At 49.7% G+C, this 140,519-nt stretch overlaps 2 protein-coding genes and 1 pseudogene across 2 annotated transcripts; 2 read left to right on the plus strand and 1 right to left on the minus strand.

Annotated features, from left to right (window-relative positions):
• The first annotated feature begins 6,630 nt into the window (after positions 1-6,630).
• Positions 6,631-20,809, plus strand: BNIP5 (BCL2 interacting protein 5). The gene is made up of 11 exons (XM_075553808.1): positions 6,631-7,228; positions 8,679-8,792; positions 11,012-11,076; positions 11,333-11,564; positions 12,487-12,627; positions 13,788-13,849; positions 14,165-14,405; positions 14,588-14,719; positions 15,653-15,717; positions 18,307-18,570; positions 20,786-20,809. The coding sequence occupies exons 1-11, from the start codon at positions 6,631-6,633 to the stop codon at positions 20,807-20,809; spliced, it is 1,938 nt and encodes a 645-aa protein (XP_075409923.1).
• Positions 20,810-21,376: 567 nt separating this feature from the next.
• Positions 21,377-86,133, minus strand: PNPLA1 (patatin like domain 1, omega-hydroxyceramide transacylase). The gene is made up of 10 exons (XM_075553809.1): positions 85,929-86,133; positions 51,517-51,749; positions 48,789-48,854; positions 45,672-45,881; positions 44,342-44,402; positions 36,782-37,369; positions 34,935-35,013; positions 31,136-31,261; positions 26,132-26,264; positions 21,377-21,472 (listed from the first exon to the last, which is right to left on the minus strand). The coding sequence occupies exons 1-10, from the start codon at positions 86,131-86,133 to the stop codon at positions 21,377-21,379; spliced, it is 1,797 nt and encodes a 598-aa protein (XP_075409924.1).
• A 6,100-nt stretch (positions 86,134-92,233) lies between these two features.
• Positions 92,234-93,264, plus strand: LOC142452530 (iron-sulfur cluster assembly enzyme ISCU pseudogene; annotated as a pseudogene).
• Positions 93,265-140,519: the final 47,255 nt, after the last annotated feature.

Raw genomic sequence — 140,519 nt, forward strand, 5'->3', positions numbered from 1 at the left:
GGGTCAGAGATGTTGCACCTGAAGCGACTCAACCCTCCTCCGGTGTGTGAAGAACAGCTGCAGGCTGGCTCCAGTGCAATCTAAAGTGGCATTTTCTTACGACCCGTGCCGGCCAGAGAGCGGATAGCTCATCCTTGGTAGGTGTTCGTTCCCATCACCAGGAGTGATCCCAAGGTGGTTGCAAGTCCACCTGCCAGGAAGGTGGCATAAAGGATTCCTAAACTAGAGGAAAAGGAGGCCTCGTGACTCCGTGGCTGATGTGCTTGGCTGCCGCACCCAGAAGGTCCACAGTGGGAACCACGCAGCCACTCCCCAGAAGGACGTGGTCGCAGCTACTGCATAGGCTGGCGCTCTTGGGGACTCCGTGAGGCAGTCCTTTGCTGCCCTGTGCATCTGAATCGAATCAATGGCAGTGAGTTTCATTTCGGTTTATCCTCCAGAGAAAGGAACCCCGGAGGAGCAGGAGTTAGGAATACGCGACTGCTAGCGGAAAGGTCAGCAGTTCGAACCCACCAGTGACTCCGTGGAGAAATGAACGCGTCATCTGCTCTTGTGCAGATGACAGCCCAGCAACCCTTGCAGGGCAGTCCTGTTCTGTTCTATGGGGTCACTGTGAGTCGGCGTCCACTTTATGGTTCACGCCAACAGTTCTCGTTAAAAAGTGAAATTAGAGGTTTCTCAGATCCCTTCCAAGTGGATTCTGCTAGGTATTCCACAAAGGAGACAGAATGCCTTGGGTTGGACCATTGCCCATAAAGATTACAGTCTGGGAAATCCTCTAGGGCAGTTCTGTTCCTACATATGGGGTCCCTGTGAGTCAGAACTGATTCGATGGCCTACAGCAGCAACGCCTGGGAGGCAGGCTTGGGCACAGTGCAGGGCCAGGGGTGGAGGACAAAAGCGATGGCCGCTTCCCTTTGTCCCTCTCCCTTCCATCCAGTCCTGCCTGAGGAGGTTGAGGACCTTCCTCCAGGGCCAGCCCCTCTCCACACTGTAGTGGGGAGGTGTAGCGAGCAAAATCCACTGCCCCCAGCACAGAAGTGTCCCTGGGAGCCAAGGTTGATGTCTTTGAGCTTGGGCTGGAGGGACTCACCCAGGGGGTTTCAGTGAGAATGATACTAACAAGGAGTAGGCCATTGACGGGGTTCCTGCCCTAGACTCCCGCCAGGACTTCCAGTCCACTGACGGGGTTCCTGCCCTAGACTCCCGCCAGGACTTCCAGTCCACTGGCCGGGTTCCTGCCCTAGTCTGTGAGTCTCAGGCTGTGTTTACAATTGTTGCCCCTGGGTAATGGTTTCTATATCTGGGCACACATGGATTTCTGCCTTGGCGCGTATCAGTCACAGAGGGTGTGGGTGTGAGTATGGTTATCTCTCCGCCAATGTGATCTTATCCAATTTGTTCACCTGTAAATCCTTTGTGTAAATGGGGGCAGGCATGTTTGGCTATATTTATGGAAAGCCACGGTGTGTGTGTGTGTGTGTGTGTGTGTGTGTCTGATTCCCAGACTTGAGCACAGATTAAATGAGGTACTAAAGACCCAGAGGGGTGGTAGGTTGCAGAGTGACACCACAGAAAGTGAGCTGCTTTCATGTCTCTTATTCAAAGAAACCCCAGTGGTGCTGTGGGATTAGTGTTTGGCTGCTAACCACAAAGTCAGCAGTTCATACCCACCAGCAGCTCTAAGGGGAAGAGATGAGGCTGTCTGCTCCCATAAGGACTTGGCCACCCTGTAGAGCATTGGTTCTCAACCTTCCTCATGCTGCGAACCTTTAATGTGGTGGTGACACCCCAACCATAAAATGATTTTCGTTGCTACTTCATCACTGTCATGTTGCTACTGTTATGAACCAGGCGACACCTGTGAAAGGGTCATTTGACCCCCCACAGGGGTCGCGACCCACAGGTTGAGAACCTCTGTTGTAGAGGGTTGCTATGAGTCAGAATCTACTCTGTGGCAGTGGATTGTTTTTTTTCCTGTTTAATAGCTCATTCAAGAAGCCTGGTGTCACAGTGCTTAAGTACTTAGCTGCTGACCCACAGTTTGGCAGCGTGAACTCAAAGGCCTCTCCACGGGAGGTAGATGTGGCCACGGGCTGTGTACAGACGGCAGCCTTGAAAACCCCACAGGCACTTCCATGCTGTCCTATGGCATTGCGATGAGTTGGGATAGAGTTGAGGGCAGGGGATCCAGCTCATTCTTTACATAACCCGGGCCGTCTCCCAGCAGTGGACACACAGGCTGGGACCTCACTCCTTGAACTGAGACCGGGAGGGCAGGTGGCAAACACATAATCACACTGATCATTTCACCCCCAGGTGCCAATGAGTCGATTCCAACACATGGAAACCTATGTGGATCCAGGAGAACTGCCCTCCCTTGGGTTTTCAAAGGATGATTTGTGGTGATGGTGTGTGTGTGGGGGGGGGGGGGGGGAGGAAATCACCAGGGCCTCTCTTTCTTTTGGAGGCTTTTCTTTTGAGGTACTTCTGAGTTGACTTGAACCTCCAACCTTTCGGTTCATAGCTGAGCCCATTCACCAGGTGTCCCACCTTCGTGACCTCCTCAAGAAGTCTCCCTTCAGAACTGGGATGGGAATGAGGTTGTGGGGACGACCCAGGAAGAACCCCGGGGTACAACTGTTAAGTGCTCCACTGTTTGAGCCCACAGAGCGGCCTCGTGGGATACAGGTGTGGTGGCTTGTTCCTAGGCCCTTAGAGCCCAGGGGACTCTCTGGGGCAGTTCTGCTTTGTCATCTGCAGTCACTACAAGGCAAGAATGGACACGATGGTGCCCACAAACGAGCCCATGTGGTGTACTGGTGTACACAGAGGTGCTGTGACTGTGGGTGGGGACTGATGTGTGAGTCCATAAGTGTGTGCCTAGCCCACTGTCTTGAAGCAACTGGTCTGGGTGCATCAAACACCCCCCCCAAAAAAATTCATGGTCATCAATCAATTCTGACTCATAGCAACCCCAGAGGACAGGTCAGAACTGCCCCCCGGGGTTCCCGAAACTGTACTTCTTTACCCAATTGGAAAGCCTCCTCGTTCTTCCATGGAGCAGCTAATGGATTCAAACTGCTGACCTTGCCTTTAGCAGCTCAGCGTGACCCCTTACTCCTGCAGCCGTTGACTCTCTGCCGGACACGTGTACCTCGTTTGTGTAAGGTGAAGGAGAACCTAAAGCCTCTCTGTGGAGCAGTACTAGAGTGGCCACAGGGCACCACAGCACGTCAGTGATCCGTGGATGGGTGACGTCAGGGTCAAATGCAAAGAGCAAACCCAAAGAAGGGGGACTTCAGAAAAACAGCCCCATTTCCTGCTCTGTGGTCACTCAAGGTCAGTTTTAGGTGCTTTCTTTCGGCCATTCATTGTTATTCTTAAGCACGTCACCGGTAGATGTCTCATTTTATCAGAAGTCACGTGGTCTGGGGTGAACCGTGGACCTTGCTCTCCGATCCACTCTGCTCAGGCGATAAACAAGTTTACAAGGGCAGCTGGTTCTCTGTGCCGTGGGCCGGGCACCTGTGCCACGTCACGGGGTGGTTGAAACACGCTGGGCACGGTGGGATTCCCCCATGGCCAGACTGAACCTGGGCAAGGAGGGGCCCAAGACAAGAAAAAAAGAGGAAGGAAAGAGGAAATTCCTGTCTTGCTGAATTCCGCATAAGCAGAACGTCCAGAAGGATTTCAAGGATTTGAGGCGGAGGAAGTAAAATTAACATGGGGTCTTGGGGTGTGGGGGGTTGGAGTACAGATGGTTAATATGCTTGGCTGAGTCCACCTGGAAGCCCCCCTCAAAAATGTCCATCTATTGAGTGGGTGGCAGTCCGTTTGGGTTGGGGGTTTCTTTTCTAAACCAAAACCCAAACCAGCCATTGAAGACCCTCATGGTGCACAGTTGTACTGGGCCCCACACGGGACACCACCCGCGGGAACCGGTTCCCATTGAGACAAAACCTCCCCAGGATGTGTGGAACCGCCCTCCACAGACTCGCTCCACGAAGTGCTGTCCTCAGGGGGTGTGTTTTAAACCCTTCTTGGCCAGACAGCCTCCAAGGCTAGAGACCACCGTGGGGGTAAAAAGCAGTCTGAGGGTGGAGAAGACTGGGTGGAGCCTCCCAGAAGGAGGGAGCGGGGCAGTGTGAAATGCCTCACCCCACCTAAAGGAGCAATGGGAAGAGGCCAGGGCTGGTCCTGGCTGCCATCAGCTGCTCGGCTCTCCCTCCCTGCCGCTGGGGCTACGGCACCTGCTGTGTTTGATTCTCATCTCTTACCTCCCTCTTGGTGCTGGTTGCCCCAGGGAGGGGGTGGCCAAGTGGAGGCAGACTCTTTGAAAGTCATTAACAAGCAAACATAAGAGCCTCAGGCCCCACTCACCACTGCTGGGTTGATTCTGACTCCTGGGCAGAACAGAACTGCCCTGAATGATTTCCTTGGCTGGACACCTTTAGCGAAGCAAGCAACCACGTCTTTCTCCCGTGGAGCCCCTGGGGGTGGGTTTGAACAGCCGACCTCAGGGTTATCCGCTGAGTGCTTTAAGCTCGATGTCACCAGGTCTCCTGCCAGCAGAAAAGCATTGCCTTGCCGGATCCTGTCGATGCTCTGATTAGAAGCAGTAGCAAGTCCCTTGAGAGTGGCAGGGCACTGTGGCCACCAGTAGTGGTGAGAAGAGTTTCCATAGCAACGGCAGCTTGGAGAAAGATTACTGCACCCTCTTCCCCATCAGCTGGCCCCAAAACACGATGGGCTCCCTGAAGCCAAGTTAGCTCGAGCAGAGACGAGGCTGAGCAGAACAAAGAGGCCAGCTGTTAGTGTTGTGCCCCAGCTGGTTTGTGGTTTGTTGTGGCATCGCCTCTCTGACAGCCTCATCAATGTGCTCTGGCGGCAGGACCGACAGACGCAGAGAGAACCCGGCACTGCTCCATAAATATCCCTGGCTCGCTTTACTCTGATCTTAAATTAAATAGACCTTCAACCTAAATGCGCCTGCTCTTAAAACCATGTGTTGTTAAGAGCGTGGTTGGCAGGGTAGTGGAGACCAGACTACTCCCCTGGGGGTGGGGAAGGGAGCACCCACCGCACCTCGCTCATTAGGATGCCCTGCCCTCCTTGACATGCTGACACTGTGGCAACAGCGCTGGGCTCAGACACCGCGCTCACTGTGAGGATGCACAGGACCAGGCAGGGCTTTGTTCTACTGTGCGCTGGACTGAGCGTCTGAGCCAACTGGATGTCCCCAAACCACCCCACCACCACAGTAGCCCTGGGCAGAGAGTCCCTGTGGGGGGGGGGGAGGGTTGTAAAAGGTTCATGTGTGTGACCACAACCCCAAGGACTGGCAGTTGGAGCTCACCCATGCGTGACTCAGGAGAAAGGTCTGTGATCTGCCGTCGAGTCGATACTGACTCATAGGGACCCTATAGGACAGGGTGGACCTGCCCCTGGGGTTTCCAAGGCCTCATCTTATTACGGGAGGAGAAAGCCCTACCTTTCTGTCTCCCCGGGAGCGGCTGGTGGTTTTGAACTGCTGACCTTGCAGCCAGCAACCCAACACGGAACCATGACACCAAAAAATCCCCCAAAACCAGCCATTGAAAACGCTGTGGAGCACGGCTCTGCTCTGACACACATGGGGGTCTCCACTAATCAGAACCAACTCAAAGGCAGCTGGTTCTGGTGCTAACACTGAACACAACTCTGGACACGCAAGGGGGACTTATGAAAACAAGAAAACATTTTTTAAAATTTTGTCTCCTCCCACCCCGCACCCCCGCCGATGGCAGTTTCCATGAAAGGTACCGGTGTGTATTGCAAATGGGACTTTCATGATAACCCAGGCGTTTTTTAAATGAGACATGAAAACATGAACCCTTCCAAGGTGTCGGATTTGCGTGGACACCCAGCAGGGCCAGGGCCAAGGCCAGGGCTGGCTCTGTGGTGACTAGGTGTGGGCCGGGACCTCCGTGTCTTCCCAGGGTTGGTGAGCAAGTTAAAGGAGACACCAGCTTTGGGACAGTGTCAGTGAGGGAGGTTCATACCCCTCCTTCCTGGGTGATGGTGAGCGGACCCACCCGATGACAGCACTAGTGTAAGGTCCAGAGAAGTGAGCCGATTCAGTCAAGGGGCCAGGTGGGTTGCAAACAGCAAAGTTTATTTCTCAGCCGGGTGCAGATGTGCTGAGGCCCAACAGTGCATTGGCCCGGGCTGAGGCGATACCAGGCGTCAGCCCCGAGCTCAGGCACTAGTGCCCTTCTATACTGTACAGAAATGAGCCGTGGCCTTGGCCCCTCGGAGCCGAGAAACACAGGCTGAGGTCTTCTGGGTCGACCGGCATCATGAAAGCTCCACACCATCATTTTCCGTCTTCCTCGTTCATAGCTCGCCAATTCCGTCCTGGTTGTCACTGTCCCCGGATCCCTGGTTTCCGACAAAGGCACATCCTTTCCTGTCTGTGCAGAACTTCTGTGCAGGCTCAACCTCGGGGCAGAACTTTATAGGGCGGGCTCGGGGCAAACGCAGAGGAACTTCTGTTCTTAGCAGGCTCTATTAAGCCTTTCAATCAGAATGGCCCTGCCGTCCGGACCAAGCCCCTTCTAAGGACGCTCTTTGTTTGGTTGTAGCCCGATGGAGAATCCGCAGGTCGCGGGGAAGCCGCCGTCAACCAGGAGAGCCAGCTCTCTGGACAGGTTGCAGGAGTCTTTGGACGGTCAGTATCCTTCTACGCCCAGCGCCCCCTCCAAGAGGGGACTTCGCCGGACGGTCAGCGATGGGGCCCGATGTTCCCAGAGCCCAGCTCAGTCTCCGGAGGCCCGAGGCACCTCGGCCACTGCCCTCCGTCTGGAGGAGACCCAGAAGTTTATTCCCAGTGAGCACAAGGCTTCCCGGAACACCAAGAAGGACAAAGCCCATAGGCGGACCCAGTCCGGGTGGCTGAAAACTCTGCTCAACTTCTTCCTGAGGACAAGCCCCGAGGAGCCCAAGGAAAGGGCCAGCAAGAGGCCCAAGGGGAAGGAGAACCTCTCCCAGCCTGCAGCGTCCCCCGGGACCCCCGGGGAGCCAGTCATCAGGAAGAAATCCCATGAGAAGAAGGTGAGCCGCAGGAAAGCAAAGAAACACACTGCGGAGGAAAGCAAGGGGACTCAGGATCAGGAAGTCTTGGGCCAGGAGGCCCAGGTGGCCGTCTCAGACCCCGAGGAGATGGATCCAGGCCGAGCTCACAGGGGTAAGCACATGTCCAATTCTCTACTCGCCCCCCTGCACACCGCTTCCCCTCCAAGGGTTAGGGTGTCCTAAGTTTGCCCTTCAAGCTTCTCAAAAGGCGGGGCAGAGAAGTGGGGGAGCTCTTGGGGACAATGCCACTGTGCCGTTTCTATGAGGGCAGAGCACGAGGTGACTGAGGTCTTGGGATCTTAGGATCAAACCCAGCTCCACCATGCCCATAGCTGTGTGACTCAGGGCTGGCGGCTTCCTCGTTGAGCCTTAATTTCCCCCACCTCATCCATGGGTGAGATGGAGGTAACAGTTGCTCTCTCATGAGGTGGTCACATGGATACAACCCCTAATCACACCCATTGCTTTGAGCTGATTCTGAACCTCGGGTTTCCAAGGCGATCTCTACAGAAGCAGGCTGCCACATCTCTCTCCCAGGGAGCCGCTGGCATGGGCTCCAGCCACTTTTTCGGTTAGTGGCGCAGCGCTTAACTCCTGCACCACCAGGGCTTCTTGGTCACCTAGCTCCGAAAACCCAAAACAAGCAAACAAGCAACCTACTGCCGTTGAGTCGATTTTCGACTCAGCGACCCTTTATAAGGTTTCTGAGACTGGAAAGCTCTATGGGAGTAAGACAATTTCATCTTTTCTCCTGAAGACTGAATCGCCAGCTTTGTCCAATGCCCAGCCTGTGCCGCCGTGAACGGTGCTCTGTCTTGTGGTGGCTGTTGTGTGAAGTACGCTGGCTTGATGAATGTTATTCCAGGAACCGGAGCCCTGGTGACACAGTGGGCTGCCTGTGGGGCTGCTAACCTAAAAGTCAGCAGTTCAAACCCACCAGCCCCTCTGAGGGGAAAAGATGAGGCTTCTACTCCAGTAGAGTGACAGTACCCGAAACCCACAGGGGGCAGTTCTAGCCTGTCCTATAGGGTTCCTCCTATGAGTCAGCATCTTCCTGGGATCCCAGGAAGAGTTGTAAAGCGCAAAGGCCAACTCTTCCCAGGGTCCGTGCATGAGGTCTTGGCCCAGTTACATGGGTGCTGGGAGCCTCAGTTCTGGACATGACTCCACTAGCAACAAGCTTTCTGTGTGACCTTGAGGGAGATGAGGGAGCTGGTCTCCCAGGTACCTCCCTGTCCTGACTCCCAGGGCCCTGTGAGTGACTGTCTGAGATGCCCAACAGACACCTGGGGCAGATGGGGTTTTGCCGAATAGAGATTGATGAGTAGAAGACCCCCAGGGAAGCGCCAGGATTTGGGGCGTGGGGAGGGGGGAGGAAAATGAATGGCGGCAGCCTCATTTCAAGTCGAAACCTCACTGGAGTCCAGCCTTTCTGTGGAAGCCTAGAGCTGGCTCCGCTTCGGGTCCTGTGCTGTCTCCGCATGTTGGTCGACAAGGTCAGATGCACGGCACTGACAGCCCCCCACCCCGCCCCCACAGACTCACTTCCATCTTTATTCCAGGCTGGGAAGATCCTGATCTCCAGGAGTCCTTGTTCATTGAAGGAGGATCGGCTGGGGTTGTGGATGAGTCTTCCCAGGCCACAGGCCACGGGCAAGGAGACCAACAGCCTGACAGTACGTCCCCATCCAATCAGTGTCCTCTTAGCTTAGAGCCGGGGCCGCTGCCCCCGGATGATCACATGACCTCGAGTGGGCCCTCTCAGTGTGCCCACCTGCTTCAGAGCAGGGCTACCCAAAGTGGGCGAGACCATCCCTGGGGGACACTAGAACGAGCCAGCAGGGCTGCAAAAGTGGATACTGACACTTCCTCCTGCTCACAAACGGTAGTACAAAAGTGTTTCACTGCCACGGGGGCACCGCATCTTTTTTTTTTTTCTTTCTGGCCAGGAGGTGGTAGATCAGATAAGTTTGAGACCCACTGCTTTAGGGTACCATGGGAAGCTGTCTCCGGACTTAAAGAGGTGCCGGCAAGTCCACCCTGTAGCAAATGAAAGCAAACCGTTGCTATGGACTAAGTTCCCCTGGGGTGACCCCTGTGTGTTCATACAGAGATGGGACCCCTGGGGTTTTCCATGGCTGGGGATCTGTCATAGACTGCTAGGACTTTCTGCTGAAGGAGCTGCTCCGGGTGGACTTGAACCCCCAACCTTTGGTTTAGCAGCTGGGTGTATTAACTGTTTGTCCTACCAGGGCCTGTATTAATCAGACTAAGACATTCTCCCCTAGTATTGACAGTATATTTATATATATATGCCTACAATCAACTGCATGAGACCAAAAGGGCCATGATGTCTCCCCCCAAATAAAGTTCAGGTGGCAGGGAGGGTCAGCAAAGAAGGACCAGTTGAAACTAGGCAGTGGGAAGAGAGCCGCTGTACCGAGAGGGCTGCAACCAAAGTTCTGAATAAAAAGTCCTATCAATTGTTGGATTAATTTAAGTTCTGGAAACTCACCCCAAGCTACAATAAAAAGGTTTTTTTTTTTAAAAAAAAAAAATCCATTCAATAAGGAATGAGAGGTAAATAAAAAGTATAATGGAATCATTAAAAAACAAAGAGCAGTGTTCTACATCAAATAATAATGTCAAAAAAGGGAACTAAGGCATATTTTATGAAAAAGTTGTTTCAGAATACGGGTGATTCTTAATGACCTTATTTTTAAAATGAAAAAGCATACATATCTATATCGATCTCTACATACATATCTATAGGCTTCAAAATTGAATGAAACTATAATGAAATTCTCCCATGGACCTTTTGAAGCCCCCGTGAGAGAAAAAAGAGTAGAAACAATAGCTCAATTCATGCTTGTACCTTCAAAACTACCCAGATGCAACCACGGCTGACCGCCATATTTGCTTCATAAGTGTCTGTAGCTTTGTTGCTCGATCATCTTAAAGTAAAAGAGGCTTCCCCTCTACGTACCTAAGCACGCATCTCCCCAAATGAAGGACATTCTCATACACACCTCAGGACAGGACGGCTACCGATCCCAGCAGAGTCAGCTCTCATTTCCCCATCCATCTAATCCCTTCCATAGAAAGGACGTGGATTTTAAAGATCTACAATGGAGGAGGTCTGAGTCTGTCAGGGAATTCCTTAGGCACGAGGCCCTTATTGGTGCAGGCTGCCTCGTTATTTTACATGTTAATTGTCGTCTCAAGGCCCAGGGTAGTCTGAGTAGATTTCTGAGAGGTGTGGAACTAGAGAGCGGAAGGAGATAGGAAAAACAAAAACAAATGGCAGTCCGTCCATCCGTCCGTCCGGGAACAGCGAGTAACAGTTTGCTCCTCCTCCGAATAAACGGCTGGACGGGTTGTCAGCAGACAGAGGTCAGCCTGGGAATATTGTCCTTGAGTAAATTGACTGGGATAACAAAGAAAGTCAACTGGGATAGCAAAGAAAGTCATGCCTATTGTTTGTGGCTGGTCTGGGAAACCTTGGGATCCTACGTGACAGGCCGCCTGAGTCATGGCTGCTGGTGTCTTTCTGCCCTTGGACCTGGTTAGACCAGGTCCCCTCCTGGAAATGAGCAGATTGGAAGATCAGCATCCGCCTTATAAAGTGTCTCCGACCCAAGCCCCTCTTTGATGGCTCTCAGCCTTTTGAGGGAGGCCAGGTAGGAATTACAACCCATGGAGACCCAGACTCACCCAAGGTCACACAGGTTGCTGAACCCAAAGCAGACCTTGGCAGACCTGTGTAGTTCAGAGGCCTGCAATCTACCTAACAAACCAAATCTGAAGGCCCAAGTTCATCTCAGAAGTCCAAGCCAGTGATGTAGAAAGTGTTCTCTGTGTGAAAGTTTAACTGGGTCTGTGCTCTTGCTTCCAGAGGATGCAATCATCCAGATGATAGTGGAGTTTCTCCAGAAAGTGGGAGACGACTGGGAAAAACAGGTGAGGAGCAAACCATGTCGTCAGTCTCCAGGGGTTCCCCTCCTCTTCTCATGCCATGCCCCCTTCCAGGCCTGCTCTCTGCCCCCACCCCCACCCCCAAGCCATCGCATTCCCTCCAGCCCTAACTCAGCCCCTGGTCCTCCTTGGGCTTTGGACTGTGTTGCCTTCCCTTATGCGGGGTCACCCGGTATCACGTGGCTGCCTTCCAATTTTTCCTGGGTGGGGGCTGATTCAGTGTCTCTCATCTTCCCCACAGAGACTTCAAGCCCTACAACCTGGGCTGGCAGCCGCCCCCGCTGTCAGGAAGAAATCCTCAGAGAGAAAGGCCAGCTTCCGGAGACCCTTTGCGCACAAGAAGCATGGCCCAGAGGAGCCCAGGAGAGTGGGGCCCCCAAACACTTCCAACCCCGAGGCGCGGCCACCCAAGAGGCCCAGCTTTCTGCCCCTGTGTGTTGGTGGCCATCGGCCCTCCACCTCCAGCAGCACTGGTGAGCTGGGGACACGGTTGCCCTAGCAACACTGCATTTGCTGCTAGCTCTGGAGCTGTCCCTAGGGCCCGTGTTAGCCATTGTGAGGCTGGCTTCAGACTTTTGACTTTCCTATTCAGCAAATAGGGGGAAGGGGAGGATTGTGGGGAGGAGAGAAGGGACCGGCTATCGGTAGGCGGCCCACAACCACACACAAACCCTCCTCAAAGTCTAGGTAACCCATGATGGAAACTGTGTTCTGGGAAAGCCAACCCTCCTGGTGGGTCCACTGAAGCGGGGAGCCTGGAAGGCAGGAGCCCTGAGTGTTGAGCTATGTTTCCTATGTCAGTCCCCATCTTTGTGCCTCAGTTTCCTCACCTGTTAAAGGGCACGCCCCCACGATTGCTTAGCTGTCCCTCAGGCGGCCCTCACAGCCACTTTTTGAAATACCTACACCATCTGGGTTTTACACAAGAGGGAGCCAAAGCAACGTGGCCCAACGGGACCAGAGACAAATGACTCCGTGCTGGGCATCAGGGAGGTCATTCCGGCCAAGGGCACTTGCTTTTTTTAAAGGGGGGCAATGCTTGATTCCAAAGAATGACTCTCTCCTGGTGGAACTTCAGGGCCTGGAGGGAGGTCTTTCGATGCAGAGGTAGGGTGATCACAATCCATTAATTCAGGCACCCAAAGAGGCATCTTCACCAGTGGGTCAGGTAGAGATGGCGGAGGCAGAGGGGTGGCGAGGAGCCAGTGCCATGGCGGGATAAGAGCGTTGGTCTGGCCAGGAAACTAGAGAGCCCCAGCCCAGCCCAGCAGACTGTCACCCCCCCCCCCCCAGCAAAGCCTTGGCCCAGAGCTTACGTTGAGTCTGGTGAATGAACGCGTGGGCGTCTGTTAGCATGCTGATATGAACACACCCGCTGTGCATTTTGCCTCTCAGACTTGGAAGATCCTCAAGTCCCAGAGACCCTGCCTACAGATCTTAAGGATCCCAGCCTCTCCGAGCTCAGCGTGGGAGCAGGACGCGGGCCTGACCTGGGGCCTGACGAGGAACTGCAGCGGGACAGAGCCTTGGAATCCAGTCAGTACCTCTGACCTTTCCCTGGGCACACAGCTAGCCTGCCCTGTCCCCTGGAGGAAGAGAAATCCAGCCGGGGGGACGGGATCTGCCCACACCCTCCCTAGTAGAGCAGGCAGGGCTGGCTGCCAGGGTACTGGAAGTGGCAAGGGCACTCCCCAAGGTGAGGCCGACCGATAAAGCAAGGAGGCTTTGTCTGAGTTTGTCAAGGCTCGAGTCTGAATTGTCACTCTGACATCTCAGCGCTCCGTGACCTTGGGCCAGTCACTTCGCCCCTCTGGCCTCCACTTCCTCATCTCTAAAACGGAAATGGTAATAGTTCTTAGGGGCCCTACAGGGGCTCAAAGGAGCCCTGGCATCGCTATAGTTAAGCACACAGCTGCTAACGGAAAGGCTCGTGATTTAAAGCGAGTGAGCTGCTTCCAAATATTCCAATGAAGACCCCGTGGGGAGAGTTCTGCTCTGTCCCACGTGGCTGCCTTGACTTAGGATCAGCCGGGAGCACCTCACAAAGACGAGGCCTTGCCTGTCACCCCCGAGAGCAGTCCCTGTGGGCAGGTCCCCAGTATGAGCCGTTGTGGTTAGGACTGCGGCTGTCGTCATGCTGGTCTCTCCATCGTTGGCACAGCCAGGCCCAGGGTCACAGGGTCACGGTCACTTCTGTGTCTTTTAAGGACCTCAGCTCCCCGCCCTCCCCTGATGCCCAGCCTTCTTGACTTTTCACAAGGCGGGGGGTCTGAAGGGGAGAGAGATGGGCCTTCTGCTGACAGGGCCAGTTCCCCCCCCCCCCCCCCCCCCCCCCGTCACTGTGAGTCGGCATGACTCCATGCATGTGAATTATGCCTCAAGAGGAAGGGGTGTGGGTGAGGGGCTGGGGGGAGCAGGTCTTGCCAACAGCCTTCTCGGCACCTTCCCTTGGAGGCAGAGGCCCCTTCTGTCCGAGTCCTCTCGAACTGGGCGCTCACCGATGAATGAAGAAGTGTGCCCATCTTTGCAGGAAGCTGGCCCAGCCCGCCCCACCCCCACCCCAGGAGCTTGTGGGCGATAGGCCACCCCAACAGCAAGCACCCTGAGGGATCAACGGGACCTTAGCAAACAAAGCGTGTTCCCCAGACAAGCTGTGAAAGCATTAAAATGTAAACACTTGCTTTGGTCTTTTTTAGAAGAATTCTTTCAGAGGATCATTGCCCTCCTGGAGGAGCCCGGGCTAGAAAAGGTAAGGACAGTCAGCACACAGCCCCGCACTGGCCCTCGCTAGGACCATTCTGCCCCTGCCTGCCCTAAGACCTTCCCAGCAACCTCCTCCCACCTGTCACTTCTGCACCTGGCCAAGCTCAGCCCTGCCCCTCTTCCTTTCCGAAGCTTCTTCCGACTGCTGCAGACTACACCTCTCTCTCTAGCTCCCAACATCCTTTGCTCTTTTGCCTGGGCCACACCCTCTGACCCCCAGCGGGTCTGCTGTTCAGAGAATGCTAGCCACCCCCCTCCAAACTCCTCAAATTCAGGGGCCCTGACTCAGTTTCTCTCATCTCCCCCACAGCGACCTCAAACCCCGCAGTCAGAGGTGGCTATAGAAAGCCCGTCCCCAGCCGCCAGGAAGAAATCTCCAGAGAAAAAATCTAGCTTAAGGAGAGCCTTTTCTCATAAGAAACATGGCTACAAGGAGCCCAAGAGAGCCGGGGTTACCGATGTTGCCAGCCCAGAGGCCCGGCCACCCAAGAGACCCAGCTTCCTGCCGCTCTGCGTTGGTGGCCACCGGCCCTCCATCTCCGGCAGCCTTGGTGAGCACCCTCTAGTTCCTAGGGGCACATGGAGGTGGGCTCTGGTCCTGGAGGGTTCCGCTGAATTCCTCAAGGCTGGTCCAAGGACCCCTCTCTAGGGCCAGTCTTGTCAGGACCTGGGCTCGCCTGTTTGTGGATTTGAGAGATGTAAGACACTCATGCCAACCCCTTTTGGCCCTCAGACTCGGAGGATGCCGATCTCCGGAAGCCCTCATCCGCAGAAGGGGGAGCAGTGGGCTGCTTAGAATCACCCTCCCAGAGCAGAAGCCACAAGCCAGAAGGGGAGCCACATCTGGATGGAGAAAGTGAACCCAGTGGGTACCATCCTTGCTCTTCCGGGGGATTCTCTTTGCGTGGAATTTCACAGGTTCAATCCAAAGAGGAGGTGGGGGTGGAGGGAGGCTTGGGAAGGCAGCGGACCAATTCCCCAGGAAACTCTAGAACAGGGCTGGACACAGGCTTGGCCTGTGTTGGGCAAAATTGCAAACGGAGAGAATATCTGTAGATTCTGTGGGCGGTAACCTGACTCGCAGCCTACTCCCTTCTTGGTTTGCTTTCACATAAAATTCTTAGCTTGCTCTGCGTCTCATGACCGGTGGTGTCCTGGGAAATAAGCTTTAGAGAATTTGTAGCGTTTGCACATGTCTGTGCTGTAAACATCCCACCGTGACCTATTTCAAGCTGCCAATGGCTTAACGGAATTCCTGGATAGTTACCATCCCGGGATAAGCAGGCTCACCACCCAGCTCCACCGTGTGTTCCTGCTGCCCCAGCTGCCATGCGTCCTGTCCCCCAGTGGGATAAGCACATGGGAGTGAGGTAGCAGGCTTCATGGGGAAGCGCAGCCTGCTGGACGACTCAGGGGATGGGAAGAGAGAAATCGTCTCCACAGCAAGGAATCACTCATATCCCCTTGGGGTGGAGACTGGTCACTAGCATTGGGAGAGCATCGTGTAGCCCCCTGATCGGCAAGTTTACATGAAAGGAGTGACGTGGCCTCGGACACGCATGGGAGGCTGTTGGCATGTGCGGGAAGGCATGAGGGGGGAGAGCGTCTGTGTGCAAGAGACGTGGGAGGGAGACATCTGTGGATACTCACCTGGACACATGGACACCGAACCCGCGGGCTGTGTTTCAGAGGAAAAACACCATCTTTGAGCGATGGGTGGGTCACTGCAGGAATGGACGGTTGAGAGTCCCTGGAGACCTTCCAGTCACTGGCCTCTCCATCCATCTCTATTTTCCAGGAGAGCTGATCGTCCAGGAGCTGGTGGCGCTTCTTCAGGCGCTGGACGGCCAGCTGGGCAAGCAGGTGAGAACCTCCCTGGGGACCTCACAACGGAGGCTAATGGTCATCTCTAGGCCTCCGTGTTGTGTCCCTTCACCTCTCTGAGCCTCTTCATTTGCAAAAGCCCAGGGGTTGGGGCGGGGAGAAGGTAGACGCCCACTTGACAAAGTTTAGTGCAGGTGTGGAAAGGTAACCCCATGGCGTGATGAGGTTAACGTTGGTTAACGTTGGTTTACCATGGCATCATGCTCCGGGTGGCTCCCCTGGCTTCCATATCTAATGTTGAAGCCCAGCTCCAGTCCGCCTTCTCTGGAAGCCCCCCTTCTGCCCACCACCCTGGCCAGGCAGCCCTCTGATCACACCCTCTGCTTGTCTCCCCTTTCACCTTGATTTCTAAGTCTTTCCAGCTTGTTGATCCTCCTCCCCCCCCCAACCCCCCGCCCCCATGCTAGAAAGCCCATTAAGAGAAGACACCCTGTCCTGGAAGGGCTCCCAGCAAAAGGTTGAGAACCGGGGAGGTGGCAGGAATGAGAGCAGGTCATAAATGCTTAAGCAGTGTCTCCCTTCCCACAACATACTGCCCAAGGCCCACCTTCCTGCTGCCTCCTATTGCCTGGGGACTGGTCTCTGGAATTAGCACGCCTATAACCATGTGAAAGGAGCCCTGTCTAGTGGCTGGGACCCATTGCTGGGTTGGGCTGCTGACAGCCAGGTCAGCAGTTCGAGACCATCTGTTGCTCAGAGGGAGAAAGAGGAGGCTTTCTGTTTCTGTTGAGTTCCAATCTCGGAGACACCAGTCCTACCCCATCATAGGGCCGCCGGAGTCAGCATTGACTCGACGGCAACAAGCTTTGTTTGGGTTTATAGAATGGTGGCGCTGCTGGGTAAGAAACCCGATGGCAGTGGGTTTGGTTTATTAACATGTGCCAAGGTCAGCAGTTCAAAGCCACCAGCTGCTGTGCAGGAACATGAGGCTGTCTGTTCCCTTAAAGATTTACAATCTTGGGAAACCTCCATGAGGTCCTATGAATCAGAATTGACCGAACGGCATTGTTTTTGTTATTCTTGTGGTTGATCGCTTAAACATCTTGTTTTAGCTCCTAAGGACCCTCAACCAATGGCTGATGGGAGTTGGTGCACAACAACCCCGGCTCCCTGGCCCCTTGGGAGGGGTAACTCTGAGGAATGTATTTAAATGGGCTCCTCAATGCTCAACTTGCCGCACTGGGCGGACTCCTTCACCATCCTTACCCTATGTCTCCATCCCCCCCATCAGGGATTCAGGGGACCACTTTCCATGTGAACTTCTTGCCCCCATGGCCTTACCTTTGATCTGCTTCTGAGGAAACCCAACCCTAGATATTTAACTGCTCAGAGCAAGGAGCTTGTTGGAGGAGGCTTAGTATAGAAACTAAAATTCGTCTACCATCTACGCTGTGCCCATGAGGCTCCCCAAACAATGTCACTTAATCTGACCCACCAACAACCAACATGGTTAAGCATTTAGCTACTATCCCAAAGGGTGGGCAGTTCAAACTTACTCCGAGGCTCCCGGAAGACAGGCGTGGTGATCTAGTTCAGCAACATCAGTCCCTGAAGCCCACCGTTCCACTAGGCCATGCATGTTGCCAAGGACGGAGCTCAGCGCTCACACGACTACTGGATGTGATCTACACATTATTTAACTAAACCTGAAGACCTGAGCTTTTTTTTTTTTCCCTTTAATCGACTCAAAAAGCTTTGCTTTATTCTTCTAAAAAGCCTGTTACATTATCCACAGTAAGAAGAATGAAACTCAGAGTCCTCCGTACCGGTCACAGACATCCATTCTGTAAACGCCCGTTGAATACCTAACACAGGCTAAGGCGAAAGACAAGTGGTTGTTTGCTACTGGACAGACAGACAGACAGACGCTAGTTAACCAGAAAGGGAGGCCTCAGTGCAATTGGCTTTGCCAGGGGTGTGCAGGGCCCCTTGGGCCTGCATTGGCCTTTACGAAGCTTTTCCAGATTGCAGTCTCTGCAGAGGTGGGCTGCTTGGCTCATTTTTATGGCACCGTGGTTGAATCGAGGTCCCTGGGTGGCCCAAGGGTTTGCAGTTGGTTGCAAACCTACAAGTTGATGACTTAAGCGGTTCCATAGAACAAAAGGCCTGTTGGTCTGTTTCTGCAGAAACGACAGCCAAGTCAGCCAAGACAACGCCACGGAGCACCGGCCTAATGTGTCACGAACGGGGGCACCGTGACTCGGAATCGAGTCACTGGCACTGGATTTGGATAGGGTTGGGTCTAATGGCATTAAAATCCTCTTCACAAGTGGGCCTTTGAGCAAATGGTCTAAGGAAAGCTTGAGCTATTCCTGGAACGGGGTAGGAGACCTCGATGACATTGTTGGGGTGTGAAGCCCTGTGATTTTTTTTTCCTTGCTCGTGGCCCTGCCATTTTCCCCTGGCCCTTGCAGGCCCTGTCTGAGAGGCTGGGGGTGGTGGAAGAACACTAGTTGCTAAGGAAATGAGGTTCCGGGCCCAGCTGCATGGGGATCGGGGAAGGGCAGTGGATGGGAGGGGGGCTACCTGCCAGCGGCGCTGATCGCCTGCCCTCCTTTCTGTTTCCAGATCCGACGACACCCCAGCTTTAAGAGGTTTCTTTACAAGCTCTCCGACTCCTCCCTCAGAAAGCTGGCAGCTACCCTGCAGAGCCAGGCAGCCCACTCGGCGGAGCCCAGCAGGAACCTGGATGAGAGACGCTACCAGTTTGCCGCTAGCCTGGCTAACATGTTTGCTGGCAACAACAGCCACGCTGTCCGTAGCCTCATGGGCCTCCGACACCCCTACAGCCGCCATGTGTACGCCCAGTTTCCATATAAGGAGGCCCAGCAGGTGAGAGAGGGCAGAGATGACACTGGGAGGGTGGCATCACAAGTGACAACAGGCTCCTGGTCAGCTCAAGTGGGACCTCTTTATTGTCCTCTTCCCGCCCCTTCTTATCCAGAATTTGAAGGGTCCGGGTCCCAGGCCGCCTCCTCACGCAGGCCTTCTGAGATCGTGTGAAACCACCGTAGTCTTTGCACCAGGCCTCCCTGGCCTGCCTCCATAACTAGCACCGTCTTCCCCGGGCTCCCTTCTCTCAAGGTGGATGAGCCTTTGTACCTTCTGGTATCAGCAGGGCACTCTGGGCCGACTTCCGGCTTAGTTTGCCCTCTGATTATTAGTTCACGGATTCCGACCCTGGGCTTTCCAATGCTAGGCTGTTGTCAAAAGTACCCGACGAAGAAGCTCAAGGTCTATATAAACGCAGGGATTGTTGAGGTGGGAGAGCAGGCGCTGTGGGCTGCCTGGGGCTGGAAGGTTTCCAGCAGGTGGTCACTCACTGCCCTTGCCCTTGGTTGATTGAAGAAGAGCCCCTCCCTGCCACCCCTACGCCCACCCTTCTCATTGGTTTACATTTTTCCCGATCATCTCTCTGTCCCTGGAGATTTTTTTCTCTTTAGACATAATACTTCTCACTGATTTTTGTTGTTGCTGGTTTTAAGTCTTGCGTTTTCATTTGCTTTCTGGCAGAGTGAGAAAAACTGAGTCTTGTCCCTTTGCAAATTTCCTGAAGATAAGCCGCTGGCAGGCATTTGGTTCCCCTAGTGTGTAGGAGCCACTGCGGCGAGGCAGGGGTGGCTTTAAAGGAACGAGGCTGGTGGGTGCTGAACACACCTGGCAGAGCGCCCACATGCAGGTGTTCCCCGGGAACTCAGACATGTACTGGGGTGAGGGAGCTGTCACCCAGGAACGCTTCCTGCCTTCGGCTCCTGGCACTGCTTGTAGGAGCCTCTTGAGGAGCCTCTGGAGGAAGCTGGTCAGGCTCTCTGGTGGTTGCTCCTCCTCCTTCCAGGACCTGGCTTCCCTTTGGCTGTGTTCAGGCAGCTCTTTTCTCTGCTTCCGCATCTTCTTCTACACTGTAGAATCTGCAGGTCTGTTAGGGAGCCCTGATGGCTTAGTGCTTGAGCGCTGGGCTGCAACCCTAAGGTCAGCAATTAGAAACCACCAGCAGCTCCGAGGGAGAAGAAATGAGACTTTCCACTCCCATAAAGAGTGACAGTCTCGGAAACCCGCACGTGCAGTTCTACCCTGCCCTAGGGGGTCACTGAGTCAGCATCCACTCGATGGCAGAGAGCTTGGCTTGAGGTTGGGTTAGGTAACAGCCAGGGAGTGACCTGAGTTCTTTGTGAACAATGTTCCAGAAACATCTGACATCTTCATTAGTCCCAACTCCGTTTTACTATTCATTCATTCATTCATTCATTCATTCAGTGTCCACTCATTCATTTATGCAACCCATGGACAACCCAGAGCCTCCTCTGTGAGCAGCTACGCTGGGTGCTGTGAGGCCTCGGGGAAGGTCCTGCCTTGGAAAGGCTCCTACTCTAGTGGGAAAGACAAAATGTTCAGGAGGGTGAAAGCCAAGAGCAATTAAATGCCAAATGAGTGGCAGCTAAGGCCAACAAAGGAAGTTGGTCTTGGAAGTCTTCAGGAAAGTGACAGTCATTGATTTTGACCTTGAAGGATGGAGAGGCTTTCGATAGGGAGAAAGGACCAGGAGGGACCACAGGCACTAAGACTGCGAGGCAACCTCCTGATGGGATGATAAGTCGTTGGCTGGTACCAGAGTGGAGGGAGGGTGTGTGTGTCTGAAGCTCTGGCTCTCAGAGACTTCCAATAATTTAGCTGTGCCTAAAAGTGATGCCTTTTTTCTCCTCCTAGAACATCACAAGTCCTGATGTCCAAAGCCCAGATTGAAAGCTGTGCCCTGGACCCCACTTCCCTGGAACTGGCCAATCAATTGGCAGCGTTAGCCAAGAAGTGCCCCTGAAGATGTTTTCCAATGCCCCAATCAAGGGCTTCCTGGATGGGATGGAAGCCAAGCGGGGACGGCCACTCTATGCCCCTGCCCTTTTGTGGATTTCTGGGGGTTGAGAAACCATGGCGCATTCTTGCAAGAAGTCAGACGTAGAAGCTGTGTTGGGAGTGTCGAGACCAGGGTGCCACCTGCTAAATCTGCCTTCGGATTGCCGTAAGACTTTGCACGTGACCCCTGTCCTCCCAGACCTGGGGCTCCAGACTGGACTAGACCCATCGGATCTCTTATGGCTCTACACAAGGCAGGCTCTTTAAAGAGGCCAGTGAGTGCCTTTACTCTAGGGTGAAGTCCTCATCAAATAAATGAATGAATAAGTCAATCAAGAGGAGATGCTTTTGAGATCCAGGCAAATCTGCCAGGCATGCCCTGAGAGGCCTTGGTCAATTGGAATTGTGCACACCCGTGGTTGCCTCGCTTAAGTAGGAGGCTAGAGGAGGGAGAATGAGCATCCTAGTGCCGACTTCTGTCCTGGGGCCAGTCCACTTGCAGTGAAAAGAGTTACAAGATCATCTCTCGTACGCTTTCTCAAGTCCCAGGGTCTAAAAGCATGCCCATGCGGAAGGTTCTGCTGGCAGTCTGCCCAAATGTTAAAATGAATCTCAGGTTGCAGGGGATTTTCATCTTGGGCCACAGGCACACAAACGGGCGTGCGTCTGGGGGTGGAGCACAGCACACACTGTTAGGTCCCCGGGCAGGGCTTGTTCATATGGGAGTGTAGCTGCCTCCCAGGAACTCTGCAGGCTCCTGCGGGGAGGGGGTGGGGTGGTTGTCTCTGGACTAGATGGCCTTGTGGAATCCTTGCTTCAGCCCTACGTCCTCCAGGTCAACCAGAGAACCTGAGCAGATGTCCAGGTCGCTCCCAACTCCCGGAGCCTGTTATAAGCCAATGAGAAAATTGATGTGAAAGAATTCGGCATTAAACATAAAACAAACCCACTGCCATCGAGTTGCTTCCGACTCACAGTGGCTCCATCGGACACTGACTGGTTTTCCGAGGCTGTCAATCTTGAAGGGAGCAGAAAGCTTCCTTTTTCCCATGGAGTGACTGGTGGGCTTGAACTGCTGAACTTGTGATTAGCAGCCACTGAGCCACGAGGGCTCTTCCGTGTATGAGGGAGCTTCAGAAAATTCGTGGAAAATCTCCATTATTCTTTCATTCTAATCTTCCACGAACATCCCCCGCCCCCCCCCCCCTTTGCAGGTTATTTTTTCCTGTTGTCACTACAGTCAGGGTAGCTTTTGGGAAACGGGACAGGGGTTCCAGCAGGACCTCCGAGGATGGTGGCACCGGGGTGCACTGCCCCAAAGCACCTTGCCCCCCAGGTGCTGCTCACGTGCCAAGCACTGTGGATTTGTCGATTTCTGGTGGCAGTCTGCCAACCGAAAGCACCGTAGGACCTTGGGGAAGGGCCTCCTTTGTGTATTTGCAGAAAGATGAGGTGTGGGCTGGGAGAGGCTCTGTCTTGGCACATATGGATGTTTCTGACAGCCTGGCTCTGTTTCTGACAATGCACTGCCAAACCAGGCACTTTGCCACATCTCTAAGTCTCCATACAGGCTTAGCAGGGCAACAAACAGACAGCCGACTCCCTCGGACATTTCCTGGAACACATGGCTGAAGGGGCGAAGGTGCTGAAACCCAGAGGGCCTCCTTGGTCTTGGCACCCTTGCTGGAAATTGCTGTGATGAGCACCTTAGGGTGGGCCCAGGGAGGGGCACAGAGGTCATGGGTGTGACAGGACTGTCCTCAGCCTCTGATAAGAAAGGGTTTGGGGAAGCTCAACTCAAGTGGTCTGGGGGTGGGGGAGAGAGGAGCTATTGATGGATGTCTTCCAGGCGGAGTCTGAGGATCGGAGTAAATGTTGAAATGGTCAGGGATTTTTTTTTGTACAGTTCCGTAGACGGAATGGTGTGCTTTCCACTGAGCATTGAGTTCCTGGTGCTGGCACCGCAGGCTCGTTTTTGTACCTGATTATTTGCACAAATAAAGCAACAGATTTGCACCAAGGTCTGATTTGGATTATTCATGGGGGTGGGGCAGGAAGGGAGCCCCCTGGCACCTAGGTGACAGGCTAATGCTTGCAGGACTGTACCCATCAATATCCCTGTCCCTGCCTGGGGTCCCTCCCAGATGTGCCATCCATCAGGGGGCTGTCCCTCCTTAGGGGGCGGTTTTCCGGGGCAGCCCTAACAAAGAACCAAGACGTGGGCAAATTTCAAGGACAGCACTTTATTGTCTCACAGTTCTGGAGGCCGTAAGTCTTCATCCTGGGCATCAGCAGGGACCCCTGCTCCATGAAGACTCTCTGGGAAGATCCTGTCTGGGCCGCCACCAACTTCTGGTAGCTAGTCCCCACTGCCCATCTTGTGGGTGGACCTCCTTCAGCTCTTGCCAGGAAAAAAAAAACACGGGGCTGAGCACGGGAGGGCTTCAAAACCCCGAGGTGGACCTGTGCACCAGGAAGAAAGGCCTGACAACCTGCCTCTGGAAAAAACCAGTCATTGAAAACTCCTTGGAACGAAGTGACACCCTGACACGTGAGGGGCATGGTGGCATCACGAGCCTGATTTCCTCACTCTGAGAAGCCAGGAGGCTGAGTGGGGAGGTGAGGCAGAGGAAACAGGGCAGCTGGAACACGTTGGGCTGAAGGAGTCAGATGGCTGACTGGAGGCTTGCCATCAGTTGACTCTGGCTCATGGTGCCCTCTTGTGTGCCAGGGTAGAACTGCATGCCACAGGAGTTTTCACAAGTACACCACATAGTAGTTTTCACAAGGCCTTTCTTCGGAGGCGACTCTGGGTGGACTGGAACCTCCAACCCTTCCGGTAGCAGCCAAGCCCTGGCTGCACTGCCGACATACAGAGATGTGTGTGCGGAAGACAAGCGAGTACCAGTACCCAGCCTCCTCGGCCTTAGCCCCAGTCAGATCTCAATTCAAAACACAGCGACTGTGGCATGTAAAAAAAAATTAATCTGATTAATAAACAGCATTAAAAAACAGCAGAAGAAACTAATGAGGGCTTCCAGATTTAGCAAACAGACGCAGGAGAAGGTCTAATTAAGTGTGAATTCCCGATCAACAACAAATAATCGCCACATTAGGGTCAGATACTAAATAGTCACTGTGTATCCGGGGCTCATATTGAACAAGGCATCTTGTAATTTATCTGGCAACCTCTGAAACTAACACAAGAACGGTTTTCTTAATTACCTCAAAATGAGGGAACGGAGATAAAGTGAAGGCAGGTGCGCGGGGGATCGACTGACGCTGCAGCATAATTGACATGAAGCGCATTTGGGATCTAAAGCCAGCCTCTGCTGTGCACAAGGGAAAGCATTCCCGCGCAGTGGCGGGAACCCTGCCTGCTCACCTGGTCTCTGAGCCCCGGGAGGAGCCGCGCGCGAATAGCACCAGCGCCCCCTGGAGAACGACCTGGACACTGCCGCCAGCTGGGCGACTCCAGGGTCCTTAGGTCCAGGGCGTTTCTCTTTACTGATCCCGCCCACCGAAGATGCCAGCACACCTGGGATGTCGCATCTCAGGCCTCTGGAAGGCATCCTTAGGGTTTTCCATGCAAAGCCTTCAAAAGGGACCCCCTTCGCCCTCCACCTGGGTTTCCATTGCAAGTGCACTAACTTTGTGCTTAGGGCTCCCTGCTTTGCGCTGCGTGTTGCGTTCCAGAATTTGTTAAACAAATGCAGCTGAGGCCCGGGAGCGCCCCTGGGCTTCCTTGCTGAGACTTCCTGCAGCTGGAGGTTGCCTGTTCTCTGAGGAACAGGAAACAAATAAATAATCCCAGAGACTAGTCTCCAGTCAAATCCACTGGCCTCGTGTTACACCCAGGGGTGCAGAGGGGAATGGTGCCCGCAGTGTTTTTCAGTGGCTGGTTTTTCAGAAGCGCTTCTCCAGGCCTGCCTTCTGAGCCACCTCTGGATGGATTTGAACAGCCGACCTTAGGATTAGTAGCCGAGAATTTAACTATTTGCACCCCACAGGAAGCATTCGTTTTCCTTTCTTTCCTCCTTCGTTGCTTTTTCTTTTTCTGGGCTGGCTGGAAAACGGAAGGTGTCCTCCTGATAGAACACCTTCATGGAGGTGTAAATAGATGGGAGGATGGGCAGGCCTATCTCCCCAACAGCCACACCCCCAAACCGGTCACCGCTAAGCCCCTGCCACCCTGTGTCAGGGAAGAACTGTGCTCCGTGCGGGTTTTCAACTGCTGGCTTTTCCAGAAGGATCAACCAGGCCTTTCTTTTCAAGGAGCCTCTGGGTGGACTCAGATGCGTTCCTTGTTCACACTACCCAGGGACTCCACCCCAGAGCTTGGGAAAGTCCACAGCAGTTGGTGTCAACCTTGACTGACCAGGTGACAGATGCCCCCAGGACTTCTCAAGACCCCCACGCCCAGGCAGCATGCCAGCCTCCAGGGGGCGGGCGGCTGAGGTGGGGCAGGAATTGCCCTGGAGGGTCCAAGCCCAGCTTTGGTGTGCCCTGAGCACTTAACACAAGATAAACCAAGGACAGCTTTGTCTCTTGTGAGGCTGGAAATGTGGAGGTCACACCACAGGAAACAAGATGTTCCTCTGTAGCTCACTCCTGCTGGCCCCCCAATAGCTCTGCTCTGTGAAGCTGCATCCGGGCAGGCTGGGAGTGGCCCGGCCCATCGCAAGGCTGTGAGCTGAATCAGGTGGGGTTGGAGGGAGCCAGGCTAGGCATGATGTCCGCCGGCCCTCCAGAGCGGCTGTGGGAGTCCAAAAGGGCCGCAGAGCAGCAGAGGGGCTGTTTGAATGAGGTGGCGCTCCTCCGGGGAAATCAAGCCTCAGCTTCTCTCCCATTCCAGGCCAGGTTTTCTCTCTCGGCGCACAGATTCCTAGGCAAAGGACGTGGCTCCATCAGTCAGGCAGTCTGGGCTTCCCTCCCCTCCCCCATGAAGGGCATCCCTCCCAGCATCACTACCCTGAATAGCTCCCAGCCAGTGCTCAGGCCCCATTGCAGCCAGCCTGACACTGACACATAGGGAAGGAGAAGCCCCATGTCCAGCAAAAGCCTGTTTTGGGGGGGCGGGGTTCGTTTTGATCTTACTCTGCAAATGGAGTGCTCGCTGGGAGGTGATGTTTTAAAGCTGAAACATTTGCAACGTCATTCAGGTTATAAACACTCTGCTGACACTTGGTTTTTATCCAAGGGCGGAGCGTGGAATGGTCTCCAAAGCACCGAGGGTGGTCACACAGACCACTATAGGTCACACAGGTGCCACCATAAAGGGCAGACCCTCACAGACACTGAAGCTTGGTGCTCCAAGTGTCTTATTCAAACAAAATCAGAATATTATTAAAGTGTTGGGCGTGATGATGCCATTTCCCAACAGCTGGCAGTCAAGTTCTCAAGGAAGGGGCACTGTTTGCACAAGGCTCATGCAGCCCTTGAGAGGGACCCAGGAAGGGGAAGGCAGGTGGGGCAGAAAGGAAGCTGAGTCAATAGGATCCAGAGGCCAACACAACTCCCCAGGGCAAGCTGGGCAGTGTCCGGCCTCGGGGACCCCGGGGGCATTCCATACCTCAGGGTGGCTGTATTCCTGAATCAGGTTGGGATGAGTCCTGTAAGTTACCCACACTCTCTCGGGAGCAGAGAGCTGAGGGGAGTCAAGGGGGCAGGGACCGGACCTGGACAAGAGACATCAAAGAAACATGTGTGAGAGAAAGGTGATAGGGGGTGGGGAGGGGGGTAAGCTCAGACAACCTGGGCTCTAAGCTCTGTGTCTACCTTCTGTGTGACCTTGAGCAAGCCCCTTGCCCTCTCAGTGCAAGAGGAGGGTTCCAGAGCAGAATCCCCTCTCAGACAACTGCTGGGATGTGGGCCTGCATCAGCTTGGATGGCCTGTAATTTTCAAATTTGACCACATCGTTCTGGGCTGAAGCCCTGTGATGACACCCCAGGGCCACAGGTGAAGCCAAACCTTGTTAGCACAACATCCAGCCAGCTGGACCACAGCCTGTAGACCCTTGGCCAAGTGCACTGCAGTTCTCTGCCTCCCTCCAGCCTCGCAACTGTGACTGTGTGCACTGACGGGGCTGTGTGCTAAATCTGTGCCATCCACGGGGATGTGTCCAGAGGGAGGCTTGTCCTGGACATGGTCATCACCCATACCCCCTGCCATCGAGTTGATGCCCACTCATAGTGACCCCAGCAGGACCCAATTTAAGAGTTCACCAGTAGGGATTCCATGAACTAAACCATCATCTATCCATACCAATGGAAGACGATGGGACCGTTACAAACTTAATAGGGTTATAGTTGACATGGAAATAAGTTACAATAGACATTGAGTTACACAGCCGGCCACAGAATGCCATGCAGTGTACCATACCAGGTCCATAAAAAAAACACGGCAACGGACGACCTGGATTTGGATCCTGGCTCTGCCACCTGCCAACTATATGACGTTGGGCCTGTTACTTAACCTCTCTGTGCACAGTGCTCAGAACACAGTAAGTATTCAGCATGGCGTAGGGGTGAAGTGCTTGGCTGCCGATGGAAAGGCCATTGGTTCAAGACCACCGGCTGTCCTGTCTGCTTCTGGAAGAGCGTGGACGCCTCTGCGGCAGTTCTCATCACTACACCCTATGGGGTTGCTATGAGTCAGCAGGCATTAGATTTTATTTTTAAAGTTTGATCTCTGATTATGTTTACATTTGAGTAGGGAGAAATTCCACAAAATTCCCTCAAAGGGAAGGCTCTCTAATGGTGGCACTGTGGGGAGCCTGATTTGGGTAGCAATTAAGAGGGCTTAGAAGCAGGAAGGAACTCCTTTGGGGGATGGAAGACTTTAGGAAGTCCCTCTGTGTGTCCCTCCTCTTTGAGACCAGCTACCCAATTCCAAGTCTCCCGGAGAAGAGCGTGTTGGCTCTAACCACTGGTCCCTGGACGAAAGGGTCGTGTGCAGCAGACTTGGCTGGAAAGATTGGAGACTTAAGTCCCAGAGATAAGTTATAAGACAGGCCTGACGACTTCCTTCCGATAGACCAGGAACTGGAGACAGACAGTCGGGGCACGACTGTCCCCTAACACACATGGGGTGGCCATGAGCCAGAGGCGACTTGGTGAGGGAAGCTGCTGCGTAAAAGCGCCCACTTGCTGCCATCGAGGTGATGCTGACTCATAGCTCCCCCTGTGGGTTTCTGGGACTTCAACTGTTTACGGGAGCAGAAAGTCTTGGAGCTTCTGGTGGTTTCGAACTGCCGACCATGTGGATGGTAGCCCAATTCGTAATGACTGTACCACCAGGACTCCTTTTTGTAAAATAGAGCTGGCTAGTACAGCCTAACTCAGAGCATGGCCTTGGATATTGGGTTAAAACACACACACACACACACACACACACACATCACACACACACCACCACCACCACCCTTAACACATAGAGCATCTACCCTGCAGCGATCAATTGTCTGGCTCCTCTTCTTGGTTGGCAAGGGTAGCCATGGGGACCAGAGTCTGGCGGGACCACCCCATGGGTGTGACATGGCTCTGGTAATTCCCATTTGGAAGCAAATGAGCAGATTCCCCCTATCCCTGGGTCACTCCTTACTCTCTATCCCTAACCTGTGTGAGCTCCTCTTTCTGGCCTCCTTATCCAGCCTGGAACTGGAGCCCTGGTGGCAGAGGGAGTGACACACTGGGCTGCTAGTCACAAGGGCAGCAGGTGGAGACCACCCATCGCTCCAAGGGAGAAAGAGGAGGCTTTCTATGCCCACAGGGCCAGTCTACTCCATCTACAGGGTCCCCATGAGTCGGAAGGGACTCTACAGCATTGAGTTTGGCTTTTGGCCTTGTCTGGCCTGGCAGTCCTTAGATGGTAGGGATGATTAATGTGCATGGCTGCTGTCTGGGAGGCTGGTGGCTTGAGTGTACCCAGAATAAGGTGACCAGATGTCCCGCTTTGGGTCCTGATTTTTAAGAATTTTTCCGACATCCCTTGGAATTTTTAAAAAGTCCCGATTTTTGGAAAGAATGCACGACAAGCTAGGGTATACGGTTTTTGGCTGCCTTGTGGCTATTTTACCAGGATATGAGTTTTATCAATGGTGTCCCGCTGGTGTCCCATTTTATCAATGTTAAAATCTGGTCACCTTAACCCAGAAGTGCCGAGGAAGAAAGCCCTGACAATCTATTTCCAACACGATGGAGCACGATTCTACTCTGAATCGTGAGTCCGAGTCAGTCCCAAGGCCACCAGTCACCTGGCCTTCGAAGCAATGGACTTGGGGTTGCTTAAGATCATCAATCAGTAAAAGGCCTCCTGGCAGTTTCACAACCTGGCAACAGCACCTCCCACAGTTCTGGATGTCAGCTAGCTGACTTTCATCCAGGCCTACTTGGGGAGGCTGCACAGGTTCAGCAGCCAACGGAGCTCCTGTGAATGGCATGGCTCCCCATATGCCCATGGCTTGGACGGTCCCAGTCCTAAAATCAAGAGACCCAGGGATGACCCTGGCTCTCAGATAATCCCCAGTACTCCTATCCATGGGAGTCCTGTCGTATTTCCATGCACAGATTTGTCCCTGAGCCCCAACAATAGGATCCAGAGGCAGATGAGGGAAAGTCCTGGGGCTGGAAACTAGAGGACAGAAGAAGGATATTCCTGACTACAGAGCCCATCCCCGACTGCACTCTTGACAAAAGATAGTTGCTCTGACAATCCCCTCCCCCACCACCCACAAAAGGCCTACATGCCCAGGCACCTTTGGCTACCAGAGTGTTATAGTTAGGTTTTATGGGCCAACATGGCTTCCGTAGGAACATGTAGGCAGAGTTTAGCATGCCAATCAGGTTGCAGCTTGATTGGAGGGTGACTGAGATAAATGACTTGTTGAAGGGGGTGGGTGTCTCTCTCTCTCTCTTTCACCTTCACCTTCCTGTTAATGAGCTATTTTGAGCCACCTGATGGCAGCCAGAGCTGCACCCACTGGCCTGTGATCTTCCTACATTCTGCATCATTGCATGAGTCTAAAGAGGGATTTATGGACTAGTATTGAACTATAGACTTGATCTGGACTGGACTGGGATGTTTTCTTTTTTTTTTCTTCTTTTTTTGTATTTTATTTTATTTTATTAAAAAACATTTTATTAGGGGCTCATACAACTCTTATCACAATCCATAGGGATGTTTTCTTAAGATACCATTCCTCTTTGATATCAAACTCTTTCTTATACATATATGAGTGTCCCTGGGTTTGTTTCTCTAGTCAGCCCTGTCTAACACTCAGAGTGATCTTCTGACCATTGTCTTTCAAACTACTGGGACCCCAGTTGGGACAGGAACAACCAGGAAGGTTTCCCAGAATGCTCTGCGGGTCTTTGTGACCAATACAGGCTTGAAGTACAGCCGTGCACAGCTGGGATCTGTCCCATTCAGAGAGCGTTTTGGTCATTGGTACAATAAATATCACACTTGTTTCACCGTCTTACGTGAAGCACAATTAAACTCTTCTTCAATAAGGTGTGTTTGCATTTGAGTTTAAATCATGTGAACAAAGTACAATGCTTTATGCTGAAGCTCAAGGTTTCCTGGCTTGACAGTTTTGAGGCAGGCTTTTTGAGTTTGGGAGTGTGTGCGTGCACCTTGGATAGCAATGTTAGGGTTCAGTATAGGTTTGGCTTAGGTGGAGTTCCAAGATGATCAAATTAGTATGCTTATTCTTGTGTTTGATCTAACGTTCCATTTGGGAAAGCTTGAAAGTTGAGGTTCAAGTATAGTTATCCCCAGAGCCCAGTAGGCAGCACTTAATAGGTGCTCAATAACGTTAAGTGATTAAATCACAGACCGTATGATAGTCCTTGAAGGAGGCCTAGATCGCCGAGGGCTTTTCATTGTTTGCTGACATCGGTTTGGAGTCCTAACCTGTTGAGGGTCGTGTAGTAGACACATGGTCTATTTTGATTTTTTTTCAAGATCTTTTCTGTACAGAACTTTAGAGGTTGGCGTCCGGGCCTTATAGAACCTCGGTCCATACTAATTGTTGAGGCCTTATCATACATCCTGGAGCCCTGGTGGTGTCACTGGGCTTCTAATCATAAGGTCAGCAGTTCAAAACCACCAGCTGCTCCGAGGAAGAGAGACGAGGCTTTCCTTTTCCTGTAAAGAGTTCCGGACTTGGAAACCACAGGGGCAGTTTCTAACCTGTCCTACAGGGTTGTTATGAGTCAGCATCGGCTCGATGGCTGTGAGAGTTTTGGCTTTTTTTTTTTTTTATTATTATACATTCTATCCTCTCCTAAGCAACTCACAGAGTTGATTTCCTTTTAGGCTCACAAGAACCATATGAGTTGGTATCATCTCCATTTTGCAGGTCAGGGAATGGAGGCTCAGAGAAACCAAGGGTGTTAACCACGATCTCTGAGCCAGAAGGTGGCAGTGCAAGGCCTTATGCCAGGAGGTTCTGATCCCAAAGTCCATGTCCTGACCCCCACTCCATGCTGACTCCCCCTCTCCTCGAGTCCTCGGTGCAATCGAGGAAACACTGGCCATACTGACTGGGCTCGGCCGCTGAGTTTTCTGGATCGTGGATGTCGTGGGAAGCCTCTCCTGCAGCCATTTGTCTTGGGTTTGTTCTTCTTGAAAACCTTGCTCATCCAGTTCGAATCTTCGGCAGGGCTCTCCCTGGGAAAGGAGAAGAAACGGGGGTTTATTACCGGGCTGGCCTGTGCAGGGACATCACTGGAGGACAAAGGGGCGTGGACCACCTCGAGTGACACTAGCATGACTGTGTGTGGGGAAGTTTGTGCCGTGTCCCCAGCTTACATCTATGAATATACCCACAAGGAGGCAACTTGATGCTTGTTACATTTTGAACCTTCTGGCGTGCTCTGGCCAGCGCTCCCGTTGTTCCCCGTTTGCAGTGACCTTCAAACCAGGTCGCTCGTTTGTTTGCACAGTGTTACAAGCACACCGCGTGGCCCACAGTGCTGCTGGCGCACTGTGTCAAAGGGTCTGGTGCTTGGGCTCCAGTACTGTGGCAGGTGGCATTTGTGGACCTGTCCCAATAACTTCCATGAGCAGAAGCAGCAATTAAGGGAAAAGGAGAAACCACTGTACAGGCTGCAGCTCAGCCAGTCATGATGCTATGTAATGCTGCTAGTCTTGCAAGAATAATGAGTTTACAAAACTCATTTGGGTGCTAGTGTTCATATAGACTAGGAAACATTACATTTGCAATGATATTTGGCACATACTGTTGTAGCGTTAAAATTGCTAGTAAACATTCCTAAGGGTTCCCTGTGGCCTGGCATGGGAGCAGGTCCATGGGAGAGGGTGACACTCAGCTTAGTGGCCCACTGGCACTGTGTCCTCTGACACCAGCGCCCTACTCCAGCTCAGAAGGCAGCTATGTAGTACTGTGGTGCTCAACAGGCGCCCGGGTGGAGTAGTGACTACACGTGGGGCTGCTAACGGCAAGGTCAGCAGTTCCAAACCGCTGGCCACTCTGTGGAAGGACAACAGGGATTTCAACTTCCTTACAGAGGTACAGTCTCGGGAACCCACAGAGAAGTTCTACCCTGTCCTATAGGGTCACTAGGAGTCGGCGCCAACTTGATGGCATTGGGTTTTAGTGGTGCTTGACCCTGGCTGGTTGGCACGGTGCCCCAGGGAACTCTGTTTCCGCCATCCTTGAATATTTGCCTAGGTAACATCAGGCCAATGAATCCGTCAACACTCAGGCTTTTCATTCAACTCACTGCCATTAAGCCGGTCCCAACTCACAGTGACCATGTGGACAGAGTAGAACTGTCCCTTGGGGGGTGCGAGACTTTAAATTTTTACAGGAGTCGACACCCTCATCTTTCTCACAAGGAACAGTTGGTAGGTTTGAACCTCTGACCTTGTGGTTAGCAGCTCGATAATGTGGTCCACTATGCCACCTGGGTTCCTAGACCTTAACACAAACCACAAACTCACTGTCATCCAGTCAATGCCAACTCAGCGATTCTATCAGATAGGATAGAATTGCCTCTCTGAGTTTCCAAGACTAACTCTATGGGAGTAGAAAGCCCCTTCTTTCTCCCATGGAGAGGATGATGGTTTTGAACTGCTGACCTTACAGTTAGCAGCCCAATGTGGTGTAACCACTACACACCCGGATTCCTTCTAGACCTTTATACAGTAATGTGTAAATGCATTAAAATTTAAATTATGTGAACAAATGAATATTGTATGCCTAAGCTCAACATAATTAAGCTTATAGAAATCCTTTCCAAAAGTTGTATAGTGAAATTCATAGTTAATGTGGGGAATAGGCATATTTTAATATATGTGAGATGGGACAGGAAGTGAAAACATGAAAAGGGAAAATAAGCCAGGCCTTGTTCTCTTGACACCTGGACTACGGCCCAAACCACCCCAAGCTGGCAGGATAGGACTGGAGGGGAGACACCCAATGCCTTCTTCTCTAAACCTCGGGTCTCCTGCTGGTACTTCTGCTGACGGACCCCACAAGCATCCCGATAGCAAGGGAGCCTGGGGAACTCAGTCCCCATTCAGATCCCAGGGCACTTTTGTAATTACAGGTATACTTCCAAGATATTGCCAAGTTCAGTTCCAGGGGACTGCGATAGGGAGTCCCTGCCAATAAAACTGTTTTAAAGAGAGAGAGAGCGTTACAGTCTCAGAAGCCCACAGGAGCAGCCCCACCTTGCTGAGCAGGGTGGCTATGTGTCAGAACTGCCTGGATGGCAGTGGCCGTTGAGTCCTGGGAGGTCAGTGGGTTAAGCATTGGGTGCTAGCCGAAAGGCCAATGGTTCAAACTCACCAGCCCCAGCAAGGCAGGAAGAAGAGGCCACCTGTGCTTACAAAGATGTACTGTCTTGGAGCACCCTAAGGAGTACCTCTGCTCGGTTTTATAGGGTCGTTATGAGTCAGAATCCACTCAGAGCCAGTGGCTTCCGGTCTTAGTCCATTCAGTATGCCATCACATCAGGAAAACGAGAACATGACCACCTTCTTGTGAGGGGGACCAAAACATGACAGGGAGCCGGCAGGTGAGCGCATGCTCCTGGGAAAAGGATGTCGGTAGACATGCTTCGTGCGGAGTTCCCAAGAACCCTCCCTTGGTGGAACCTGCGTGAAGTGCAGTGAAGCAGGGTGCGCTGCAGCGGGGTGCTTGTGTAGGGACAGACATTGGGGTGTGCACGGTAAGAAAGAGGCACGTTCCAGGCACGAGTGCTGACCTAGGACTACGGGACGTTTCCCTCCTGCTGGAAGGAGCCTTAGTGGTGACACAGAAAGAGAGGCAGCTTGCACCCATCTGCCGTGCCATGGGAACGGATGTGGGGGTTCGCTTCCATGAAGATGACAGCCTGGGGCCCCTAAGGAGCCGGGACACTCTGCTCTGTCCTGTAGGGGCTGCTATGAATCAATCATCTTGGATTCCTGAGCCCTGGGTGTGGCTGTTGGTTTTTTTTTTATCGTGCTGGTAGAAAATCATTTGAACTCAGGGGAACCGCGGCGAGCACCTTGTCCCTTGGTGCCACACAGAGTTAAGCACTCTACAGGGAATTGGAAGTTTGGTGGGTTGAGCCCACCCCCAGGCCAGGCAATTTAAACAGTACCAGCCTTCAAACCCTGCGAGGGGCAGGTCTACTCTGCATGCTTGGCATCACCGTGGGCCCGGCCCACGTGGGCAGCAGCAACAGGTCTTTGGTCTGTTTGTTTGTTTTTGCTTTGTTTTAAGAGAGCCCTTCACTTCATACTAGGGGCTTCCAAAGGACTGTGAAAAACGGATCGAAAAGAAGGTGGACTCAAGTGGATTGCGATGACTGCAGGCTCTTTGGAATGCGATTAAACTACTGGACTGCAGGAAATGGGAATCATGGGTCAATCAAACTGTTTTACAAAGAAAAAGATCACGGAAAACGTCCACAAACGTTTTGGCTCCATACTGCAGAGAGGCTACCTGAGGCTAGGATGTGGACTGCCTGCAAAGTCTCTGGAATGGAGAGTAACCTATGAGGGGGAGGGGGGACAACGAGAGGGAGCACATTATCCCAGGAGCTTAGAGAAGCAGCATCCTCGGTGTGAAAGAAGGGATTGGAACAGAATGACACTGCTGGCAGGAATGGGCTCATTGGCCATGCATTTCCCTCACGGAAGGAGGAGGGAGGAGGGGCTGGTGTGGTGGGCAAAATGTAAAGGGGTGGACTGTCACCACACCAACTCGAATGTGATCCCATTGTTCCCAGGGGCAGCAAAAGAGATGGAAAATCCCACTGCGCTGGACATCCCGGCAACCCTGACCCCAGGAACGTACTGTGAAGCACTTTTGGAAGAAGAAACTTACGTCACACAAGGCTTGCCTGCGGTCTCCTTTGCCTGCACCGGAGGCTTGGCGCTTCGGGGGTCAGAGGCAGCGAGGGGAGCTACAGCCAGAAGTAAAATTACAGCATTGATGAGTGAGACTGGACTGAGGGAGGAGCACATGCGTATTGAGATGAGAGCATTTGACAACAGTAAATAACCTTCCCGTTCTCTTGTCAGGTTTTCGGGTTTGATGGAGACTCGGGGCAGCAGCATCTATAGGCGAACCGAGGCCTGACCCTGGCAATAACACGATAACCAATTCCCATACCAGTAAGAGTCTTGTTAGGGGAAGTATGCAGGGAAACAGAAGCCGGACCTTGCAGCACCTGCGCTCATACACGGTTTTTATTTGGAATTGAGACTATTAATAGCTCTAGGTCCATTGTCCTCAAATAATCTCTGCAGGTCTTCAGTGAGTATGGGGATATTTCCTAGGATTTTTTGCCCTTCCTCCACTCACCTTCAAGGTCATCCCTAAATGACTAATGAGAACAAACCCCAGGGACGCTCGGCTCCACCAAAGCCCCACCAAACCAAAACTCAACTCATGGCCATTGAGGCAATGCCAACTGGTCGCGACCCTATAGAACAAGATAAATCTGCAGAACGGCCCCCTTGGAGTTTCTGATACTGAAACCCTTTATGGAAGTAGAATGCCCTATTTTTCACTCTCGGAGTAGCTGGTGGTTTTGAACTGCTGACCTTGCAGATATTTCAGCCCCGTTGAGTAATCACTATGCCACCAGGGCTCCTTCCAAAGCCCCACAGAGGTTCTGAAGTGTCAGTGCTGAGGCTCAGCAGGAGGTCACAATAGGCTTTAGTAACCTCAGCCCTGTTGACCGTGAGAGCCAGATCACGTTCTGCTGTCGTACTGTTCTGTGCACTGTGGGGTGTCTAGCAGCACCCCTACCCGGCAGAGAGCCTCACTCAATGAGCCTGTGGTGGGGCTCAAGGATTTTCATTTCTAACACATTCCCAGGTGAGGCTGCTGCAGTTGCTACCCACTAGGTGCCAGTAGTACACAGTTAGCTACGTGCTAGTCTGATCGATGTGACAACCAAGAACGCCTTCAGGCATTGCCAAAGGTTTCCTGGGGGTGGGGGTGGTACCCTGTTGAGAGCCACTGAGCTATGGGCTCCCTCTGTGAAAGTAGACATGAATAAGGGGCATCAATGCAGGGCCCAGGATTGCCAGTGAGTTTGGTTTGGGTTTAGGAACCTCTATGTCAGGGGTCTCTACCTTCCTAATGCCATGACCCTTTCATACAGTTCCTCATTGCGGTGACCCCCAACCATACAATTATTTTCGCTGCTACTTCATCACTGTCATTTTGCTACTGTTATGAATCAGGTGACCCTTGTGAAAGGGTCATTCGACCCCCAAAGGGGTCGCAACCTACAGGTTGAGAACCGCTGCTCTATAGGGTTGCTGTGTGCCCCAATCAACTCGATGGCAGTGGGTTTGTGGGTTTGGTTTGGGACTAACCCCAACACCATACTCAGTGCCACCGAGTCGATTCTGTAGGACAGTAGAACTGTCTGGGGAGTTTCTGAGACTGTACCACTTTACAGGAGGAAAACCCTCTTCTTTCTCCCGGGTGCAGCTGGTGGTTTCGAACTGCTGACCTTCCAGTTAGCAGTCCATCGAGTAACCCACTAGCCACCAGGGCTCGGGAATGAGCAGACATCAATTACTGTTTCCTGGTGGCAGCCTGTCCTCAGAACAGACCAAGTGGCTAGAGCAAACTCTGGTAGCCTCCGAAGGCATGGCTGCCAGCCACGGCGAAGTTACAGTGTGAGACCCACGAGAAGGCGCACTGGTCCAGACCTGGGGGCTCCTCTGGCTCCGGTCCCTGTACAGGCGGCTGTGCAGGTGCTGCCGAGGGAGAACACGGGGACGACGCCGGCACTGCTCCCACAGTCGCAGGCCCCAGGGGTGGCTTGGGTGCTGAAGGTCTGCGTGGTGTTCCAAAGGGCTGCATGTGCTCCTGTGGGGACACAGGTGAGCACTCAGGCAGCGTCAGGGGCTGCTGCAGTGAGTCAGACGTCAAGTTCGACGGTAACCGAATAGCAGCGGGTGATCCAGGCAGGACGGGGGAGAGAGGTGGCAAGTCGGTTGGAGAAGGTGAAGAAGGTGCCAGTGGTGATGCAGGGGACTGCTCACGTGGAGAGGCAGGCGGTGAAACCGGGGACTCCCGTGTGCATTCAGGAGTCTGTGAGCTATGGGCCCCCTTGCCATTCCCGCCTTTGGGAGGCGACGGTGAGTGCAGGGGTGTGTCTCCTTCCAGGCAGGGGTGCTGGGTTTGGAGGTGTGGCTGTTCAGGGCATTCATTGCCAAGGGCGAGTTCTATCTGGCAGTAGACTTCTACCCGGGGGAAGATCACTCTCTTGGAGGGAGAGTTAATGTACGCGGCATCTAGGAAAGATAAAAACAGAGGTCATAAGGAGGGCTACGGACCCCTAGCATCAGCATGGTGCTCGCAAGAAACGCTTTTCCAGGTCCATTTAAAGTTGTTCTAGTTTTGAATATTTCCAGCTTTTCTACTGATTTTTAAAAAATATGTTTTATTTGGTCATTGTTGTTAGTCTGTTTTTTAAATGTTTTTCTGGACATGAAATCCAGGTAGGTAAATCTAGAGAGATGGTAATGGGATTAATTGTTCCTGGGGGGGGGTGTAAGGGGAGGCTAGGGGAAAATAGGGAGTTAATGATGATAATAAGAATGAAGAATATGTTCTAGAACTGAAAAAAGAAATACTTTTCCGGATGATTTTCAGAAGCAGGATTGGTGGTGTTCACCTTGAATTTACATCTGAATGTACTTGAATTCATATGGAGAACTGGATCGTGATACAAGAGTAAAAGAGTTTTTCTACAACGTAATCAAAATGATAGATTATGAACTCAAATATCAAAATGTGAACCAACTGTCTCTTCACCTGGCCTCCCTCTGGGTCTGCACATTGCTAGAGGCGGTGCTCTCTAACTCTTCCAGGCCTAGCAGGTTGCGAGTTGGGCTGCTAATCACAAGGTCAGGAGTTCAAAACCACCAGCCACTCTGAGAGAGAGAAATAAGGCTCTCTACTCTCATACCAAGTTGGGGCTGTTCTCCGTTGTCCCATAGGGTCACTGTGAGTTAGAAAGGGCCTGACTGACGGCAGCGGGTTTTGAGCAAGCTTCCCTGATGAATTTTGTGTTCCTGTATTTGGAACAAGGCGGGGCATGGTTTGACCACCCCTGAGGGACTCCAAGTAGGTTCCCTTTAGATCTTCTTTGAATTGGGGGGGACAACAAGCAGGGGTAAGATCAAGGCTGCCGAGCAGATGGGGCCGGGTTTCCCCATAAAATTATCATCAGACACCCTCACCACCTTCGCAGAATGAACAGGGCGTCGTCAGAGGAAGCAGTCTCTCAGTACAACCGTCTCGGCCATTTCTTCTCACCGATGCGGCTTTGAATGTTCTGAAAATTTCTTCCCAAGAAGCCCTGTGATTATCCTGTTTCCTCTGAGAAAAATCTGGCACGAGGACTGGCCCCTTGAGAATCCCATGACAGTTACTATGACCTTCGGAGCTGGTCTGCCTGCCTTGACTTCACTGAGGCGGCCTCGCAGACGCCCCTCCGTAGCTGCCCCTTTGGTTAGAAGTCTTCTGAAGGCTCTGTAAGGAGACCTAGACAAGCGCATTACTGGTCAACGTGTCCACAGCCACCCACTGAGGGCAGGGACACGCTTTGTTTGGAATAAACCTGTGCAGGGAAGACCTGGAACCCTGGTAGCGACACTTTTTGACTCACCCTCATATCAACTCCCCTGCTTAACAGTTGGTTTATTACTGAGCCTCTGAGCATGCACCGGTCACTGTGACACACAGGGGAATATGAGCAAGCACGATGGGTCCTTACTTCTTGGCGCTGACAGTCTAGTGGGGGGCGGGGCAGTTTGTCTGTAAATCTGATGTTCTAACCCATCACGTGTTGAAAATCCGGAAAACGAACTGAACAGATGCTTCACTGACAAAGATATGTGGACGGCACATGAGAAACTGCTCAAGCTCATGAGTCATTACGGAAACGTCAGTGGAAACAACAATCAGCTGCGAAGCCATTAGAGTGGCTGAGACGTTTAAAAGGCTCATCATACCAAGTGTTGGCGAGAATGTGGAGCCCTGGTTGCTGGCGGAATGTAGAATGGTGCAGCCCACTGTGAAAAGCAATTTGGCAGTTCCTTCAATAGCTACCAGTATACAGCTGCCCAAGGGCCCTGTGGTCCTGAAATGAAGAAGGCCCACATCCATAAAGAGGAAGGTGGGCCTTTTCCTAGCAGCTTTGTTTATCGTTGCCCAAACTGGAAATAAACCTAAGCATCATTAGCAGGGGCTGTGCCTATGACAGGGAAGGCCATTCAGCAGGAAAAAGGAGTGAGTCACACAGCAACGTGGATGGACCTCAAAATACTTAGGCTGAGCGAAAGAAGCCAGAGGAAAAATGCATACTATGGATTTATATGAAACTCTGGAAAATGCACAGTGATGGCAAATGGAAGAGAGACAGCTTGAGGCTGGGATGGGGTGGTGGATAGGATTGGGCAGAAAGGACCTTGGGGTGATGGGTTGTTCCCTCTCTTGATGTGGAGTTGGCTCCTTGGGCATGTCTAAACAGCCCCTGGTGAGAGGGAAGCAGGCAGGGTGTGGAGGAGGGAGAGAAGGAGGTGGGCGGAAAGGAAGGCCTGGACCAGCATGCCTGGCGCTGGGTGATATTAGATCCTGAGCTCCAGCCTCACTCAACAGCCAAGTCCACAGGTCTATGCGGGGAATGCGGATTTTCAAGCACGACAGTGGGCAGTGCCCTTCCCTTTGGCAGCAGGGGAGGCCAAGGTGGATGGAGTGACTCACGTGGCAGCAGGAATAACTAATTGGGTGATGTGAGTCCGTGCTCTGGGAGGGAGGAGAGAAAGGACAGGAGGACAATGTGAGTGCAAAAGGGAAGCCGACACCCTGAGGGTGTGGCTTCCTGCCTGAGCTGACACCCACCCGGAAGCAGGGACATGGGCCTGGGGGCTGCTCTGGGTGGGACCTGCTCTGTCCCCAGGTAGAGGGGGTGGGGGTGGAGGTGGGGGGAGGACGAGTGCCGCCCTGGGCACCTACAGACATTTCTCAAGGTGCCGCCGTTGGTCCTGCCCCATCTGGTGTCAGGAGAAAGAATCAGTCCCACCACATCCAAGATGTCATTGGTGGACGAGGACAGAGTTTGGTAGCCAATGTGAGACATCCCTTTCCTTCTGATTTGTGTCTGTCCCTGCTCGCAGTGATGGCTTCCAGGGCCGTTAGGAAAACCTCCAGTTTTGGTGGCTGAATAAATTGGACAGGATATCCATAATGGTTGTACAACATGAAGAGGGTCGTCGACGGCACTGATTTATACTTGTAGAAGTTGTTGAGTTGGAGAATGTTTCGTTGTGTATATTTTTGCCACAATTAAAAAAAATAATTGGGAATAAAAAAAGAAAAATAATACGTGAATCACAATGGGTACAAGGAAGAAGAAAATGTCCTAAAAGTGATTGTGGTGACTGTACAACTCTTCTTGATCTGACTGAACTATGGAATTAAATGATTTGTGGATGAAGTGTCAATAAAATTGTTTTAAAAACAAAGGAAACCTCCATTTTTGATGGATGTCTGAAATACTATCATCAGCCTATCACAGGGCTTCGAATGCGTTCATTCGAACCCCTTTGAGCATTTGCATTGTATTTGCAGGTGCCCTCCCTGCTGAGTGCTTGCAGTGTACCCCAGATATAGCAAGACAGCATCTACAAGTGAACATCAAACCCACACGGGGGTCTTGTTAAAGGGATGCACAGAAGGCCCACCTGGGGATCTTATTAAACTGGAGGTTCTGATTCACTGAAAAGGCAAATTTCCCGCAGGAGACCAAACTGGAATGAAACTGGACCCCAATCTTGGAATTTCGTCTTTGGGTTTAGGACTGCCGTTTGTATCTGTCAACAAGTCCACCAGTGTTAGCCGGATGTAAACCAATCACACGAGCTGAGGGGGGAAGGCTGGGGTGAGCGGGCTGTGGATTTCCAGAGGGTGGCTGGAATGAGACAAGATGCTGAGCAACGCCTGGGTAGTTTTCCTGCAGTGGGAAAGGATTTCTCAGGAAGATGGGTGTGGCAGGTGTGAAGGCAGCCAGGTAGCCAAACTGTAACCAGAGGCAGGAAGGGGGTTCTGAGGGCAGTGTCTACCTACCAAGTCCGGGTACCCTCCCAAACTGCAACTCCCCAACACGTACCACCACTGATGAAGAAGAGTGGAGAGGGAGCCCCAGCTGGTGGCAAAAGGACCCCAAACCCTGGCCCATTTCTCCTTTTCACAGACTCTATAGGTGAGGGCCCTTCTCCAATCTCCAGAGACATCCATTGGATCAGTTACCCACCATCAGAAGGAGCAGGGGCGGGGGTGGGTGGGTGGTGGTGGCTAGGACCTAATACCCGGATGCTGTCGTTAGCAACTACCATGTGCTTGAGCATTGTGCTAAGTAAGGGCTGTATATGATTGGACTATTGGATTGATGTATATGAGGATTCTTCCATCCTCACAATAAAATTCTGAAGTATGTTCCACACATAACCCCTTTTTACAGATCAGGGCCCTGGAGATCCGTCACTTGCTCAAGATCACCAGGTAATAGGTCTCAGGATTGAGGATACAAACCCCCTTCACAGATTTGGAAACGTAGACCCAGAGAGCAAACGTGATTTTCCTGAGGTCAGGGAGCTTGGAGAGGTATAGATCCCAGTGGTGGCATGTTATGTCAAAAATGACACATATGAAGCCAGGTGTGAACATGGGAGAAAGCTTATAACACCAGGGAAATACTCTTTGATCTAATCAATCCTTTTTCGGGGGTAGGTTCTAAGCTGTTCATTGTAAATAGGGAAAAGCTTCCCTCCTCCCCTTTTAACAAAGAAGAGCCTTTCTGAGCCTCTAAAGCGTTCCGGTCTCAGTAGCCCACAGGGGCAGTTCTACCCTGTCTTATAGGGTTACTATGAGGCAGAATCAAAGAGGTTTGTCCTAGCTATCTTGAAATGTTTAATATGTTCCTTCAGCCCTGATAGCGTAGGGCACAGGGGGTGGAGCCCAAACCAATCTCAGGGCAAAGAATCTTCCCTTCGATTTGTTGATTGAAATGTCCCTCAAAGTTTTAACCAAATGCAAACCAATCACACTAGCTCTCTACCAACACTTTGGTTTATCAGAAGAGAAAACAGTGACATGCCATTGGAAGTCTCCAGGGAGAAATGAACTGTGCGGTCCCCCAAATATAGTTTTAAAATCATAGGCATACAGCTGGTTCTCACCATTCTCAGTGCTTACGCTCCATGGAGTCCTGGGAACACAGAATTAGCAAATCCTCAGCCACTGTTTGGGGAGTTGGGTTCCTGAAAGCCTCTGGTCACATTTTCACTCAACCAATCAGCATTGCCTAGTTTTGTGTGTGCTTCTGTTTAAAAACATTCTATATGTTGGATATAACTGATGTATGGTTTGTAACAGGAGCCCCCAGTAAAATGATTAAAAAAAATTTTTTTTGAGAAAAAGATTGCTTTGATTCTGATGCCGACTTCATTGTAGACCCGGCCGACAGCGAGCTCTTATTCGGCATCTGTTCCCATCAGAAACATCGTCGGAGTACCTTTTTACAGCTTGACAACTAGTATGCTGTTGATAGATGCACATACTAAAAACATACGTCCACACATTGACATGTCATGTTTCCGGCCCCCCACCCCCAAAAAGCAAATACAGATCAGATTTAGAGCCAACTCCATTCTCACTGCCACCGAGCGGATGCCATCTCCCCGTAGCCCGAAGAACTGCCCCTGTGGATTCCGAGACTTGAAATCTTTCCAGCAGCGGACAGCCTCCCCTTCCTCCTGCAGCAGCCTTAGAAAGAGACTGATAGTAAAAGGCAGTGATAGTGGGGCGGGGGTGTAGGAGAATGAGGTGTCGGACAGGTCAGAAGTGACGGAGGACGGAGCTTGGAGGCAGAGACGACCTGTATTGTGAACTAAGGAACCCTGAGTGCCCAGCCAACAGCAGTGGACCGTGTGTCTGAGCAAACCCTCTCTAACACACGGGCTTCTTGATGAGGCACTTCACAGTCGTGTGTGCTTAGGAACACTTGATGGCACGTCAGCCCTATGTTTGGGGACCCACCCTCCATGGCAGAGTCACCCCCAGAGAGCAGAGAAACGTGGCAAGCGAGGAGCAGAAATAGCACTCGTGTGCGGCACAACAGGAACAAGAAGGCACCTGGCTGAGCTCCGGTGGGCAGGTATGCGCCGGGCACTCAGGAGTTTTCGCCGCTCTGTCCACGTCCACCATGAGTGCAGAGGACCGATTTGGGAGCTGCAGACTGTTAGCAGGTACCCAAATCGGAGGAGGGGCCCTGGGGGCGCCATGGCTGAGAGCTGGGCTGCTAACTGCAAGGTCGGCAGTTTGAGCCCTGCAGCCGCTCTGTGGGAGACAGATGAGGCAGCCTGCTCTGGGAAGACTCCCTACTGCTATCGAGTTGCTTCCAGCTCATGGCCACCCTGCATAGCAGGGGCTGGGTGTCCATCTGTCAAGGGTCACTGGGGTATTTATAAAATCAGTTGAGGGCCCTGCTGGTCAAATATTTAATTAACTCGCTCTGAAAGTGTAAGAGCCCTGGTGCTATAATGGGTTATGTGTTGGGCTGTTCACCGCAAAGTCAGCGGTTTGAAACCACCAGCTGCTTCATGGGGGAAAGACGAGGCTTTTTACTCTCCTGAAGAGTGACGGTCTCAGAAACCCACAGGGACAGGTCTACCCTGTCTTATAAAGTCACTATGAGTTGGCATTGACTCAATGGCAGGGAGTTTTGAGTAACACGGTCTGGGTACTCCATATCTCTGCTTTCCACGAAGATATAAATCTTTATAGGAGCAGACAGCCTTGGGCCAGCAGGTGGGTTCAAACAGCAGACTCTGGGATTGGAAACTCCACAGGGCAGTTAGACTCTGCCCTAGAGGGCACTATGAGTCAGAATCGGCTCAGTGGCAATGGTTGGGTTGGGTTTTGAGGCAAATTGGAAATATGGAACCCTGTGAAGAATGAGGCCCAACTATCTTTCCACACATACCCAAGACCCTGTTCCTATAGGCCCCGACTTTCCGACCACAGTGGCTTGTCCTGGACAACACGCACTGTCGGGTCCCTGCATCCCTCTCCAGCTCTCCGGGTGAAGGGCCCTCTGTTTTACAAACTTGGGAGGAATGCCCCTTGGCTCGGCTCTTCCACATCTGTCCTTCCCCAGCCTCCAAGCATCCTCTCCCCTCAGGGGCCCGCATGGTACTTACTCAGCCGCCTCAAGTATGAAACTGCGTCCTCGTAGCCTCGGTAGTAGTAATTGTGCAGGACCTGGGGGTGGGGGTGGGGTGGGGGGACATCAGGAAAGTAACTAGAGCTGCAGCAACAGAGAACCATGGTCCCCTCCCCCAGAGCATCAGCCAGCAGCCTTCCTTGCTTAGGAGCATCTTTGGATGGGCTTTTCACACTCACCCACACCACATCCCAGCCCTCACCCTCTGCTAGGCAGACTCGCTGCTGAACGGATTCTGACGCATAGCAGCCCTACAGGACAGTAGAACTGCCCCAGAGGAGTCCCAAGGCTTGTCCTCTTTACAGAAGCCGACTGCCGCACATCTCTCCTCTGTGGTTCAGCCGGTGGGCTCAAACTGCCAACACTGTGGTTAGTGGCCAGTGCTTTAGCCACTGTGACACCAGAGCTCCCTTTTAAGGGAGCACTTCCTGGTCCTATGTCCACAGTGATGTTCTCCTCACGTGCTGCCATCGATAGCTGGCCGTGGGACACCGGGGCAGGGCACATATGAGATGTTTATGAGGATCAGAGAAGACATGCGTGGGACAAGCGGAGAGCAGAGTCTGGAGTTTAGAGTTCAAATCCTATCGCTGCCACTTACTGGTGACAGTAGCTATAACATCTCACGGCCTCCATGTCTTCATCTGTAAAATGGGGCAATAATTGGATCTATCGCAGAGGATGCTGGAGGAGGGCGTGAGCTACGGCCCAGTAATGCAGCTCTGCTGGTGCAGTGGGACAGTGGTTCAAACCCACCAGTAGCTCTGTAGGAGAAGATGGGGCAGTTGGCTCCCATGAAGATTTAGAGCCTTGGAAAACCTAGGGCGCAGTTCTAGTCTGTCCTACAGGGTCACTCTGAGTTGGAATGGACTCAGTGGCAGTGGGTTTATATTTTCTATTAAGCCTTTTTTTGTAAAGAGCCAGAGAGTCAGGCTTTGCAGGCCCACAGGGTCTCTGTCACATACTTTGTTTTTTCTTTTTATAACCCTCTAAAAGTGGAAAAATCCATGCTTAGTCCACAGGCTGCTCATAACGAAGCCGGGCCAGACCACTTCCTCGTAGAGCAGAAACACTGGGTTCCGGCTCCCACCAGCAGCCCCAGCATCAATGCCTTTCCCAGGGGAGCAGGCTGAGAGGCTGGGGCAGCTTAGCCTAAGGGACTTGCTTCAGGTCATGTAGTCAATTAGGGGCCATGCAAGCAGTCACTTGAGGGGAACCCGAGCCAGGTCCACTGGCTCCCCTATGCCATCCCCAGTCCCTGCCCGCACCAGCCCTGCCCAGGCTGACAGGCCCACCCTGCCTCTCACCGGCAGGTCTGGGGGGAACAGCGCGAAGTTCATCCGGGCAATGTTCTCCAGGGAGAACTGGAAGGAGTAGTTGAACAAGCGGAAGTCGGTGAAGATGGCAGGGCAGTCTCGGGGACAGATGTCCTGCTGCCCACTGAAGGTGGAGATGGTGATAGAGTCTGTCCAGAAGGCACAGGGCTGCATGCCGGTGAAGCCCCCATCAATGTACCTCTGGGAGCAGGTAGACAGAGGGCAGAGGTCAGCAAACACTGGGACTCTAACCCTCAAGGTACCTGAGCATTATAGGGCTGATACTACAGGCTCCATCTATTAGTCAAACCCTATTCTCTGGACCTCGTTTCTTCTATGTACAACATGGCAGCAGGATACAGGTGCATTAGACCCTCCTACTCTAAATGTAGAGGAGCCCCGGTGGCAAGTGGGTATGCATTGGGGTGCAATCCTCGAGGTCACTAGTTCAAAGCCACCAGCTGCTCCTCAGGAGGAAGGCTGATGTGTTCTACTGCAAAGAGTCACAGTCTCCGATACTCACAGAGGCAGTTCTAGCCTGTCCTATAGGGTCACCACGAGTCAGCATCGACTCGATGGCAGTGAGTTTGGTTTTCAGTTTGACTCGTAGGGTGATGCACGGACCAGCAGCAGCATTGGCAACATCTGGACTGGTGGGATGCAGGGTCTTAGGCCCACCTTGGACTTATTAGACAAGAATATGCTATTTGTTCTCCCCATGTGATTATTAAAATCAGTTCAAAACTACCCGCTGCTCTACAGCAAAGAGAGGAAGTTTTCTACTCTTGTGGTAGTTACATAATTTCATGTCAACTTGAAGATAGATAAAAGGGTAGGGATGGAGTTTAGCCTGTCAATCAGGTCACGGCCTGATGGTGCCTCCTTGTGGGTGTGGCCTTCTCATAAGGAGGGTCCTGGGAACCTCCCTGCTCTCTCTGCCTTCACCTTCCTGCTTGCTGACCCAGATGGTGGCCAGAGCCCTAAAGATGCATCTACCACCATTGGATCCACAAGACTTTACACCTGCTCATCTGTGATCTTCCTGCATTCTGCATCATTGCTTATGGACGATTATCAGACTTATGGACTTGACCTGGGCTGGGCTGGGCTGTTTGCTTGATACAGAATTACTTTTGGCTATATGATTATTACTAGATTTGTTTATCTAGTCAACCTGGCCCACCACAACTCTCATGATCAGTTAAAGGCTCAGAAACCCACAGGGGCAGTTCTGCCCTATCCTATAGGGTGGCTGTGAATCAGCATTGACTTGATGGCAATGAGTTTGGGGGTGGGGGTTGGTTGTTATTTATTAAAATCTGGACTCAGTGACCTCAAAGACGCACCAGGGTCTGGAAGGGGCAGACATGCGGATCAAGGAAGGAGTGGACGTGAAAGAGTGCAGGAAACTGGATGAAAATGAGGTGTTTGTGGGCTGAGGGGATCAACAGGAGACACGGGGTATACCTGGCTCAGGGAGGGAAAGGGGACCTGGGAAGACGAGAGCAATGGACTTGTCTGGGGGTGAGTTCTAGGTGGTTCTTATTACATGCAAGTCTTTAAATGTTTACTCTTGAAGAATGACTAGCTACATTGTCATCTTTGGATCTCACTTTCTCTATAAACTGAAGGGGAGGGGGAGGGGCTAGACCCTCCTTACTCAGAGTTATCCAAAGTCATTTGGGCAGCCTATAAACATGTCTTCATGAACATCAGAGGGAGGATGCCTGTCATCTGAGGGCCAGAGGTGTGGAGCAGGGGGCCTGGGGAGAAGCAGGGTCATAGGACCGCCTCTGAAAACTGGAGCTGCTGTCCAGCTGAGCTTCCGTCCACGTCTGTACCCGAGGGGCCTCCAGTGATTGGCAAGGAAGAACCAAAAACGCCAAGCAAACTCTCTGCCACTCAGTCATTGCTAACTCATAGCAACCCAACAGGACAGGGCAGAACTGCCCTGGAAGTTTCTGAGACTGTGACTGCTCGTGGGGGCAAAAAGTCTTTTCTTTCTCCTGCAGAGAGGCAGGGGGGTTCGAATGGCTGACCATGTAGATGGCAGCCCAATGAGTAACCCGCTATGGTACCAGAGGTTCTAGCAAGGAGCAAACCTCCATTAAATTCTATGAAGCCTTGGGAAGATCCCGAGATCCTACCAGCCCCAGATACTCTTTTGAAGTTACTGAGAAAAGTGGGAAGTTCTGGCTCTTTTTTCTCCCAGGAAGAGCTGGGGAAGTGAGGGCCGGGGACCTGGGACGATGTCAGGTGAGTGGCTGGGAGCAGAAACCAGGGCCATGACGCCTGGGGGTCACTGTCACCCCGCCTCCACATTTTCCTGCCCTGGTCATTCCAGGCTCCTTCCCGGGCATTGGAAATCACCACAGTCCAGCTGAGCTCTGCCAAGGACATGCCTTGAGCTGACAGCAAACTCCACACAGATTAAGAAGGAAAACAGAAATCAAAGTGGCTGGTGGGTCCAGAGGGAAGCTCAGTCCAGCCAGATGATGAGGAGCCACGCGATTGCCTACAACCCATGGGGACCCTCCGTACAACTGAACCAAACACGGTCCAGTCCTGCGCCGTCCCCACAACGGTTCCTGTGCCTGAGCCCATGGTCACAGCCTTCTGGTTGGTCAGTGTTCATTATGTCACCCCGGCCTCATCGTCACCACCCACAGGTCAAAACGTTGCCCAGTCCTGCACCATCCCCTTCGCCAGACTCATGATAACACACAGGTTTTTCATTGGTTGATTTTGGGAAGGAGAGCCTCAGGTATTTCCTCCTACTCTCTCACAGCTTGGACCTTTCATAGTCTGGACGCTCTTCAGAAACGTACATCACAGCAGTACACGAGCCTCCATGGACAGACAGGCAGTGGCTGTGGGTGAGCAGCACTGGCCTGGAAATAGACCCCAGGGTCCCTTATGGAAGACGAAAATCCTAACACAGAGCCAGCAAAGTCCCCAGAGATCCATGGAATAACGGAAGAAAAGTTCCAATATTTGGTCCTCCCACTGCCTTTGGACACACACACACACACACACACACACACACCCCTCTCCCCGATGTGTGTCTCCTGGATCCCCGCCCTCCTGTGACCACACCGGGGCACTCACCTCGCCGCGGTAGGTGGGGGGAATGAGGCCACAGTACACAGGGACAAAGCAGCTGCAGTACAGGGCCTGTGGGCAGAGAAGAAGGGTTGAGATGCCAATGGACCCGGGGCTGTATGAGAGTGCTCACCTAAAGTTTCATTCCTGGCCAGTCTGGGCCCAATGTCCAACCTTAAAGGGAGGTGGGCCTTAGTGACATCCAGAGTCCCATCTGGCATCTAAATTCTATTAACCCAATGGGGTTCAACAGCCAAACTGTGTGCCTGCCCTGGAATAGGTCTTGGAGCAAAAGGAGGTGAGAGGCTGACCACTCTCTGGAGTGTCCAAAGATGGGGGTGGGGGTGGAGGAACAGGAGAGGAAGGGGGAGGGATGGTGGGGTGGGGGGACAACTAACCAAACCAAAATCCCAACTCATAGGACAGGGTAGAACTGGCCCATGAGTTTCCGAGACCATAATTCTTTACAGGGGTTGAAAGAAAGCCTCATCTTTCTCCCGTGGAATGGCTGGTGGTTTTGAACTACTGATCTTACAGTTAGCAGTCCAATGCGTAACACGATACCACCAAGGGCTCCTTTCAGGGGGCTAACAGGGGCTGTGCTAGGTCTGCAGAGTGCTTCCCAGGCTCCTTCACCAGGCTGATGGCATCCCCCAGCTCCTGGGACCTGCCACTCCAGCCCCACAGCAGACAGCTCCCAGTTGTGTCCTTCCCAGGGGAATCCCACAACTGCAGGGAACTGCCTGGCCCAGCCACTCAATCCCAGGGGGCAGCCTGAGGCCAATGATTGACTGACGGGACTCACAAAGGTCTGGCCTTGTCTCAATCTAGGGATATCCCCAAAGAGGCAAGGGAGTCCTGGTGACACAGTGGTTAAAGCACTGGGCAACGAACTGAAAGGCCAGGATGAACAGGGCAAAGAGCTACTCGGTGGGAGAAAGATGTGGCGGTCTGCTCCGGTAAAGGTTTGCCACCGTGCAAGGGTCAGTTTCCCTCTGCCTCAATCCTGTGCCCAGAGTCCCCCGAATCCCACCCTTCTGCTCAGATCTCTGTCCAAAGCCTGACCCCAAGGAAGCTGACCTAAGCCAAAGCAGGAAGCGGGAGGACTGGATAGATTCAAGTAAACAAGCCATGTCTCCAGCCTCCTCTTCCTAAGTTTAGGCTCTCACTGGTTTTGCCCCTAGGGAATGAGGAGGGGGCCCCACCTGCTTGCCTCTGTTGGCTTCCCCTGAGGGTGGTGGCCTGTCTGAATCAGCTGCCTAAATCACCTTTCTGGTTGCACCCCCACAAGGCCTAGCTCTTTTTCTCCCTAGGCAAACTGTCCCCCCCGTCCCCCACCCCAACAGAGCTGGGAGCTCAGTGGTTACGTGAGGTGGGTGGAGAGGTGGCCCAGTCCCCTGCCAATTCACATACACAGTCCCAACCCACCCTGCCCAGGTCCATAGTCAACATGAGGGGCTGAGAATGGATGACTCCCCAGTAATAACAACTCATAGCTGAAACTCACATGGATGAGTCAATGCAATTAAACAGCTTAGAACAATGCTCTGTTGTAGGATAAAGCTGTCTTTCTAAGTGACACGCATTCAGCGATTGTTTTATCAGGGGCTTGCGTTTGGCTACTAAGTGAAAGGCTGGCCATGGAGGTCTATCCAGAGGTGGCACGGAAGAAAGGCCTGGCGACCTGCTTCTGTAAGATTCCAGCCACTGAAGACTCTACAGAGTGCGGTTTTACTCTGTCACTCAGAGGGGTTGCCGGAAGTTGGAATGGAATCCACAACAGCAGGGTTTTGTTTGTTTGTTTGTTTTCTCTCTTTATCACGTGTCACTAGGAGGCAGGGGCAGAAGAAAGACACTGAGAAACCCTGTTTGCTGACTGCTCCCCAAAAAGAAGTACGTAATTCCAGGTAGGTGCACAGGGCAACTGAGGCAGGGAGGACCCAAAGGTGACCCGGGATCTCTGAGAAGCCCAGGATAAAGACAGGGCAGAACAGACTCAAGAGGAGGACCTGAGCCCCTGGGGGTGCTGGGCGTCTTCCCTAAGACACCTGGGCAATGGAAGAAAAGAAGGCATACGGAAACAGGAAATAGAAGGAAGGAAATGAGGGAGAAAAGTGAGCCACCCCAGAGCCTTCCTGTTGGAGTAGGACTGGTTCTGAGCTTCCCTGCCCAGCCCAGCCCTTGCCTCCCCAGGAAAAAAACTCTGCCTTGGTGCTGTCAGCTAAGCACTGGGCTGCTAACTGCAAGGTCGCTGATTCAAGCCCAACAACTCCTCCGTGGGAGAAAGCCGAGGCTGTCTGCTTCTCAGATGTCAAGATTTGCCGTCTTGAAAGCCTTGTGTAGGAGCAAGAACCAGCTCCAGTCTTTCCTTCCCAGCCCTGGCCTCCCCAGGACCAGACCACGCCCCTACTCAGACCCCGCCTCCCAAGGCAAGAGCCCGCCTCCCAGGACCATCCTCCTCTCCACCCTCCACCCCCGCTCCATACTCAGACACCGCCTCCACAGGACAAACCCCGCCCCCACTCAGACCCCGCCTTCCAGGGTCAGGCCCCGCCCCTACTCAGACCCCGCCTCCCCAGGACAAGAGCCCACCTCCCAGGACCAGTCCCCCCACCCCTACCCCGCTCCATACGCAGACCCGCCCTCCACAGAACAAAACCCTGCCCCCACTCAGACCCCGCCTTCCAGGGCCAGGCCCCGCCCCAGCCAAGACCCCACCTCTTCAGCCCCTTGCCTCTATGAGCTCTTCCTTGGAGGTGTACTCCGAAACCACGACGTTCTCTCCGTCTGTGAGCCGGGTGAGGCTCACGTGCAGCTTCCCATTGGCGACCTTGTAAGAGTCCTCAGGCAGCACCTGGTACAGAAACTGCCGCATCATTTGCACCATCTTGCAGGAGGGGGACAGGGGCCCCAGGAAGGATTTCTTCACCTCGGCCACACCCACGTTGAGGACTCTGAGGTACTCCTCTGCGGAGGAAGCAGACGGGAAGGGCGGGGTCAGCCTCACACGGTGGCCAGGAGAGATCTACAGCCACGTAGCCATGGCGATATGCGGGGATAGGGCGAATGCCAAGCCGGCCATTTTGTACGCGTCGAAACCAAGGCCCTGGAGAATTAAATCACTTGCTCCTGAGCAGCCACAGCTGGTCGATGGCAGAACTAGACCCAGGTGTCCAGACTCCCTGTCCAAGATTCGCCACATGCCAGGGTTTCTGATGGGGACCGAAAGGCATACCACCCTACTCCCCAAAAGTACACCTCAACTTCCTGTCTCTGTACCTGAAATGCTATCACCGCAGCCATACATATGGTGCCCTGGTGACGTCGTGAGTTTTGAACTACAAGGTCAGCAGTTCGAAACCACCGGCCTCTTGTAGGAGAAAAACACGACTTTCTACTCTCTTAAAGAGTTGCAGTCTCGGAAACCCACAGGGTCAGTTCTACCCTTCCCTATGGCATCACTATCAGAATCCACTTGATGACAGTGAGTGACAGCAATCCAATTTGGGGGGCTGCCTTATATTTACTGAGAGAATTGGAAGCCTTTACCAAGGTCACTGCTGGGGACACTTGCTCAGTGCCTGAAGTGCTGGCCTTGAGGAAGGTGAGCTGTGAGAAGGTGAACTTTCCTTGCACCACCTCCCTGGAGGGCCCCTGGTCCAGGTCTGAGATGCGGGCAGTGAGGGTTCAGTGGTAGAATCCATGGACTGTGGACATGTTCCCCAGAGACGAATCCCTAGGAAAGGTCCCCCTTCTTAGTGGAGTAGAGGGTCAGGGGGAATGGAAGCTTCCCCAGAAGACGGATTGAGTGGTGGCAACAATGGGCTTCAACCGCACCAGAACGGAGGGGGTGACGCAGGGAAGGCAGTGTTTTGTATTCTGGGGCCCTGCATGTGACAACCACAGCATTCGAGAGTCCAGGTTTGGGGCCCGGCCAGTGTGCCTCCCGCACAGCCATCAGTGTGTCGGTGGAGGCCTGTGTACTGCTATGGTGGTGAACACATCAGTGGAGCTTCCAGACCGAAATGATACGGGGTGGGGGAAAGCCTGGTGGTTGACTTGTGAAATGCGATGGGTCCCAACGGTCTGATCCTGATGTGCCTGGGGTCACCCAAGTCAGGGGTTCGACTCAATGGCAGCTAATAAACCCAGTGGTCTAGAGAGAGAGAAATTCTGTTTTCACCAAAGCATTTGTGAGATGCCGAAAATAGCCTTTCTGGCCTCCCCAAGAAGGGGAGACAACCCCCCATCCCCAGGACAGGGCTCACGAGTGCCAGGAGGACCCTGGGGGTCTGAGCATGATCCATACCCCCAGCACCCAGAATGCCACCCAAGAAGTCTGGTTCTAAGCTTAGTAAGCTCTTTCTCTCCTCGCTCGATGAAGAGGAAACAGGCTGGGAGAGGTCCAATAAGTAGCTCAGGGTCCACTCATTGATGAGTAGACAAAGGGATTTCCACCTAGAAAGTGACCCAGAATCCATGAAGATCAGGCACAGGGCCCCCTGAGAGCCTCCCAGGTCTGACGTCTCTCACCTCACGCCTGCACCTGCTTCTCGCCGACCACTGCTAACTTCTGTCTGTGCAAACCTCCTGGGGAAATTGGGAAGGGGGCTAGTAAGTGTTTAAAATACAGATGCATGCAAACAATCCCCTACAGAGCAGCCCACATATTGCTGTTACAATGGCTGCTTGGGAAGCAGTGCCGTCACGAGCCGTCTGTCACTGTGTTGGCTCAGCCAGAGCCTGTCTCCGAGAACTTCTCAAAGGGACACCTGCATGGGCTAAATCCATTCCACATTTAAGACGCTGCCATTTTCACCAGCACCTTACACCTGTGGAGTAATCAGGTGGAGTAATCAGGATGGATATTGCTCTCCTACTGACACTTAAAGCAGGTGCGGAGTCGGGAGCCATGAGGCCCGGCCATAACCTTGCCTGTCCGGAGCCATGAGGCCCGGCCATTGTCTTGATCTTTATTGCCTGAGCTCTGTAACTTTCCACAGGAACTGTTTGTTCTGCGGTCATTGTTCTCAGGGAAACACCTGCGGCTTGCTTCCCCCATTTATTGTTCTCAGGGTAACACCTGCGGCTTGTTTCCCTTTCCCTGGCCTATATAAGCTGCAGCCTTTTACTCAATAAACGAGACTTGACGAGACTGCTGTCTTGTCTCCATTTCTCGTGTCTCTTCTCCCCCCAATTCCCACTCCCTCCTTCAGGGTCCGCGTTGAAGTTCCTGCTGGTCGGGACATCTGGCGCCCAACGTGGGACCCGGATACGAGGGATACCGTAAGGAAGAAGACGCCAAAGGAGGCCGGCGAGTAAAAGTGAAATAAAATTCCTTCGGCAGCCATGGGAGCCTGCCACGCCGAGACTGAAGGTGAGTAAAAGCGCCTGAAAATGGGACAAGGATTAAATAAGCATCAGATTTATGTGAAACAATTGAAAGAGGCTTTAAAGACATGAGGAGTAAAGGTTAAAAGTTGTGATTTATTTAAATTTTTTTACTTTATAAAAGATACTTGTCCTTGGTTTCCACAGGAAGGGACAATTGATATAAAAAGATGGAAAGGGGTTGGCAGTGCTTTGGAGCATTATTATGAGGTCTTTGGACTGGAAAGAATTCCTGTTACAGCTTTTTCTTATTGGAATTTAATTAAAGATTTGATAGATAGAAAGAGTTGTCCGCAAATAACAGCGGCTATCGCCCAGACGGAAGAAATATTAAAAGTCAGTTCTAAAACAGATCTCAGAGAGTCTCCACCAAAGAAGGAGATTGACATTATTACCCTAGAAAGTGATGAAGAGGGGGCCAAGGGTCCTCCTATAATAGAGGGACGTACAGAAAAAAATAGTCAGCTTAAAGAAAAGATAAAACTAGAAGAGTTACATCAGTCTTTGATTACCAGGCTGCGGACATTGAGATCAGGGAGTCAAGGGGTGTCAGAAATGTCCCGCCCACTTCAACAGCCTAGGCAACATCTCCCTACAAAGGAAATGCCTGCAGACAGAGAGGAGGGGGATTTCTCTCCTGTACATGCTTTCCCAGTTACCGAGACCATAGATGAGCAGGGGGAGCCTGTCCGAAACTATGTTGGGCTCAAATTCGCCCTCATAAAGGAATTTAAAAAGGCTGTTTCTCAATATGGGGCTATCTCTCCATACAGCCTAGCCCTTTTAGATTCTTTGGCTGAGCGGGCTTTTACCCTATCTCTTACCACTTTTGGGCCCCTTGGTTAGCCTATTACTCTTGCTCTCACTGGGACCTGTGGAGTTTACCAAGCTCATGGCATTGATCAAGCAACAGATTGAGGCCATCCAGGCAAAGCCTGTACAGGTCCATTGCCACCGCCTTGAGATGTGCGAACAGGGTGGCTCATACGAGTAGTTATGATAAGACCCCCTGCCCTTGTGTGCTGAACTGGACAGTCAATGACGGGTAAGATCGGCACGAGACATTCCAACCTAAGACAGACATTGGTTTGCTCTTATTTTATGAAAGCATTCCATTGATCAATGACGGGTAAGGATGACTCTTGATGCCTGACAACCTAAGACAGACGCAGTTCCCGAAGGGATCTCTCTTGGCTTTGCAAAATAAAAAACGGGGACCTGTCGGGAGCCATGAGGCCCGGCCATTGTCTTGATCTTTATTGCCTGAGCTCTGTAACTTTCCACAGGAACTATGTGTTGTGCAGCCCAGAGAGGTTAAGTGACTTGCCTGAAGTCACACAGTAATGTTGGGACAAACTTAAGCTAGGGAGGCCTTCTACTCCTTTAGTGTTGTACCACCCAGAGATAATGCCACACCTGTCCTGGAGCTAGACAGGATGAGGAGCCTAAGTACCATTTTATAGTTGGGAGACCGAGGCCAGGTTGAACTGTGTCTTGCTTGCCGCTGGACAGCAGGCAATATTTTCTTCTGACCCCAAACCCTACCTTCTTTCCCCAGCCCTTGGGCCGATCCCAGGGCTAAAGCCTGAGTGCGGGAGGCTGGGCCCGGGTTGTCATGGTGACAGCCTTTGCTCAGCAACTTTCAGAATCGCACCTGCGTCTGGGTACTAGTGACCACCAGAGCAACGGGAGCATCTTTGCAGTCATGTTCTTCCGAAGGGGGGGGGGGCTCCTAAGGAGTGGGGTGGTCCTGCCATTTCAGTGAGGCGATCTTTACCATGCACTGTCATGTATGGTGTTCTATTTCAATGGAGGGCAGAGGCCAGCCCACCAGCACTCATTGAAGCAACTGGGCATTTGGACACCGAGTGTTGGCTCACCGAAGCCTTGCCTGTGAGACTAGGGGGCATGGGCCGTAGAACCACATGTTTGGGGATGTTTGATGAGCCGCTTAGTCTGACCACCTAAGGGTCAGTGACCTTCCCATGCGATCCTCCCTAGCCCATGCGCTTGCCCACTCCTGCAGGGGCACTGGCAGGCTACACCTGGAGGGAACTTGGTTCTAATGGTGCTGTGCTTCAATGGTGCTGTGCTTCAATGGAGTCACACTACAAGATGTGTCAGGAACGGGCTCCAACATGACCCTGACTGTCTGGCTGGTGCAGGACCAGGGGTGCTTGGTTCTATTGGGCCATTCTGTCCGATAGGGTGGCTATGAGCCAGAGCTGACTTGCTGGGTGGGTGGGTGTGTAACTATATATAAACAGAATCAGAGCCTTGGTGGTAGAGGAGTTACGAGGTGCCCTGCCATCCCAAAGGTCAGCAGTTTGAAACCAGCAGGGAAAGATGGAGGAGCTTTCTACCCCGTAAACAGTGACAGTCTCCGAAATGTAATGGCAGTGAGAGAGAGAGAGAGAGAGAGAGAGAGAGAGAGAGAGAGAGAGAGAGAGAACACAAAAATTATCTTTTCAATCCATTTCGCTATGAGTGTTTGGAAGTCCCGTCACACTGTATCTCTATCTTGTAACTTGCTTCACCTCACAGTATGAACGTGCTTTCCATACCAGTAACTAGCCACTTAGGGCCCCATTTTAAAAGCTGCGCACAGCTTCTGTAAAGTGAGGCCATCCTTTGTTGAGCAGGTTCCCCAGTTAAAAACAAAACCACCAAACAAACCAATTTCCATGAAACCGATGCTGCCTCCTGGTGACCCCCTGAGGTCCAGGGTAGAACCACCCCGTAGGGTTTTCCGTGGCTGTGACATTTTGGAAGTCCATCACCGGGCCTCCTTGTCTTCAGGTGGATTTGAACAATCAACTTTTTTGGTTAGTAATAGACCACTTAAGTTTTTGGGCCACTGAGAAATCCTGATCAAAACCTCAAAGCCAAATTCACTGCACGGCGTGTGTTCTGACTCATGGCAACCTTACAGGACAGAGTCGAACTGCTCCTTGGGATTTCGGAGACTGTCCCTCTGTACGGGAGCAGAGAGCCTCGTCCATCTCCCCAGGAGCTGCTGGTGTTTCATCAAATTGCTGACCTTGCGGTTAGCAGTCCGTTTACCCCACAGGGCTCCTTAGCATACGGATAGGGCTTGACGATTCACATCAGTGGTTCTCAACCTTTCATACAGTTCCTCATGTGGTGGTGAACCCCCCCGCCCCCAACCATAACATTATTGTCGTGGCTACTTCATCACTGTCATTTTGCTACTGTGATGAATTGGGCGACCCCTGTGAAAGGGTTGTTCCACCCCCAGATTGAGAACAGCTGATTTAGATTGTTTTCCATTTCTCTCTGCTTACCTAAGGAATGCTTCAACGAACAATTTCCTGCTAAATTAGTTGCCCACCAGTTGCTGTCAATTCACGGCAACCTGAGAGGACAAGGTGGAACTGCCCTTGTGGGCTTCTGAGACTGTAACTCTTTAATGGAAGTAGAAAGCCTCATCTTTCTCTCATGTAGTGGCTAGTGATTTTGAACTGCCGGCCTTGGGGTGAGCAGCCCAACTCACAACCATTACACCACGAAATACTGTCTGCCCCTCAAGAGCAGTTCTTACACATGTCGGTTCACCGAGCTTCCCATGGCACTAGGTGGGAACCCATGGTTTGTTCCCTGTGGGAGCGAAGGAAAATGAAAGTGCGGGAGGAAGGAAGAGCAAGCAATGGAGATTCTTAAAAACTAGCGCTGTCTCACTTAATTTCCCAAGAAAAACATGAAGACCAGATCCTATGGAGAGAGTAGAATTAACTCCTGATTATTGTAGCCAATTCACCAGGTGTTACAAGACTACTGCAAAAAATTCCAGTAAGAAAAAAAAAAGTAGATAATATCCAGAGACTGACAGATTTTAAAGAGTACTAGGAAGTGTTATCTCCATTTTTCAGCCCCCTTTTACAGAATCTTCTATGTTTTTCTGTTATAAGACCCACTTCTTGGAAAAAGCTCAGGCTTTGCAGCCAACAGATCTGGCTCACACCACAGCTCTACCACAGAGTGCTTGGGTCGTCTTGGCAAGTTGATTAACTCTTGTCAGCGTCAGTTTTTCCACTGGTAACATGAGGATAATAGTTAGTTTATTGGGTAGTGATGAATAAGATATATATTTTTAACACAGTATAATAGTTGTAAACTGGGCTAACTACAAGCCCAGTAGTTTGAAACCACCAGCAGCTCTGCAGGAGAAAGATGAGCTTTCTACTGTTGGAAAGAGTCACAGTCTCAGAAGCCATAGGAGCAGTTCTCCCCTGCCACATAGGGTCACTATGAGTCAACATTGGCTCAATGCAGTGGGCTTGGTCTTGGGGTTTGGGCCCATGCTGGAGTCCGCTGATGCCTCTATTGCCCATGTGCTCGTGGACAGAGGTTCTTGCTTTTCTCTGGCTCTCAGCTAGCTCATCTGAACAGGTGGACTCTGATCCCGGCCCCACCTCCTTATGAAGGTGTGGTGAGGCTCACATGTGGATGCAAAATGCACAATAAAAGCACTGGATGGTGGGGAAGGGTGTACCCTACTGCAAAGTACAGTAGGGACATGGCCTTGGTGTGCTGTCCGGTGAAAACGGTCGACAGCAGTACATCCTCTGTTGTCAATTTTGGTTTTGTGTTCTTAGCTGCCGACTCCCGGAGAGCACAGGCCCAATGGTACAACACGCAGCTTAGTTGTGATGCAGCAACCGCAGGAAGTGGTCTGCTGTGGTCCATAGGGTTTCCATTGGCTGAGTTCTTGATGTAGGCTTCCAGGCCTTTTTTCCTAGTGTGTCTCAGTCTGGAAGCTCCACTGAAGCCTTCTCAACCTCACAGCCACATGCAGGCCTCCTCTGACAGAAGGCAGTGGCTTCAAACAAGGTCCCTTGGACACAAACACAGATTCCCTCCATGTAAGTTGGGAATTCTGCCCCTCAACTATTCAGAAGGGAAAATGGGCCCCAGAATTCACAGAACTTTAAACCAAACCAGACTCTCCTACCGTCCCTACTCATAGGGACCCTATCTATAGGATAAAATAGAACTGCCCCATAGAATTTCAGAGGCTGTAAATCTTTGAAGAAACTGATTGCCTCATCTTTCTCCTGTGGAGCAGCTCATGGGTTTGAACTCCCAACCTTTACGTTGGCAGTTCAACAGTTAACCTGCTACACCAAGTCTCCTATAGAAGAGGAACCAAACACCAACCAAACCTACTGCCAGTCTAATCAGTTCCCACTCATAGCTACGTTGTAGAAGATGCCCAGGGTTGGTGATGGTAGCGGGTTATGTGTTGGGATGCCAACAGCAAAGTCAGCAGTTCGAAACCACCAACCACTCTGAGAAAGATGCGGATTTCTACTCCTGTAATTAGTCACAGTCCGAGAAACCCACAGTGGCAGTTCTACTCTGTGCCGTTGGGTTGCTGAGTTGGACTGGACTCAATGGCAGTAAGATTGGGGTAGTGGTATATCTGTATGGGAGTGGCTGGTGGGTTAGAAAGACCAGTTAGCTGTCCAAAATCTACCTGACACCACCCAGGGTTTCCTGGAGAAGAGGAAGGATTTAATGAGTTCTGTGTTCTTCTCTTTCGTGGCTAATGTCTTTGCCCTCATGAAGGGAGAAGGGAGAAGATGGTCTCTGTCTTGATCATCCCTTTGTCCCCACATTTACTACACTGCCTAGAACATAGTAGGTACTTAGTAAACATGAATGTATGCATGCATAATGAATAAATGAGCCCCAACAGTGCCCAGGGTTCTAAGGCCTAGGGAAAGAGAAGGAGCTAGCCACCCACAAAGTAAATGCAGAGCGTTTTCTCTCCCCTTCCTCCACATCGCTTCATGCCAAATTAAAAAAAAAATTTTTAATCCTAGAAATTTGGACACTTGGCGGTTGACAGTTTAAACTGGCTGGGAACCCATTTACAGAGTGCCCGAATTAGGTCTGCGGTGGAGGATGGGGCCTGCCTCCTGTGAGCTGGTAGCCTAGCAACATCTGGCTCAGCCAATCATCGTGCGGCTCCTCCCCCAACCGCCCCCGCTTCCCGCAGCAGTGCAGTGTGCGCGGGTGGGTACGGGGAAGCCTGGGGCGCCGCATCCTCCAGGGAGGCTCTGGTTTAGGTTCCCAGGAAAGCCAGGAATCCCTCGATGGGGCACCTGGGAGGCAGCGCTTCCAACCTGGCCCCTAATTGTAGGCTGCAGTTTCCTGCGGGTATAGCCCACTGCCCAATTCCACTGTGATCCTAATTACTGTTATTAGCCTAACAACTGATCACACCTGTCATCTCAGTTTATCCTGCTAGCCCCTGAGGAGCAGTGACCTAACTTCATCATTTGATGTCTATGGGCCCACAGCGTTGGAGGCAAAGCAATTTGTCTTGAAGTTATCTTGTCACCACTGGAAGACCCATTGAGACTCTGGGACCAGGGAGCCTTGGGTGGAAGGAACAGCTAAGGGAGGGACTGGGAGACAGCCTGGTGGTCCAGTGGTTAATCACTTGACTGCTGACAGAAAGATCAGCCGTTCGAACCGCCAGCCGCTCTGGGAGAAACCTGTAGCGGTCCACTTCCATAAAGGTCAACTCAAACCAAACCCACCGTCAGCCATTGACTGTGACCCACAGCGGCCTTCTGCAGAGTTTCCAGGGCTGTTACTCTCTACGAGAGCGGCCATCTCGTCTGTCTCCCCCAGCTGGTGGGTTTTATTCCTCAACCTTGCCTAGGGTCTATCCCGCGGGGCCACGTGAAGATGATAACCTTGCATAATCCCACTCTGTCCTCCAGCTTGCTCTGAGTTGGAGTTGACTCTGGCAGTGGGATTGTTTGCTTGTCTCTCTTCAATAGCTGGACTGCACTGGTTTAAGTAAGGAACTTGCCCTTGGACCCAAGGAACTCCTGGGAAACGCCTAAGATTCTAGCAGCCTCAAACCCAAACCAAACTCACTGCCACGGGATACATTCTGACTCACAGTGGCCCTACAGGGCAGACAAGATTCTGACTCTCAGTCCCCTATAGGGCAGACTAGATTCTGAGACTCGGTGATCCTATAGGGCAGACTAGGTTCTGACTCTCAGTGCCCCCATAGGGCAGACTAGATTCTGACTCTCGGTGACCCTATAGGTCAGACTAGAGTCTGACTCTCGGTGACCCTATAGGTCAGACTAGATTCTGACTCGGCCCTATAGGACAGGCTAGATTCTGACTCTTGGTGACCCTATAGGGCAGACTAGGTTCTGACTCTCAGTGATTCTATAGGGCAGAGTAGATTCTGACTCAGTGACCCTATAGGGCAGACTAGATTCTGACTCAGTGCCCCGGTAGAAAGAGACCTCATTTTTCTCTTGCAGTGTGGCTGGTGGTTCTGACAGCTGATCTTTTCGGGTTAGCAGCCTGACACACAACCCATTAGGGCCCCACTCTAGAAGCCTAAATGAAGAACATAGGCCCAGTCTAATGCTCTCTTTGTGGGAAGGAAAACCAGAGCAGGATAAAGGTTGAAGGCAACAACTCTTTGATGAGTGAGTGAATGAATGAAGTGGATGGAAGTCCCTGGGAGGAGGGCAGAATGGCTCTATGTTTGAAGGTTGGGGCTTTGTGTCCACCCAGAGGCACCTCTGCAGAGAGACCTGGCAACCCGCTTCCAAAGGTCACTCAACTCACTGCCATGGGGTCAGTTCTGACTCATAGCAACCCTATAGGCAGAGTAAACTGCCCCCTGACTTTCCACAGCTGGAGCCGCTGGTGACTTCGACTATGCATGTAACCCAGTACACTACCAAAATTTTATGCCTTGAAAATCCCAAGGAGTCTCACAATAAAATGAATTTAAAAAGAAAGAAAACCCTAAGTAGTTCTACTCTACAGACATGGGGTTGTCGTGAGTTAGAATCGACTCAACGGCAACTAACCACAGAAGCCAGGTCAGGCCCCTGGTGTCCCCAAAGGCACGGGAGTTCTGTTTGCTACTTTGTTTGCTTTTATGCTTGACGTCAGAGACCCAGAGCCTGGTGATATAGTGGTTACACATGGGGTTGCTAACCTCAAGGTCAGCAGTTTGTCCTGCAGAGGGGCTGTTGGTTTCAAAGAGGGCTTTCTACTCCCATGAAGAGTAGAAAGTCGTCGTACTTTATAGTCTGGGACGCCCACAAGAGCAGTTACCAGTCAGATTCGACCCAATGGCAGTGAGGTGTCAGACCGTGGATGGAGCAAACCAGAAATACGCTTAGCTGTTAGGCCAAGTGGCAGGAGGTCGGGTCCACCCAGAGGGGCCAGAAAGGAAGAAAGGTCTGGCGGTCTACATCCCTCAAATCAGCCCTGAAGAACCCTTGGGAGCCCAGTTCTGCTCTGACTCCTTGAGGTCGCTAGACTTTGTAGCCGATTCAATGGCAACTTTTGATTTTTTTAAAATATTTTAAAATACTTTAGAGTACCGTCTGCGTGTAGAAGAACTGGAGCTAGATGGTAATTAAAAATCCACAACACTGCTGTTTTGAACGCATTACAGACTTGAGCCCAAAGCAGTCATCTGATGGACTAAGCAGCTTTATTAAAAAAAATCTGTGTGTGTGTGTGTATAACAGTAATCCTCCCCACAGACATTTTGCTGACCCTAGGTGTTTACTGAAGGTCTTGCGGGTGAAAGTCCTGATTCCTTGCTCTTGGGTTGCCATGGAAACAGAAGTACCCCTGGCCGGTTTATTGCCTTGGTTCCCAGAGAGGTGTCTGTGGGCCTCTTGCCCTGCCTTGAGCCTGGCCCAGGGTGTCACCTTGTCCCTTGTGTACCTCTCCTCCACCATGCCCAAGTGCTTCCTGGAAGGGTTTTCCTGCTCATCCTGAGGGAAAGCAGTCTGAGAGGGAGAGAAACTTCTGGAAACCTGCAGCCTTCTGGCCCCGGCCCCTGGCCCCAGCCCTCTTCTGTTTTCAACTACATTCCTATTGCGTCTTGCCTGCAGGCAGAAATCAACGCTGTCCCTGTGCTCAACTGTGGCCTATCTTGTCTTCAAGGGTCTTCTGAGATGACCCGAGAGATAACAGGGTGACATCAGGGACCTCCGGGTGAGCCTGTGCTGATGACAGAGCAAAGGTCATCTCAGGGCATTTACTCTTTCGGGATTCTCCCAAACTAGGGCACCAGCACAGAGGAACGCCCCAAGCCGCCCTGCCAGACTAGTTCACCTCCCTGTCTTCAGAGTCACCGTAATTAAGATTCATTTCTGCTGACTGGTGTTGCTCTCTGCCCAGACATCTGAGGCTTCTGCTGGCTGGGTCTGTGTACCTCTCTCGGTCTGCGTCACATATGCCTGGGTGTCCTCATGAAGCCATGGGTCTCCGTGTGGTTTGTGGCACGTCTTTGGCACTGTGCCAGGCTCTGACACCACACTGTCTCCTTGAATCCTCACGACAGCACTGCCGTGATATCATTTTTCCAGATGAGCAAACCCAGGGTCAACCAGTAACTCGCACATAGCTGGAGAACAGCAAAGCTAAACCTTTAAGCCCTCAGGGTCCCCCCAAAAAACAAACTTGCTGACTCCTAGTGACCCCCCTGTGGGTTTCTGAGCCTGCACTGTTTACCAGAGTAGAAACCCAGTCTCTCTCCTGCCAAGTTGCTGGTGATTTCGAACTGCCAACCATACGGGTTGCAGCCCAACGCAAAACCACTACACCACCAGGGCCCCTTCACGGGCCCATAGCCAGTGTTTTCCCACCACAGCGCACTGTCTCTACCTGGGACATGACTTTATCTCTCAGCCTCTGCCTCTCCTCTGTAAGGCAAAGGAGGTGGGCCCAGATGACCGCAGCAAGGTTCTTGGGAACCTGCCTTTCCAGGGTGCAGGTCAGACACCCCTCTTGAGAGTACTGATGTCCTCTGGGATGCTGAAAGGCCCACGATGCCTTAGATTGCCACCCGGTCTAGCCCCACGGTGCAGGGGCCTTGGGGGATGAACAATTAGGCTGGAATCCAGTGTCTCCACTGCAGGGCCCCTGGGACAGCGGCAGGTTTTCCGCCAGGGAGCCCTTGTACAGAAGATACCCTAACTGCAACAGCCCTGCCATAGTCCATTCTAACGCTCAGTGACCCGACGGGACAGTAGAACTGCCTGTGGGCTGTCAAGTATCCAGGTGACCCTGCTGACAGCTGAGACAATGAAGCCTTAGGCCTGCAGAGGGGGATGGCAGAGCACCACACACCCAAGACACCCACCACCAAGAATGACCTCTCTTCCCACTCCTGGGGCAGAACTCCCCCAAGACACCATTCCCAAGGATCCGGCCATCCTTTCTGTCGTCTCCAAGTGTGCGCATGGGATCTTCCCAGCGATCCACGCACTGGGTTTTGTACTCTTCATTATTTCAAAGGGGCCTCAGTGGCATACTGGGTAATATATTGGGCTACTAACCTCAAGGTCAGCAGTTGGAAACCTCCCAGCACCTCATGAGAGAAAGATGAGACTTTGTTCTCCCATAATTTACCACCTTGGAGATCCACAGGGGCAGCTCTACCTGGACCCACAGGATCGCTATGAGTCCGAATCAACTGGATGGCAGTGAGATTGCGTTTATTTTTTTTTTGGGGGGGGGTGTCCCAATGTTCCAGGTACCATTAGGTGCTGGGGGTATAAATAAGGGAACAAAACTCCTGTCGCAGAAACCCATAGGGATAGTTCTATTCTGTTGTGTAGGATCACAATGGCAGTGAGTGTGGTTTGGGGTTTTGGAAATGAGGTGAACAATTGAACTGAAGGAGGAACCCACAAAAGGTCTTCTATACTATTGAGTTGATAGGAATTGCGCTAACGGTGTTCAGGGAGGTAAACTTCAACAGTGACCCAGCCAGACTGAGGTGGTGGTGGGGGTGCGGGGGTTAGAACCACAGAGCAATTTCTTCTGTCCAGCTGTACCCTAGCTCTGGCTGCCACATCAATGGGCCAGTTTGAGGGATTTGTTTATCTACCTCCTTTCCCTCTCTACATTGGGAATGAAACGCAATATCTTTGCAGAGTTTTATCCCAAAGTGTGTCATAGAAAACAATACGATTTGAGTACTCTCTGCCCGAGATTTAAAATGCATTAAGTCCCATGAGTAGGATCCCTGATAGCATACTAGTTAGGAAATGCTAACCGCAAGGTCAACAGTTCGAAACTACCAGCTGCTCCAAGGGAGAAAGAAGAGGCTGTCCACTTCTGTAGAGTTACAGTCTCAGAAACCCACAAGGGTACTTCTAACCTATCCTATACGATTGCTATTGAGTTGGTATGGACTCAGTGGTAGTGAGTAAGAGCTGTGGGGGATTCCGGATTGGATTCTGAATTGAGTCCTAGGACAGGAAAAGGGCATTTGTAGACAAGTTGATGGAACCTCAAAAAAGTCTGCAGTTTCACTCACAGTGAGGTGCCAGTGTTACAGAAGTAGCTAACAAGGTGAGTAATGGGCAGAAGGGTATTCTGAAACTCTCCATACGATTTTAGCAACTTTCTGTGCGTCTAGCACTATTCCAAAATGTAAAAAGCCGATTGGAAAACATAGCAAAACCACAGACTGACCCAGGCGGGTAGACATCAATGGCAGGAGATCACTGAATGCTTGCTGCTGCTGGGAGGAGCCCATCCACATCTGTCACCTGCTTTGCTCCTGCAGGCATTTCCCACTGCATGCTTTGCACCATGTCACCAGCGTGCTCAAAGTTGTTTTCTCTCCCATCCCTATCCAAAGGTTGTCTGAGCACAGGTCATTCTCCATCTGCTTGGCTGTGTCTCGACATGCAAACCTCAAGTCGGTGGGGGTGGTTCCAACATCGTAATGGAAATTACAACCACAGCCACACAGCAACCTCGCCTCTATTTTACAAAAGGGATACCCATCACGTCATGTGATCTCACTCCCTTAACTAGTGTCCACATGGTTTCAGGCAGTCGCCAGGTGATGAACTTAAAATTTACCAACAGTGGGGACGGACGACAGAAAAGTGGGTGAAGGCAGATGCTCAGACAATGTAAGACATGACAAAATAATAATTTATACATTAAGGCTTCATGAGGAGGGGGGAGGGAGGGGGGAAATGAGGAGCTGCTACCAAGGGCTCACGTAGAAAGCAAATGTTTTGAGAATGATGATGGCAACAAATGCACAAATGTGCTTGATGCAATATATGGGTGTATGGATTGTGATAAGAGTTGTAAGAGCCCCCAATAAAATGATTTTTAAAAATTTCAGTGTGGTGCCCCAACAGACTGGACTGGAAAACATTCCTAAAGGCCAACAAACAATCCTTGAACTAACCAAAAGCTTTTCTTTCTTGTTGTGTTTTGTTTTGGGTTTTTTGTCAGTGATTTGTTGTTTTGTTGTATATTGTTGCTTGGTTTTGCTCTGTCTTGTTTTTGTGCATGTTATTATCTCCGCAGGTCTGTCTAAATAAGATAGGGTGGATGAACAATCTGGAGGAGAAAACAACGGGATCAATAGTTCCGGGGGGCCATGGCAGAGGGGAAGGAGTGGAGAAAGGTAGGGGTGTTAACAAACCCAGGGACAAGGGAACAACAAGTGACCCAAATCAGTGGTGAGGAGGGTGTCAGAGACCTGGAAGGGCATGATCAAGGGTAATGTTACCAAGAGGAATTGCTGAAACCCTGATGGGGACTGACCATGATAGTGGGACAGGAGGAAAGTCAAGGGAAGTAGAGGAAAGAGCTGGGAGGCAAAGGGCATTGATAGAGGTCTAAAGGCATGTACATATGTAAATATATTTATATATTAGGATGGAGAAATAGATCTATATGCATATATTTATAGGTTTAGTATTAAGGTAGCAGAAGGACATTGGGCCTCCACTCAAGTACTCAATGCAAAAATACTTTCTTCTATTAAATTGGCATTCTATGATGCTCACCTTCCCAACACAACTGCTGAAGTCAAAGCAGGTGAATAAGCAAATGTGAAGAAAGCTGATGGTGCCTGGCTATCAAAAGATAAAATGTCTGGGGTCTTAAAGGCTTGAAGGTAAACAAGCAACCATCTAGCTCAGAAGCAACAAAGCCCACATGGAAGAAGCACACCAGCCTGTGCGATCACAGGGTGTCGAAGGGATCAGGTATCAGGCATCATCAGAACAAAAAAATCATATTGTGAATGAGGTGGGGGAATGCAGAGTGGAGAACCAGAGCCCATTTGTAGGCCACTGGACATGCCCTTACAGAAGGATCTCGGGGAGGAGATGAGCCAGTCAGGTGTAGCAATGATGAAAAATGCAACTTTCCTCTAGTTCCTAAATGCTCCCCCCCCCAACACACTATCATGATCCCAGTTCCACCTTGGATGGAAGTTTGGCTAGACCAGAGGATGTACACTGGTACAGATGGGAACTGGAAACACACGGAATCCAGGGCAGATGATCCCTTCAGGACCAGTGGTGTGAGTGGCGATACTGGGAGGGTAGAGGGAGGGAGGGTTCGGTTCGAAAGGGGGAATGGATTACAAGGATCTACATGTGACCTCCTCCCTTGGGGACAGACAGCAGAAAAATGGGTAAAGGGAGACATCGGACAGAACAAGATATGACGAAATAATTTATAAATTATCAAGGGTTCCTGAGGGAGGGGAAAGTGGGGAGGGAGGAGAAAAAATGAGGACCTGATGCCAGGGGCTTAAGTGGAGAGCAAATGTTTTGAGATGATGAGGGCAATGAGTGTACAAATGTGCTTTACACAATTAATGTATGTATGGATTGTGATGAGTTGTATGAGCCCCTAATAAAATGATTAAAAATAAAAAGAAATACAAAAAATTTTTTTACGAACAGCTCCCACTTGTCCTTTCAATCAGCTCTGTCATAGCCAACAAAGTAAAACGGGCACACCCAACGGTTGACCATTTGACAGATTGGGTGTGGAAACTCAGTGCCCACGACTGGGAGGAGGCATAGCGAGCCGCTTCCAGAGTGTGAGACAGACCTCCGGACAGGGCTGTGGGTCAGCTGCCAGCTTTGGGCATGGGGCCACCATGTTTGAGTGGGGCAAGCTGCTGGGACCGTTCTCAATCTGAGGACGAGAGATTGGGTGTCTATGCGACTCATACATGGTCTTCTCCAAAAGGGAGATGAAGGGTCTTTTTTGGGGGGGTGGGGGGTGGTGGTGGTGGTGCTGGTTGGTGGTGCTGGTGGATTATTTATAATCATTGGGGGCTCATTATGCTCTTATCACAATCCATACATCCACCCATGTGTCAAGCACTTTTGTACATTTGTTGCCATCATCATTCTCAAAACATTTTCTTTCTACTTTAGCCCTTGGTAGTAGCTCCCCATCCTCCCTCCCTCCCTCCCTTATGAACCCTTGATAATTTATAAATTTTTAATTACTTTTTCATGTCTTGCACTGACCAATGTCTCCCTTGACCCACTTTTCTGTTGCCCATCCCCCAGGGAGGGGAGTATATGTAGATCATTGTCATCAGCTCACCCTTTTTTCCCCCACCTCCTTACCCTCCTGGTATTGCTACTCTCATTGTTGGCCCTGAGGGATTTATCTGTCCTGGATTCCCTGTGTTTCCAGCTCTTATCTGTACCCATGCACATGCTCTGTCTAGCCGGATTTGTAAGGTAGAATTGGAATCATGATAGTGGGGGTTAGGAAGCATTAAAAAGCTAGAGGAAATGTTAGGTAACCAGAACAGGGACCAGGTTGTCTCCTGGGCTCCAAATTCAGGCTCTGAGCCAGGAAGGGTCAGTAAATCTAGGTGGGCAGTACACTGGATTGGCCTCCATCTAGGTCAGGTGGGCTAAATTCAGCCAATTGGGTCAACCAGCATCATGGATCATGCCTCTCAGTGGAAGACCCTGAAAAGTCAGAAACTTCAAGACTACTGCCTTGGCCCCTGCCATGCTACCTGGTCCTCACCCCAGGAATGTTTGTATGGCAGGTGCCAGACCAAATCCGGGGATACATATGGTAGCCAACTAAAAGGGAGGGAAGGGGAAGAAAAATACATGGGTAGTGGGGGCACAGGGCACTAACCCACCCAGGGGAAGGGTATTGTTTATATCTCCAAAGGGAAATAAGGACCAGACTTCAACCCAGTGCTCCAAGAAGTGAATGTAACATACCGGCATGAATCAGAACCAATAGAGTGGTCTGAGGGGCCAGCCCTAATTCCAACTATGTGGGCAGTCCCCACTTCCAGCAGAAGAATTCACTTCAGAGAACAGCACTGAAGCTACAACTCAGGGAGAGGGACATGTCTGATTAGAGCACACACAAGCAAATGAAGAGGGAGGAAGAGAGAGTGGAACACATCCTGGCCCACCAAGCCTTGAGGATGATATTCCCACTCAGAGCAGCCAAAGCAGAGAGGACCATAGGGCTGGCTCCACTAGGATACACGATGTCCTTCACTGACCCATAGTGCTACAGGGGACAACAGTGGAGACACAGTGCGGGGATTGCGCCTGATCTGATACCACCACACCGAGGCAAAACACTAAGGGCGTGCAACAGAACAGCAAGGGGAACAGAGCAATGAAGTCCCCAGAGAATACCATAAATAGACTGTGGGGCCAGGACATGGACACCCCATCAGACTCGACCAGAAAATACCCTTAAAGGTCAACAAACAGACCTTGAACTATTTACAGGCTTTTCCTTTTTGTTGTTTTCTTTTGTTTTTGTATATATTATCTCTGCAGGTCTATCTAGATAAGATAGTCAGGATAAACAATCTGGAAGAGAAAATAATGGACCGACGGTTCCCGGGGTACATGGGAGATGGGGAGGCAGAGGAAAGGAAGTGGGTGTTAACAAACCCAGGGACAAGGGAACAACAAATGATCCAAAATTGATGGTGAGGAGGGTGTAGGAGGCCTGGTAGGACGTGGTCAAGGGCAATGTAACCAAGAGGAATTACTGAAACCCAGATGAAGGCTGAGCATGATAGTGGGACAAGAGGAAAGAAAGGGAAAGGAAATAGAGGAAGGAACTAGGAGACAAAAGGCATTTATAGAGATCTAAATACAGGCATTTACATATGTAAATATATATGTGAAGATGGGGAAATAGATCTATGCATATATTTATAGGTTTAGTATTAAAGTAGCAGAAGGACATTGGGCCTCTACTCAAGTACTCAATGCAAGAGCACTTTGTTCTATTAAACTGACATTCCATGATGCTCACCTTCCAGACACGATCACTGAAGACAAAGTGGGTGCATAAGCAAATGTGAAGAAAGCTGGTGGTGCCCAGCTGTCAAAAGATATAGCATCTGGGATCTTAAAGGCTTGAAGATAAATAAGCAGCTATCTAGCTGAGAAGCAACAAAACCCACATGGAAGAAGCACACTAGCCTATGTGATCATGAGGGTGATGGGATCAGGTATCAGGCATCAAAGAACAAAAAAATCATATAGTGAGTGAGTTGGAGTGGGGACCCAAAGCCCATCTGTAGACAACTGGACATCCCCTTAGAGAAGGGTCACAGGAAGGAGAGGAGTCGGTGCAGTGTAACAAAGATGAAACATACAACTGTCTTCTAGTTCCTAAATGCTTCCTCCCCCTCCACAGTCATGACCCCAGTTCTACCTTACAAATCCAGCTAGACCAGAGCATGTACAAGGGGACAGATAAGAGCTGGAAACAGGGAATTCAGGACAGATAAATCCCTCAAGACCAACAATGAGAGTAGCCATACCAGGAGGGTAAGGGGAAGGTTGGGGAGAAAGGGGTAACTGATCACAAGGATCTACATATAATTCCCTCTCTGGGGGACAGACAACAGAAAAGTGGGTAAAGGGAGACATTGGACAGTGTAAGACATGACAAAATAATTTATAAATTATCAATGGTTTTGGAGGGGGAAGGAGGGGGAGAAATGTGGGGCTGCTACCGAGGGCTCAAGTAGAAAGAAAATGTTTTGAGAATGATGATGGCAACAAATGTACAAATGTGCTTGACCCAATGGATGGATGTATGGATTGTGATAAGAGTTGCATGAGTCCCCAATAAAAAGATTTAAATAATGAAAAAAGACTGTTGCCCTATTTTCCAGCTGCTCCTCTTCCGGCTGAAGGTTTCTCTGGCCTCAGGTTTCCACACGTGGGTGGGAATTGCTAGGAGGGCGCCTGTGTAAAACTGAAACTCCTATCCTTTTACAAAACCCACTTGGATCACAAACTAGGCTTCAGTGTGAATTCTTTCCCTGAACGAAGCCAAGGACCGAGGTATTTCTAACCCGAGAAACCTAACCAAAAGTTGTGTGTTTCTTTGGTGCTACACTGTACCCTGCCCTGTTCATCTCTTCCATGTGACCCTTCTGCAAGGGGATGTTCAAATGTCTACAGATGGGATTTGGGTCTCCACTCCACACTTCTCATTCACATTGATTTGATTTTTGTTCTGGGTCTTTGATGCCTGCTAACTGATCCCATCGACAGACATCTCGTAATCACACAGGCTGGTGTGCTTCTTCCATGTGGACTTTGTTGCTTCTCAGCTAAATGGCTGCTTGTCTATCTTCAAGCCTTTAAGACCCCAGATGCTATATCTTTTGACAGCCAGACACCACCAGCTTTTCTTCACCACATTTACTTATGCAACCATTTTGTCTTCAGCGATCTTGTTGGGTACGTGAGCATCATGGAATGCCAGGTTATTAGAACAAAGTATTCTTGCATTGAAGGAGTACTTGAGTAGAGGCCCAATGTCTGCCTGCTACCTTGATACTTAGCATAAATATATGTACATACATCTATTTCCCTATCATTATATAGAAATATATTTACATATGTACATGCCTGTATTTAGACCTCTATAAGTGCCCTTTGCCTCCTAGCTCTTTCCTCTATCTCCTTTGACTTTCCTCTTGTATGTTTTGTTTTTGATATCACACCCTACGGTTACATTGTATCACCATATTAGAGAATAATACTTTTAAGTTATCTTCAGTGTTTCCCAAACAATGCCCATGGAATGATAAGAAGCACTATTGTCTATCCGGAGATTAAGTTTCTAGCAAGGCATGGATCCATCATTTTTCCTGTTCTCACTCTCTCTGGTTCACCACCGCGTATACAAGTCAGGCCTGTTGCAGTACCTTGGCCCTGCCTGAAATGGGCAGAACCCGTTGGAAGCCTTGACAAATTCTAACATACACTGTTAGATCATCCTTCAGTCTGGAACTGAACTGACCCCTGTGTTAGAATCACCAACCATTTACCATCAAATGGGCAGCTTTTACCCGAGAGCAAAGTCCAGAGGGCTGAGAACGCAGAACGGAAACAGGACACACAAGGAGGAAGTGGGATAAGGAGGAACCACTGAGGGGATTGCAAAGGACAGATGAATCAAAATGCGAAAGAATGGTTGAAAGTAAAACCCACCTATCTGCTCTGTAAATCTTCACAGGCAGGATTCACAAGACAATGTTTGTTTGTTTGCTTTGTAAAGATCCTAAAAGATAAAGAGGGACTGTTGGTGGGAGTGGGGAGGAGGAAAGGGGGGAGATCCGGAGAGACCTGGGAATTGGCTGCACTTGGTCCATAGTGTTTGGCCAGTAAGTGCTCAGCTACTTGCAGAGTGACTTCTGAAATTAGATGAGACTGTAAGAGAGGCCAGTCTGGCTCTGCTGTGTAAACATGGGGGAGGTGCTTCACGGCTCTGTGCCTAGTTCCTCATTGGTCCAATGGGCCTAAAGATGGTCTCTGAATCACACGGGGCAGCGAAAAGACGAAAGTAAATGATGGACGTAAAGAGTGAGCCCAGGGCTCCTTCTCAGCACTTGATAGAGGAGCTGTGATTATAGCATTCACAGGGTGGCTTTGAGTCAGAATCCACTCGATGGCAGTGAGTATCAACAGCATGGGTTCTCAGCAGCTGCAAATGGTTTGGTTAGCGTATGAACCAAAAGGTGGGAAGTTCAAACCTGCCCAGCACCATCACCGAAAGGAGGCCTGGCAATCTGTTTCCAAAAGGATGACAGCCAAGAAAAACGGGATGATATACTGTAAGGCGTGAAGTTGCTGTAAGTCAAGATCAGACTTGGTGGCAATGTTATATTATTAGCATAAGAATCCCTGGTTGGCACTGGCCCACCCAAGGGGAGGGTCTTGTTTATATCTCCACAGGGAAAGAGGGACCAGACTTCAACCCAGTGCCCCAAGATGTGAATGCAACATGCCCGCATGGAGTAGGGAACCAGTGGAGAGGTCTGAGGGGCGGGCCCCAATCCCAACTACTACGTGGACACCTGTCCCCCTCCCCCAAAGAATTTATTTCAAAAGACAGCATTGAATCTGCAGCTCCAGGAGAGGGACATACCTGATCAGAGCACACGGGAGCAGATGAGAGGGGAGGAGGAGAGAGTGGAGCACAGCCTGGCCCTGGCCCACCAGGTCTTGAGGACGATGTTCCCGATTAGAGCAGCCAGTCCACAGAGAGGACCACATGGCCAGCCCCACTATGAGACACCACGTCCCTCACTGACCGATAGCCCTACAGCTGACAACACCGGAGACACTGTGGGAATTACGTCCAATCTGATCCTGCCACACTGAGGCAAAACACTAAGGGGATGCAACAGAACAGCAAGGGTACAGAACGGAGAGGTGCCCAGGGAATGCCAAAGGTGGACTTTGTGTCCAGGGCATGGTGCCCCAACAGACTGGACTGGAAAACACTCCTAGAGGCCAACAAACAGTCCTTGAACTAACTACAAGCTTTTCTTTCTTGTGTTTTGTTTTTTGACATTGGTTTATTGTTTTGTTGTATATTGTTGCTTGGTTTTGTGCATGTTATTATCTCTGTAGGTCTGTCTAAATAAGATAGGCTGGATGAACAATCTAGAGGAGAAAACAACAGGACCGAGAGTTCCGGGAGGACATGGGAGAGGGAAAGGTGGGGGGAAAGGTAGTGGTGTTACCAAACCCAGGGACAAGGGAACAACAAATGATCCAAATCAGTGGTGAGGAGGGTGTAGGAGGCCTGGTAGGGTTTAATCAAGGGTATTGTAACCAAGAAAAATTACTAAAACGCAAATGAAGACTGAGCATGATAGTGGGACAAGAGGAAAGTCAAAGGAAATAGAGGAAAGAACTAGGAGGCAAAGGACATTTATAGAGGTCTAAATAAAGGCATATACATATATAAATATATATTGGAGGATGGAGAAATAGATTGAGCATATATTTATAAGTTTAGTATTAAGGTAGCAGACGGACATTGGGCCTCCACTCAAGTACACCCTCAATGAAAGAATACCATGTTCTATTAAATTGACATTCTGTGATGCTCACCTTCCCGACACAATTGCTGAAGACAAAGTGGGTGAATAAATAAATGTGGCGAAGAAAGCTGATGGTGCCCGGCTATCAAAAGATATAGCATCTGGGGTCTTAAAGGCTTGAAGGTAAACAAGCGGCCATCTAGCTCAGAAGCAACAAAGCCCACATGGAAGAAGCACACCAGCCGGTACGATCACGAGGTGTCGAAGGGATCAGGTATCAGGCATCATCAGAACAAAAAAATTAAGGGGCGGGGGAGTGTGGAGTGGAGACCCAAAGCCCATTTGTAGGTCACTGGACATCTCCTTACAGAAGGGTCTTGGGGAGGAGATGAGCCAGTCAGGGTGTGATAGAGCAACCATGAAACATGCAGCTTTCCTCTAGTTCCTAAATGCTTCCTCCCCCCACCCCCCTCACCCACCCCACTATCATAATCCCAATTCTGCAATTCAAATCCGGCTAGACCATAGGATGTACACTGGTACAGATAGGAACTGGAAACACAGGGAACCCAGGGCGGATGATCCCTACAGGACTAGTGGTGTGAGTGGCGATACTGAGAGGGTAGAGGGAGAGTGGGTTGGAAAGGATCTACATATGACCTCCTCCCTGGGGGACGGATAACAGGAAAGTGGGTGGAGGGAGACATCAGACAAGGCAAGTTATGACAAAATAATCATTTATAAATTATCAAGGGTTCACGAGGGAGGGGAAAAAATGAGGACCTGATGCCAGGGGCTTAAGTGGAGAGCAAATGTTTTGCGAATGATGAGGGTAACCAAGGTACAAATGTGCTTTACACAATTGAAGTATGTATGAATTGTGATCAGAGCTGTATGAGCCCCTAATAAAATGATTTTTTTTTAAAAAGAGTCCCTGGAAGGCTGAAAGGATTCACAGGCCTGGCTGCCAGCCTAGAAAGGTTGGAAGCCCGAGCCCACCCAGAGGTGCCTAGGAAGAAAAGTCCAGTGATCTAGTTCCAGGCACACCAGTCATTGAAAACCCTTTGTGGCATGTTCCACTCCAAATCACGCGGGGCCGCCACGAGTCAAAGCCGGCTTGACAGTCACTGGTCATTAAAGGACTCTCCAGTGACTCAGGAGAGCATCTTTTTTATGTATTGCAAAAGTTTATATTTCGCATTAGCCAGCCGGGCTCAGTTTAGATGATTCCGATTTTGTTGGCAACACCTAAAGTGTCATAGTCAAGAGCCAGTCGGACATACGCCTTCTTCTCACTGTCAGGCCTGATCAAGGTGTTGACCTTGGCCATGTCGATGTCATAGAGCTTCTTCACAGCTGTTTGATCTGGGGCTGGTTGGCTTTGACATCGACAATGAACACAGTGTGTTGTTATCTTCGATCTTCTTCATGGTAGACTCTGTGGTCACGGGGATGTGATGATGGAAAAATGGTCCAGCGTGTTTCTCCTGGGAGCGCCCTTCCGAGGGTACGTGGGCTGCCTTCTTAGTTTCAGCGTCTTGGGCTGCCGGAAGATGGGTGACGTGCAGATCTCCGTGTGTGTGTGTGTGTGTGTGTGTATGTGTGTGTGTGGGGGGGTGGGTGTGTGTGTATGCCTTTCAGCACGGCCTTCTTAGCTTTTTAAAGCCTTTGCTTTTGCTTCCATTTGGGGAGGGGCGGGAGCTTCCTTCTTTGCCTTCGGCACCATCTTTGTTCAAAGGGGAGAACATGGTTTTCTACAAGAAAATCTGCCTTCCTTCCATCTATCTAAAATTACAATGATTCATTTTCTGAAGGACAAAACAAGGAAAATAACAGATGTGATATTTATCTACTTTCTTATGGATTGACACATCACAATAAATTCATTCTGTTCTAAAATATTTCAGTGATCTAGTTACCAAAACATCAGAACTCTCATTTTTAGAAAGTTCTTTCCATGAACTCTTCTCTTTGTTCATTAACTAAGTGTAATTTTAATCATTAAGATATCTTTAAATAAAAAAATAACATATATATATATAAAAAAAAAAAGAAAATCTGCCACCTCCAGCAGGTGAGTCTCTCTGAGAATGCTTTTTCATGAAGCCACGCCTTATGAAAGTGCACCCAGCCGTTAGGACTGAACTCCAGCCTTCATCTGGGCATCACACACACCCCTCCCCCACGGCAGGAGAAACTTCTCAGTCATGTCCTGAAGAAGGAGGGCAGGATGGTGGGCGCCAACAAAGCATTTCCCGGCCCCAGGAACAGAAACAAGCGGGGGCTTACAGGAAGCCAGAAACTCAGCCGTCGAGTCCATGCCAACTCACGGTGACCTTACAGGACAGAGAGGAATGGCCCCCGGGTTTCTTTCCAGGAGTCGAAAGCCCCCCCACCCCACCTTTTCTCCCGAGGGCTACAATCCAATCCAGCCACACTGAATGATCGTGGAAATCACCAGGGAAAGAGAGAAGAGAGACCCAGGAAGGAACTGGGCTGGACCGCCATCGCAGGCCCTCTCCTCCCTGGGAACTGTGCTGCGCAGCGCCTCACTCGTCCACTGAGAGACGGCTACACTGGGGCACACAGTGGCCTTACTGCAGCCAATGTAGCCTCGGCTTCCCGTTTAAGTCCTAGCGTGCCCTGAGGCACCTTGGACAATGACAATAACCCCAGCCACCCCTGGCTCCAAGGCCCGGGGATGTGGGTCTCCTAGAAATTCAGGAGCTACCTGACACCCAGGTGTGGAGACAGATCCAAAGGCCTGTGGTCATGTGCTGGTGATGGTATAACTGCTTGAGATGACTACTGAATGGTATGATGTGTGCATTGAGCGCCAATAAAGCGGTGACAGAATGCCTGTGGTGGGCTCTGCTGTTCTTGCCGCCATTGGGAGGAGCCATGACACCCAGGTCTGTGGGGTAGGGTACCCCATGGTTCCTCTGGCCTTCTCAGATACATTCCACGGTCCCTTTGAAAGGTCCTACCACTGTTCGGGTAGATAAGCTGCCTGCCTTTCCGGAAATGCAATTGTGTTGCGTCCTGAGGCTGCTGGGCCTTCCCAAGAGCCAGTCCTCACCCCAACTGACCCCAGAGTGGGCTTGTCGGGCCAAATCTGACCCTGCACCCCCACTCCATCCCCCACACCCTCCACTAGTTTCCCTGAGCCACTGCCACCACCCAGGTCTACCTCCTGAATGTCCGATCATGTGAATCAAAAATTAAGTAATTTGACATGCTTTCTAGGGCGGGAAACCTGAAAACTGACCAGCTGCCCTTGAGTCGCCTCGACTCAGGGGGACGCCACTTGTGTCAGAATCGATCTGTGCAGCACAGGGTGTCTACGGACAGATGGTTTCACAAGTCGGCCTCCAGGTTGACTCAGACTCCCCACCCCCATCCCCCCACACTCACAGCTGGGGCATTAACTGTTTGCACTGTGCAGTGGTTCCGCCACACCCTCACCTTGCTTAATGTCCTCCCTGGAGCCCAGCGTGGACCTGTTTCTACAGGGCCACGTACTGGTGGCCCGCTTCGCCACCAGAGTGGCAGCTCCTTTGGGAGAGCACGGGACCTTTCTTTTTCATTCCTTGGTGTGGCTTTGCACCCTTGAGTACATGGCTGATGGGTGGCTGCGTGGATTGTTTCGGCATCAACTTCAGTCAGAAAGAGAACTGAGTCTGGTCCCCAGCCTCTTTGCATATTAAGGAGATTAGTCTCACCTCCTAATGTGTGTTTGTTTTTTAACTTACAAGGAAAAGTAACCTTTGTGCACCCAGAGTCAAAGGTCAAGGACAAAACCCAGGACTCGGGGGAGAAACTAACAGTCCACCCTGAGACCAGAAGAACTAGATAGTGTCCGGCCACTATTACTGACCCTTCTGATCAGGAACACAGTCAGGTGATCCTGAGAGAACAGGGGGGAGGGAAATGCTGAACCAAATTCAAATTCTGTTTTTAAAAAGTCCAAACTTACTGGTCTGGCTGAGGCGGGAGGACCCCTTGAAACTATCTGCATCCTGAGCTACGCCTTCATCTTGAGCCAGAATCATTCACTCTTCACTTAAGTGACAGATCGGCTCATCAAATCAACAATAACAGCCATGAGTCTTGTGAACCTTTTAAATAAAAAAAGCCCCACATAAGCCCAGAAGGCCAGCACTGACTCAGGCCAGCTGAGGGGAAGGGAGCCGAGGAAGACAGATGCTGGAACTTGCGCAAGAGCAGCCCAATGGGAAAGAGTGAGGCAGTCACACGCTTAGCAGCCAGTGTCACTGAACAAATTGTGAGGAAATCGTTCAATGGAATTTCTAAGGTGCTGTGTAAACGTCTACCAAAAATACCCATAACATATGATTGGGGGGGGAACTGCTGGAAGATGACATAAAGCAACACTGCTAGAATATTTTCCTTACGTAGAACTGTAGAAGGAGCCCTGCGCTTCGATGGACAATCGAAAGGCTGCGTCACAGGGTGGAGCCGGGGCGTCCCTTCCGTGTTCGCCCTCCCAGCTTCTCCCCCCACGCCCCTCAGAACTCAGTTTGGAAACCCAACTGGCCTAGGTGAGGTCCACCTCCCACTAGTTACTTTCCCTCCGGGGTCTAAGTACAGTCGTCTCTAAAAGGGGGGCCTTAGCCTTGCTGACCCTCCTTCTAGAATTGTAAGTCCCATTCACAATGGCAGAAATTACTCAGGTGCCAGGCAAGTGCCAAGGTTTGGAATGGCACATACGTAATGTCGCACCAGGCATCAGCCAGCAGCTCCAGGGCTTTGTGAGCCGCTCTTCTTTGCCCACAAGTTTGTGGGTGCCAGGAGGCCAAAAAACCCTTAGATTGTCCACCAGTCTAGTAGATGAAATGAGACACAGCATCTGATATGACAACAGCAGTATAAAGCCAAGAGCTAGAATCCATGGAAAGATTCTCTGGGCAAACTCGAGCGTGCAGAGAGGAGATGGGATGGTCTACGAGGGATGGTATCTTAGGAGGAATGAGAGCAAGAGTAGGGAAGGAAGGTTGGGGGAACAGTTGCTTTGCCCAGGCCCCTCCTGCAGGACTCATTTGTCAACTGCCAGTAGGGCTGCCAGGAATCCCAGTCAAGGTCATGCCCTCTCCTGGAGGACAAGTGCAGGTGTAAAGGGCCACGCTGCAGAGCCCAGTGCAAATGCAGCTCCTGTGCAGGGGGCTGGCGCTTCTGTTACAATGATATCCCAGTTCAGCTTCTCCCTCAGCCCCTCCTGCTGCCCCAACTCCCTCACAGGTGTGAATCAGCAACCACCCCCCCCGCCCAGGTCTCGGAGTCAGATCCCTGAGAAGCCCCACCTGAGTTACAGGCGGAGCTCCCACTTCTCCCAACCTTCCCAGCACACCCTGGACACGGCACCCTTGGCGTCGAGGATCTTGGATTCCACTCCTAGTCAAGAGCCATGCATGCCTCCTTCTCAACCTCACCACCCCAAGATGGGTCTTGCGTTTACAATTCATCTAGAAGATGAATAGGTCCATCCACAGGCACGTGCGTAGACAGGCTGGGGCCTATCTGTGCAATGAAATAGTATTCAGCCGTAAGGGGAAATGAAATGCTAGATGCGGATGAACCCTGAGAGCACGGTGCTGAGTGACATAGGTCACCCTGACAACAAAAAACACTGCACGATCCCACTAGAGTACACAGATGTACCTCCAGAAAAAGTGTGTCTGTGGTGAGCAGGCCTGGGATGACGGAGGAACATGGCTGCGTACACGTTGAAAGTCAATGTTCCTGGAGATTACACTTAAAACTGACTGAAGCAGAACTTTGTTGATTAGTTGAGATTTAATACCTTGACATGTCATTCCCTATTTCAATCACGTCACGTAGAATTGTACAATTGTTATCAGTTTCCAACCACTCTTTTTCTACATGGATTCCTTGACCTCGCTCGCCTCACCCCACCACCACCTCTGTACCCCCCCCCCCCAAACCCCTTATTCTACTTGCTGACCCTAAGGTGCACCATCCCTGGTTTCATTTACTGAAAGACGGAAAAGCATATAACACGGCTTCAAGAGGGTGACGTCCCTGACATAGCACCTCTGAGATACACTCTACTACAAATGAACAAACAACACAAACCTCAAATACAGAAAACTTTGGAAACCAGACCAGGTCCAGCCTGCATCATAGGGGGGAAATCTACTGACAAAGTTGTAACTGTTTAGGTCCTACTGATGCCTTTGATCTTCTGCACCCCTCCCTCCCAAGCTCTCCGTTTAGTGACACTTTGCCCCCATCCCTCAGTGTTAGCTAGGGGCGCTCTCCCAGGCTTGTTGACTGTGTAGTTTCTCTAATGGCTTTCGGGCTCCCACTGGCGTCTGTCACCTTCTAAAGCAGCACTGTTTTGTTGTTACGCAGCCACACGAGGGGCTTCAGCTGTGAACTAATTGGGTACCAGAGGCCAGGAAACTCAAGAAAGAACTTCTGGTAGAATTCTGGAAGAGATTTGATTCAATTGATGTATAGATTGTGATACGCGTTGTTCGAGCCCCCAATAAAATGAGTTAAAAAATTGAAAAAAGAACAGAAATGTATTGCCTCATCCTTCTAGATGTCCAAATCTTCTCTTCTCTCTCGCTTTTTAAAAATCATTTTATTGGGGGCTCATACAACTTTTTTACAATCAATCCATCCATCCATCCATCCATCCATCCATCCATCCATTGTGTCAAGCACATTTGTACATTTGTTGCCATCATCATTCTGAAAACATTTTCTTTTTACTTGAGCCCTTGGTAGCAGCTCCTCATTTTCCTCCTCCCTCTCTCACAAACCTTTTATAAATTATTATTACATTTTCATGTCTTACACTGACCGATGTCTCCCTTCACCCACTTTTCTGTTGTCCATCCCCCAGGGATGTAGATCATTGTGATCGGTTTCCCCTTTCTCCCCCACCACCTTTCCCGTCCCCTCCTGGTATCACTACTCTCCTTATTCATGGGGTTTATCGGTCCTGGATTCCCTGTGTTTCCAGCTCTTATCTGTACCGGTGTACATGCTCTGGTCTAGCCGGATTTGTAAGGTAGAATTGGGATCATGATGGGACAGGATTTCTGTTCTTAAAGGACCTCCCACCTCAATTTGTGGCACGTTGTTACAGGTTTCTGAGGAAAGTAAATTTTAAAACAAAATAAAAACCAGTTGCTGTTGAGTTGATGCCAACTCATGGCCACCCATGTGCTCCCGAGCAGAACTGTGTGTGCATTTATTCCCCATTAGGAATAACGCCCACGTTTATTGAGACAGGTGGTAGATGATGGTTCCCAGGGGGTGGAAGGGATAGACTCTTGAAGGGTGACAGCTAACCAGTCTGGGGTTTCCTTGGAGGAGAATTTAAAATTTATGATGGCGAGGTATGCAAAATTCTCTATATACTGGAAATCATTGAATTATATACGTTAAGTGCAAGAAACAGGTGGTATATAAATTATATCTCAATAAAGCTGTTTAAAAAGTTCTTTTGTTTTAGTAATAAGGGAAAACAAAAACAGGAGCAATATGAGCCCCCTCTCATTCTCGGAAAAGTAGACTGGATGTGAGGATGGCTTAAGGAGAAGGGATGGGGACCAGCTGGTCCACTAGGGTCATTGTTCTCAATGGTTCTGTCAGAGGAATTCATAGAAACTAATGCAGCCTGGACAGGAGCTCTGGTGGCAGGCATCGTGGGTTATGCTATTGGGCTGCTAACTACAAGGTAAGTAATTCAAAAGTTCGAAACCATCTGATGGTCCCCAGGAGAAAGATGAGTCTTTCTATTCCCATAAAGAGTTGTAGTCTTGGAAAATTACAGGGGCAATCCTACTCTGCCCTATAGTGTCATTGAGTTCTAATTGGCTTGGCAGTGAACAAAGTTGCTTGAGAATGCAGCCTGGAGGAGTTCTTGTGGTGTAGTGTACTGGGCTGCTAACCACAGGGTCAGTAGTTCAAATTCACTAACTCCTCTGAGAGGAAACAATGAGGTTTTTTGGAAATGCCCATCAGAAATCCAAAGGGGTAGTTCTCTGTCAGAATTAACTGGCAGTGCTTTTCTTCGTTTTGGAATGCAGCCTGAGACACTGATAGATCTCAGCAAATGGTTAACTGATGGACCACTAGCTGAAAGATTGGAGGTCTGAACCAATTTTAGGCATGGCTGATAAAGAGAAACCAGAATGGACCTGACTTGGAATGTGTGGGTGTAGCAGATAAACAGAACGAGAAGAATCTCAGGTGCCCTGGAATGGGAGACTCAGAAGAGGCAGAGTGAGTCACGCACTGTTGTTTCCGAATCTGCGGATCCGGAGATCTGGTTGCTATTTATGAGCTGCCCCTGTTCTCCCAGAGAAGGATTACGTTTCTAGCAGGGTGTTGACCCATACTTTTCCCCACTCCGGTTATCATTCCAGTACACCCACAAATGTGGGTCCTTTCCGGTTTTGCTTCATCAGCTATGACTGAACTGAACAGAACCGGTCCACCCAGGGGCACACAGCCTGACAACCCCACGGTTGTCAGCCCACCAGCAGGGCTCCTGAGCAACTAAAACGGCAAGACTCCAGCAAGGAATCTAATGAAAGACATAAAATATCTACTGAAGAACAAAAGGACCGGTGAGTAGAGAGAATGACCATACTTCTAGATCAGAAAGTATCATTTCAATCAAAGATCTCCCCAGAGCTTTTTGCAGGGAAAAACCAAGGGCTGAGGATAATAGAGGCAATCATAGAAGAAATTTAAACTGGAAGAGAAGGGCTTGGCATTGACCTTATAGACGATTGTGATTAAGAATGCCATCTCGGTTTAATCAACAAATTAGGCAATGGAAGAGGAGAGAGGTGGCAGGAACAGTCCTGTGAACCAAGAAACTGGACTATGTCGGAAGCAGCGTTTGGAAGGCGACGGGGGAAATCTGCCTACACGGAACTCGGGTGGTGCGTTGGTTAAGAGCTTGACTGTGAACTGAAAGGTTGGCGGTTTGATCCCCTTCAGTGTCTATCGCTGACATATGAGTCACGTGCAGTATGCATATTATAAAAACAACACAAATTAGAGAGATAAAGAGAACTCTGAGGGAAGAACAGGGCAAAGATCATGCGCAGGCAAATTACAGAGGAGGCGATGCAAGTGGTCAATAAATACATGGAAAGATGCTCAGTCTCGTTAGTGATCACGATACGCAGATGACGTAGATAACATACAATGAGGTATAATTTCACATCCATCAGACTGACGTAAAACTTGACGAAAAAGTTGAATGGCATCAAGGGTGTTGAGGGCATGGAAAGATTAAGACTCTGAAACTCTGATAGGAGTCAAATTGACACAACTAATTTTGGGAATGATTTATCAACGATAGTCAGGTTCATAATTTGTGTATTCTAGGGCACTGGAGACACAATGTTGCCATGTGGTTTATAATAGCCAAAAGGGGGCCTGACTATCAAGAACAGGTACACAGACAGTGGAATGCTCTACAGACAGCCTCGGACAGAGACCATAGACCTCAGTCTAGCTCTTGTTCTGCTTCTAGTGGAACTAGGAATTTCTTTCCCCTTTGCTTGGAATACTGTCCTCCAGATATTCTCATGACCTGGCTGCAAACCCCACCAGCTCAGACTAAATTCCCGGACCCCACTATCCCACAGCCAGCGTCCCCAGCCCCTGACATTGCCCACAGCGAGGCCACTAGGTACCATTGGATACATAGAGAAAAGACTGAAGTTGGGAAGAGGCAGTGTTGTTCAGCGGGGAAGGAGGGAGGCCCTCGTGCCAGGCTGACTTCAAATCCCTGGTTGTTTGTGTAACCGTAGGCAAGTTATCCAAACTTGCTGTGACTCAATTTCCTCCCCTGGAAAATGGAGCTGGGAGTTGTTCTCCCACCAGAAGGTTGCTGTCAGGAGGAAAAGCACTAATGTGCCAAAGGGCTGAGAACAGGGCCCAGTCTCCAGCAAAGGCTAGTCAACAGTGAATTGCACGGCAGGGAAAACCCATGAACTAAACTTCAGGGATCAGCATGAAGCCCAGGGAAAAGCATGACACCCCCCCCCCCCCGCCCCCTTCACCTCAGCCTCCTCTCAAACTTCCGGCTTAAGGAAGGGCAGTGGGCAGTCTAGTCTTGAGTGACACACCCAAGGGATGTCATGTTCTTGCCCCTCCTAGGCTCTCCCCTCTCCCTTCTCACCCATTACTCCAGAGCCCACTGCTCCCCCAGCTGGGATGTTCTTCCCCAGATCTTCAACTGGCTTCTTTGCTCACTTCCCTGGCCGCCTGGTCTAAAATAGCCCCTCCTTCACTCTTCTGTCCCTTTCCTCCCGAGATGTTTCTTTGTAGGAGGATTTCTCTCCCTGGCAGTTCATGACAAGGCTCCCTGTTGGAAGGTCTCTCTAGAACGTCTACTCCACCAGCAAGGCAAGGGCTTTGCCCTCAGCGCCAGCCACAGAGTAGGGGCTCAGCAGCTAAGCAAACAGCCCAAGGCACTCTGGGAGGTTGCTGGGGAGCTCTAGCACCCAGGGCGGTCTCACAGGGCTTCACCGGGATGGAGCTGCGCTCCCTGCCCAGGACTGCGCTTCTGACTCCTGAGGTCTGCAGCCTGGCCTCTCAAAGCAAGATAGTCTCCTCTCTCTCCCTCCCTTTCCCTGGTCCCTTCCCCAGGTCCCCAGGCTCCATCTCTCCAGCTGCCCGAACTCTGGACAAACTCTTCTTCTTCAAAGGATTCCTGCTGAGGCTGTGGGTGAAGCATTGGACTACTAACACGAGGTCTGTGGTTCAAACCCACTAGCAGCGGCTGGACTGTGTATCTGTTCTCATCAAGCGGTACAGTTTCAGAAACATTAAAGAGCAGTCCTACTGTCCCATATAAACCAAGAAACCAACATCACTGCCATGAAGTCAATGCCGACCTATAGTGACCCTATAGGACAAGGTGGAACTGTCCTGGTGAGTTTCTAAGACTGTAATTCTTTCAGGGAGTGGAAAGACCTGTCATCTTCTGGGAGAAGTGGGGGGGGGTGTCTCACACCGCAGGCCTTGCAGTTAGCAGCCCTATGTGAACCCACTACGCTCCTCATCACCTCGCCCTCTGTCCTATAGAGGGGTCATTGTCTGGTAGGTCAGAATTGACTTGGTGGCAGGGCGTATGAGTGGGTCCAACCCAATCGTTTGGGCTTCTCTCCCCGAAGATACTAAAGATTTTAATTGTTGCCCTTTCCCAAGAACATCTGCATTTTTAAAGAGAGAGGCCTGGCCCATAACACTTTGTGTATGACCACGTCAAGGTGTTACTTCTGAAACGGGCTGTTGGCGAGGGGGGCACTGCCTTCCCTCTGCATCGCTGGGGGACAGGGCATCCGGCAGGATGAGGGCGCCCAGGAAGGCAGAGAGATGAGGCCAAGTTCACAGTGGACCCGAGGCTGAGAGCTGAGAGCCCCCAATCTTTGAATGCCTCACCGGCCCTGCAGTTTCTGCTACTCATTTCCGGCCATGGGTCCCAGCTGCGCCCCTCCAGAGACACTCCCCACCCCAGGGTGGGGCAATCAGGGAACCCCAAGCAGAGCCCTTACCCATCTCAATGCCACAGACCGCCAGGGCTGCAATCACCGCGCCTGCAGAGGTGCCCGCGAAGCGATGCGCCGTTTCCAGCATCCGCGGGGCCAGATCCCGCAGGGCGTCCACGGCCCCTGCCTGGTAGTAGGAGAGGAACCCGCTGCCGGAGAAGGAGATGGAATGCGGGGTGTCCGGGTCCCCCTTGAACACCTGCTCGTCCATGGCCTCGGGCCTCTCGTGGTAGGAAGGAGCCTACCCGGCTTGGGCCTGGGGCTTACTGTCGGGACTTGCTGCCCAAGCGCCGGTGCCAGCCGGGCACCCGCAAGGTAGCCGCCTCTGCCCGGCCCCTGTGGCTCCGTCGGTGGCGCAGGCAGCCGCCGCCCGGACCTGTTCAGCCGCGCTGCTGGATGTGCTCGCGGGGCCCCAGCCCCCCCCCGGATGTGCGAGCAGAGTCCCGGGCCTGTGAGCGGCCCCTGGCTTCATCGCGGGGCTGGCTCCATCGCCCGCTCCATCCGGCCTCCGCTCATCCTTCCCGCACCCAGCCGCCCAGGACCAGGCCCGAGGAGGCGGGCATTACTCCACCCTCAGCCTCCACACACCAAGTTGCAAAACTTGGGCAGATAGTGATCAGCGGCTGGGTGCCAAAGAGTTAAATACTGCTTCACACCCCCCCAGCCCGCCCCTTATTCCCACCTGGGGCTGGGCTACCACGTGTGGTCGGTCCTTGTTCAAGAAGGGGGTGTGTGGGGCACACGCATTTCCTGCACACATGCACTCCCCTCCTTCCCACACACATCGCCAGAGCCTCTTACTTGGTGCCTTCTGAGGCTCCCTGGGGAATGAGTTACTCAATTATTTTTATTTGCTCATATGATCTAGGTGCCCCTTTGTTTATTCATAGGCGGGTTGGCCACAAGCAGAGAAGTCAGGTTCACGAGCCCCTCCCTTCATCTCACCATCTCTGCTGGGCCCTTTGCTAACCTTTTAACCCGTGGTCAGTGTCCTCACCCCAAGCCCCATAAATCTTTTGTCTCCAGGAGGAAACCAATCCGGATCTAGATCATTCTAAGTGGGTGTTGTGGTGAGAGACCATAGAGTCAGCCCCAACTCATCCTTACTAACGACTGACGGACACACTGCCTGGCCCTAGGGCGTCCTGCTGTACTCTGCTGTCTACTCTGGAATGAGCCCTTTGGGACGGCAGGATTCCTCTCCAAGGACTGACAGCTCAGGCTCGAGTCAGGGCAGAGAGGGGCTTGGGGGCCAGGGGCTGCGGAGGTATATGGAGACCAGGGTTCTGCTCTGGGGGGCTACTGGCCACATAAACCCTCGTAGGAGCACAGTCTGGTGCTAGGCCATAGTCCCCAGGGATGTGGAGTGCCCCTCACAGCCTGTCCGTCTAGTGATATCACAGGGATATCCCGGAGCGCTGATAGGCCACTGCCCCTAGCAGGACCAGGCTGAGTTAGAATTGCCACCAAAGCCTCTGCCTGGTAGGACGTGATATCAAGAATTGGATCCATCCCAGGGAATCCCACCAATTCTAGTGGCCCCTCTGATCCTTAGTGGGAATTCTGCCAGGAGACTTTTGGCTAGGACTTGATTAGGAGTCTCCTGCCTGGGGTGGGTTGCTTCGTATTTCATTACGTCCCTTGAGAAAGGGAGCTCTTGATTGAATGTGTGAGTGACCGAAAGAGACAGTGAGTGTGAGTGCATGACTACTGTGCCATGGGGAGGTAGCAAGGTAGAAGGGGGGAAGACAGAGTGGAGCCCCATAGTTTTGAAAACAGAGACGCTGCCCCCTTCCTGGGAAGCCCGTTTCCAGCCCGTGTCCCATGTCTTGGGGGATGACAATGATGGAGACGCTCCAGCCCCTAACTCAGTCACTCACAGGATTCTTAGAGAACATGATAGGTGGGTGTGAAATAAACGGGACAAACGTGTCCGTCTAGTCAATTCTGCCTCATCGAGACCCTCTAAGACAGGGAGGAAGTCCATTAATTTCTGTGGACCCTGGGCGCTGGTGGTGAAGTGAGTTATGCATTGGGGGCTAAGCCAAAAGTCAGTGACTCAAAACCACCAGCTATTCCGCAGGGGAAAGATGAGGTCTTATCCCATAAAGAGTTACACACTGGGAACCTGCAGAGGCAGTTCTACCTTGTCCCATGAGTCAGAACGGAGTCCATGACAGTGAGGTTGTTGGGGTTTTTCCTTCTCTCTCTCTCTCTCTCTCTCTCTCTCTCTCTCTCTCTCTCTCTCTGTAATCTTTCTGGAAGTCGACTGCCACCTCTTTCTTACGTGGTGGGTTCTAACTTTACCACTGCACCACCAGAATTCCTGGCACGTCCCATAGGCAGTCTGCCTCTAAGGACTGCATTTGCAAGGCTGAGATTCATGGCAGAAAAGGTTGAGAGAGGAGGGTGAGGATGTGAGCTGAAACTATCGCCTACGCCTCGTGGGGGCGCTATGGCTCAGGGGATTTGAGAAGCTGGGTGGAGCCGGGGTGAACAGCCTGAGCTCCCGAGGTGGAGACAGGTGTGACAGGAGACTGTTCACAGGAACAGAGGCTTTGGGCCAGACAGACATGGTGTTGAGTCCCAGCTGTACTGTACACAGGCAGCGTGACCTGTGTGCTCCCAGCTTTCCTTGCCTGAAGGAGACAGTAACGCCTGAAGGTTAAAGGTACAGCTGTGAAATGCCTGGCGTGTGGTCTGTCTATTATTATCAGAGGGCAGTGGGGTCCAGGATTCTGGAACAGAGGAGCCCGGGAGCAACGGTGGATTGGCAAGGCCGGGTGGAAAGAGTAAGAAAGCTTGTTCTTTATGTGGGAAGGGGTTGGTGAGTTCTCCGGAAAGCAGTCTTGGGAAGAGGATGAAACCAGCGGGAAGACAAGGGTGGAGGCTGGTACTTGTCCATTTGTGGATGATAGGGCGTCAGCTGAACGAAGGCAAGTTCAGGAAGACGTTGCCACAGAGGACTCTCAGGACTGGGGACAGGTTGGATGGGAAGAGTGAGTCACAGCTTGTTTTCTGCCTGGGGGCGAGGAGGGGTAGCGCGGCCTTTGGCCGAGTGGGTGGAGATGAAGGACTCAGTTTCCTTTAAGATGTGTCTGAGGTGACAGCAAGACACTGGAGCTGCCCATGAGAGGGACAGGGAGGGCTCCAGAGAGGGGAGAGGGACCCCTGACATGGAGGCAGTTGCAAAGGCTAAGTGAATGGAGGTGGACGAGGGACATGCCACAAAGAAGTCAACCAGACACAGGTAGTCTCCTTTCAGGTTATTTCAATGCTCCCAATGAAATAAGGAGGGAGGCCACCTACCCCCCTCCCCCCCCCCCCCCCCCCCGCCCAGAGGCTGGAAAGAGCTCCCAAAGGCGATCCTCAAAGCCAGCACTTTCTCCAGACACAGCCTGGGATCACTGCCTTCTTAGGCCTGGCTACTGAGTAGGTCTTAGTTTTCGATGAATAGACATATCCTCATTTCTATGGGGTTCTTGCCACCCACTTAAGCAGTTTCTAAGGGACAGGAAGACTGCCACAGGAGCAGCAAGGTCCCATGCAAATAAGCCAGGACCCTCCAAGTGCCATTGAGTCCACTCCAGTGTGCATGAGAGCAGAACAAACTGCACAGCAGTTTTCAATGGCTGAGTTTTTAGAAGTAGGTGGCTGTGGTAGTTACATAATTTTATGTCCACTTGAAGAGATCAAAGTGTATGGGGTGGTATTCAACCTGTCAATCAGGTCACAGCCTGATGGTGCCGCCTTGTGGGTGTGGCCTTCTCATAAGGAGGGTCCTCTCTCTCTCTGCCTTCACCTTCCTGCTGGTGGACCTGCGTTGCTGCCAGAGCCCTGGAGATGTGTCCACCACCATTGATTCTACAGGACCTTGCACCCACCGGCCTGTGATCTTCCTGTGTTCTGCATCACTGTATCTGACTTCATGAGTCTGAAGAGAGACTTATGGACTAGTAGCAGACTTGTGGACTTGAGTTGGACCGGGCTGGGTGTTTTCTTGATATATAATTATTTTTTGATATAAAACTCTTTCTTGGACATATATGAGTGTCAATGGATTGTTTCTCTAGTCATCCTGGCCTAACATAGTTCCAAGTCTTTCTTCCAAACATGCCGACTGTTTGCTCCACCTGGTAGCTGTTCAGTGGCACCACCTGTCTCTACCCTTCCTATTCTGTCAGAGTCTGATGTCTTCGTTGTGTAAGCCACGCTGTGTGATATTTGCTGCTGAAACTCTCATGGCTCATGCGGACCAAACTCCAAACCAGACGAATGCAAGGGCTGTGGAAGCTTTCTAGGACAATGTAGACTTGATCTTGAGAAGAGCGAAAATAAAACGCATCCTTTATTTCTAGGAAAAACAGAAGAATTTTTAAAAAATAATTTTATTGGGGGTTCGTACAACTCTTATCACAATCCATATATCCATCCATTGTGTCAGGCACATTTGTACATTTGTTGCCCTCATCATTCTCAAAACATTTGCTTTCTACTTAAGTCCTTGGTATCAGCTTCTCATTTCACCCTCCCTCCCTGCTCACTCCTCCCTCATGAACCCTTGATAATTTATAAATGATTATTTTCTCATATCTTACATTGCCTGACATCTCCCTTTATCCACTTTTCTGTTGTCCATCCCCTAGGGAAGAGGTTATATATAGATCCTTGTAATCGGTTCCCCCTTTCTACCCCACCATCCCTCCACCCTCCTGGTAGCACCACTCTCACCACTGGTCCTGAAGGGATCATCTGTCCTGGATCCCCTGTGTTTCCAGTTCCTATCTGTACCAGTGTACATCCTCTGGTTGAGCTGGATTTGTAAGGTAGAGTTGGGATCATGATAGTTTATGGGAGGGGCATTTAAGAACTAGAGGAAAGTTGTATGTTTGATCGTTGCTACACTGTACCCTGACTGGCTCATCTCCTCCCCACGACCTTTCTGTAAGGGGATGTCCAGTTGTGTACAGATGGGCTTTGGGTTTCCACTCCACACTCCCCTTCATTCACAATGATATAATTTTTTGTTCTTTGATGCCTGCTACCTCATCCCTTCAACACCTCGTGATCACACAGCTTGGTGTGCTTCTTTTTTGTGGGCTTAGTTGCTTCTGAGCTAGATGACCGCTTGTTTACCTTCAAGCCTTTAAAACCCCAGACACTATAGCTTTTGATAGCTGGGCACCATCAGCTTTCTTTACCACATTTGCTTATGCACTCACTTTGTCTTCAGCGATCATGTCAGGAAGGTGAGCATCATGGAATGCCATATTAGTAGAACAAAATGTTTTTGCATTGAGGGAGTACTTAAGTGGAGGTCCAATGTCCATCTGCTACCTTAATACTAAACCGAAAATTCATGCACATAGATCTATTTCCCCATCATCATATATAAATATATTTACATATATACATGCCTTTATTTAGACCTCTATAAATGCCCTTTGCCTCCTAGTTCTTTCCTCTATTTCCTTTTACTTTCCTCTTGTCCCATTATCATGTTCAGCCTTCATTTGGGTTTCAGTAATTCCTCTTGGTTACATTACCCTTGATCACGCCCTACTAGGCCTCTTAGACCCTCCTCACCACCGATTTTGGATCACTTGTTTTTCCCTTGTCCCTGGGTTTGTTAAACCAATTCCTTTCCCCCACCTTCCCCCTCTCGCATGTCCCCCGAACCATTGGTCCCATTGTTTTCTCCTCCAGAAGATTGTTTATCCAGCCTATCTTATCTAGATAGACCTGCAGAGATAATAATATGCACAAAAACAAGACAGAGCAAAACAAAGCAACAAAAGATAACAAGAACAAAAACCCAATAACAGCTCAGGGAGAGGGACGTGTCTGATCAGAGCACACAGGAGCAAATGAAGAGGGAGGAAGACAGAGTGGAGCACATCCTGGCCCACCAAGCCTGGAGGATGATATCCCTGCTCAGAGCAGCCAATGCACAGAGAGGACCATATGGCCAGCCCCACTGTGAGACACGACATCCCTTACTGACCCATAGCCCTACGGGGGACAACACTGGAGACGCAGTGTGGGAAATGCGCCTGATCTGACCCTACTACACCAAGGCAAAACACTAAGGGCGTGCAACAGAACAGTAAGGGGAGCAGAGCAAGGAAGTCCCGGGGGAATACCTAAAATAGACTTTGGACCCAGGGCGTGGCACCCCATCAGACTCAACCGGAAAACACTCTTAAATGTCAACAAACAGACCTTGAACTATTTACAGCCTTTTCATTTTTTTTTTGTCATTGTTTTTTGTTCAGAAGAAATATTTTAAGAGGTCGTGGATGTGTGGAGGCATGGCCCAGTGGCCTAAGGTACCAGATCCACATATATCCACATATATTTACAGATGCTTGGTCATTATAGGTAAAATGCTTAAGCTTATGTATCTCAGAAAATAATTTTTGCACATTGCTTATAAATTGTTGATTAACCCTTTCCCCAAAAAAATCCTTTTACAAGCTGTATTGTACAATTGCTACCACAGTTTCAAAGCATTCTCTTTGAGCTCTGTGACATCAGCGCCTCTCTGCTCCCCACCATGATCAACTCTTTTGCTACAAGCCAAGATATAGAATATTCTTCTTTTTCCTCGCCTTCCTGGGGGGTGGGAGGATTGGGTGTCTCCTAGTGAATTGAATAGCCCTCAAACACAGTACGTGCCCCTTCTGGGGGGGTATTGAAAATATTCACGGCAAAGCACACACGGGTTCAGCCATCTTGACATGTCATTCAGTGACATTGATGGCATTCTTCAAACTCTCTTTCCATTTATGAATGACCCCGTCCCTATTCACATAAACTCACTGCCCTACTAAGGTTCCTATCAAAACTGGTCAGTGGACGCAGGTGTGTACCCGTAAGAGCGGGCGACCTGCTCTGGGCCGGAGAGGTCGCCTGCCTGCCCGGGATCTGCCGGCCCTAGCTCGGTTCCAACACAGGATGTTGATCACTCTGAGAACCCCAGAAACGTGGGGTCCTTGGATAAGACATCTAAAAATGTAGGCACTGGGTTGGTGGGCGCTCCGGCCTGTGGGGATGTCCTGAAGCTGCAGATCCAGGTGCACAGAAGGGAAAGATCCTGGACGCCAGGTTTAAGACGTTCAGCTGCGGGTCCGCAATCGCCTCCGGCTCGCTGGCCACCGAGGGGGTGAAGGGGAAAACGGTCCGAAGGGGCCTTGACCATCAAAAACACCGACATCGCCCAGGAGCTGTGTCTGCGCCCGCGAAGCTGCACTGCTCCACGCTGGCCGAGGACGCCATCGAGGCCGCCCTGGCGGACTACAGGCTGGAAGAAGCGCCCAGGCAAGGCCAGGCGGAGAAGTGACGCCCAGCCCCGCGGCTGCCCCGTCCATCCCGCTGCATTCAGAGTCTGCTCACGGGGCGCAAGGTCGAGTGAAGGACACCTTTAATATTCCCGAATCCCTGGTTTCTCTCCGCCCCTTCCATCGCCTGAACTGAGCTCAACGTGTGCTTGGCGTGGAGTGTACACCGCGGTGCGCGTGCATACAAGGTCCACTTGGACCAGTCTGTTTTGGGAAGGTGACCAGGAGAATGTCGTGATTCTGATGATTGGATGAAGCTGACGATTGTACAGAAGCAGAGCTGCTGCTTCCTCCTGCTGCAATAAAGGCGGGAACAATGGGGGGAAACCAACTTGTCAGTGACTATTGTCAGTTTCATCCCTTATTGGGGGTTCTTTGAAAGCGGGCAATGCTCAAAGCAGACATTCTAAATAGGGGTTCTCCACCCTCCTCAGGCCACAACCCTTTCATACAGTTCCTCATGCGGTGGTGACCCCCAACCATCCAATTGATTTCATTGCTACTTCATCAGTCATTTTGCTACTCTTATGAATCAAGCGATCTCTGTGAAACGGTCGTTTGACCCCCAAAGGGGTTGCGACCCACAGGTTGAGAACCGCTGTTCTGATGAAGCTGGTGGTGCAATGGTTAAGTGCTCGCTCAGCGGATTAATGAAAAGTCTGTGGGTTCAAACTCATCGGCCACTTCTCAGGAGAAAAGACTGGGCAATCTGCTTCCGGGTGACATTACAGGCTAGGAAGCCCTGTGGGGGGAGGTCTGCTCTGTCCCAGGTAAGGGGGATTAACGGTGTTAGTGGAATTTCCTAGGAACTCTGTAAAGCCCCTTGTAAAGAGCATTGTGAGTTGGAATAGATAAGACAGTTTGCAACAACATTGTTTGGTTTAAGGATGACTTCGGGGTTATATCTAGTTCAAGATTTAAATTATCTCATGGAAATCATTCTGGGGATTCATCCAGACTCTATGGCTCCCCAAAAGGCTAGATTCCATGAAATTGGAAGGTTTTGTTCCACACATCCCCCTTATGATCAGGATTCTTCTATACAATCCTTGATCAAAGGTTCAGTGATGGTAGTAGGCATCATCCAGTTCTTCTGGTTTCATGGCACAGACAAAAGTCCATGGAGATGACTAGCTGTCTATTCCATTCCCTCCTACTAATGCCCAACTCTCCTTTGGCCCCAGGCAGAGAGACCAGCTGGCATAGGGCTGGCTATGTGACACTTGCCTTTTGAGTCTCACACCCTCATTTATGAGTTATTCATTGACACATGGGTGTACCTGAAAGTGCTTAAGGCCTTTCCAAAAAGTTAGGAATTTAAAAAAACATAAAATTCTTGAGGAGGAGGCCTGAGACAGTGGAAGGTGGGGTCTAAACTGTGGGCGTCTGTCATGTTGACCTTTTGTATGGTCTTGAGATCAATCAAGCCGTCTGCATTAGGAAATAGCTTACCCAATAGTGCCAAAAATAATACCGCAAGCCCACAGGCACCCACCAGCCAGATTGAACAAGCCCGGACATTTCATCACCACAGGAGGAAGACATGACTTTCCATTCCCATAAGGAGTTATAGTCTCGGAAGCCCTATAGGGCCGCTCTGAGTCAGCATCAACTTGACGATGGCAATGGGTTGTTTTCAACATTTCGCTGCAAGGTGGCCAAATAGTTCCTTGGTTTTCAAGGAATAAAATATCACAGAAAAAAAAAAGTGAAGCCACCTTTTCAACTCTCTCCTCGTACCACCTCGCAGCCTCCCCTCGGGGAAACCATGGTCCAGATTGGTCAGAATCTTCTCAGGGTTTTATTTGTGAATTATATAGGTACATTTTATAACCAAGATCTAGTATTGTTTTAAAAAGTCCACCTAAGCACCTTGCCTTGATTCTGCAATCTGCTGTTTGTCCACAGCCTTCTGATCTGAGGTTCTAGTCTTTTCCATTTTACTGCTTTTGGTCATCGCAACGTGACCAGAGAACAGCATGTTTGTCATTCTCCTGCTGATGGCCATTTGGGCTAGTTCCATTTTTTTGGTCCTGGTATGTGGCTCCCTTTGCCACATTATGTTGGCATTCCCTGCCCACAACGGGCATATCTTCAATTGTACGAAATGTATGAGTTGCCTTCAAGCCAACTCTGACCTAAGGTGACCCCGGGGGGCAGAGTGGAACTGCGCTCCAGGCTATGCCCTTTCAGAAATAAGTCACCAGACTTACCTTCCAAGGCTCCTTGGGTGGCTTGAGAGCGCCCACCTTGCAGCTGGCAGTCAGCCCTTGGCCATTTGCGCCCTCAAAGTGTCCTTCCATTTAGTCAGCTATTACGAACTTGCTCTCTGAATGGTTGTGCCATTTTATACACCAGCTGAGACGTTATGAGAGCGTCCAGTGGCTCAGTTCTCTGCGTACAACCAGAGACTCATTTTGGTTCGTTTGCTAATCTGAGAGATGTGAAATGCTCTCTCGTTATTATCGATATTTTCCTGGTTGTTTGTGAAGCTGAGTGTTATTTCATATGTTCATTGGTCAGCCCAGTTTCCACTTCTCCGGATAGCTTGCCCATTAGGAGGAGAGGATGTCTATTTGCTAAAGCTGTGTGTTGATTGGTACTGATACTAGCTCCACTGAATGCTTTGCAAATAAATATCCTCGCCCAGCTTGTGGCTTGTCTTTGTAATTTGTTTTCATGATGCCTGCTGCGGCAGTTACATAATCTGCTGCCAACTTGAGTGAAGGGATAGAGTCTGGCCTGTCAATCAGGTCATCGCCAATAATGCCTCTGTGGGGGCATGGCTTTTTCCTGAGGATTCTGGGAATTCCTGTCTTCCTCCCTGGAGGTGGAACACACACTCTCTCTGTTCTACATTCCTGTAGATAAGCCAGATGGAGTTATGCTAATGGAAGCCAGAGTGTTGGGGCTGAAGGAACCACATGGAGACCCCTGCCAGTGCTGAGATGCTTCCACCACCACTGGATCCACAAGACTTGCCACCTACTGACCTGTGATCGTCCTGCATTCATTGCATGTGTTGTGTGAGTCTGAAGAGAAAAGGTTTATAGATTGGTATTGGACATATGGGCTAATATTGGACTCATGGACTTGATCTGGACTGGGCTGGGATGTTTTATTGATACATAATTACTTGTTGATATAAAGTTCTCTCTTACACACATATACGAGTGTCTCTGGATTTGTTGCTCTAGTCAACCTGGGCTAACACACCTGCTGTGGTTCAGAAGTTTTTAATCTTTTTTAAAAAACATTTTATTAGTGGCTCATACAACTCTTATCACAATCCATGCATATACATACATCAATTGTATAAAACACATCTGTACATTCTTTGCCCTAATCATTTTCTTTTTTTTTTCTTTTCTTTTTTACATTTTATTAGGGGCTCATACAACTCTTATCACAATCCACACATATACATACATCAATTGTATAAAGAACATCCGTACATTAAAAAAGAGGACCTGATGCAGAGGGCTTAAGTGGAGAGCAAATGCTTTGAGAGTGATTAGGGCAAAAGTTTTTAATCTTCTTGTCATAAAGGAACTTATTTTCATTTATGGATTATATTCTTATGTTCTAATGTCATAAAGAAGTTTTTTCACATAAAATAGATCTTTGTTATCTTGGATGACATGAGTATCGCATCTAAGCTCTTTGTTCAGTCTCTGTTGAAACACTGTGGTTTGGTGGGTAATTTGGTATCATCTATTCATCTAAAATTGAGCCCCCTGGGCAGTACAAATGGGTCAGGAGCTCAGCTGCTCACCACCACATTTGAGGTTCAAGTCTACTTCAGAATCACCTCAAAGGTCCGTTCTGAAAAATCAGTCACTGAAAACCCTACGGGACCCAGGTCTGCTGACACATAGATCAGAGTCGACTCAATGGTAAATAATTGTATAAAAAAGTTGCGGTAATGTACGCTGTAGAAATCCAGGGAGTGTCTGGAAATATGCACAACAACTTGTTGATGTTGCTGGTGCTGGTGAACCGGTTCCAACTCACAGTGACCCTATGCCCAGCAGAATGACACCCTGTCTGGCCCCGGGCCATCCTCACATTTGGGCCTCTTGGTATAGTCACCATGATAACCCATCTTGTAGAATGCTTTCCTCTTTTCGCTGCCCCTACACTTTACCGAGCACGACAGCTTTCTCCAGGGACTGGTCGCTCCTGATCCTATGTCCAAAGTACATGAGACAAAGTCTCGCCATCCTTGCCTCTAAAGATCATTCAGGCCGTTTATTCTGGTAGCCGTCCATGGTACTTTCAATCGCCTTCACAAACTCCATAATTCAAATGAAGTCTTTTTTATTCATTGTTCAACTTTTGTGTCCCTGTGAGGTGGTTACAAATACCGTGTCTTGGGTCAGGCCCACCTGAGTCCTCAAAGTAACATCCTGGAACTCGTGAACATTTTAAGGCAGTCTTGGGTGGCAGATTTGCCCAGTGAAGTACTTCCTTTGGGAAGGGAGGGGCAAAAATGAGGAGCTGATGCCAGGGACTTAAGCGGAGAGCAAATGTTTTGAGAATGACGAGGGCAATGAATGTACAAATGTGCTTTACACAATTGATCTATGTATGGATTGTGATAAAAGTTGTATGATCCCCTAATAAAATATTTTTTAAAAGAAGAAATACCATATATACTCGTGTATAAGCTGAGTTTTTCAGCACAAAAAAATGTGCTGAAAAACTGGAATTCGGCTTATACACAGATCAGTGGTACCCCAGCGAGGTGTAACATCTCACTGCCCCCTTCCCAAGGTAACGGGATGAGTACCCGTTATCTTGTGGGTGATTGGTTCCGGGTTTTGAATGTTTGTTTACTCACATCTAACCAATCAGAGTTGTCTTACGACATGGACGGCTCCAATTCGCAGAAGCACCCGTAGTGATTCACTTACGCCGGCAGCTGAACTGGTAAGGATGTGTCTGTGGCTGCGCTCCGTCTCTCCCCTCTGGTCTCTGTGTTCATTCATATCCTGCGTTTCCCACCCTAGGCTTATACTCGAGTTTTCTGGTTTTCCAGGTAATAATCAGGTACCTCGACTTATACTGGGTCGGCTTATATTCGAGTATGTAGGGTACATCCTTTGATTGCTTGACTGCTGCTTCCAGGAGCATTGGTTTTGCATCGAAGCAAAATCAAATCCTTGACAACTTCGACCTTTGCTCCCTTGACCTCGGCACTGTCTCCTGGTGAATGGTGAAGGTTTGGGTTGTCTCCACATTGACCTGTAATCCACATTGAAGGCAGCAGCCCCTGCTCTTCATCAGCAGGTGCTTCAAGTCTTCCTCGTTTTCGGCAAGTAAGGTTGTGTCATCTGCATCTCACAGAGTGTTAATAAGCCTGCCTCCAGTTCTAGTGCTCTGCTTATAGAGGCCAGCTTCTCGGGATATTTGCTGAGCATACGGTGTGAATGAGTATGGTGACAGGACACAACCCTCATGTACGCCTTTCCTGATTTTAAATCATGCTGCATTCCCCTATTCTGTTCCAACAACTACTTACAGTTAAATACAGCATCATTGTAATAGCAAAATTCTGTAGGCAATCTAGCCATCGACGGAAACCTAGTCAAATGAATTGTGATAAGGCCGCGTTATGTCCTTCTAAAATCAGTAAGCTAGATCTGACTGTCCTCACATGGAAAGTCTTTGAGACATTCTGTCCATAGAAAAATCAAATAGAAATCCAAAGAGCAAATATAATATGCGTTTCCTAATTCTGCTCTCATAGACATGTTTTTAAAAAAAAAAAAAAGAATAAATTATTTCATTGCAGTTTAGAAAGCTGGAAGCCCCAACGAAAGTGTCTCGCTGTGTGATGCCTTTGGGGGGAGAGCTTCCCCGTTTCTGGAGCCCAGCAGCCCGTGCTTCCTCGGCCAGCTACACTAGACATGCATCTTCCCTTAGTGCGGCCTCACTCAACTGATCTGCGATTTTAGATCTCAAAAAGCAGTAGGCTTAGAGCACACCCTTTCCTGGTTATGTCCTCACTCCCATAACAAAAGCTCACTCTTCCCATGCGACCGGTCACAGCCACGGGTCATAGCAGTGAGGATTCCAACATTTATTTCCGAGGTAAAACAAAGCAAAACAGAAACTCACACATATTCTATAACGACCCTTTTATTAGGCCTGAAATAGGTAAAGACAATTGACATGGACGAGCGTGTTCATAGTAAACCAAAGACTCACCCCCATCAAGTGCATTTGGATTCCTGGCGGCCCTGTAGGACCGGGCTAGAGCTGACCCTGTGAGTTTCCTGTGTAACTCTTCAGGGGAGTAGAACACCTCGTCTTTCAGGGGCCAAACGGAGTTGATCTTCACAGCCCCGGGGTGCCTTGTCTACTAGGACTTGGGGGCAAAGACACCCACCACCAGATCATGACTGGTGGTAGATCAATCCACTACTGTCCAAGGGAGGACTGCAGAAGTGGAGAAAGGAACATTCTTGGGACACATCCACAGTTTTGGATTTTAAAAGTTCACAGACTTGATTCTGGGCCTTTGACCTCCTGGCTACGCGGTGGTTCGAGTATAGCTCAGGACTATGTGGCCCTGAACTGCGTATCAGAACTTAAATTCGGAGCACCCCGGTTTGCAGGAGTGAGTACCGAAAAGAACGAAAAGAAACTTCCATCCAATTGCTTCTGATCATCAGCCAAGAATGTAAATAATACTGGCCTCAGGCAGAGTGCATTTGGAAAGCAGATTACCTCCACCCCTCTCCAGTCAGACCCCAACTCAAAAAAAATCCACTGCCAACGAGTCAATGTTGACACAAAATGACCCCCTGTAGGTTCTGAGACTGTAACTGTTGATGGGGGTAGAAAGCCCAGTCTTTTCCCCATGTGGCTGCTGGTGGTTTCGAACTGCCGACCACGCAGATTCCAGCCCAACTCATCTGCAGGCCAATTCGTAACCACTACATCACTAGGGCTCCTCCAGCCATTCTAGGGAGGGCCAATCTCTCCACCTTTGCCTCACAGAGGCTTGCCTAGATGTGTCCTTGATGGAGGTCACAGTACTGGAGACAGTGTGGGGGCGCATGGTCACAAGTCATGGCCTGACTGTCCTGGTTGGAAGGCCCTGGACCATTCTTGTAAGCTCTCCTAACATAATGTATGCGTCCAGGCGTGGGATTCATATCATTTAACAATGGGTGCGCTGCCCTAACGACCATTGTAAGTATAAAAACATGATCTACTGAAAGGTAGTTTATTATTTCATAGAGTTAATATTGAAATAAGAACAATAAAAAGGTACACAAAACTAGATTTGTTTTAGCTTTTTAGATATTTTAAAAACTAGATTATAAGTTTTAAAATATTAATGAAAAATATTAAAGAATACCTGACAAAACAATAAAACTGATTTAACATATTTCCATATTGCTTCTTTTCATCAATCATTTTATTGGGGGGATCTTACAAATCTTATAACAATCCATCATTCAATTGTATTAAGCACACATGTATCTGTTGCCATCAACATTTCCCAAACACTTTTTTTCTACTTGAGCCCTTGGTATCAGCTCCTCTTTTTTCCCCTCCTTCTCCTACCCCACCCTCATGAATCCTTGATCATTTATATAGTTATTGTTATTTTGTGTCCTACACTGTTGTCTCCCTTCTTGATAGGTGTCCTCACTTGCAATAGTCTTGGCTTTTATCGGAGCATCATCCACTGTGTGACTTATCCCTAGTCACCTTCTCACTGTAGAGGTAGGGTCCCTTCCCGTAGAGGTAGGCTGATTAGACTGATATATTAGAAACAGGTGACTCCGGTTCTCTGAACATATTATGTTCATCTTTGAAAAACCCTTTTCCAAAAAAAAAAGAACAACCCCTTTCCACTTCTCCTGAACTTACACCAACTGTGCTGACAAAATTTTTAGCTCTTTGACCACTTTCAGAAATTGCATAATTCACACATCCTATCTTGTGGGAATTGGGGGCATAACGCAAAGCTGAAATGAATGACGGCCTGTCAGCCTTTGACTGTTGGGTCCTTTTTCTCTTTACCTTCTGTTTGCTCGCTGAAGCAACAAATGCAACTTAATAAATATGTAGCAGTTCATCAAAAAAGTATGAGTTTTCTGAAATGAATAAATATTCCAAACATGGTTCTAATTTTGTATACTACAGGCAGAATGAACATTTCTCCAGGCACTTAGCTCATGCTCTTGGGCAGATTTGTGACTTCTACACTGGAGGCTGCTCAGGAGCCCACCTTAGAGAGACCCCGGTTAGGAGTACCATTTTAACCCATTTCACCGAACTCAACACAAATTAGATTCGGCCGAATGGGTGTGAACCAGCTGACTCCCACGACAGTGCGTGTCCCGATCTTGGCCCTGTTCCCACTTCTGTAGTCCCACCTGTAACTGTGCTATATCGATCTGCCACCAATCAGGAGCTAGTGGGTCCCCTTTATTCCATGCCTTATTTAACTCGCGTCCTGACTGTGCATCCCCAGACGCAATTTTGACCTTGTGCTAATGGCCTCCTTCATCCAGATGATCTGTCTGTGCCTTTGCCCATTTGAAGACGTAATAGATGTTTTCCTTAAGTTATATTTGAGATTGGGGCCTCTTTTAGACCTAAAACTCTTATAATCACCAAGACCCCAACTTCTAACTCAAACTAGATTCATGTATGGCTACTTTTAGTAAATCATTAAAGACACAACCAGGCAAGTTCCCAGGTTTTCTGTGTAAGGCTGAGGGCAAAGCCGCCCTTCCCTGGGCTGACCCTGGAGTTGCAAATGACATAAAGACACACTCTTCCTGGATGAGTCAGGGTCATGTTGCAGGTTTCATGGTCAGAAAGAACCCGAATGGAATCTGAATTCATCTCAAGACTCAACATGCACTTGGAACTCCAGGCTGCAGTTTTCTGCAGATCAATTGCTTTAAGGTTTAAGTTCTACTACAGGGACATGATTCAATCTATTGCATAACATATGCAGCCATTGGTATCTAAAAGGGAGGGGAAAAAAGCAACTCTAGGTGTATACGTATATGCACAGAAATTTCCAGAAATAAAAATGCTGAGGGTTGTACCTTCGGAAGACTGGGATGGTGCTTGAGGGTGGGAGGGAGGCTCACTTGGCATTCCCAGTCTTTTGGGCTGCCTTTGGGGTTACTTCCACGACAACAGAAGAAGAATAATCACTGTGGATAGTCCCACTTTCTGTACGCCGCTCTGTCTTGGCATTTGAATTATTCCGAGGTGAAGAGGGTCTTGTGCTCCAATAGCTGAGAAGAAATTGAATTACTAGGAAGGAGGCAGGAGGCTCACCATCACCGAGAGTTTCATGACTTGTGTTATGTGACCCGGTCTGGACGCAGAAAGGGCAGCGCTCGCAGGCAGCCACTGGGTGTGTGTGTGTGTGTGGGGGGGGGTGCTGAAGGGTGAAGCCTGGCGAATCCTGAGGAATAGGGCTACCCTTAGGCTCAAGAGCCTCACTGAGGGTCAGGAAGATGCTCTGTGCCGCGCCCCCCCACCCCCCAACATAAGAGGACAGAGAGCCTCAACTTCAAATTGCCTGAGCAGTTCTCCAGAGTAGAACAAGCAGTTCCATCCTAATCTAGGATAAAACACATCCAATAAATAGAAGTCACCGCATGCTGGGGAACCCATCTCCTTGTAGAAACGTAGAAAGGGACACAAATTATTGACCATCTCTCTAGGCCTTAGTAGTCTCAAGAGCCCTGGTGGTATAGTGGTTACGTGCTTGGGCTGTGATCTGCATGGTCATCAGTTTGAAACCACCACGGGAGAAAGACTGGGCTTTGTAAACAGTTACACTCTCAGAAACCCACAGGCTCTCGCCAAGAGCCGGCATTGACTTGATGGCAGTGAATTTAGGCTGTCTTGGCTTGGAGGCCTTGTGATTGCAGCCTCTGCAGCTGGCCAGGGCCTCCTCTCTCGGAGCTCCAGCTGCAGGATGGGGGGGGCGGTGAGGGGCGGGGGTAGGGTGGGGGTAGGGTGGGGGTGGAGTGAGGCAGCATCTGGTGCGAGAAACTGCCCAGGACTTCAAATAGATCTGTGCTTCCAGAGTGGACTGTGGGTATTAGGTTTCTCGAGTGGGAAATACCTTGTTTCTTGGCTTCCCAGGAGGAAGAATTCATGCTGAAGTCTGGTTTGTGATCCAGGTGGGTTTTTATAACAGAAGTTTCAGGTTCTACAGTCACTGAACAGGGGCCACCTCCGTGGGACTGCACACCCACGTGAGGTAGACTGAGGCAAGGCCGAGCAGAAGGTCAAGGAAGAAAAAGAGGGGAGACAATCCTGAGATCCAGGTAGTTGAGGCCCATGCCTGGGAGGCGTGGTCGAAGGTATTGGTTGACCCGGTTGGCTGAATTAAACCCACCTGGGCCCAGTTTGGGCCACCCAGGTGTACTGCCCACCTGGCTCGGGTTGCCCAGTATTTATGGCTGCCTGAGGCTTGCCTGGTTCTCCACAGCAACAGAGAGGGACACCCCTTGTCCCTACCCTGCCACCTAACATGGGAACTTCGCAGAAGGCAAGGGGGGCCTACCTGGTTGGCATTCTGAAAACCCCAGGCTATGTGCTATCCCCACCGAGGTGTGTATCAATTATTCCCAAAGGCTCCCAGCTAGCACACCACTGCGGACGTGGAGAACGTGCTTAAGAATCCACTATCATTCAATCCACATTTCATTCTTAAAAAAACAACAACAAAAACAATGATTCTCTTCTTCCTGTTATTGTCGTTCTGAACGTTAGGTTTTGGTTTCCCCCCAGGGGGTCAAAGCCGATGATTGCAAATGGAAACAGGGGACAGAAAGCAGCATTGGCAGGGTTGCCATGTTCATGTGCGTGTGCATTTCTAGTAGAATGGAGCGTTTATGGGAGTCAAAATGTTTCAGGGAGCACCTGTCAGCAGGTCAGCCTGATACCAATGATCAGTAAACCTGTTCCATTTTTCTGGATAGTGCCAGCATTTGACTTTTTCAAAAAGTAAATTGGTGGCAACTACGTGGTGTTTATAGCATTTTATCATGCAGCAGATTCCATCCATTCACTATCCTTCTCTAAGTTGTCCTCGGTTGTGTTTTGAATGTTGTCTATCTTCTGTGCTGTTCGTTTAGGTTTGCTATTATACATTAAATGATGGGGGTGGAGGGGCAATCGGGAAATAATCGTATGTTGCTGTAAGGGACTGACCTGGCACAGGCCGTGTTCATGGGTGTTATTCTGTATTTCTTTACCACTTTGCCCATTCTGAGCTCTTGGGTGGGACAAAAGGATGCCTGGTGGCACATCCATTACATGCCCTTGGCTGCTAATGGGCAAGCTGACAGATGGTACCCACCCTAAGGCTCAGCCGTGATCTGCTTCAGTCAAGATTATAGGCTTCCAGCCCTAGAGGACTGTGACGTCATATGTGGGCGCTACAATTTGGAATCTACTCGGTGGCAACATCAAACCATAAAAAAGGGGGTGCAAGCAGTTAATGAGCTTGCTGCCTAGAACATTAGAGGTTCCAGTGCACTGAGGGGCACCTCACAAGACAGCTGGTGACCGAGCAATGTGCTCAGTCTCACGCCCACTCTCTACTTTTCCTTTAGGATCTGTGTTCACCGCAGGCCACACAGAGCTCACAGACCATGCGCACCATGATACGGTTTACTGCAATGCGGGAAAGCAATCATCAGGATGCAGATGTTCACTCGGGACTTGTTACAAGGTTCTTCCAGGGTTGCTAACAATTGCCCAAAGAGCACGCTACTCTGCTGCTGGCCTCAACTCGAAGGCATTTAGCTCAAATTCCGTAGGTCCCTGAACCCAGCTCCCAGAATGAAGTGCCCAGATGTAGCTCATCCTAGTCAGCCTCCACTTGAAGTCATTCAGCTCCCCCTCTGCGGGTCAGCAAGCCCAGCTCCCTCAGTTCAGTGCCCAGAGGCTCTCCGCTCCACAAAGCAGCTTCTTGCCCCAAAGCACTCACTTTGTGAAGTCCATAGATGGGCTGGGAAGTCCACCACTGCGTCTCATGCTCTGGCTCCTGGTTCTGTTGCTGTTGCTGCGCCTGTCATTGCTCTGATCATCAAGGACGCTCACTATCCAGGAGTGTGGGGGTCTGGAAGATCGGCACCACCCCCTGGTTCTTGCTGGGAGTGAAATCCCCTCTCCGGCTTCTCAGAGGGCTCATTTTATACCCAGCAGGATGGTCATCACAATGCATCCTGTGAACAATTGCTCGTTGGTGAATCCTACCTTTTTACCTAAACGCCTGCAAGAAAAGGTCATTTGGTAGGAGTTACAGAGCCTTTGGTAGAAGAACCACACTGAATAATTAATTTATTGCCTCTGTCATCTCAAAACCAAGACCAAACTCACTTTCGAGAAGCAGCTGATGGTTTTGAACTGCTGTCTTTGTGGATTGCAGCCCTGTGCATAACCACCACGCCGCGGGAGCAGAAAGCCTCCTTCTCACTGCCCCCCTACCCCCACCAACCTAGTGGAGTGGCTGGTGGTTTGGAAACACCCACCTTGCAGACCATAGCCCAACGTGTAACCAGGACGTTGTCGGGGTTCCTTCTACTTCTGAAAAAACTCAAGTCACTGAAAACCTTGTGGGCATGCACATCTACTCTGCCACACCTGAAGTCTCCACGAGTCAGGATCCACTTATCAGCCACTTGTTTGGGGTTTAATTCACCACATTGAGGTCTGGTGACTTCTTTCTGCCTTCTCTACCATCAGGTTCATGATCACATGCTCCCTCCCGAGGTCTAGTCCTTGGAGAAGGACAGGTGCTGGGAAAAGTCGAGAAGCAAACCCTCAATGAGATGGCTTGGCACTGTGGTTGCCCCAAGGACTCCAATAGAGGAGCGGAACTGGACAGAGTTTCATTATGCTGCGGACAGGATCATACGTCGAGGCTGACTGGATGGTACGCAAGAACAGCACACTCTGGTCTTGTCCTGATTCTCTCGGTCGAGGGATGTAGTTAGCACGTGGAGATTCGATCTGTCTCTGGAATGACTGCACATTGAACTCTTTTTAAAAAAAAACAAAACGTTTTATTAGGGGCTCATACAACTCTTATCACAATCCATACATATACATACATCAATTATATAAAGCACATCCATACATTCCCTGCCCCAATCATTCTCAAAGCATTTGCTCTCCACTTAAGCCCTTTGCATCAGGTCCTCTTTTTTTTCCCCCCTCCTTCCCACCTCCCCCCTCCCTCATGTGCCCTTGGTAATTTATACATCGTTATTTTGTCATATCTTGCCCTATCTGGAGTCTCCCTTCCCCCCCTTCTCTGCTGTCCCTCTCCCAGGGAGAAGGTCACATGTGGATCCTTGTAATCAGTTCCCCCTTTCCAACCCACTTACCCTACACTCTCCCAGCATCGCCCCCTCACACCCTTGGTCCTGAAGGTATCATCCACCCTGGATTCCCTGTGCCTCTAGCCCTCATATGTACCAGTGTACAACCTCTGCCCTATCCAGCCCTGCAAGGTAGAATTCGGATCATGGTAGTTGGGGGGAGGAAGCATCCAGGATCTGGGGGAAAGCTGTGTTCTTCATCGGTACTACCTCGCACCCTGACTGACCCATCTCCTCTCCAAAACCCCTCTATGAGGGGATCTCCAGTGGCCGACACTTGGGCCTTGGGTCTCCACTCTGCACTTCGCCCTTCATTCAATATGGTATATATATATATATACATATACATATATATACATATACATATATATATACACACACATATATATATACATATATACACATACATTTTTTTTTTTTGCATGATGCCTTATACCTGGTCCCTTGGGCACCTCGTGATCGCACTGGCTGGTGTGCTTCTTCCATGTGGGCTTTTTTGCTTCTGAGCTAGATGGCTGCTTGTTCACCTTCAAGCCTTTAGGACCCCAGACACTATCTCTTTTGATAGCCGGGCACCATCTGCTTTCTCCACCACATTTGCTTATGCACCCATTTGTCTTCAGCGATCCTATCATGGAGGTGTGCAGCCAATGATATGATGATTTTTTGTTCTTTGATTCCTGATAACTGATCCCTTTGGGACCACTCGATCACACAGGCTGGTGTGTTCTTCCACGTGGGCTTTGTTCTTCTGAGCTAGATGGCCACTTGTTTATCTTCAAGCCTTTAAAACCCCAGTCACTATCTCTTTTGATAGCCGGGCACCATCAGCTTTCTTCACCACATTTACTTGTTCACCCACTTTGGCTTCAGCAGTTGTGTCGGGAGAGTGAGCATCATAGAGTGCCAATTTAATAAATGAAAGTATTCATGCATTGAGGGAGTGCTTGAGTAGAGGCCCAAGGTCCTTCAGCCACCTTAATATTAAACCTATAAATGTAGACACTTAGATCTATTTCCCCATCCTCATATGTATGTTTGTATGTACATGTCTTTGTCTAGACCTCCATAAATGCCCCTTGACTCCCAGCTCCTTCCTCCCTCTCCCTTGACTTTCCTCCTGCCCCACTACCATGCTCCGTCCCCACCTGGGCTACAGCTATACCTCTTCTCTATGCAACCTTACCCTTGATCGTTCCCCATCAGGCCTACCACTCCCCCCTCACTACCATTTTGGGTCCCATGTTGTTCCCTTGTCCCTGTGTTTATTAACACCACTTCCTTACCCTCCCCCCCTCCCCCACCTGGAACTGTCTGTCCCATTGTTTTTCCTCCAGATAGTTCCTCCAGCCTGTCCTATTCAGACAGACCTGTGGAGACATTAACATGCACGAAAATAAGACAGAGGAAAACAAAGCAACAGTATACAACCAGACAACAAAACAACAAAAACAAACCACTGACAAAGAACAAAACAAAACACTTCACAAAAGAAAGGCTTGTAGTTCGTTCAAGGATCGTTTGCTGGCCCTTAGGAGCGTTTTCCAGTCCAGTCTGTTGGGGCACCACGCCCTGGCCCCAAAGTCCACTTTCAGCATTCCCTGGGGACCTTGCCACTCCATTCCCTTGCTGTTCCGCTGCACTCCCCGAGTGCTTTGCCTCGGTGTGGTGGGATCAGGTCAGGTGCAATTCCCACACTGTGTCTCCGGTGCTGTCCCCTGTATCGCCCTTAGTCACTGAGGGGCATCATGTCTCATAGTAGGGCCAGCCATGTTGTTCTCTCTGTGGACTGGCTGCTCTACTCAGGAACATCATCCTCATGGCCTGGTGGGCCAGACTGTACTCCACTCTCTCCTCCTGCCCCTTCATCTGCTCCGTGTGCTCTGACAGATATGTCCATCTCCCGGAGCTGCAGAATCAATGTCATCCTTTGAAACAAATTCTTTTCGGGGGAGGGGCAGGAATCCACTTAATTTTTGGTGCTGGGCCCTACTCCATGCCGGGATATTGCATTCACACCTTGCGGCACTGGGTTGAAGTCTGGTCCCACTTTCCCTGTGGAGATATAAACAATACCCTCCCCTGGGGTGGATTAGTGCCCCATGCCCCCACTTCCCTTTTCTTCCTTATATTCATCCTTTTATTTTCCTTTCCCACCTCCTCCACTGTTGTCTACCATGTGCATCCCTGGTTTTGGTCTGATCTCTGCCATAGTCTTCACCCCAGAAATGTTTGTATACAGTAGCTTTTTCCCCTATGCCACTTTTGCATTAAAAAAATTTTTTTTAATACTTACCTCAGCGGGCTCATGTTGTACTTGTCCTTTGCACATTGAACTCTTAACCCCAATGCCTACGGTGTAAGGCAAAGCACTGAAGTTACACAGACCATTGCAGGTAGGTGAGTCCATCAACACTGATCTTGAATTATACTCAGAGCCGCCCTGGGCCAACGGGAACACTTCTGTGCTCTAATTTCTTTTCATGGCAGGTCCTACTGTGAGGCGATGCATTATATGCCCCTGAGGGGAGGACAATTGGGTACACAGGAGGGTACACAGGGAAGACAATTTGGTACATGGCTGTCAGATAAATGTTTGCTGGATGAGTCGATGGTCATGACAGTACCATCTGTAACAGGAAAACTTTGACAACAGGAAGTTATTTATTGTGGTCCATTCACCTCACAAAACAGAGCAGTCATTAAAAAGGATAACCATAGGGACTGTAAAGGAAGATAGGGAAATGCTTGTGATGTCATCGCAGGAAACAAGACAACAAGTGGTTTGGGTATGATGTAACTCTGTCTTCAGGTTTTGTCTTGCCTTATTTTGGTTTTGTTTTAAGGGTGTCTAGTATGCTACCTTTTGTGTAAGGTGCGGGGAGCAAAAGGGTAGGATAGGCTTGCAGCTATAAGCAAAAGCAAAACAAAAAACCTGAATAATACACGAGCGATTGAGATGCTGGTGACCTCTAGTGAGGGGCCCAAGAGATGGGTGGTGCAGAGAAAAGTCGCTGACAACAGGTTGGGACCTTCTGAATGTCCAACCCTGTGAATGCATGAGAGGGCTTGGAAAAGTTCTTGGGGACCGCAGAAAAGTGGGTGAAATGAGACAGCGGTCGGTGTAAGACATGAAAAAAAGAGGAATTTTTAAATTATCAAGGGGGCATAGGGGAGGGAGGGTGGGGGAGGGCTGGGGAAAATATGAGGAGCTGATGGCAGGGGATCAAGTAGAAAAACGTGCTTTGAAAAAGAAGATGACAACATATGTAAAGATGTGTTTGACACAATGGATATATGTAAGGATTATGATAAGAGCTGTAAGAGACCCCAATAAAATATTTTTAATTGGAAGAAAACAAAAATAAAAGTTATTAGGGAAATGGAATTAAAAAGAGAATGGCATTTTCCCCACGAGCTTTTTAAGTTCTCTTGTCTTTTCAATTTAAGAAATGAAATAGACTAATATCTCAACAAGAAAAAGATGACTCATTCCATTAAAAAATGAACCAGGGACATGAGCAGACAGCACCGACAAACATGTAAGAAATACAACCACTAGCCAGCCAAGAGATGCAAAGCAAACAACAATGTGCTACCACGTTCCCCTGACATTGACAGAAAAACTAAAGCCAACAGCAGGAACAGAAAATATTAAATGCTGGAGAGGCCGCAGAGAGATTCGAACCTTCAAACACTGCTGGTGGGACTATGAAAATGTGCCCCACCGTGGAAAGCAATGTGGCGCTACGTCAAACTGTAACAGCAAAACCGTGACCCGGAATGAACTTGTGTTCTGGAAGATCTGGGCCCTGAATGCCAGGAGAGCATAGCTTCATGCTATGTTTGCAAGAGCAAGGTCACAGAACCCGTGAATCAATGCAAACGAGGTCGGTGGTTCAGGAGGAAGGGGTCTGGGGATGGATGCGTTTCCGGGAAGGAGGAAGTGCATGGGGGCGAGGCAATGTGTTGGGTTTCTTTTCCAAGGGTTACAATTCCCTCTTAGGATTTGTCTTACAAAACAACAGAGAATGGGAATTCAATGTGCCTGCAATCCCTACGCTGGGTGTATCCCCTAAGCAAGAAAGAAGATTCAAAGCACCAACAGACCAACATGTTCACCGCAGCCCTGTTCTCAGCAAGGAGGTGGACAGAAGAATGGATGACCACACACACACACACACACGCACACACACACACACACACACGATGGGAGACTACGCCTTGCCGGGAAACACGGATGAAACCACAAAGCCCCTCCTGCGTGGACGGCGCTGGCGAACACCATGCTGAGTAAACTCAGCCAGCCACCAAAGGACAAAGATCGTATGAGACCATTGCTAGAAAGAAAACATCAAGACCAAGGCTTTTGTGCCATAGAAAACAGATGTTGATGGTTACCAAGCTGGGCGGGGGGGGGGGGGGCGGTGGAGGGGAAGGGGGGCATGGGAGGGGGGTGACAATGCAGTCGGCTAGAGGGTACACAGGTATTGGCTTGGGGGAAGGGGAAGAGAGTATTCCACAGGGAGAGAGGAGAAAAAAGGTGGGTGGGTGGGAAAGGCAAGTTATTGGGTGGTTGATAAATAGCTTAAATTGTGTCATACAAAATTGATTGAAATGTAAACCGCCGCCTAATTCACAACAGAAAGTGATTTTTTAATTAAATAATTTTGAATTAAAAATTTTTATTAAATAATTCTAATTAAATAATTTGGTACGTGGCAATCTATGAATGCCACAGCAGACCTGTGTTCCACAGGGATTCCCGTGGCGGTGGTCCATCAGAAGTGACTCTCCAGGCCTCTCTTCCGAGGTACCTCTGAGCAGATTTGAACTTCCAACCTTTCAGTTAGCAGTGGAGCCTGTGAATCGTATGCACCCCCCAGGACTCCTTATGCACTTCTAGATCAATGTGTAGTTTTGTACTTTATTGCTCAATTATAAGGCATATATATATATATTTAATTTTTTAATTAAAAGATCATTTTATTGGGGACTCTTACAACTCCCGGCCTTGAGGATCGCAACCAAATGCATAACCACTTACGCCACCAGGACTCTGGTACCTAGACAGGGATTGCAAATTGAAAACTGTTCTATACCTTAGGATTTGGGGTATCTTTATTTTTTAAAACATTCCTTACTGACATTATCACATCATATCTTTGGTACCAGAGTCTTAGGTTTCTGGGATGGTTTACCTCGGTTCTTGCTTCTCAAGGCTGAAAGAATTCACGCGGCAGACGCCCTTCTGTCAATCGAAGTAATTTTTAGAGGGAAAAGGAAGTAATTTTTAGAGAGAAAGGAACAAGGGAGGGACCTTGGTCCCTGCTTTTGATCCCCCCTACCCTCCTTGAGGGGGCGTGCCTGGGGGTATTGGTCCTGCTGAGCGGTTAAGTTCAAGTGCAACTGATGGCATGATGTTGCTGGTGCCTAGTGTTGCCCAGGTTGCCCTTCACCTGTGCCTAGATGACCTTAGTCTGTGCACACCCAGCTTGGATTGTTCCTGAGGGGTGTCTAATGGGCGCCTGATTTCTTTCCAACCCCTTTGTAGTGGCACGGACTGCTAAGTTTTGTTTCATGGAGCCACTTGGTGGAGACCATCCCCCCTACCCCTCATCTGGCTGCCTATCCGGAGGAGGTGCAGAGCTTCAAGCCTCAGTTCTTGTCCCGTTTGCAGGAAAGATTTCAGGCGAGGGACAACATTCAGACAAGGGTCAGACAAAAGGCTTGAACTAGAAAAGTTTACTGAATGGGAGACTTTGGAAAAGACTTCGAAAGGACCCTTAGCCAGTCTCAAAGGCCCGGATAAACATACTGCTAGACCTTGTATTGGCTCATGGGAGCCTGGTGGTAGAGCGGTTATGTCTGTGGAACCCACAGGGGTCGCCATGAGTCAGCATGGCCGTGGATTTGGTTGTGTTCGTTGATGTTGGCTAAAGGTGGACTTCCCACAGGGGCTGGCTTTCTGGTGGGTCTTCTGCTCCTGCTGCTCCTCTGTAGTGCCCTTCTCCTTTCTGGTATTCGCGTCCCCGCTCTCCAGACGTCAAGCCATGTTGTGGTCTCAGTCACTGTGGCTACCTTGTCTCTCTCCGCCCAGCCCTTTCACTCTCTTCTATTGATAAGGAAGTGTGTCCTGCCTGCCCTTCACCGTCCTTCGTGCTGGAGAGATGTGTGAGGAAGCCTGTCTCCACCTCCTTGGTTTGGATGATTCCTTCCAGTTTCTCGCTACCTACCACCTCTTGTGCCCTTGCATTTTCTGATTAGCTAACACCTTCCATAATTAAAGCAAACAAACAAACAAAGCCTGTTTAATTATTGCCAAGGAGCAACGGAGGGTCTTGGGGGAATAAACTTCCCAGGACATAGGTCTAGGGATACTGCAAAGCGATAACCCTGACAAAAATCACTGCCTCCTCCGCGTGGTTAAGTGTCCCTAGAATTGGTGTCAACCGGCCCTGCGCCACCCTTGCCATTGTTGCTGTGTCTGAGCCCATTGCCGCAGTCGCGGTGTCGAGCCACCTTGTGGTCACTGACCCTTTGCTTTGCCAGCATGAGGTTTTCTGTGGGGACTGTTTGTCCTGACCACACATCCAAAGCACGAGCGATGGAGTCGCGCCACCCTCGGCGATAAGGAGCATTCATTCCGGCGGTACTTCTTCCAAGACAGAGCCGTCCATTCCTCTGGCAGTCATGATGCATTGGATATTCTTGGCCAACACCATCACCCACATCATCAATTCGTCTTGATTCACTGTCCCGCGTTCGCAGGCTGATGAAGTGATGAAAAATATGACTTGAGTCAGGTGCACCTTCGCCCTCCCAACGTGACATCTTTGCTTCTTTAATGCTCCAAAGAAGTCTTTTGCAGATTTGCCCCAAGCACCACATTGTGTTATTTCTTGACTGCTGTTTCCACAGGTCCTGATTGTGGAGCCAAGTGGGCGCGGACTCTGTAGCTGTCTCAGTTTCTGTCCCCAGCCACTGGAATAAAGCGACTGGGGACATCAAGCGAGTCACGGGAATGTGTGTGTGTGTTTCATAGTGCGTATAAAAGTTATGTTTACACTAAATGGTAGCTTATGAAGTATGTAATCGCATTATCAAAAACTTTGAGGTATTAGGAGCATGACTAAGAGGTGACACAGAGCACATGCTGTTGGATAAAATGATGCCCATGGCCTTGCTGGAAGCAGGCTACCATAAACCTTCAACTGGGGAAAAGCGAATTCCAACAGTCTCTTGGGAGCACAAGAAGTGAAGCGCGCTCAAAGGCTGCAGGCCTACAAAATGAAAGCCTGGGTAACTTCACCCTTTCTTCCATTTGTGTGGAGCCGATCAGTCCCGTTGGGGTGTTTTCTGGTTTCCTTGCGTTGGGTGTAAGCCATCCTGAAGGCTGATGCTATTGATTTTCATCAGAGCACGCTCCGTGGCCTCTTCACTTGGAGCGAGCCTGGTGGTGTCCTCGGCACGCTGCAGACTGTACCCCGTCTTCCTCCCATGCTGTGTTTGTCTCCACAGTCCAGCTTCTCGGTTTGCTTGTTCAGCATACCGGTGATAAGAACTGTCAGTATGAAGAAGTGTGGTGAAAGGAGACAACGTGGACACACACCTTTCCTACTTTAAACCACAAAATGTCCCCTTATTCTGTTAGGAAGACTGCCTCTGGGCCGATGTACAGGTTCCACACAAGCAGAATGAAGTCTTCAGAAGTTCTCCTTCTTTGGAATGCCACCCATAATTCCTTATGATCCCCACAATTAAATGCCTTTACATAGTCAATGAAACACGGGCAAACAGCTCTCTTGGGTTTTAGAACTTAAAGTTCAGTCAAGGTTCATCTGACATCAGTTAATAGTATTCTTTGGCTCACATCTTCTCCTGATTCCAGCTAGGATGTGTAGCAGTTCCCTGTCGCAACCGATTTTGAATTCACTTCAGGGAATTTACTTGCATATGATATTGAAGATGTTGTTCAATTAGTTCCTCTTCCTATCGGATGGATCACCGTTCTCTGGAAGGAGCCTGAGAGCATGGATCTCTCACAGCTGGTGAGCCAATCTCCCCAATTGTTGACACAGGCAAGTGGGCACTTCCAGGATTGTATTTGTTGGTTGGCACATCTCCGTTGCTGCTATCAACTCCAGCGCCTTATTTCTTCACCAGTCTGCTTCTTCCTTCAATGCCATTGGTTCTTGATCAGATGCTGCAGCTTCACATGGTTTGTTTTCACCCAGGAGGTAAGGAAAATCCTCATGGGAGAATTTGAACCAACAGAAAAGAAACCCTCATTTCTTGTACTTCTTCATTCCCAGAATGCACCCAGCCCCCAGCCCCGCTTCCTCCTTTACTAAGGGCCAGGTGTGCACGAGAACTCCCCACCTATTCCGCTTCTGTAACCCTCTCACTTCTGGGTGCAGGTGATGTATAAAAGCTGTGCTCGCCCACCATTCAGGGCCCAGATCTTCTGGAATGCTCGTTCCTCTGGGTCACCGGGTAATACATTTATTTTCCTCTTTCAAGTTCTCCAAGAGCGCCTCCTGGTCATCCCTGAGTCACGATTTTGCTGTTACAATGGTACCATGTGACTGCCACTGGTCAATAGAGATTATGCGGGTGGTATATGCTTCCACCTGGCATTTACATAAGAGGGGAAGTTCAAAAAGTCTTGCTACACAATCAACAAAACATCAAAATGTGAAGCTATTCTTTCTCAAAATATCCTCCACCTACGTCTATATATTCTGAAGGCGGTGCTGCCACCCTGCTAGCCCCTCCCTGCCTTGCTGGAAGTGGGGAGGGCTCGAAGCACTTGTGGATGAAGATCAAAGCCCACCGCCTTCACTCAGGATAGCAGCGGCAGGTGGAGAACACAACTTCCCACAACTGGGCCAGTGGGTAACATCGTGGCAAATGGAGAAAAGACTGAAGTTGTTACAAATTTCCCAATCAGTGCTCGTGGAAGCAGCAATCAGGAGATCAAAGGACAAAACACACTGCAGTGGGTCAATCCACCGCACATGACTTCGCTAAAGCGTTGAAAAGCAAGGATGTTCCTTTGAGGGCTAAGGTGCGCCTGACCCAGACCGTGGTATTTTCAATCATCTCATCTGCTCGTGAAAGCTGGGTATTGAATAAGGAAGAACGGAGAAGAAGAAACAATGCATTTGAATTGGGGTGCTGGCGAAGAACAGGGAAAGTACCGTGGACTGCCAGAAGAATCAACACATCTGTCCTGGAAGAAGTACAGCCAGAATGCTCCTTAGCAGCAAGGATGGCCAGACTTCATCTCACGTACCTTGGACATATTGTCAGGAGAGACCAGTTCCTGGAAAAGGGACAACACACTTGGGAAAGTGGAGGGGCATCGGAAAAGAGACCCTCACCCAGATGCATTGACACAGTGGCTGCAAGGATGGGCTCAACCCTAACCACTGTGAGGATGGTGCAGGACCAGTACTGCTTTGGTCTGTTGGACACAGTCTCTGTGAGTCAGAATCGACTTGACGGCATCTAACAACAACAACAACCTCTTTACACCACATCAAAGAAGGCTGGAGGGTGAATGAGGTAAGACTTTTCAATTAGAACCCTGTTTCTGAATCACGCAAACAAAACGAAGACGAGTGTATCCTGAGAGAATTTGTCTGCAACCGCCCACTGACCACAGACATCTGTTTAAATGCATGTTGTGCAGAATAAATAATGGAACAGTAGCCATTCCCCCCGGGGGATCAGCCTCTGGTCTTGTTCTCCCCTCTTGTGACCACAGGTCTTTGTTCTTAACTGATGCTATGGACTGAGCCCCCCACCCGAGATGTCGAATTCTTACCAGCCCCCCCAGAACACGTGGATGTGAACCCGCCTCAGTTTGGAAAGACTGTCTCTGAGGACAGGATTTGTTCACATGAAGTCACATTGACTTCCTTATAAAAAGAAGAGAGGACAGAAATAGACACACAGGGAAGAAGGCTATTTGAAGACAGACACGGGGAGATGGTGCCGTGTAAGAGCTCACTTTTATAAAAAGGGACTTTCTTTAATCGGGGGTTCGGGTGAAGAGGGTCAGGGGAATTGGAGAGCCAACGATGAATGCAGGAGGGGCGAGGGAGCACTAGAACTGATTGTGATGGATGTATATGCAACTCTTTAAAAAAGTAATTTAACGATGGAAGTGTATGATGCGTGAGTTTTATATCAAGAAAACTATTAAACGAAAGCAAAGTTGATCAATGGTTACCATGGGTGAAGGAAGAAGGGTTTTTGCTTAGGGGGCATTAGGTTTATGTTAATGGTGATGGAGTAATTTTGAAAAGTATATTAATAATCTAGTCTGGGTGGACTACAGAAAGAAGTTCATAGACCCTCATATGTGTATAAGAAAGAGCTTTATATCAAAGAATATTTGTATATTAAGAAAACATCCCGTCCCAGTCCAGTCAAGTCCATAAACTGCTGTTAGCCCATAAATTCCTCTTCAGACTCACACAACACATGCAATGATGCCAAATGCAGGGAGATCACAGGCCAGTGGGCAGAGAGTCTTGTGGATCCAGTGGTGGTGGAAGCATCTCAGTGTTGGTGTGGGTCTCCACGTAGCTTCTCCAGCTCCAGAGTTCTGGCTCCATCAGTGTAGCTCCATGTGACTTGTCAACAGGAATGTCTCGCAGGGAGACAAAGCAGAGAGAGAGGGTATCTGGCCTCCAATGAGCTGTTTATCTCTGTCGTGCTTCCAGATGAGGTCATCAAGCTGAGACCTGATTGACAGGCTAGACTCCACCCTTTTGCAAGTTGACAGATTATATAACAGCCACAGTAATGGTTGCACAACAAACAGAGTAGAATCAATGGTACTGAATTATACATGGAGAAGTTGTTGAATTGGAGAATGTTTTGCTGCATATATTTTTGTGACAATTAAAAAAAAGAATTACGCTAATAACAATGAGCACAAGGAAGAAGAAATGTTCTAAAATTGATTGTAGTCATGATTGTACAACTCTTCTTGATGTGATTAAGCTATTGAATTGTAAGATGCAATACAATTGGATAAAGTACCAATAAAACTCTTTCAATAAATAAATAAATGCATGTACATGGGGGTCGGAGGGGCTTTCTAACTATGATCTTGTTGTTCCCATAATGACTGGGTGGGGTGATGTACATGCGAGCTTATGGCCCACCAAGGGCACTGGACAGCTTATTGATAATACAAATGAGGTACATGGCACCCTTGTAGGGGTGGGGGTCATGCAAATAAGATGTATGAAACATTAATGAAGGGGTTGTTCCATTTTGCCATCCTGTTGGACTTAAAAGGAGACATCTCAGAGGACCTGCCTACCACCAAGAAGAGATGGGAGCAGAGCACATCCTTTGGGCCTGGGGTTGCAGCACGGGGAATGCCTGAACACGGGAGTCAGAGCGCTGCAACAGTGGATACAGCAGAGAAGCAGCAACACAAAGGCAGCAGAACCAAAAGATCCCTGGACAGAGGGCCTTGTAGGCTTTGCAGGTCATGGAGGAAGAGAGCTGAGTGCCCCTTGGGTAGGTAGCTTGCTGGCAGAGTGCAGGGCTTCTGAGCACTGATCAGTCGAGCTAGAGAGCTTTGTAACATTTGTCTGAGCAGGACAGAGACAAGGTTGGTCCAAGAGACCCAAAGGGTTGAGCGCTAAGAGGCCACGTGCCAGGGAAAGGCATGCCCATGAGCATGACCGAGAAGAGGCTGTTTGGATTAAAGAACTATATCCCGAGTCATTCCTGATCCTGAATTATAACCTCCTCTTCCTCTAATAAGCCCCAAATGGTGAATATTTTCTATGGGGGTAAAAAAATGAAACCAAAAAAAGAAAAAAAAAAAAAGAAACCGATTTGAATTCAAGTGGTCAGAGTCCAGAGCCCTTGTCCATAACCACGACGTATCCACAACTTTGTTTCTAGAGGAGAACCTAGAGCTCATCAGACCCAAGTCCCTTATCCTCTTGGTGCTGAAACAGAGATCAAGAAACAATTAGGTCAAGGTCGCACAGCAAAGCCGCAATCAGAACCAAGCCATGGGTCTTACTGTCACATTGAGCTCCCTCTGTTTGGAAACATGACCTTTAAAGATGCCCAATGTGGGACACCATGAGCAATTCCTGTTTGAAACAATTATTGTTTGGCAAATTAGAACAAGTTGCTTCATTTTGGGAGAGTCAAAACGTGGTGATAAGTCTACTTAAGCTCTTCCACCGAGATCGACGAAAACTCCAGTCTGAGTGATGAAAGGGAGAAAAAAGAATAAGATGCCAGAGACTCGGCTAGGACGTACGAGCTGTGATTTCAGATCCCAAACTCATAAGGCAGAAAGACTTTATTTGTAGTTTACAACCATGCCCCCCTTTCCCCCCCCCAAAAAACACCACAAGTCTTGGGAAGTCATTTGATACTGCAGAAACTTCTGTGTAAGTTCAAATTTCACTTCGGCCATTGGCTGGCTGTTGGATCCCACGACCTGGGCCCATTGTGGAAATTAAGCAAGTTCTTAACTTTTCTTCTGCTCGACAGCACCTGGGCCGCAGTGGAACTCAGTGACTGTCCCCTTTCCCAGTCCCTCTGCTACTTCCCCTTTGAACTGAAATGCAGCCAGCACCCAAACACGCCAACCTTGCCCACAGCTCCTCCTGCTCCAGAAAGACAGCTGCCTCTGAAAATGAAATGGAGTTTGCTTACATGAAAAAGTCATCGCAGGCTCCCCACTCGGTGGGTGAATTGCCTCTGATCACTGACCAGGGATGTGGATAGTCTTGCCAGCAGACAGAGTGTATTGGAAAGTGGATTAATGCAGATATGGTTAGGATTGAATTTAATACCTTATCACTGGTTCATCCTTGTGACCCATTTTTAAAATCATTTTATTAGGGGCTCATACAACTTTTTACAATCCGTACACACGTCATTTGTGTCTATCACATTCATACATATGTTGCCATCATCATTCTCAAAACACCTGCTTTCTACTTGAGCCCTCATTTTCCCCTCCCTCCCGGCTCCCTCCTCCCCTGAACCCTTGATAATTTATAAATAATTATTATTTTATCATATCTTACACCATCCAACATCTTCCTCACCCAGTTCTCCGCTGTCTGTCTTTCAGGGAGGAGGTTATATGTAGACCTTGTCATCTGTTTCCCCTTTCTCCCTCACCCTCCCTCCACCTTCCCGATATCGCCACTCTCACCACTGCTCCTGAGGGGCTCATCTGTCCTGGGTTCCCGTATTTGCAGTTCCTTCCATGCCAGTGTACATCTCCCGGTCCAGCCGGTTATGTAAGGTAGAATTGGGATCATGATAGTGGGGGGAGGGGGAAGCATTTAAGAACTAGAGGAAAATTGTATATTTCCTCGTTGCTACACTGCACTCTGACTGGCTCGTCACCTCCCCACAGCCCTTCTGCAAGGGGATGTCCAATTTCCCCCAGAAGGGACCTGGGTCCCCACTCTGCACTCCCCCTCATTCACAATGCTATGATTTTTTTTTGTCTTTGATGCCTGATACCTGATCCCTTCGACGCCGTGTCATCTCACAGGCTGCTGTGCATTTTCCATGTGGGCTTTGTTGTTTCTCAGTTAGATGGCCCCTTGTTTATCTTCCAGCCTATGGGACCCCAGATTCTATATATTTTGACAACTGAGCACCATCAACTTTCTTCACCGCACTTGCCCATGCACCCGCTTTGTCTTCAGTGTTCGCGTAGGGGTAGGCTGGTGTGCTTCTTCCTTGTGGGCTTTGTTGTTTCTTAGGTAGATAGCCACCTGATTGTCTTCAAGCCTTTAAGACTCCTGATGCTATATCATTTGATAGCTGAGCACCATCAGCTTTGTTCGCAACTTTTGCTTATGCACCCACTTTGTCCTCAGCGATCAACTCAGGACAGGCCAATGTGCTTCTTCCATGTGGGTTTTGTTGTCTCTCAGCTAGATGGCTGCTTGTTTATCTTCAGGTCTTTAAGACTTCAGATGCTATATCTTTTGGTAGCTGGGCAGCATCAGCTTTCTTCACCACATTTGCCTGTGCACCCATTGTCATCAGCAATCGTGCCAGGCAGGTGAGCATCTCAGACTGCCGAATTGTTAGAACAAAGTGTTCTTGTGTTGAGGGAGCACTTGAGCAGGGGCCCACTGCTTGTGACCCATTTTTTATTTGTCTTAGTTTTCCATATCTTATGTTTCTTTTTTTATCAAAGCTATATATTTAATTTTTTAACTCTGATCACAATCCATACATACATCAATTGTGTAAAGCACATTTGTACATTCCTTGCCCTCATCATTCTCAAAACACTTGCTCTCCACTTAAGCCCTTGGCATCAGCTCATTTTCCTCCTCCCTCCCTGCTCCCTGATTCCTCATGAACCCTTGATAATTTGTAAATTATTACTTTGCACTGTCCGACGTCTCCATTCACCCACTTTTCTGTTTATTTCATTTAAAAAAATAAAACAATCTTATCTACTTCAAAGTTCTCTCCATTACACTTAATGCATTTTCCAAATCTCCAATTCCTTTCTTGGAAACATTTTTCAAACTCGTCTATTTGGATGGCTGACAGCAGCCCCCTGGTTTTTTTTCTTCACCTCTTCTACATGGTAAAATCACTGTTTTTAATGTCCCTCTTCACTTACAGAAACAAAAAGAAGTGGCCCAGAGTGAGGTCAGGTGCATGCTTTGTTTTTGATTGAGGTTTTTCTCAGATTGATGTTGTTTGGGTTATATTTTTGGTGTGTTTCTCTTTAAATGAAATCCAGGATAGGTAAACCTGTAGAGACAGTAACTGGACGACAGTTTCCTAGGGTTCTGGTGGAACCTTGGTGGTGTAGTGCTTACATGTTGGGCTGCGAGCCACATGGTTGGCAGTTCAAAACCACCACCAGCAGCTCCTCAGGAGAAAGACTGGGCGTTTCACTCCTGTCAACAGTTTCAGTCTCAGAAACCACGATGTGTGTGTGTGTGTGTGTGTGTGTGTGACTGAGTCAGCATTGACTCCATGGCCGTGAGCTTGGCTTGGGTTTGGGGGTGATGCCAGGGAGATTGGGGGGAAATGGAGAGCCAATAATAATAAAGTATCAGAAAGAAGAAAGTAGTCTAAAACTGATGGTGGGGATCGTACAACTCTTCCTAATATGATTAAACTAATCGGATTGAATTGCATGGTGTTTGGATTATATGTCAATCAAGCTGTTAACATTTTAAAACAAGTCCAATTTTTAAAAAGCCATCGTGGCGCAGCACCGCAGTCACACAGACAATAAAGGAAGTTATGAGCATAAACTCGAGCCAAATAGGGTTGGAATTTCTGCTGTGCCATTTATGATGAGCATGGTGCCCTCCCCCCGCCCCACTCCCTCGGCCACTTACCAACTCCGAGTGTGGTTCCTCCTGACCCCCAAGGCTGATGTTCTTTGTTCTAGGATCCAATCTGTTACTGAACCTAAAAGGTGACCTCAGGAGATCATGTCGGGTTAAGGTTTCAAGATGATCTCAGAGGGAGTCCTCTGGTCTTACCTGGTCCAGAAAGTCTGCACCTGATAAGAATTGGGGTTCTCTTCTTCTGTTTCTCCCATTCTGCCAGGATCAATCTGATCCGAATGGCTGGTACCGACGAATGTGATTTTCACCCTCTGCCTGTCTCTGTTTACTTCTCAATGGCAATGGCCGTATTTCCTCGTGGGGTTGTTGTGAGGATTGGAAGAAGTAAGATGTCGCGGGGGTTCTCCAGAGCCTGGGCGCGCCCATCCATGTGCGTCTTGTGTGGGTCAGACTGACACATTTTCTCGGTTTCCTTGAAAGACGAGGACAATGGACAAAGGGTTGGGAGTGATAGCAGAGTGGCGTGGCGTTGTACACTGAAGTTGGGCAGCCAGGACTTCGGGGCAGAAGGCCTGAGGTCAAGTCCGGATTTCACCACCAGAGTCCACGTGCCCTCTGCTCGCGTTTTCAAGTCGCTCCTGGCTTTAGACATCCATGCTAACCATGACCACCTAATCTACTGCACTGACAGGTGCGGTCAAGTCCATTTTCCACTCCGAATAGAACTGTCCCATTGGGGTTTCTAGGCTGTAAACTTTATGGGAGCAAATCCCGAGACCTTTCTCTGGCAGAGCCTCTGGGTGGATTTAAACTATTGACCTCTGTCAGTGTATCCAGGCACTTGACTGTTGGATCACCAGAGCCCCTACAAGTATTGGTACAGAAGCCTTACGTAACCAAGACAGTGGCCAGGAGAGAGCAGTTTAATAAAGGTTTAGGAACCTGTTTGTTAGGTTTGAGAATGCAGAGTTCTTTCAAGATCTCCCAGGCTGAGAAAAAACAATTGGGAAGAAATAACTGTATTTTCCTTGCTCAAATTTGAGGAGTCCTTGGGTTTGCGTCCCCATCCCGACCTCCATGAGTCCCCTGTGGCCCTCTTGGACACAATATGACTTCTACCCTCTGCTTGTTTTCCAAATACTACTGACAAGAAAGAAATGCATTCTAGAAATGTAAATTGAGAGTGAGGGCGTGGGACCATCAGGGGTTACTCTGAGTGGTGGGGATGGGTAGCGGGCAGAAGACAGGGATCCTTCCCTTGTGGGTTGATGTGCTATCAGGGTGCAGGTAAACAGAAGAACCATGAAAAACATTTAGGAGTAGTAAACAGTTAAGAGAAGGCAGAGTCAGGTTGATTGAACTGGATTGGAGTTTTGCCAAGTGAGGGTTAGAGAGAAAGAGGTAAAAATAACTCATTGTGGAATTTAGGCTGGAAGCAGGGTGGTTCATAGATTCAAGTTTGTCTCCTCAAAATATGTGTTGGGACTACCATATGCTGACTACTTCATTGTCCTTCTTGCTGTGTTAAGATATGCATCACGCTGGTAGGTCTGTTTCTACCGACGCCAGTGAATATTCGTGGAAGTTTTGCCTCACCACCAACTCCCCTTGCTGTGTAAACAGTGTCCAGTCAAGTAAGGATTGAATGTGTCCAAGTCAATAATTCATATATGGCGGTTTATAGCCAGCCTACACTTGTTTAATCGCCTTTTCTCAACTCTGTTTTAAAATCCTCTGTTGGTGGTGTTCGGTGTCGAGTCTGTTCCGACCCACAGCGACCTGTGTACAGCCGAAGGAACCCAGCCCGGTCCTGCACCACCCTCACCAGAGTCCCTGTGCCTGAGCCTGTGGCTGCAGCCATTGCGTCAGTCCATCTCCTGAGGGCCTTCCTCTCTTCTGCTACCCTTGCCTAACATGACGTCCTTTCCAGGGACCAATCCCTCCTGACAACATGTCCAAAGTAGGTAAGACTAAGGCTTGCCGTCCTTGCCTCTAAGGAGCCCTCTGGCCATATTCTTCTAAGACAGATCGGTTTGTGCTTTTAGCAGTATACGGTACCTCCATCATTCTTCTCCAGCACAATTCCAAATGCATCCATCCTTCTTTGGTTTTCTTTATTCACTGTCTAACTCTCACTTGCATAGGAGGCCATTGAAAATGTCATGGCTTGGGTCAGGTGGACCTAAGTCCTCAAAGCAAGATTCCTGGCTTTTTAATACCCCGAAGAAAGTGATCAGCAGAGCTCTAACCCAGAGGAGGGTGGGTCCTAAATCTAATCATTTCTGAGTTATGAAAAGAGCAGGTTAAACACAGAGACACTCATCCCGGGACAAGACAGAAACCGCATGAGTATCCCCTACAACCCGAGGAACACCAGAGAGGACGTCCAAGGAAGGAATGGACGTGCCAAGACCCCGATATGGACCCCTAGCTGCTGGAATTGCGAGGAGATGCATTTCTGTTCTATAAGGTCTTTTCCTGCAGCAGCACTAGGAAATGCCAATAGGAGGGAAGGGAGAACGTGAAGGGGCCATGGAAAGGTGGGGTCGTCAGTGTGTTATGGGGCTCTGAGAAGGTGAAAGCTCGCGAGAACAAGCTAGAACGTCATTTAGAAGTAGGCGAAAAGAAGGGCTAAGGCTTGACTGCAGGAGTCTATGGCACAGTGTTTAAGCACTTAGCTGCTACCTGGAAGGCTACTGGCTGGAATCCAGCAGCCTCTCTGAGGAAGAAAGATAGAGCAAGATTACCATTTGGACCCTCGAGGTGGACGTTCTACTCTGTCCTGTAGTCTCCATGGGCCTGAGTCAACGAGACGGCAGGGGTGGGGTTGGGTTGGGTTGTCAGGACGGCGATCTCTAGGTGGCACAACCAGTTTGCACTGGCCTACTAAACAAGGACATGCCACTCAAACTCTCCCAGCAGGGCCTGGTGATCCGTGTCGGTAGCGATTACAGTCAATGAAACGCCATGGGTTACAGTTCAGCTGTGCACCCCGGGGCTCCCCATGCGCCAGCTTCCACTTGACAATGACAGGCTTGGGTTTTGTTTGATGGTTGAAGAAGTGATCAAGGTCTGAGTGGCAAGGGGTGGGAAACAGAAAGAGTTCTCCCATGTTGTCTCTCCCAAATATATGTTAGACTTAGGACATTGCTTGCAGCTTATGGTAAATGATTGTCAAGTTACCTCCCTGAAGGCAGTCAGTTGCCAGACTACTGTCTGGCCCCACCGCAAGTGGGGCCCACTCCCTGCTGTTAAGGACAATGGGCTGGCTACTTCTCCCTAAAGGCTGGCAGTCATGGTTTGGTCCCTGTAAGGTGGGTTTACACCCTACTGATAATGGTTTCTATAGAGAACAGGTCAAACCGGCTCAGTGACATCCAAAGTTAGGCTGCCATCCTGAATCTAGGATCCGTGGATACCTCTAGGTCACCCCCCTCCCATTACTGTATTACCTATAGCACAACTCTTTCCTGTGACATATGTCTTCACCTGTGATTAGGGGGCTTGCATGTCCCCAGAGAATATAAAAACCTTGATTAGCAATAAATATCTCTTTCTCCATGTGGATCACCAAGTGAGGCTGAGGTCAGCATGCCACCATGAAATGTGTCTGACTCCATTATTTCCATCTCTCTTCTATCTCTCATGCTCTGTATGACTCTACTATAATCTTTACTTATTATCGCTGTACAATTGCGCCTACCGGACCCGTGATGATGTGTTAGGGGCTGGTCAACCCTCGCAGCAAGGCAGAGAGCATCAGGACTTGGCTCCTGACAGTGGGACCAAACATCCGGGCAGAGGAGCGTTGGAGAGGGGACAGCGAGGCGATGGCTGACATCCTCAGGGAATGTTGACTCGGGGGGGGGGGGGGGGGGGGCTGTCCCTGAGTCTGCGATGGTGCCGTGCAGTTTGCATTTGCATATTTAATCACACGATTCAATTTCATACTGGGGTGGGGAATCTCTGCTGCTTGTACAGTAAGAACTTCAGGACAGGAGAACCCTGCTTGTGTGATGAGAAGCCAGCCCGAGTTTGAGAGGACAGAGAAGTACCCGAGTCTTGCGTCAGCAGGAAGCCAAAGGGGTGTGACTCCAATTGCGCTATTGCTGTGATAAGCAACCCGAATCTAGTCGCAAGGCGTATCTTATTTTGAGCTTTTTATTGTCAGCCCAGTGAAGGCTTACAAAGCAGAACAGTTTTCCTTTCCACAATGCATGCACATTTTGTTTCATCTCGGGGACTGTAATCGCTGCGATGTAGCATCACTTATCCCACTTCCTCCTGCATTTTATTTCTGTTCCTCCTTCTTTCCTAACCATTCTGGTGGTTTGTTCTAGGGTGCGCCTCCATTACCAGTATGACTGTTCTCCTTACAGCCCTGTCTGCTGTTCAACTGAAAACTGAGCCTCTGGGGTGAGTTCAGTTCCCTACCTGAAGGTGGTCAAGATCCATAATCTCGGGGGTTCCACCAGTCTCTAGCTGATCAGTAAGCCTCATTTTTCTCCTTTTTTTAAAAAAAATATGATTTTGAGTTTTGTTCCACATTCTACACACACACACACACACACACACACACACACAACCCAAACTCATACCACTGAGTTGATGCCAACTCATAGAGACCCAATAGCTCAGCACAGAACTGCCCCTGGAGGTTTCTGAGACTGTAACTCTTTACAGGAGTAGAAAGCCTCCTCTTTCTCCTGAGGAGCAGTTGGTGGTTTTGAACTGCTGACCTTTCGGTTGACAGCCTAGTGTGTATCCGGGACCTTCTTTCAGAGAAGTTGGTAGCAATAGCTGAGCACCACCTAGTTCTGCTCTCAGATTCACGGAAGCCAATGTTTGCATGACCCAGTAATCCATTGGATTGTTTCCATACGTCTTCAGTTTCCATCCCATGTTTTTGCTCCAGGTAGGGAGAGATCAATAGTTGTCCCAAGCTTTTAAGACCCCAAATCGCTACTCATCAAAGGAGGACATAGAACAGTGCCTCTGTGGACCATGGTATGCCATTGACCTCGGTGTCCCCTGAGACCATGATCCTCAGCCTCCAGGCCCAGCAACTCATTCCCGGGGGTGTTTGCTTACATCTAAGCAGCGGTCACCATGCTGTCCTCTGAAACTCCACCACATCATAGATTCAGCCGCAGCTGCGGTGAAGACTCTGCTGTCATCACTGCACTAAGAGCTGCCACCAAGCAGCCATGGCATCTTCTCAGCAGAAGCTTGACATATGTTGATGATGCTAAAAATCCATTCACTTCTTGAGTTGAATGCCACTGGCTGAGAGGCAGTGGGGTTCAGATATTAAGAACACGGGCTCCCTGCTTGTATTGAATTTCAGCTCTGTCGCTGGCTCCTCGCTCGCTTGTCTTCATCTGTAAAATGGGCTAATGGTGCCTCTGGGTTTCTGAGAAGTCGAGGGACTCATATGTGCAGAGGGCTGCCGGGAGGGGTGGATGGGCTCAAAAAGGCTAGCTAGATATGTTCTCTAACCCCTATCATCTTTGTTGGCAAAGAAAGCAAACTTAAGGCAGTCTTCAAAGCAGAAGGCTTATCTAAGGAGAATCGCCACTGTGACAAATGTGAACATTGCATGGGGAGCGTAAAGGCCATTGGGAGGGTGGCGAGCACCCAGGAGCAATCTCTACATCAAGCTTCCCTTCATCCCTTAGATTTCAGGACAAATAGCCATTGATAGGTGCGAAAGGCCTTCCCCTCTCGTGTGGCTCACTCTGGTGCCTTTCGTAATCATGGGCCCACACCATGTCATTCTGCACCTCATCTGATGCCCCCTTGGATTTGTGTCCAAGACGTCCTCCCCTGGACACCCTGTCCCCCCCCCCCCCAGTTATGCCTTGAGAAAGGTCACCAGGCTGTACTGGGTTAATAGAAACTGCTCAGTGGTGTCCAGGTTACGTGCCATACCTGGGACAGGCCTGTATCTGAAGATCCCAGGACATTAGTATTTATGTTTTGCATAAGTTATTCCTTGGACTTCCCTGGAGCCCAGGGCTCTGCCTCCTGCTCGGGCGTCTGAAGCAAACCTGAGGATGCCCGGGACAAGTCAGGGTGCCTCAGCCTGGCCGCCTGCACCATGGAGACGACGCTTTCAGAGAGCGCCCGATGAAACAGTCCCTCTCAGATGCAAACACACATCTGAACTGTGGGTGGAAGGCAGACCCCTGGGCCCACCGAAGGCCTCCCACATGGAGTTCTAGCTCTTTACAAGTCAGGCCTCTTCCTAAATTACACACCGGTCCTCAAGCAGATCCAAATCCTGCCGTCTTCACCCGCCACACTCCCCAGGCTACCAATCCCTCCTATACGCATTTCCTACTTGCCTAAAGGACAGCTGGCTCCTCCACCAGGAAGCCTCAGTGTGAACTTGCCTCCTTCCTCAGGCCTGGTCTTCAGTTCTCAAGGGCTTGAGCTAACCTACGAGGGAGCCCCCCTGGTGTGCTGCAGTGCACAGTGGGCTGCTTAGCACAAGGCCAGCCTTGGAACCCAGCAACCACTCCCTGGGAGAAAGATGAGGCTTTCTGCTCCGTGCACCCGCAGACATCCAGAGGGGCGGTTCTGTTAGGGGCATGATGAGTCAGAAAAGACTTGCTGGAAGTGACTTTGGCTTGGTTTCTTTCAATTATAAGGATCCCTGATGGCCCATTGAGCTATGTATTGGACAACGAACCCAAAGGTCAACAATTAGAAACCACCAGCTCAGTAGGAGAACGATGAGGCAGTCTGCTTCGCTGTAAGGGCTTCCAGCCTTGGAAACCAGAGAGCAGCACTACGCCACATGACAGCAGGCTTCCTTGGTTGCCTCACGGTGGCGCTGTCACATAAGCATTGGACCACCAACTGCAAGGCCAGCAGTTTGAAACCAGTGGCTGTTCCTCTGGAAGAACAATGGGGCTTTCTACTCCCCTACAGAGTTACCGTCTGGGAAGCCCGCAGGAGCCGTTCTACCCTGCCCTGTGGGGTCGCTGAGTCAGCATCCACCGAGGACAGTGAGTTGAACTGAGCCTCGAGCAGCTCCTCTGGAGGAAGATGAAGCTGTCTGCTCCCTGTAAAGATTTACAGTCTCAGAAACCCGTGAGGTCCCTGAGTCAGAGTGGGCTCACTGGCAGTGTGCTTGAATGGCTGGGTCCTTCTCAGAAGAGTAGGGGCACTTCTGAGGGGTCTTCGTGGAGGCAGGGTAGTGATCTACGGTGAGTGGGGAGGAGGGGACATGAGCTGTGAGAAATGTTAGGATGACGAAGATAGGACAAGGGATCTAGCTAGGGCAAGGCAGCAAGGTTTCCACTTGGGGGAATTTTTAAGGTTAGGGAGCGGTTATAAACTGAAATAGGGCCAGAGTGGGACAAAACCAATAGTGTTCTATGTTCATCTAAACGTCTCAGGAGGAGCTCGTGCAGGGAATCTCCACATACATGTCCCCATGTACACATCTCTAGACAACAGGGAGCCTGTGACACAGCAGTTAAGCGTGAGGCTGCTAGCCAAGTTGGACGGTTCAAACCTACCCAGCAGCTGTGCTGAAGATATGGGGATATGCTTCTGTGGAGATCGCACTGTGGAGTGGTCACTGTCCCCAAAGAGACTACCGAGTTGGACCGGGGATACCTAGCAACAGTGACAAGGTCATTCGTTGCCCAATGGACCTAGAAGATGGGCATCGGCTCAGTACCTATCTCCGAGGAACGCATTCGATCTATCAGGAGCGCATTCGATCTATCAGGAGCGTTTCCCTATCAGGGACATCCCAGCCCAAAAAGGAGGAGAAAGTGCTGGGCTCTGAAAATGCAACAATTTCCAAAACAGAGAGTGAGTGTCACACTGGGAATAGCCAGAGAAGTGGAAAAGTAAAGCCACAGTAAGTTCCGATTTCGTACAGTCTCCGTGTAGATGACTGAAACACTGATGATAATGCCAAGGGATGTGGAGGAAGTGGAGAAAGAGAAATTTGCAAGCTGTGCTGGGCAGGGTGTACAGTAATGCAGCTTCTCTGGGAAACAGCTTGGCTGGACCTCCTGGGCCTATAGTGGCCCTCTCACCACCACCACCCTGCTCACCTGCAGACAGGTGACAGCCTCTCCGTCTCTCACTTGTGCTGCTCCTAGAAGCCCCCAACAGCAAGTACCCCAGACGCCCTTCACGAGTGTGATAAAAGGTGAATTGCAGTGTCTTTGTTCGATACGAGAGTGAAAATGACAAACGGGACCAAGGCTGAAGAGCACTCCATATACTGCCGCTTCTTCGCTTCAAGCCCCCCGAGGCCAGGAACGAAACAAGACCTATTGCACTGGGATATAAAAGGGGCCCTGGTGAGCTGGAAGCTTGAACACACCGTGTCTCCTTGGGAGAAACACCTTGTGATTACACCGATGTGGCAACCCCCACGGGGCAATTCTACTCTGCTATGAGTTGAAAGGGCCCCCCCAAGCACTTAACAGCAACAGTGTAGTAGAAACAGAGGGCTGATTATAAAGCAAAGTAAGTACATGGGGAGCCTAATACTCCGGACAGTGCTTGGGGGAGGAGGGGATGGGATCGGGGAGGTAGGGGCACAGACTGTAAAGGCCCTTCTGAATCTGGGGCCCGTGGCAGGCACGTGGTGGTTCATTGTACCATGGGATTTTGCTTTTTAAGTTTATGTGTATTTTATAACTACTATTTTCACATCAAGGAGCCCTGCCTGGCTGCACAGTGGTTAATGTGAGGACTGCCAACCCAAAGGTCGTTGGTTCAAATACACCAGCTACTCTGCAGAAAGCCGTGGTAGCAGTCTATTTCCATTAGGGTTTTGTTTGTGTACACTATTATTGTTTTTCCTTAAAAATTAATTTTTAACTTTGTTTTAAGAGAACATTTATTGAAGTCTGAAGTATGACAAGGATAAGACAAAGGCTTTTTTCCAGACAAGGGAGACCCTTAGCACAAAGTCAAAATTGTGTCCAAGGATCTGCTGATACTGGAAAAGGGACCTACCTGGCAGGTCAAGGAACACTGCCATAAATGAGCGGTTGGCTGCAGATGAGTACACCATAGTGACAGGTGGACGTACTGGATTGGGATACCTACGCTGTGGTGGACAGAGGAGCTTACAAGATTGGCCCAGGGCCTCACACTAAGGCTGCTGGGGTGTGAATAATTACTACACCACCCCTATATGGTGATCTCCATCAAGGACAAACCCAGGTAAACTGCCTGGACTGGTTAGGCCAGTGAAGGGAATGCCCTTCCCAATGCACTCTATCTCAGGCATCCCTGGTCCATGTTCAGAGGTGTTTCTGTCCAGATGAACAGCCTTAGAAACCCACAGGGGCAGATCTATTCTGTCTTAGATGGTCACTATGAATCAGAATCAACTTCACCTCAGTGGTCTTGGTTTGGGTTTGGTAGAACCCTTGAATGGGACAAATGGTTCATGTGCTCAAGTCCAAGTCCATCCAGAGGCACTTGGGAAGAATGTCCTAGTGATCTGAAAAAAATCAGCCATCAAAATTCTACAAAAATCAGCCATGGACATTCCATGATGCTCACCTTCCCGACATAATCATTGAAGACAAAACGGGTGCATAAGCAAATGTAGTGAAGAAAGCTGATGGTGCCCAGCTATCAAAAGATATAGCATTTAGGGTTTTAAAGGCTTGAAGGTAAACAAGCAGCCATCTAGCTCAGAAGCAACAAAGCCCACATGGAAGAAGCACACCAGCCTGTGCGACCACAAGGTGTCGAAGGGATCAGGTATCAGGAATCATCAGAACAAAAAATCATATCATTGTGAATGAGGGGGAGTGCGGGGTGGAGACCCAAAGCCCATCTGTAAGCAACTAACTGTACATCCCCTTACGAAAGGGTTGCGGGGAGGAGATAAGCCAGTCAAGGTACAATGTAGCAACGATCAAACATATAACTTTCCTCTAGTTCCTAAATGCTTTCTCTCCACCCACTCCCATTATAATGATCCTAATTTTACCTTACAAATCTGGCTAGACTAGAGGATGTACACTGGTACAGATAGGAACTGGAAATGCAGGGAATCCAGGACGGATGATTGCTTCAGGACCAGTGGTGAGAGTGGTGACACTGATAAGGTGGAGGGAGGGTAGGGTGGAAAGGGGGAACCAATTACAAGGATCTATATATAACCTCCTCCCTTGGAGATGGACAGCAGAAAGGTAGGTGAAGGGAGATGTCGGACAGCAAAATATGACAAAATAATAATAATTTATAAATTATCAAGGGTTCATAAGGGAGGGGGAGCTGGGAGGGAGGGGAAAAAAAGAGGAGCTGATGCCAGGGGCTTAGGTGGAATGCAAATGCTTTGAGAATGATGAGTGCAATAAATGTACAAATGTGCTTTACACAATTGATGTATGGATTGTGATAAGAGTTGTATGAGCCCCTAATAAAATGATTAAAAATAAATTAATTTTTAAAAATCCGCCATGGAAAGCCCTAGAGAGCACAGCTCTCCTCTGAAACGTATGAGGGCACCATAAATTGGAATTAACTTGACGGCAGACTGGTACTGCTGTTTTAAAATTTACTTACTGTCATATTTACGAAAACCAGTATGAATTCTCACTCACTGTCATCGAGTTGATGCTGACTCACGGGGACCCTATAGGACAGGGGAGAACCGACCCCTGTAGTTTCCAAGACCGTCACTCTGAATGGGACAGAAAGCACCGTCTTTCTCCCTTGGAGTGGCTGGTTTCGAGCTGCTGACCTTGCAGATCTCAGTCCTATGCACAGCCACTGTGCCACCAGGGCTCCCAGAACAGTATGAACGGTACCTTACAATCTGTATTTTAAAAGAGCAGGCAGAGGTATATAAACAGGTACTTAAGATACACAAACACAGTGCCGTTGAGCTGGTTTTGACTCAAAAACCACACCCAGTCTACGGTCATCAAGTCAATTCTGACTCGCAGCAACCCTGTAGGGCAGTAGAACTGCCCCTGTGGGTCTGCCAAGGCTGTGCCTCTTTAGAGGAGCAGAACGCCTCATCTTTCTCCCACCTAGCTGCTGGGGGATCTGAACTGCTGACTCTGCACTGATCAGCTCAATGCATAACCCCTGACACCACACAATGGTTGTCAGCTTTACAGAAACAATTCACCAGGCCTTTCTCCCTCTGAGTGGTTTCAAACCTGTAACCTTTACATTATCCAAAACCAAGCTCGCTGCCAGTGAGTCCATGCTGACACGTAGTGACCTCCTGGTGGGTTTCCAAGGCTGTAACTGTTTATGGAAGTAGACACCCAGCCTTTCTCCCTCAGGGCTGCTGGTGGTTTCAAACTGCAGACTGCAGATCCTAGCCTAATGTGTAACCACTAGGCCACCAGCGCTCCTTTATCAGCCAGTCACAAACCACTTTAGCCGCCCAGGCCCCTCTTTCTCTCACACACGGCTCTGCAAAGTTCTATGTCTGCAGTTGGTAACATCCAGGGCCTCTGGGGAAGGGAATGGGAGTCTGGGGACAAGAAGGGAAGCCATGTTGTGTTTTTAAATTTTGAATCACTTCAATCCATTGGGATTTATAAAGAGACAAAATTTAAAGAGAGACGGAAAGGAGAGAGAGAGAAGGGTGGACCAATGGGAGGGAGGGCAAGGGCCTAAGTTCTAGTCTCAGGAACGCAGCAGGCAGAGGGAGACTGGCCAGGCTCTGGCCACCCCAGCCTTCTGGATGTGTCAGAATGACCGTGGGAGGCAGATGCTGCCGGCCTGCCCAGGAATGACTGTGTCTTCCTGTACTCGCTCGGGCCCAAGGTCAGATCACACTCTCTTGTCTAAGTCCAGCCCAGCTTCAAACACTGGCCCCATGGACCCTGGTTCTGCAATCTTTTATGTCCAGAGCTTTGCTTCCAAACAAGGCACACCGACCCCCGCTCCCTTATCTCAGACCTTCATGCAGGGCCAGATTGTCCAACAAACAAAGTAAGCATAGGCTGACTGTGCTTACTTACTAATCTGTAGTAAATGATTTCACATGGGTTTCGCCACATCTCTGGCATGCTGTGATGTCACACAACTAACAGGCTCTCAGAGCAGCTGACTTCTCAGCTCCCAGGACAGAAACGAAAAATACCTGCTCCCTAGCAGGAAAATACAACAAACTGAGAAACTCTAAGCACCCACACCCAAAGGTTGGAGATAGTTATTCCTAAGAGTAGATCTTACTTTCTTTTTGTTTTTAATTCCCCAAATTAGATATCCAAGTACAACTTTTATCATTTTTAATGATCAGCTTAGGCAAAATCTCCTTCGGAGCATTCTACTCTGAAATTGGGCTAAGGGGTCCACTTAGACCCGGTGCCTCCTACAGCCCCTGCCCGTCAGCACATTGCTCTGAAAGGGCATTGTGTGTGGCTCCCACTAGGCGGTTACCCCAGAAAGACCAACCTTCTACATCTCCACTGCTGCCGAGGTTTTCCATCAGTTGACCTTCTACGTCCTAGAAAGGGCGGTTTCCCACAGGCAGGAAGAGCAGATGTCAGACACTGTGGACCTCTGAAAGGAAGGGGCGGCCAACTGAAAACGGTCACTTTCAACGGCCCTTACAGGTGTCTAGGGCAGGACCCAGTCTTTTAAAATCACAACACAATGATCTTTTTTAGCTTTTCTTCTCTGTGTGAGTCCTGCACTTTTTAAGAATACTGAACTTGTAGAGGTTAATAGATGTGCATGTATGTACACACACACACACACAGGAGCTTCAGGAAGTTCATGGGAAAACGGAGTAAGATCATTATAGCCTCCTGTTGTGTGTGTGTGTGTGTGTGTGTGTGTGTATGTGTGTGTGTGTCTAAGAGGGTTCAGGCAAAACTATGTCTTCCACCCAATGGTGTGGTGGGAAAAAAAAATAAAGCATTGAAGATCAAAGGGGCAGCATTTGCCCAAGGACAAAGTCCAGAGGGCTGGGGAAGGAGGACAATGGAAACAGTAGACACAGGAAGAAAGGGGATCCGGAGGGTGCCTTCAAGGGCGAGCAGTGGGTGAGTTGAAACAGAATGCGAAGGAACTGTTGAAGACTGGTGATCTGTCCTGGAAACCTCCACCTGACTCACAGTGAAAAACATTTTAAAGTACAGCTTCTAGGGGTCTAGTTCACACACACAGGGTCCGCTCCAAAGCACAGTTCTCTGTAATCAGTGGATGGGTTTACCAAGTTAGCTCAGTAAGACATGTCTTGGTTTCATTAGGGTTTCTTGAAAAGGGGTGGGGGAGCATCCAATCCAAATAAGTTCCTTCCAAGGAGATCTGCTGGGACTGTTACCTTCAAGATCCCCTCAGAAAGTTACCAAAAAAATAAATTAAAAATCGACTGCCATCCAGCCCCTTCATTCAGACTTCAGCAACCCTACAGGGGTTCTTATAGAACTGCTCCACAGTTTCTGAGACTGTGAGGCTATAGGGACGGACGGCATTGTCTTTGTCTCAAAGAGTGACTGGTGGATTTGAACGGCCAATCTTGTATCAGCCCAGTGCTTAACCCATTGTGCCACCAAAGCTTCTCAGAAGGATACGTGACTGATTTCTGGGATTCCAAAGAAATCATCTTGATGCATTTTCATGAAGGGCATAGGATGATCATGATGGCGTCCCCCGCCAACTTTTTCCTGTGAGCTAGGTTTACAGAGCAGATCATCAGTCTCACATTCAACTCTTCATACCTATTTTGTGTTCTCATCCATTTCAGTCTCCTCAAAGAATATCATCACTTGCCCCATTTCCACCCTGCGTTTCCTGTTTCCCTTCCTCTTGGTTTCCTAACCTCTGTACTTTGTGGGTTAATTGCTGCCTTTTCTATCTTAAATGGTTGAGCCTTCTAACACTGGGATGAATTCCGTTCCAGACTTGGACAGTGACTATGGGGCAGTCTCCGGTTTTCACCTGTCTCTTAGCAACCCTTAAGCCTGATGGCTTTTATGATTTGGTTTTTTGATACATTGTTCTACTCTACCCACGACCTTTTAATGCATTCTTTTCAAAGCACAAGGGCTTATAATGGAACATTAAAGTCTTGTCACTCATTGGGCCTAATCTGTTTTTTAACATTAAAAAAATTTTTATTGGGATTTATTTTTTGGGGGGGGGGATTTATTTCTGATGTATTTTGTCACTGAGGGTAGCCCTCTTGAATTTTGCTATGTCTTCCTGTCTTTTGGTATATGAAACCCAGGATTAATGAACCTTTAGAGACAACAAGTAGAATAAGGTTTCCTGGGGGTACAGAAGCAGGGGGAGGAGGGGGCTGGTGAAAGGGAACTGATATCAAGGAGCTCAAGAAAGAAGGTTTGGACACTGATTGTGGTTAGCGATTGTACAACACTGCTTGATGTGATTGAATTGTGGCATATACCTGTATTAGTTCCCAGTAAATGGTTTTGAAAAACAGAACATTAAACACTGCACTGGTGAGCAAAAGGCCAGGAAAGTTGTCCTGACTTTCCTTAGCATGAGAAAAATATACCTGTTCCTAGGTAACGGGATTTCCCCGCTACCTCTGATTAGGCTGAAAATGGAACCACCGGCATGAGGTCAGTTCCAGATGAGAAGGACCAGTCAGGGTTAGTCTCAGAGGTTGCACCGGCCTCTACCTGATCAGTGAGCCTGTGTGCTGCTGTTAAATGACTCCACTTCACATTTTTCTCCCACTCCATCTCAGACCTCCTACTGGGATCCCTTACAGAGCTGGGCACCATCTAGGTGTCCTCTGAGGGTCTGATGTTTACATGGCCCATTAATCCATTCCCCTAATTACTTCCCTGTGTCCTCAACTTGTTTCACTCGTTTTCCTAGATGGGGAAAGACCAATAGTTACCTCATGGGCGGCTGCTCACAAGCTTTTAAGACCCCAGTCACTGATTACCCAAGTAGGATGCAGAACATTGTAGTCTGCCAATTGACTTTGCTGTCCCCAAGACCATGATTCTGAGCCTCAAGAGCCAAAAGATGCTGTGGGAAGCTTGTTTGGTTTTCTTTTCTTTGCGGGGCCATACAGGGGGATCCTGGAGCTAACTTCTCTGGGAATCATCTGACCTCTCCAGGGACAAGCCTCACCTGCCGACCTGGGATTCCATCCGCCTCTGCAGCCTGTGGTGTTCCTGCCACCGAGCTCATCGGCTCCTGATGCTACTCTGACCCACTGACTTGAAATCAGACTTATCTGTTTTTACAACTGTGAGGGCCATTTTCTTGATGTGAGTGTCTCTATCTATCATCTACCATTGGTTGTGCTTCTCTGAAGAATCCAATCGAACGCTTCAGATCTGTTAGTAAATGTTTTTAATATTTTAAACTTGCTAAACAAATGGGACTATTACAGCAAGTATCTAAAATTGACAGGAGTGTGTAAGTTCCTGGTTGTGTTTGATCATTTGAAATGTACGAAGAGGAATTACTGAAAGGTGAATGACAGGTAAATATTATAGTGGGGCAGGAGGAAAGAAGAAAAAGAGCAAAGAACAAGAAAGTAAAAATTACATGTATCAGCATAAATATGTGTATATGTAAATATATAAAGATAAGTGTATTTGTGTGTACTTCTGCAAAGTCCACCTGCTTCCTTATTGTATATACACACACAAAATACTTATACCGATACATATTTATACATACGTATATCTATATCTACATATACACACAAAATAAGGAAGTAGATGGACTTTGGGCCTTTACTTAAATCTTACCTCGGTAAAAGAAGTCTGTTTTAATAATGTGGCAATAATGACACCTTCCCAACACAATCAATAAAGACAAAATGGGTGCATAAGCAAATGTGGTGAAAAAAGCTGATGGTGCCTGGCTATTAAAAGAGATAATAGCGTCTAGGAGTCTTAAGGGCTTGAAGTTAAACGAGGCCATCTATAAAGGAAGCAACAAAGCCCACATGGAAGAATCATACCAGCCTGTGTGATCATGAGGTATTGATGGGAATAGGTATCAGAAGTTCAAAATCAAGGAATCAAATTGACATGAAGGAGTGTAGGCATAGTAGAGACCACAAACCTACCTGGTAAGATAATTGGATAGTCCCTGACAGAAGGGCCACAGGGAAAGGATGATATATCCAGGGTACAGAATAGCAGTGATGAAACATATAATTATCCTCGAGTTCTTTAATATTTCCTCCCTTTATTATTATGGTCTGAGCTTAACTTCATTAATCTTATTAGATCTGCATATGTTCATTTGTATAATTAAGATCATTCCATACATGAAATCCAAGACAGATAAACCCTGCAGAAATAGTAAATGAAGCAATGATCCCCTGAGGGTATGGGAAGAGAGTGGGGTGATTACAGATACAATGAATGGATAACTCCACTTGAGGGGAATGAATGTCAGAATTGTAGGTGAACAGATACATTGGGTGGTGTAAGATACAGCAAAAATAAGGGCTCCTGGAGGTGGTAGGGTGGGAGAGGGAGGGGAAAAGGGGGAGTTGATATCAGAATTCAAGAAGAAAATGTTTGGAAAATGATGGTGGTAGCAATTACACAATTATGCTTGATATCAATGAATTATGGATTGTTATAGTATCTGTAAGAACTCTGAATAAAATGATTTTTTTTTTACAGGAGAGATGTACATGTAAGAAAAACAAAACCTGGGACTATTGCTAGTCAGCGTGCCCTCACATTTCCCATACTTGACCATTTTACACTTAAGTCCATGGATTTTTAACCACAGCTTTGGTAAAGTTCCTAAGGACACTTTCCACATGAATCTCTAACAGTGATTCTCAACCTGTGGGTTGCGGCCCCTTTGGGGGGCGGTCTCATAGGACCCTTTCACAGGGATCGCCTGATTCATAACAGTAGCCAAATTAGTTGTAAAGTAGCAACAAAAATGTTATGGCTGTGGGGGTCACCACCTGAGGACTGTGTGACTGGTCGAGGCACTAGGAAGACTGAGAACCTCTGCTCTAGAAGGATCTCAAAGTCTCAGGTGGAAACTGGTCTTCTGTTTGCAGGTGCCGAGCACCCAGCAGACCATCCCTTCCTTTTACGACACCGGTGAAGGGAGCCAGTGGGGCCATGAAGGGCCACAGGCTCTCTCTCTGGAAGGCCTTTTCGGGGGCCCCAATTCCTCTGACGGTACTGTCTCCAGCCTCACACCCCCACCTCGCCCCCAACTCTAAACACAGAACCTTGGACTCGACGCCAATCCGTTCTAAAAGGAGCATTGTGATGCGATGCAGTCGAGTTCCGAATCAAATGTTCCCGTAAGAAATAACTGAAAATGGAATAATCCATTGTCAACCAAGTTTTATCCTAACCTTGCCTTTTCATAGGAAACATAACAAAGAAATTTCAAAGAAAATAAGTTCAGAGTTAAATAATATAATTTAAATAAGAAATACAACATTCAAAAGGTTAACTACAGTATGGCCCATACCTTGAGATTGATGCGGATCTGGATCTGTGGACACGGATGTGGAGAGAAGATATGGAGAGAGAGGCACTGTTTGGAAGGGGAATCCCCTTCCATGAAATCAACTGGTAGCTGATTTTTAGGAATTATTTCCCTTCTTTGCCTTTTTTCACTAGGACCTGGCTGGCTTTCTCTTAAAAAGAAAAATCTGAGTCCACATGGAAGAACACACCAGCCTGTGTGATCGAGTGGTCCCAAAGGGATCAGGTACCAGGCATCAAAGAACAAAAAATCATATCATTGCCTGCACACATCCATGATAGGATCGCTGAAGACAAATGGGTGCATAAGCAAATGTGGTGAAGAAAGCTGATGGTGCCCGGCTATCAAAAGAGATAGTGTCTGGGGTCTTAAAGGCTTGAAGGTGAACAAGCAGCCATCTAGCTCAGAAGCAAAAAAGCCCACATGGAAGAAGCACACCGGCCAGTGCGATCACGAGGTGCCAAGGGACCAGGTATAAGGCATCATGCAAAAAACAACAACGATGTAAGTGTGTGTATATGTATGTGTATATATGTGTATATGTATATATATACCATATTAAATGAAAGGGGAAGTGCAGAGTGGAGACCCAAGGCCCACGTGTCGGCCAATGGAGATCCCCTCATAGAGGGGTTTAGGAGAGGAGATGGGTTAATTAGGGTGCGAGGTAGTACCGATGAAGAACACAGCTTTCCCCCAGATCCTGGATGCTTCCTCCCCCCAACTACCATGTTCCGAATTCTACCTTGCAGGCCTGGACAGGACAGAGGCTGTACACTGGTACATATGAGGGCTGGAGGTACAGGGAATCCAGGGTGGATGATACCTTCAGGACCAAGGGTGTGAGGGACGATGCTGGGAGAGTGTAGGGTGAGTGGGTTGGAAATGGGGAACTGATTACAAGGATCCACATGTGACCTCTTCCCTGGGAGAGGGACAGCAGAGAAGTGGGGAAGGGAGACTCCGGATAGGGCAAGATATGACAAAATAACGATGTATAAATTACCAAGGGCACATGAGGGAGGGGGGAAAGGGGAGGGAGGGGAAAAAAAAAAGAGGACCTGATGCGAGGGGCTTAAGTGG

Source organism: Tenrec ecaudatus, chromosome 7, assembly GCF_050624435.1.
Source record: "Tenrec ecaudatus isolate mTenEca1 chromosome 7, mTenEca1.hap1, whole genome shotgun sequence".
NCBI lineage: Eukaryota > Metazoa > Chordata > Mammalia > Afrosoricida > Tenrecidae > Tenrec > Tenrec ecaudatus.

Bases quoted from the DNA above. Each gene is read 5' to 3' on its own strand.
- BNIP5 (XM_075553808.1), top strand. From the start codon at position 6,631: ATGGAGAATCCGCAGGTCGCGGGGAAGCCGCCGTCAACCAGGAGAGCC. The intron at 7,229-8,678 runs GTAAGCACATGT...TCTTTATTCCAG, and splicing joins TCCAGGCCGAGCTCACAGGG to GCTGGGAAGATCCTGATCTC. The intron at 11,077-11,332 runs GTGAGGAGCAAA...TCTTCCCCACAG, and splicing joins GAGACGACTGGGAAAAACAG to AGACTTCAAGCCCTACAACC.
- PNPLA1 (XM_075553809.1), bottom strand. From the start codon at position 86,133: ATGGACGAGCAGGTGTTCAAGGGGGACCCGGACACCCCGCATTCCATC. The intron at 51,750-85,928 runs GTAAGGGCTCTG...CTTCCTCCGCAG, and splicing joins GGTCTGTGGCATTGAGATGG to AGGAGTACCTCAGAGTCCTC. The intron at 31,262-34,934 runs GTAAGTTTCTTC...CTCCTTTCCCAG, and splicing joins GCAGGCAAGCCTTGTGTGAC to GGAGAGCCCTGCCGAAGATT.